Source organism: Pelophylax lessonae (assembly GCF_965119305.1).
Source record: "Pelophylax lessonae genome assembly, chromosome: 3".
In the NCBI taxonomy this organism is placed as follows: domain Eukaryota; kingdom Metazoa; phylum Chordata; class Amphibia; order Anura; family Ranidae; genus Pelophylax; species Pelophylax lessonae.
The window spans coordinates 598,093,260-598,237,438 of NC_138770.1; the positions used below are offsets into that span (position 1 = coordinate 598,093,260).

The window sequence follows — 144,179 nt, forward strand, 5'->3', positions numbered from 1 at the left end:
ATTCCCCTGTTTGCTTTTTCTTCATTTAGCATCCGGTAAGGGGTACCTACGGAGTTTACTTGGTGGTTGGTGTTTTATTCATCTATATGCACTGACTCTCCCCCACGAGACCTGTTGTGTGCACATCACTTGGGTGTTGTTTGTTTTTGTTTATGGTTTTACGCTATGGCGTTCGCCTTGTTTTATATTTCATAATTCAACCTACACGTTGCTGGAGTTCCATACTGACATCACGAGGTCCCATGTAAAATGGTAAGCCCCACTGCAGTAGTCCCATCCAGATGGATTGCTGAGATGCAAGCAGTCCTTGGGCGCGCCCGGCTGGTGGAGCTCTGAGGTAGATGGACAGGCAAACAGCTGGGACATCACTGGTAGGAAGGCATTTGCAGCATGTGTTCTCCTTCGTCAGGCCTGCTCCCCCTCTAAGAGTTTGCTCTTGGATCTAAGTACACCAGGATTACCTTTGCACCCTATGGACCTTCTACATAATTGCCATATACAGTGCCTTGCGAAAGTATTTGGCCACCTTGAACTTTGCGACCTTTTGCCACATTTCAGGCTTCAAACATAAAGATATAAAACTGTAATTTTTTGTGAAGAATCAATAACAAGTGGGACACAATCATGAAGTGGAACGAAATTTATTGGATATTTCAAACTTTGTTAACAAATAAAAAACGGAAAAATTGGGCGTGCAAAATTATTCAGCCCCCTTAAGATAATACTTTGTAGCACCACCCTTTGCTGCAATTACAGCTGTAAGTCGCTTGGGGTATGTCTCTATCAGTTTTGCACATCGAGAGACTGAAATTTTTGCCCATTCCTCCTTGCAAAACAGTTCAAGCTCAGTGAGGTTGGATGGAGAACGTTTGTGAACAGCAGTTTTCAGTTCTTTCCACAGATTCTCGATTGGATTCAGGTCTGGACTTTGACTTGGCCATTCTAACACCTGGATATGTTTATTTGTAAACCATTCCATTGTAGATTTTGCTTTATGTTTTGGATCATTGTCTTGTTGGAAGACAAATCTCCGTCCCAGTCTCAGGTCTTTTGCAGACTCCATCAGGTTTTCTTTCAGAATGGTCCTGTATTTGGCTCCATCCATCTTCCCATCAATTTTAACCATCTTCCCTGTCCCTGCTGAAGAAAATCAGGCCCAAACCATGATGCTGCCACCACCATGTTTGACAGTGGGGATGGTGTGTTCAGGGTGATGAGCTGTGTTGCTTTCACGCCAAACATAACATTTTGCATTGTTGCCAAAAAGTTTGATTTTGGTTTCATCTGACCAGAGCACCTTCTTCCACATGTTTGGTGTGTCTCCCAGGTGGCTTGTGGCAAACTTTAAACCACACTTTTTATGGATATCTTTAAGAAATGGCTTTCTTCTTGCCACTCTTCCATAAAGGCCAGATTTGTGCAGTATACGACTGATTTTTGTCCTATGGACAGAGTCTCCCACCTCAGCTGTAGATCTCTGCAGTTCATCCAGAGTGATCATGGGCCTCTTGGCTGCATCTCTGATCAGTCTTCTCCTTGTATGAGCTGAAAGTTTAGAGGGACGGCCAGGTCTTCGTAGATTTGCAGTGGTCTGATACTCCTTCCATTTCAATATTATCGCTTGCACAGTGCTTCTTGGGATGTTTAAAGCTTGGGAAATCTTTTTGTATCCAAATCCAGATTTAAACTTCTTCACAACGGTATCTCGGACCTGCCTGGTGTGTTCCTTGTTCTTCATGATGCTCTCTGCGCTTTAAACGGACCTCTGAGACTATCACAGTTCAGGTGCATTTATACGGAGACTTCATTACACACAGGTGGATTCTATTTATCATCATTAGTCATTTAGGTCAACATTGGATCATTCAGAGATCCTCACTGAACTTCTGGAGAGAGTTTGCTGCACTCAAAGTAAAGGGGCTGAACAATTTTGCACGCCCAATTTTTCAGTTTTTTATTTTGTTAAAGCGGAGTTCCGGGCACAGAAATGATTTTTTGCTGAACATACCCCCGGGACAGTCAGGGCTAGCACATTCCACAATGGCTAGCCTCTGATCTGTCCCGGTTCGCACTTACCTTTTAGAAGAAATACTTACTTAGAAAATTTCTTCCACAGCGTTTCCATCTCTGTTGTGGGCAGCTGAAGCCGGCGCGGTCCTCTTCTCTGTCTTCTTCCGCGTCTTCGTGTCTCAGAATGCACTGCACCGGCCCCTCTCGTCACTTCCGGTGCGGTGCCGCATTCCTAAACAGCTTCTGGGCATGCCCAGAAGCTGTTTAGCAGGGGAATGCGGCGTCGCCCGGAAATGACGAGCGGGGCCGGTGCCGTCGCATTGATTCCTGGGAGCTATGACGTTTAGCTCCCAGGAATCATCGCGAGGCAGGAAGTGATGGGGTGAGCCGCGGCTCCGAGGGAGGAAGCAGTCAGAGGTGAGTATTTACGATCTTCAATAAAAAGGTGAGTAAACAAAAAAAATAAAAATAACTATCCAATTCCTTTTCAGGTGAGCTCTACCTAGCGGAGGGGCACAAAAAAAAAAAATAGTTTTTGTGCCCGGAACTCCGCTTTAACAAAGTTTGAAATATCCAATAAATTTCGTTCCACTTCATGATTGTGTCCCACTTGTTGTTGATTCTTCACAAAAAATTACAGTTTTATATCTTTATGTTTGAAGCCTGAAATGTGGCAAAAGGTCGTAAAGTTCAAGGGGGCCGAATACTTTCGCAAGGCACTGTATCTACTGTTTATAAATACAGTAAAACCTTGGAGTGAGAGTAACTTAGTTTGAAAGCCTTTTGCAAGACAAGCTAATTTTTTTTATAAATTTTGACTTGATAAAAAAAGCATTGTCTTGATTTACAAGTAGTGTCATGTCACAACTTAGTATAAAAGAGAAGAGAGGCTCCTCTAAGTGTAGCAGTATGGTTATATTTAATGGAGGTATAACATTTAGCAACTCACATGAATGATGATTAAACAGGCACATCTGAGTATGCAGGTATATGGGGTAAAGCTGTCCACATAGACCGTCCTCCGCACAGCTATGGACGTCATTCAATCCACTCCAAGCCTCGCTTTCAGATCGCTTTACTTCATGGTAGTCTTCCTGGTCACGACTGCAGACTGGCGGCGGTAAGAGCTGGGGGTGATGAAGATGTTCTATCTGAACAGCGTTACCCCAGATGTCTGCATACTTAGATGTGCCTCTTTTAATAATCAACCATGTGAGTTGCTAAATGTTTTACCTTCATTAAATGTAATCATATTGCTACACTTAGAGGCGCCGCTCTTCTCCTTTATACTCTGTAGCTCCTGCTGGATTTTGCTTCTAATCCCCTTGTGGAGGCTGCCATTTGTGGATGGACATTTTATGGTTACACAACCTATCACATTGCTATAATCTTTTATATGGACTATAAACATTACGAATAAATGGATGTGGAACGAATCATCTGAGTTTCCACTATTTCTTATGAGGAAATTTGCTTTGATATAAGAGTGCTTTGGATTACAAGCTTGTTTCTGGAACAAATTATGCTCGCCATCTAAGGTTTTACTCTATAAGACTTTTAAACACTCATCGGCCATTTGTCACTTGCGCCTTTATTTTTTTCTCTTCTAAGCGCTTTGCAAATCCATTTTTTACTGATACTAGGGGTGTCTATTTTCTTTCCTTTGTGGCTTTATTATGCTAAGTTACGCAATACAAGCATGCATGTACAAGAAAGGATCATTTGGAAAAACAAAATGAATATAAAGAAAATCATTAATGTTTTATATGTATCTATATACTGTAAACATGCCAAGTTGCAAATACACTTGTAAGACCTGCTTAAACTTTATTGTTCTTGGACAACCCAAAATAATCTCAAAAAGAAAGTGTTTTATAAAGCCAAAGCCCTCTACTCCAAAATGGGCGGTGAGCCTTGACTCATAGGCGGCCTACCAATGGTCCAGATAGAAGTTTTTTTTTACTAAACCCTGGATATGAAATAACAAAAAGAAATCAGGCTCACTCAATGGGACTTACAACAGAAGGAAGGGTCAATAAAAATGATGGCTAACATTTCGGTTGAGAAATGCGGGTTACCCCCCACCAAACCATTGACTGTAATCACCTTATTGATCCTTCCTCCTGTTTAAGGTCCTTGGTGGAGTGTACCTACTTTCTTCTTGTAAATATGTATATATATATATATATATATATTAGGGATGCACCGAAATTTCGGCCACCAAAATTTTCGGCCGAAAATGGGCCTATCCCATTTCGGCCGAAAATGGGTTACAAATGCCGGAGCTCAGGCGAGCTTACCATTGGTATTAGTATTATGCAGCATGATGGGATTAATGTATTGTCACTGCTGGTCACTGATGCATTAGTGACCGACCAGTGACAGTTAATTAACCCCTTTGTGCTGCATTAGTGCAACCAGTATCAGTGCAACCAGTGTTAATTAACACTGATACTGGTTGCACTAATGCAGCACAAAGGGGTTAATTAACTGCCACTGGTCGGTCACTAATGCATCAGCGACCAGCAGTGACAATACCTTAACCCCCTCATGCTGCCTAATACAAATACCATTGGTAAATAAATTAACCACTTGCCAACCCGTCACAGTACATATACTGTGACAGGGTGGCAGCGATAGGTGTACGTCGCTGCCTGTTTTTGGTGTATGCCCCTCTTCTATCTAATTAAAAATTATTTGAGGGAAAAAGTCATTTTCGGTTTCGGTTTTCGGCCAAGGGCCTCCTGAATTTTCGGTTTCAGTTTCGGCCCAAAATTTTCATTTCGGTGCATCCCTATATATAGATTATTGAAATGCTGATCAACACATCCCTTGGTTTTCAAAAGGGAATAAGAAATGGTTCACAAACCATAAACTCTGACAGTGTCATATACACAAGGTTCATTGATGGGTCAGGACTGGGGCGGTGAGGAAAAAATATGCTTGACCAGAAAATGTGGTCACAAACTTCCCACTACATTATGACGGTTTAAAAAGAAAAAAAAATGTAATGTTTGTTTCTTAAAGGTACTACTCTTTCATAAAAGTCCTATAGAGACCGTCATCCACTAGTATTTTATTACTTTTTCTCACAACAAAAATTTACTGTCTAACCTACTTTCAGAAATGAATGACAGAAATTCTTTGATGTGACAGATACCAAGTAAACAATAACATATCTTAGAGTTGTGTGCAGGAGTGACATGCTGTAGTGAAGTCAAATAACTCTTCCCGGATAAAATGCTAGAGATATGTACATTAGCCAGAGGCAGGCCGGTCCTACATTTTCTCATCAGTGTTATTAATGTGATCCCATAAGAAGAGTATAGAGAGATGATATGCATCAATATCAGCTACCCATCTACTTCATTAGAGTATTGCTCAGTAGTTTAGTTAAGCATCTAGTCATGTTTATATGAAAATTGAGTATCAAGTGACAGTTCAAATGATAACTGAGAATTATGTCATAGTTTTGGGTAAAGTTTTAACCACTTTACCACCGGAGGATTTTCCTGCTTTACGTCCAGGCCACTTTTTGCAACTTGGCACTGCGCGAATTTAACTGACAATTGCGCGGTTATGCAACCCTGTACCCAAACGAAATTTACGTCCTTTTTTTCCCAGAAACAGAGCTTTCTTTTGGTGGTATTTGTTCACCTCTGCGCTTTTCATTTTTTGCAATATTAATAAAAAAAGAGCGAAAATTTTGCGAAAAAATTGATATTTTCTACTTTGATAGTTACAAAATATCCAATATATTCAATTTTTGTCATATATTTAGGCCAAAATGTATTTAGCTACATGTCTTTGACAAAAAAATCCTCAATGAGCGTATTTTTAACCGCTTTAAGACCGGAAGATTTTACCCCATTCCTGACCAGGCTATATTTTGCGATTCGGCACTGCGTTAATTTAATGGACAATTGAGCGGTCATGCGACGCTGTAGCCAAATTAAATTTATGTCCTTTTTTCCCCCACAAATAGAGCTTTATTTTGGTGGTATTTGATAACCTGTGCGATTTTTTATTTTTGAAAAAAAGAGCGACACTTTTGAAAAAAAAAAAACAATATTTTTTACATTCTGATATATAACATTCCCAAAAAAATTTAAAAATCCAAATTTTTTAACATTTTAGGCCAATTTGTTTTCTGCTACATATTTTTGGTAAAAAAAAAAATCACAATAAGCATATTTTGATTGGTTTGCGCAAAAGTTATCGAGTTTACTAACTACGGGAATGATTTGTCATTTTTATTGTTTATTTTTTTTTACTAGTAATGGCGGCGATCTGCGATTTTTTCTGCGGGACTGCAACATTGCTGCGGACAGATCGGACCCCTAACTGACATTTTTGACACTTTTGGGGGTACCAGTGACATTACTACAGTAATCAGTGCTATAAATATGCACTGCTACTGTAATAATGACACTGGCAGGGAAGGGGTTAACTTTATTGGTGATCAAGGGGTTAAATGTATGCCTCATGCTTACTGACGTGTGTGGGGGGGAGGGGATTGTGTGACACAGACACAGATCGCAGGTTCAGCTATGCTGAATCCTGTAATCTGTGACTGTCTGTCACAGAAGAGATCCGCCCGCTTTGTTTACACAAGTGGGCGGATCTCCACACTCGATCCCAGACGACCGGGGAAGAGCGGCGGTGATCACCGCCTCTCCTCCCCTGGCCCGACTCCCGCTGTGTCTGAATACAGTGGGAGCGAGCCTCTGGCGGCGCGCGCGCTTGCGGCGCTGACAGGGGGCGTTGTCCAGCAACGTAGGTCTACGTCGCTGGACGATAACGAGCCACTTTGCCGCAGTACGGTCAATGTGAGTGGTCGGCAAGTGGTTAAACTAGAGCTAGTATTAGCTGGGTTATTCAAATAAACCTGTAAAGTAACAGGATTACTTTACTTAAAGTGTTACTAAACCCACAACAGTAAAATCAGTCTGTATACTGTATGCAGTAAAGCATGCTTGTTATACTCACTGTGGAACCCAAAGGGTTAATCCTACGCAATGTATAAAATGGCTGTTTGATCCTGTCTTCTCCGATCCTCCCCTTCTTCCACAGTCCACAAGTCCATTCCCTGACAGTACAGAGCCTTTGGAGTCACTGTGCACATGCTCAGTTTGGTATGTATTGCTAGAGAGTTTTTTTTTTTTCTCGGTAGGGTGCATGTGATTAGCACAGGGCCAATCAGCACTGTCCAGACAGAGGGTCAGGGGTCCTGCAGCCTCATAGAACAGTCAAAGTAGAATGAAATAAAATATACATAGTGGCGCAAGCAAAGGGCATATGGAAACTGATAAATGTCCATGGACTACAGTCTCTAGGCTCAGGGCCAGCATGGAGGGGGGCGGAAGCGGTCTCCAAACATGTAAAAACAGAGAAAGACAGGCGACTCTGAGAAAGACTGTAAAGGTTTATTGTTGCAGGATACAGTAACAACTTTCATTAAAGTAAGTAGTTGCAGGTGCATGGGTGATCCGGTGTGCGGGGTCTGCATGGGGCCGCCTCTATGGTCAAAGAATGCCGCTCATCTCCTGGTCTTCAGAGGTGCCTGTCTTTCTCTGATTTTTCAAAGTAGAATGAAAATTCGTCCTACAAGCTTTAACCAGACATTGATAATAGATGTTATATACTGCTGATGACAAAAGGTATTTAGCAATACAACATAACAGGAAGTGAGAGGACAACTTTCTAATGTTTGGGGAAATCCCTTCTTTAGACACTTGTCACCAAACATGTGTACCAGAGGAAGATTTCCCCTTACCTCCTGTGAACTGTAAAAATTTTACATTTCTCAATACTTCTTGTCTCAGTGAAAATGGTCCCCAGGACTAAAAGAGGTACACGGTTAGTTATAGAAGTGCTATTGGGATTTCAACGCTTTAACAATTGATCCAAAACTAACAAAAAGTTTGTGCTCTAACGTTTGACAGTCTTGTAAAGTAGCATGGTCCAGCATGTCAGCTGCTCTGGTGATCACCTTCCTTTTGAACTCATCTTCAGCTCTTCTCCTATCTATTATTTTGTTCTTCTGCTACAGATCAAGACCAATAAATTAGCTCCACTTTCCAAAGCCATGGCTACTCCAGTCCTAATTGAAATGGTTCTAAATGTAACCGCTTGCTGACTGCCGCAACTACATTTACTCCTCCTGGGCAAAGCGACGTAGTACTATGTCGCTCAGCCAGAAGCCTGTAGGGGGCGAGCGCATGCCACATTCACGGGAATCCCCGCCGGTCACTCGCGTTCTCCCGCTGGAGAGGGAGAAAGGCAGGCGGCTGATGTAAACAAAGCCGCCTGTCATTCTCCCTGGTGTAACTGCAGAGATCATACGATCCTGCTATGTACGATCGTATGTCTCTGTGGTTACATCAAAAGCCACGCCCCTTGACAGTTAGAAGCACCCCCTAGGGACACACTTAACCCCTGGAACTCTAATAAAGTTAACCACTTCCCTGCCAGTGTCCTTTTACAGTAACAGTGCATATGTATAGCACTGATTACTGTAGTAATGTCACTGGTACCCCCAAAAGTGTCAAAAATGTTAGTCAGGGGTCCGATCTGTCTGCCGTAATGTCGCAGTCCCACAAAAAAAATCGCAGATCGCCGCCATTACTAGTTAAAAAAAAAACAATAGAAATGACAGAAATCTTTTCCTTAGTAAACGCAATAACTTTTGCGCAAACCAATCAAAATACGCTTATTGCGATTTTTTTTTTTACCAAAAATATGTAGCAGAAAACAAATTGGCCTAAAATGTTAAGAAATTTTGATTTTTACTTTTTTGGGGCATTTCATATAAAAAAATGTGAAAAATATTGTTATTTTTTCAAAATTGACTCTCTTTTTTATAGCACAACAAATAAAAATCGCACAGGTGATCAAATACCACCAAAAGAAAGCTCTATTTGTTGGAAAAAAAGGGCATCAATTTCATTTGGGTACAGCGTCGCACGACAGCGCAATTGTCCGTTAAAGTCATGCAGTGCCGAATTGCAAAATAGGCCCTGGTCTTTGAGCAGCCAAATCCTCCGGGGCTTAAGTGGTTAAAGCTGGACACCAGGCACTCATTTTTTTATTTTGATATATTCCTCACAGGGTAGGAATCCACTTTGTGTTCACCAGATGCCTTTTATTTCTTGTATATAACTGTTTATTTAGAACTTTTTTCCAGTTTACAAAAGGTAACATAGAAGAGAAGATATTCCACAGATACAAAATAAAAGGATATCAGTGCAATCATAGTACACACAGGGCCGGCCCTACCATGGGTCCCGCTGGGTCCATTGGACCCAGGCAGAACTTTGAGAGGGCAGCAAATTGACACCCAAGATTTTTTTTCCAGCAGTTTTGTGTGTCATCAGTTTGCAGCACGTTACGGGCGGCATTTCCCCATCTCACACTGCCACCCGTAGTGCAAACTGACGAGTATGAGGAGGCGGAGTGTCTACTCTGGGGAAACATCCCTCACATAATCGTGGTGTGCGCAATGACGTCAGACATCATCGCACTCCATCTCACGCAGGGCAGGCTGGATCTTCTAGGGTGGGGTAAGTGCAGACAAAGGAGGACTAAAGACAGACAGTGGGTATTTGGTGGATTGGTCTGAATTTATGGAAGAAGATAACAGTATTAATAATAATTTCTAAATTTTATATTTATATAAATTAATAGATGTGAGGGCCTTTTGGTGAGCGTGATTTTTTTTGACAGGGAGGGGCAGCATTTCATTCTTGGACCCAGGCAGCACAATGTCTTGGGCCAACCCTGAGTACACATTTTCTGACTTCATAATGAATGTGCATTAGATACATTGTGAACAATAAAGATACTTTGACACCCATAGCAGCGATAACAACCAGTGCAATCAGCCACCCCAAATGCCTTTTAAAACACAGTTACTACCCAGTAAATGTAGCAGTGACATCACCACTGTGCTGTACAAAGCCTGTACAGAGAGCAGAGATGTGGGCGGGGCCCAGCAGGCTCCACCCACTACAGGCTGCATGCAGACAACTACAGGAGGGGGCGGAGACAAGACCAGTCACTCTGCATAAGAGGAGACAGCAGCAATGACTGGTCTTTATTACAGGAAGCTCCTGCAAAAAGGGAAGGTTTCACACTGGTTTTTAAGCTTTAACACTTTCCCTGAATTTAGTATAGCCTCAGTCACCGACATGAGAATGAGAGGGAGGTTCACTGAATAGCATTACAGTAAACCCCCCTCCATTGCGGGGGTTACGTTCCGGACCCAGCCGCGAAAAGTGAAAATCCGCGAAATAGAAAAACCCTATTAAAATGCATTGTAGGCATGGTTTTTTTTACTGTCACTGTACGTGTAGAAGCATTTTAAGGTCTTTAAACACACTTTTAAAACAATAGAAACTCCTTTAAACACATAAAAGATACTTAGAGACAGAGCAAGAGCTATGAAAAACACAAAAATCTTTCATTTTTAATGATTTATATAGTAAAATAACATTACAAAAAAAAACGCGAATTACCGGGACCGCAAAAACTGAAACCCGATGTAGCGGGGGATTACTGTACTGAGAAGAGGCTTAAAGCGGAGTTCCGGGCACAGAAATCATTTTTCAACAAACATACCCCCGGGACAGTCAGGGCTAGCACATTCCACAATGGCTAGCCTCTGATCTGTCCCGGTTCGCACTTACCTTTTAGAAGAAATACTCACTTATAAAATTTCTTCCACAGCGTTTCCATCTCTCTTGTGGGCAGCTGAAGCCGGCGCGGTCCTCTTCGGCGTCTTCTTCCGCATCTTCTTCTCCCAGAATGCGCCTGCACCGGCCCCTCTCGTCACTTCCGGTGTGGCACCGCATTCCTCCACAGCTTCTGGGCATGCCCAGTAGCTGTTTAGCAGGGGAATGCGGCGTCGCCCGGAAGTGACGAGCAGGGCCGGTGCCGTCGCATTGATTCGTGGGAGCGATGACGTTCAGCTCCCAGAAATCAGTGCAAGCCCGGAAGTGACGGCGGAGCCGCGGCGCAGAGGGAGGAAGTGAAGACTAGGTGAGTATATTCGATCTTCAATTACAAGGTGAGTTAATAAAAAAAAAAAACCTAACTATCCAATTCCTTTTCAGGTGAAGGAGAACAAGCGGATGGGCACAAAAAAAAATATCGATTTTGTGCCCGGAACTCCGCTTTAAGTCCTATCTAGAAGCCCTGGGAAATACTATCTATGGATTATAAAATTTCGATAGTCTTCCTAATTTGCTTTCTTTCTTTGCAAGCAAGGCTGGATCTAGAGGGGGTGCTGGGGTGGGCTGTGCAGCCCAGATCTTGGTCTTGCCCCCTCAGGACAAATGCTATCAGCAGGCAGGGGCTGACTGTCAACTTTTGGCCCAGGGGGCAAGCACAAACCAGAGGCCCATGGTGCAGCACCTCGCCCCCCCCCCCCCGCACCCCACTCTCCCTCTTCCCGGCCTCCTCCTGACCCTCATTCCAGGCTGAAGCTCTGCTCCAGGTACTCTCTACACAAAGGCCGAAAACCGGGTTCCTGACCTGGCCAGCAGGGGGCAGTTGGGGGAGCTGGGACAGCTCGGTTGGGGCATGAGGCATGGAACCAGCCTCTGCTCAGACACAGTTTACACCATCCATGCCGGTGTTGGTGGGGGGGGGGGGGGTTTGGAGGCCTGCACTCTGTCGTTTTCTTTAACCCGCACTCTAACCCGCTCAGCGGCAAGGACTTTTTACTTCTCTTCACCAGGAATACTTTAGGCATGTCTGTGTCAGACGTGGTGCAGCCTTTTTACGTGGCATCAGAGCGGCCCAGGGGGTAATTACCCCCCTGCCCCCTGGCCCAGTCCTCCCCTGTCAGCAGGGCGGGCCAAATAATGAAGCGATGAAGCCCAGTCCAACCACCGCTGGGTTGATGCTTTGCACCCCCAGATCAGACAGGTTTGATCTGGTCCTGTTTTCAGGCTGGGATCCTGGCTTTGAACCTTACCTAATATACAACCTGCATGCATTGTGTATACTCTCCCCTTGTCTGTGTAGGTTTTATTCTGGACTCTCTGATTTCCTTCCACAATCCAATAACATAGTGGTAGGTTAGCTGGCATCCACCCAAATTACCCTGTGAACTTTACTGATTACAAACACCATGTACCTAAACTACTCATTTTCAGGATAATTAAAAAAGAAGGCAATCTAATTAAAAAGGAAATCACTCCTTAAAATAAGGCACTGCAGAAACCACAAAAATACATCCAAAGAATACTTCTGTCTGCTTGCCATGCAAAAGGTGGATAGCTAATGTGAAAACTGATAATTCCCCAGGACAACAATCCGCAAATCATCCATCCGACTACACATCCAGGAATCCGGCTATTCTCACATGCTGCTCAGTGGTGTAAGCGGAACTTTACCCATAACACCCTGATAAAAAATAATGTTCTTTAGCAATCAACATACATTCAGCATTAATACTTATGCTATTAATATTAGTGTGTGCTGTAAATTGCCTTCAGCATTGGTCCAGTTTCTTCTTGCTGTATCAAGCGCCTGTTAACATTGTGTATTTCAGTTTCTTGCTGTAGGCTGCTATTTTGCTGAAGCCCAGAGCCCCTGAACAGCAGTAAATCATAAAGTGAATAAACTAAACCCATTGATTTAATGGTTTCAAAAAACAGTTTAATTCCTGGATTGTCAGGATTACTAACTGTCACATTTGCTTGTGTCCTCTACCAAACCGTCAAACCATCAAATGGCTGGTGTCATAACTGATCACATGTGCAGCACCATGGCAGTTGCAGATCAAACAGAAGCAGCTTCCTTGGCTGTAAATGATAGTAGGGTTTATTTCCGCTTTAAGGCTGTTAGCAGATCGGCCTTTATAAACTTGGCAGTGCCTAAAAATGGAGCATGTGCATAGCAGGGTGAAACTGTGTATTACTGGATTTTAAACATTATAGACGCTTGTTTTTAATGCTTTACATCGCTATACCTGCAATAGGGGCCAGCCTGAACTTACTAAAGTTCCATTTTAACTCCAGGCACAACCTCAATGCAAGGATCTTTTTTTTTTTTTGCCCAGGGTTTGGCTTTAAAGCAACCCTGTCACAATGTTGTTTTTAAAGGTTTTTGTAGAAGGCAATAATTACTTAAATTTCCTGATATCCACACCACGGGTGTCCATTCCAATAACTGGATCTGGTCCTCTGAAGTCACAGAAAAACTGACACTTCAAGGACAGAATGTAAGAATCCCTGGAGAATAGTTAGAAGGTGGGAACACCTTGGGGGACAGCTGTGGGCTGGAGCTGCCAGTGGTGGCTGTCAGGTGAGCCCAGCCACATTGGAGAGGAAAGTATTCTGTTTCTTCTTTTATAAGGTTCTTCTACCTGACTTTTTTATCCTAGCACCAGGGTTGCTTAACCTGTTCCCGATCGCCCTCCGCCGATTTACAGCGGCAGGGCGGCTCTCCTGCGCAAACCGACTTAGACCTATGTTGGTCACGCACCTGCAGCTAGGGGGTGAGCGCGTGCCGCCGGTGGCACGCTCCCACCCCTACTCGGCAGCGGGGACTCCGATGAATGGTTCAGGCGGCTCTGATTGACGCATGATACCCGCAATCGTTCCCCGCTGAAAGAGAAGGACGGTCAGCTGTTGTAAACACAGCTGACCGTTCTTCTCCCTGGAATGATCACAGAGCGCCTGTGATCCTTCTATATAGGATCACATGTGTCTGTGAAAATTTCACAAGCCACGCCCCCCCCACAGTTAGAATCACTCCCCTAGGCTCACATTTAACCCCTTGATCACCCACAGTGTTAACCCCTTCCCTGCCAGTGTCATTTATACAGTAACAGTGCATATTTTTAGCACTAATTACTGTATTAATGTCACTGGTCCACCCAAAAGTGTCAAAAATGTCAGTTAGGGGTCCGATCTGTCCGTCGCAATGTCGCAGTCCTGCAAAAAAATGCAGATCGCCGCCATTACTAGTAAAAAAACAATAAAAATGACATAAATCTTTCCCGTAGTTAGTAGACGCGATAACTTCTGCGCAATCCAATCAAAATACGCTTATTGCCATTTTTTTTTACCAAAAATATGTAGCAGAAAACAAATTGGCCTAAAATGTTAAAACATTTTTGATTTTTACATTTTTTTTTTTTTGAGAATGTCATATAGCAGAATGTGAAAAATGTGTACAGGAGCATCATGGGAAACGCAGTCCCAAACCATCTGGCGTGCCATCGCTGGCTTAGACTGTTGAAAGAGAAGCCACACAAGGAGCCAATCAGTTGTGCTGCAGTGCTCACATGCTCAAAAGTGACATGATGATAGGAGGGGAGAGCAGAGAAATGTGCTCAACAGTCTGCTGCTTCTCTTTTTTTTCCCAGTCCGCTGCTTCTCTAGTCTCTGACCAGTCTCTGGCTGGGGGAGGGACAAGACCTAGAAGAGTTGGAGTGCTCATCATTCCACAGGACCTCAATGGCAGGAACCCCGCATTACAGAAGCTGGAAGAAAGGTATCATAGATTGCCCCCTATAGGTGTCTTTTTTAATGCTTATTCTGCCTTTCAGCAAGAGGGGAAGGAGCCCAGTTAAAAAGTTGAATTTCCATGGAGTACAAAAGCCATTGGGGCAACATGACAGCCACACAAGTAGCATTTTCAGAAGAGGTCTCTGTATACTCTACAGTATTGTGCTCTGCAGCCGGCAGCACCTGACTATGATGTGAAATAACTGAAGCATAGAAGAGAGATGGCAGAAAAAGACCAAGTGGTGCCTCTCTGGTGCCTCTGCCTCTGCCCTGTGCCGTTCTGAAAATGTGTGTTTCAGGGTCAGATAAGAATATAGAGTGTGTGATGTCACGTGGCTCATCTCGCTCATGCCTCTCTCTACATTACACTCGTCTGTTAAAAAAAATCATTCACTAGATATTTTGTGAGATCTCAGCAGAAAGGTTTTTTTTTTTTTTTTTTTTTTTTAACAGATCACACTCCATCTCACGCATTCCTCCTGCTGGTGATCTCCTGATGATGCAACCCAGAATTCTTTGAAGGAGGAATCAGGACCTCCTTCCTCCTGCTGGTGATCCCTCTAGTGATACCTAAAGATCTATATGGGGGATCAGGACCTCCTGCTGGTGACCCCTCTAGTGATACCTAAAGATCTATATGGGGAATCAGGACCTCCTGCCCCCTGCTGGTGATCCCTCTAGTGACAACTAAAGATCTATATAGGGGAATCAGGACCTCCTTCCTCCTGCTGGTGATCCCTCTAGTGATAACTAAAGATCTATATGGGGAATGAGGACCTCCTTCCTCCTGCTGGTGATCCCTCTAGTGATAACTAAAGATCTACATAGAGGAATCAGGACATCCTTCCTCCTGCTGGTGATCCCTCTAGTGATAACTAAAGATCTATATAGGGGAATCAGGACCTCTGTCCTCCTGCTGGTGACCCCTCTAGTGATAACTAAAGATCTATATAGGGGAATCAGGACCTCTGTCCTCCTGCTGGTGACCCCTCTAGTGATAACTAAAGATCTATATAGGGGAATCAGGACCTCTGTCCTCCTGCTGGTGACCCCTCTAGTGATAACTAAAGATCTATATAGGGGAATCAGGACCTCCTTCCTCCTGCTGGTGATTCCTCTAGTGACAACTAAAGATCTATATGGGGAATCGGGAACCTCCTGCCCCCTCCTGGTGACCCCTCTAGTGATAACTAAAGATCTACATGGGGAATCAGGACCTCCTTCCTCCTGCTGGTGATTCCTCTAGTGACAACTAAAGATCTATATGGGGAATCGGGAACCTCCTGCCCCCTCCTGGTGACCCCTCTAGTGATAACTAAAGATCTACATAGGGAATCAGGACCTCCTGCCCCCTGCTGGTGATCCCTACAGTGATAACTAAAGATCTACATGGGGAATCAGGACCTCCTGCCCCCTGCTGGTGATCTCTACAGTGATAACTAAAGATGTATATGGGGAATCAGCAACTCCTGCCCCCTGCTGGTGACCCCTCTAGTAATAACTAAAGATCTATATAGAGATATCAGGACCTTCATCCTCCAAAAATGCTGCAAGGAGGATTTATTTTCACCACAAAAGAAGCGCACCACCCCAGTGTGAACACATTCATTGATTTTAAAGGGAAGCATTTATTTTGAACTTTTCAGGTGCTTGAAAAGCAATCTGTGGTGGATACCTTTGACAGACAATGAGGAGCTGACATATTGCATGCTTTACTCCCATACATTGCATGTAGTTGGATGGCGCTTGTTGCACAGCCCCATTCACTTGACTCTGAATGCAACAAAGGGGGGTGGGGGTGATTATTTTTGCACCAATGCAGTGCAGCTGCAGCATTTGTACACTGCCACCTAGCTGCCTTTGCAACCTAAAGCGCTTGTTACCCCAACACTTTTATTTTCCTGATATGTGCCTGCTGTACCATGTACTTGTATGAGAAAGTATCCATTGTTCTCTTTGTATTGCTTCCTTTGTGGGAAATCTCTGGTGCTCCTGCCAGTCCCTCTGCTTACCTATTAAAAACTGACCACACTAAGCCAGAGTGCACAGCATCCCCAGCTCTAAGGCTGCATTCACACCTCAGCATTTTGAATTGCAAGCAGATTAGCTGTGATTGTGCCCGCAATTTCAAAGCGCTGAGGTGTGAATGACAAATCGCAGAATGCACATTTGAGATGCCATTCAGTTTATTGCCACCTAAAATCTCGGTGCGGGTTTGCTGCGATTGCAGCACGATAAATCGCGTTGCAATCGCGGCAACCTACATTGCGTGAAGCTTGTCACCCAAAAAAAGCCCAGGTGCTATTTTCTGAGCGTCATTCTTCATGCGATGCAGGGTGCCACGATTGCAGCGCGACAATTGCGGCAGAAGTGCACCGCGATATTAGGTGTTATTCAAATGAATGGCATCTCAAATGTGTGTTCTGCGATTTGTCATTCACACCTTGGCACTTTGAAGCTGAGGGCAGAAAGGTGGCAAATCTGCCCACGATTCAAATGCCGAGTTGTGAATACAGCCGTATGCAGCTGAGAACAGAGGGAATGTGATCACTAAGGCTCCATTCACACCTAGGCTTTCCGAATTGTCACAAAACATGGAGCAAGCTGGCCATCCTGTTACTTTCAATGGCACCCCAATTGCGGCACAGTTTTGCCGCAATTGTTGCCTAAAAAGTCGCAGTAAAATGACACAAGCAAAATTGCGGGACGCATGTCGCCCAAAAAAGACCTGGAACTTCTTTTGGGCGACAGGCGTCCTGTGATTTTGTTTGCGCGAGTTGTTGTGATTTTGCCATGACTGCAGTGCCATTGAAAGTAGCGGAATCGCAAGTGTGTCCTGCTTTTTGTGGTGATTCGGAATCGGGGGCAGAAATGCAGCGATTCCGCCCTTGATCCGGAACGCCTAGGTGTGAAAGGAGCCTCATAAAAAAAAGGTATTTATGTTTTTTTTTTTATACCTATACAAAAATGTCTTGCCTTTCCTTTCTGATTTGGGGGGGGGGGGGGGTAAGAATACGAATACAGATGTTGTTAGATGAGTGTAGTGTGGATGGCTCCTGTATGGAGGGAAAGGCATGGATGAGCTGAGCCCCGAGTATAGGACATAGGGGGGTGGTAAGAATACAGATGTTGGTAGGTGAGTCCTGTATGGAGGGAGAGGCATGGGTGAGCTGAGCCCGGTGTATAGGACATTGGGGGGTGGTAAGAATACAGATGTTAGTAGATGAGCTGATCCCCATGTATAGGACATTGGGGGGGGGGGGTAATAATACAGATGTTAGTAGATGAGCTGATCCCTGTGTATAGGACATAGGGGGGGGGGGGTAATAATACAGATGTTAGTAGATGAGCTGATCCCTGTGTATAGGACATAGGGGGGGGGGGGGGTAAGAATACAGATGTTAGTAGATGAGCTGATCCCTGTGTATAGGACATAGGGGGGTGGTAAGAATACAGATGTTGGTAGGTGAGTCCTGTATGGAGGGAGAGGCATGGGTGAGCTGAGCCCGGTGTATAGGACATTGGGGGGTGGTAAGAATACAGATGTTAGTAGATGAGCTGATCCCCGTGTATAGGACATTGGGGGGGGGGGGGTAATAATACAGATGTTAGTAGATGAGCTGATCCCTGTGTATAGGACATAGGGGGGGGGGGGTAAGAATATAGATGTTAGTAGATGAGCTGATCCCCATGTATAGGACATTGGGGGGTGGTAAGAATACAGATGTTAGTAGATGAGCTGATCCCTGTGTATAGGACATTGGGGGGTGGTAAGAATACAGATGTTAGTAGATGAGCTGATCCCTGTGTATAGGACATAGGGGGGGGGGGGGTAAGAATATAGATGTTAGTAGATGAGCTGATCCCTGTGTATAGGACATAGGGGGGGGGGGGGTAATAATACAGATGTTAGTAGATGAGCTGATCCCCGTGTATAGGACATTGGGGGGTGGTAATAATACAGATGTTAGCAGATGAGTTGATCCCCATGTATAGGACATTGGGGGGTGGTAAGAATACAGATGTTAGTAGATGAGCTGATCCCCATGTATAGGACATGGGGGGGGCTGGGGGGGGTGGTAAGAATACAGATGTTAGAAGATGAGTTGATCCCCATGTATAGGACATGGGGGGGGCTGGGGGGGGTGGTAAGAATACAGATGTTAGAAGATGAGTTGATCCCCATGTATAGGACATGGGGGGGGCTGGGGGGGGTGGTAAGAATACAGATGTTAGAAGATGAGTTGATCCCCATGTATAGGACATTGGGGGTGGTTAGTGCAGTAGATGAGTTGATCCCCATGTATAGGACATGGGGGGGGCTGGGGGGGGTGGTAAGAATACAGATGTTAGAAGATGAGTTGATCCCCATGTATAGGACATGGGGGGGGCTGGGGGGGGTGGTAAGAATACAGATGTTAGAAGATGAGTTGATCCCCATGTATAGGACATTGGGGGTGGTTAGTGCAGTAGATGAGTTGATCCCCATGTATAGGACATGCTGTGCTGTCCTCTCCCCGCCCCCAGGATCTGTGATTTCCCCGTCGTGTTGTGACTGGCACCTGGCTCATCTGCTGCCAGCTAATCCTCACTTCCTACCTGTCCTCCCCTCCTCCAATCCAGGAGGAGGAAGGGAGGAGGCGGGCGGGGTCAGCGGTCCATCATCCCCTCCCCGGCTCATGAATATGAAGTGTTTCCCCGCCCCCGGCTCCTCCCTCTCGCTGTGGATAGATGAAGCAATGAGTCAGTGTGCTCGCAGAGGGCTCTCCGCTCTGCCTCTCATTGTTCGTCTCATCGGACGGGCTGCAGCTGATTTGCAGGAAAGAGAAGAAAAGGCTGAGGATCAATAATAGAGGAGAAGAGAGGAGAGGGGGATAAAAGAAGAGGAGGAGGAGGAGGAGGAGCGGGCACCGTGCATGCTGGAGGAGCACAGCGCAGCTCTCCCATCATCGGCGTCTCAGCGGCTCCGGGACTACAAGAACGGACGGCAATGCTCTTACGGAGGAGAACCCCGTCCGCCGGCTGGTCAGCCTTCAGGCTTCTCCTTGTCTTGCTGTGCCTGCGGGTGAAGGTAGGTGTGTGTGTGTGTGTGAACCTACCGGGAGTACATACGGGCATTTCTATCTACTACTCCTCATCATCCTCCTAGAGGATCCCCACCATGCATCACCTCTGCAGGCTGTCACACTGGGAGCATGCTTCTTCCATGGATCTGCTTTGGCTGCACCCCCTGGTGTTGGGGGTCCCTGCACACTGTGTGGCCCTCAGATAGGAAAACATTTATTACTTTATCTCTTCCACACCCTGACATGGTGACATGTCTGTCCTTTATCTGTGATCTCCTTCCTCTCATCTGTCATTTATCATGGATCTCTCCTACAATATCACTATATATATATATATATATACTCCTACAATATCCCTATATATACTCCTCTACAATATCCTCTCTAACACTCTCCTGTATTCCTCGCCCATCACAAGGATAAACCATTCCTATATGGAGACTTGTCTCACTTTTTTTTCTATTAGATGAGTCCAATCAGATTTCACATTTACAGTCATGTAGACTAAAATAAACCTCCATATGCATGTGGAAAGCTTTGTGAATTCAGCCTTCTCCTGAAGGGTGATCCCGGTCTCTGACCGTCTCCTGTAGCGTGCCTGAAGTCTCCAATAATTCATATATCATGATCTTAGGCTCCTAACCACTCCTGTACCATGTATGCAGTCTGATTGTATCCTGTATCCTGCCCATAGTCTCCCAGAAACTTCTTTAGTATGTCTGCAGTCTCCTACTATCCCCTGTTGCATGCCATCAGTCTCCAATAATTCCTCCAGCATGTCCATAGTCTCTGATTATCTCCTGTAGTGTGCCTGCAGACTCCAATAACTTATTATGGTTATGGTCTTGTAACTTCTTCAGTATGCCTGGCCTGCAGTCTCTGACCCTCTCCTGTAGCCTGCCTGCAGTCTCCAATATTTATAATATTTTATGTTCTTAGGCTCCCAAAAACTTCTTTAGTATGTGTGCTGCATCTGATCATCTTCTGTGCGATATCTGCAGTCTCCAATAATTCATATATCATGTTCTTAGGTTTCCAACAATTCCTGTACTATGCCTGCAGTCTCTAAGCTTCTCCTGGAGCCTGCGTGCAGTCTCTGCTGAGCCTCTCCTGTACTATGCCTGCGTGCAGTCTCTGCTGAGCCTCTCCTGTAGCCTGCCGTAACTTGTATAGCATGTTCATAGTCTCCCACCAACTTAGTGTTTCTGCAGTCTCTGCTGAGCCTCTCCTGTACTATGCCTGCAGTCTCTGCTGAGCCTCTCCTGTACTATGCCTGCAGTCTCTGCTGAGCCTCTCCTGTACTATGCCTGCAGTCTCTGCTGAGCCTCTCCTGTACTATGCCTGCAGTCTCTGCTGAGCCTCTCCTGTACTATGCCTGCAGTCTCTGCTGAGCCTCTCCTGTACTATGCCTGCAGTCTCTGCTGAGCCTCTCCTGTACTATGCCTGCAGTCTCTGCTGAGCCTCTCCTGTACTATGCCTGCAGTCTCTGCTGAGCCTCTCCTGTACTATGCCTGCAGTCTCTGCTGTGCCTCTCCTGTACTATGCCTGCAGTCTCTGCTGAGCCTCTCCTGTACTATGCATGCAGTCTCTGCTGAGCCTCTCCTGTAGCCTGCATGCAGTCTCTGCTGAGCCTCTCCTGTAGCCTGCATGCAGTCTCTGCTGAGCCTCTCCTGTAGCCTGCCGTAACTTGTATAGCATGTTCATAGTCTCCCACCAACATAGTGTTTCTGCAGTCTGACTATCCAATGTGGCATGTCTTGATTGTCTGCAGTCTCTGAGCCTCTCCTGTAGCCTGGCTGCAGTCTCTGCTGAGCCTCTCCTGTAGCCCGCTGTAACTTGTATAGCATGTTCATAGTCTCCCACCAAGTTAGTGTTTCTGCAGTCTCTGACTATCCAATGTGGCATGTCTTGATTGTCTGCAGTCTCTAATAACTCCTGCAGCATATCCATAGTCTGATTATCTCCTGTAGTACCACTAACTCGTATATTGTGTCCATAGTCTCTGACCATCTCTTGTATGTCTGCAGTCTCTGTAATAGTAGATGGATAGTATGTTCAGTGTGGCCCTATGGGGATGTCAGGGGCCCCTATATCAGGCACTAGTGTTGGAATTCTTGCAGTGCTTGCCATGGTGCTCATAGGTGTGTTCTCTGCTCCCTATAACAGGTGTCTGTAGCGTCGGGCCAGTTCGAGTTGGAAATCTTATCTATGCAGAACCCCAATGGAGAATTGCTGAATGGGAATTGCTGCGACGGCAGCCGGAACACCGTGGACAGAAAGTGCACCAGGGATGAATGTGACACTTACTTTAAAGTTTGCCTAAAGGAGTACCAGTCCAGGGTATCGGCCGGAGGGGCGTGCAGCTTCGGCTCTGGATCTACCCCTGTCCTAGGAGGCAATTCCTTCAGCCTGAAGTACAGCCGGAACAGCGACAAGAACAGGATTGTGCTGCCCTTCAGCTTTGCCTGGCCGGTGAGTCACATGGGATCTTTGCTGAAACTTTCTCTTTTTATATCCTCCACTCTGAGTCTTTTATGCTTTTCTAGTCATTATGAATACTTTATTTTGCCATCAAAATGGGTCTGCAACCTCCAGGATCCCAGGTTGGACTTTTCTCCATGTAGGCACCACTAAGGATGCCATGGCACACACAGGGTCAGAAGTGTTGCAGATCCTTTTTGGTGGCAAAGGGTGTGGGGGGGGGGGGGGGTTATAAGGTTTAAAAGGAACCCTGTGCTGATCAAATGTAATTGCTGTTGCTTGATTGGCTGAAGCAGCAACTATGAAGCTGTTGGAGTCTTGAAAGCCAAGCAGCCAGCATTTTCCAGCTTCTGTATTGGTCTCGGCACAGACTTCCTTTAGGTAGGGAAGGCATCAGCTGTCAGTGCTGCTGTGAAGGGTTAATGGTTGCCAGTCTAGCGGGGATCTTCACCAGTGGTGGGGTAGTAGGCTGATCTCCAGGAGATGGGGAGGAGTGCCTGGCCACATAGAATGTGCTGCATGTGTGTCTTATGTCACCATGCGTTGATGCAAAGGTGCGCTATATAGGAATGCTGGTGTGAAATGCATTATTATTGTCAATGTATTAGAAGGTCAGGAGTTCGTTGTTTGGTGGCCAAGTAGAAGTGACAAGCCAGAAGTAGATTAATCTCCTTTAAACCTCTCCAGCGACGTCCGGCTGAGCCGTGTTGTCCAGACCCCCCCTCCCTTCCCTCCTATGGTTTATATTTGCTTACCTGCAGTTCCAGGAAGGATCCCGGCTATAATAACTCGGGTTCATAGGATGACGGGCTGAGCGCCTAACCCTGGCAGCTGAATAACCCTTGTTAGATGCACTTGCCTGTTAGCACGGCACTTTTGCCTAGGCTGGGGGCCGTGATGATTGACAGCTGTAGCCAACATGAAATCTGCAATGGCTCATTTGCACTGCTTCCTTCTGTGAAGAACAAGTGGGCTTCCATGTGGTTTAAATTGTTAAGCTGAAGCCAGCCTGGGTGGTAATTGGCCTTCAGTAACCCAGGGGAGACTGTTATTGCTTGGGTAAGCTATCCATTTCTTTTTTTTTTTTGCATGCTTTCGGAGGCAGGCCTGGAACGAGTCCAGGAGGAACAAGGTTTTTTTTTTTAATACTGTATCCTAATACCTACCGTATCTGCGAGCGCCCTCCCTGTTCCAGCGGTTGCCCTGCCCTTCCCCTCCAGCTGTGTCCTTCGCTCCCAGCCAGGTGTTGCAGGGTGGGTGAGCAAGTTCCACTAAATCAAGGAGTGCCACTTGGATTAATCATTGCTGTTTTTTTTGTTACGGAGACATTTCCTACCCTGTGAAGCAGCAATTCCAGAATCCTGTCTGCCTTTGTCGGAGAAATGAATTGCTTGCATAGGGATCCATTGGACCTCCAGCCTACATTGGCTGGGCAAGCCTTCATTTCCAGGGACACTGCTAGATCTGGGACACTGCTAGATCTGATTAAACTCCTCAAGTACAATGCTAATGGCTGGAATATACGATAAGAAAATCGGCTGAAAATTTGCAATCGGCCGATATTCTACTCTAAGTTAATGTCCAGCCATCAATGAGCGATATTGAGAACAAAAAATACCATTTAACAAAAATTCTGTCTCGTTTGCGAAAGAACGATATTCCATACGTTGGTGTTGAGGTCGTTCAGTTTAAATCTGTATAACCTCATCACGCACCAACACTGTTTCGATGGTCGGCGGGCAACGGTCGGGCGATATTCGGACCGTGTATGTTGGCAACGTTTTCGACCGACAAATAACTTTTTCAAAAGTCGTTGGTCGAATGATCGGGCGATATTCTAATCGTGTGTTCACACCATTGGGCATATTCTATAACCGAATAGGCAATTTTAACGTATTGTAAAAAATATATAAATTATAATATTGTTTTTTTTTTTTTTTTTATGTTTATTTTGTCCAAACCTCCAATAATAGACAGTTGACTGTAGTGCCGGTTCACACTATAGCGTGTGCGGCGATCGCATGTAATTTGGAGCGCACTGCTCCTTCATTACATGCGATTGGATGTGCGGTGCGAATTCAGCCATACACTTTGTATGGCTAAATTCGCACTGCACCCGCACAAGTCGCACATGAGGCATTTTTTTTCAGCCGCATCAGGATCGGATCGCACAGCGGTTCACACTTGTGCGATCCGTTCCTGTGCAACTGTCACATCGCACTTTTGACACCCCCAGTGTATCGCATATGGCAGTGTGAACTGCCAGATGTGCGTTTGCAATGCGGGAACAGGCTGCATATTCGCAGCCCGCATCGCACAAGTGTGACCCGGCACTGAAGGACTTTTTGGCACAGTTTATCATTTTTTTTTAAATATTAAAAATCAGACTGTCCTATTGAAGAGATAAAGTTGGCAACTATGATGGCCTCACTAGTACTTTGAAGTACTTCTCAAGAATTGGTATACAGATCGTTTTGTATTTGAGGTTTGTCTAAGCTTGGGAAAAGTTTACACTGAGATTATTCAGGTGGATCACTGCTGAGTATCACATGTGTTTGCACTTGACTTAATAATACTACTTGTCATGTTCTTTGAATATGTTTTGGCTGACGTGCAAACACTGCAATTGTTGTGTACTCAAAACAAATTTTGAGCCTTAATATATTTTAATTGAATACATTTTTACCCTTATTTCCCCTTTTGGCCGTTGGCCCACCGTTGAGTTGATATGGGCCAGCCGAGTCTCTATCTTGGCATCTTAACTGCCTTTTAAAGTAGATTTTTAATAGTTTCATCTCCCATACTCAAACATCATTAAACGGACGAGTAAGTCGTTCCAACAGTTGAGTTTTGAACTTTTTTAGATCTAATTGCATTGTTTTCTAATGCGTTACCCCCCACCCGTCGTCAAATTAACTGGATATGGTGCCTGCTTGTGTGTGGGCATCCAATGCTTAACCTTGAGGGAGTTTAATTGGCTCAAAGGCCAGTTCTCTTTTGTGTTGTGGTGGTTTCCAGTCTCAAGCTTTCAACCTTGTTGTTGCCCAATGGGACCGCAGTTATTTAAGTAATGAGGCCACCCTTGTTGTAGCACAGACCAGTATGGAGCCAATCTCCAACGCTGGGCTTGCTATATTGTCAGTTTCCCTGGAAGTTTGTGTTCGGCAGTCTGATTTATAAGTGGATCGTATAACACTCATAAAAAGAATGCAGAAGACTTTTTTTTTCCTCTTTTTCCTTGTGTTGGGACTACTTCTCCTATCAGCCTACTTTCCTATGCTGCAGTCCCAGTAATAATTTAATTTCTAGTTTTCGTTATTTAAAGCGCTACTGGCACAATCCCGTGGTTCACACAAGTAGCCTCTGTTGGTGGAGAGAGCCAGCTTTTGCTTGCAGTGAGATAAAACTGTTATCAAATATACCATCAAAGGGATAAAAGGTTTTATAAAAATCTGCGGTATTTGAAGTACTGCCAATGCATGTAGTGCCTCCATTGTTGTGCCATTTGACTTCACTTTCCCAGTCTTGCTTTGAAGGACGGGCTGCTTCGGATGTTTGCCTACTAACCTGAGGAAATAAACTCAGGTGTTTGATCCTGAACACACTTGTAATAATGTCTGAGTTATAGATTTATGAAGCACTATGGTTTCCTTATCTAGCAAGAGGCAGGACACAACACAACGTTGCCTTGTGCTGACGTTGGCGGTTTTTGTTTGAAACTTTCTTTACAGTGGACTCATTTATGCTCCCATAATAGTTTTTCATTTGTTTCAAAGGTTATCTGTTATGAAGAACTTATCTTCGCTATTTTTCACCAATAGGGGGCGCTCGATCATTGTAACATACATGGTCTGCATTTTGATTTCAGTTTATGAAACAGCAGCATTTTGGATTGTGGTCAATTCATGTAAATGTGCCTAAGCATGATGATGAGCAAGAATTCTGGTTGGTCATGTGACTCCTTGTTTTTTAACAGCATAGTTCAATGGACAATGGCGTACACCTAGGAATTGGGAATAGGCTTTCCTTATGCTGGCTACCTATGGGACATTTATGGATCTTATTTATTTATTTTTAATTTCCTTGTTTGCCTGTATATGCTCCATTATACATCTACTTAATAGAAGGTTTGCCAAGGTGGTTCAGGTTAAGCCATGTAGATGAAGTGTTTAAGGCCAGCCATACATGTTCAGTTTCCTTGTACAATTTTCCTAAACTAAACCAGTTTCAATTGTAGGCAGGCCCTTGTACTACATAGTTTAAGGGCCCTTTCACACTTGGAGTCCGTCAGATGGAGTCCGTTTTTTTTTTTTTTTTTTTTTTTTCAGCGGGGGATCGATCCACCAATCCCCCGCTGAGCAGGAGGATGACAACTGTGTCTCTGCAGAGACACAGCTGTCAGGTCCCCATGCATCTCTATGGGGGAATCGGATGGGAATGGACCATCTGTCCATTCTCATCCGGTCCGTTGGACCGATGGAAAATAGGGTTTCCATCCCTCCAGATATAACGGATCGGATGTCAGCGGACATGTCTCCGCTGACATCCGATGTCCCATAGAGATGCATGGGGTGACCGTTCAGATCCGCCAAAAAACTGACAGACTGATCTGACCGGTCCGCCTGTGAAAGGGACCTTAGGCAAATCTAAAAAGGAAAATTGAACATGTATGGCCAGCCTAAAGAGTAAAACTTGAGGTTACAGAATCTAAGCCCAAGGCCTCATACAACACTGGATGTTATTAAAGTGGCTGCAACTGCTGAAAGTTATGCGAACAGTCGCATGACCAGTCAAAACACATTCAGTTCAATGGATGCCAACCTAATCAATGTGACTTGAGTCGCAATGATAAAAAAAAAAGTTCCTGCACCACTTTTCTGCAACTTGAGTGCTATAGACCTACAATTTGTTTATTTCAGATACTTGTATAGCACCGTCAAATAACTCAGTGCTTTACACACATATATATCCACGTCAGTCCCTGCCCTCAAGGAGCTTACAATCTCTAAGGCCTCTACTCGTGTTCATACATAGGCCAATTTTAGACAGGAACCAATTAACCTACCAGCATGTATTTGGAGTGTGGGAGGAAACCGATATTCCCAGAGGAAACCCGCACAGGGAGAGCATACAGACTCCAGGCCGGTAGTGCCATGGTTGGGCTTCGAACCAACAACCCTAGTGCTAGGCAGAAGTGCAAACCACTTGGCTACTGTGTTGCCTCAATGTGAAATCACAAGTCGCACGACTTTGGTGTCGCAGCAGTGTGAACTGAGCCTTAAAGGATGTGTTGTGTTTTTTTTTTTTTTTGTTTTTTTTTTTCCTGCCTTCACTCCCTGCATGCTAGTCTATGTGCCCATGCATTTAGAGGCAGATAATATCCACTGCCAGCGCGCCCAGGAGCAGCGGCATTTTGGCAGAAAAAATGCTTGATGGGTCTTAACACATGTTAATGCTAAACACATTTGGTGCTTGAGCGTTAATTAATTTCAGTGGACAGAATAAGTTATTTTTCTAGCCAATTAAATGATTTTATGCCTACATGTGTTTACAAGTGCTTGGCATTTTTTTTTTCTTCTGGCAAAAGCTACTGCTAGGAGAAAATAGGGGAGCGTGCAAACATCCAGTGGGCTTGAGGCCTAAGGGCCCGTATCCTTTTTTTTGTTTTCCTCCCTGCATTTTTACCTTGTATGAGGTGATTGTAGCCGTATTTAGTGCACATATGACAGAAACAATTGAGTACTGTACGTGTTTTTTTTTTTTTTTTTTTTTGTACAAGCTTTCGGGTGTGTCCCCTTCATAGTTCCCAGCAGTATCACTGACAGTACTTAATGGTTTCTACCTTTTCCGGAAAAATGTTTCCCTTTTTAAATACTATGGGACTCTTCACACCTTTGCACTATGGGTGCGTTGTATGCACTATGGGTGCGTTGTATCTTTGGTGCAGTTTTGAAAACCGCACAAAAACGCAGCTCGTTTTGAGTCGCATGTCCATTTTTTCCCAGGTGCAGGCAAACTGAAAACGCATGTGAAACACCGCAAAATTGCAGGAAAAACCTCATGCCTTTTTTTTTACTGAGATTTTGCTACAGAGCAGTGGGAAAGGGCCGTAACTCAGGTTGGTTGGCCCAGTCTTTATGGAAGGGGCCAGTTTTTGTCCCTGGTCTGAAGCTGAAGGCTGATTTCTGATCTGTTGTCATAGGTGACCATACACAGCTGATGAAAGGGTTCGATTGTAGTAGCAGATGTGTGAATTTAGGTGCACTATAGACCTGACACAATGCTTTTCTGTGCCTTGTAGCGGCTATTGTTGACGCTGGGCCGGCTATTGTTGATGCTGGGCCTGCACTGACTCAGTGTTTGGTGTTCCTATACCATGCTCAAATCAAGAATTGGATAGCGGACTTCTCTTGTTGCCTTTGGTTAGTTAGTATTCAAAATACAGTGTAAATTTGAAGGCACTGGTTAGAAGTGGGGATTGACCGATTTTATTGGTGGGGTCGGTAACCGGAGGCCGATATTCACTTTTTTTTTTTTTTTTAGTATTGATCACAAACGAGCCGATACAACCAATATTTCTTCAAGTGGTTTTACCGGAGTGATGCCTGCAGCTATAGAGGCATTACCCAACAAAGCCGCGTTCGGCTCTGATCAGGTCTCCGATGTAAAAACCTGGAAGCATGACATCACTTCAGGGTACTGGAGCCTTAAAGGCGCCAAATTTATTCCACATTTAAAACAGCCAAACTTGGTGTTTTGAATGCTTTTAAGTGCAGAGGAGGGGACTGCAGATCCCTCCATAAAGAGTACCTGTCATTGTCTATTACTATCACAAGGGATGGTTACATTCCTTGTGACACAAAGGTGATTAAAAAATAAAAATAAAAATTTTGAAGGACAGTTAAAAAAAAAAAAAAAAAAAAAAAAGATTTAAATGTGCAGAATATCGGCACCTAATATCAGCCTGAAGGGTGACCAGAAAATCGGTATCTGCCGTGAAAAAATGATATTGGTCGACCCCTAGTTTGAAGTTGCTAGGTTACCAGCGGTGTGCATGCTGCCATCGCACGCTGTATATTCATTGCATTTGAGGAAGCAGCTGATTCTGTCCATTTATTCCTTCATTCTAACTACATTACATCACTTTAGTGTCCGCATTATGTTTGTGTTTGGTTTGGGTAATTGAATTTACTTAGGCCTATAATTAATAGTGGTATGTGCCGCTAATCCAATTGCTTAGGTCTCTCAGGCTGCCGAGAGACTTTAGAGGCCTACACATATGACAAGGGTGTTTCCCCCCTGCCTTGTATTTTATTTTCAGATTTCTTCTCCGGGTACATGAAAACCAGAGAATTACCTTGTGTATGATCCTGTCTAACAAACTGGTGGTGTTATTTTGTAGGCTAAAGACACCATTTGGTGTAATTATTATTGGAGTTTTATTGTTGTGGGATGACACATTGGTGTTGCGTAACCAGGCCTTTTAGAAAATGGAGTTTTTAGCTGAGAGCTGTCTTGGATGCAGGCTTGGAAAACTATTAAATTAAAATTAAATTATAAAAAGCAGTAAAATTGTGGTGGGGTTTGCATTTTGACATTGTGCAATCCAGCTGCTGTGTGAATATACTGGATTTTCCTTAATGTCATTAAAAATGTGGAGGCATGTGTGTGTTTTGTGGGGTTGGATTTATTTATTTTTCCCAAATGTTAAGTATCCATATGTATAATAATACTCTTAATAACTTTATTGGCTATATTTAGACACTATAGTTACATAGGGCCTTGACTAGACAGGCTCACCTCCTATTGCAGCCTTTCTCAACCTTTACCCTATAGGGAACCCTAAATTAAATTTTAGGCCTCGGAACATGTATTAAACCCAATTATTTGTGGGTCAGTGAGGTAAATACCTCCTAGATTGGTGGTCAGTAGGAAGAATGCCTCCTTTACAGACAGCAAAAAGATAATTGGGTCATTCTGCTGGTTTTGCACCAGGCTGTTGGCCCAGTGGATTTGGAGGCCTATTATGGCACTTTTTCCACTGCAAGTACCGGCTCGGCTCTACTCGGCCCTGCTTAGCCCGGTTTGCTTTTCCACTGCTGGTACCGCATGGTACGGTGTTGGAACGGTTCAGTACGGTACGGTATGGTTTGCTTTTCCACTAAAGTAGTACTAAAGTTAAGTGGGTGGGATAACAACGATTCTCTGACTAATCAGTGGCTAGTAGTGACTACATGCAAAGGATTGTGGGATATGGTACCTCTTGGAACCACAATCGAGATGGTACTGTTTTTGAGAGCCGTACCGTTCGGTTCTATGCAGTGGAAAAGCGCCACCGTGCCACTGTACCGAACCGTTCCTACACCGTACCATGCGGTACCAGCAGTGGAAAAGCGAGCTGAACCGTTCGGTTCCATGCAGTGGAAAAGTGCCACTGGATGGAAGCGGAATCAGCCACAGGTCAAGGAGCCCCAACCAACCTCTGGATGAACCTTAGGATCTCCAAGTTGAGAATGACGGGCTGTTCTATAGCCTGCAACCCAAGCAGAGCTTGTTCGATATACTGTCCTGGTCTTTGGAGCTGACATTCTTCCACAAAACTTACAATCTTTTATGTGTAAGGGATCATTTGACAGAGAACAACTTAATAAACTAGGAATTTTACATTTTGAATAAAATTGACCGATTTCAGATGAAGTTGGTCCAGTCTCTTCATTGACATGATTGTTGTAGCAAGCTGATATCATAGGTATACCTTGAGGCTGCAGATCAAATAATTCATGGAGTCATAAGGGTTGGCTGTGGAAAATATAAAGCACTCACAACTCAAAAAGACTAGCCTTCAGACCACTTGGCATAAGTTTAAATAGAAAAAAATTGGTTGCTGTAAACTAGTGCATGGCCTCATTCGTTGGTGTGTCTGAATGAAATACTGTTGCCTGCACCACCCAGACATTGAACTTTCATTTTTGTTTCTGCACAGTTTTGCTAGTGGAGGAATAAAATAAAGATAGGATTCCTATGGCCATCCTTCATGTCTCCTTTCCCACGTTTTGTAGATCTTCAATCACTCTTTGCATCATATCATGTGTATCGTTATATGTTGGCTTGCTTCTTAGTCATATTTTTATTTTTTTTGGCTGCCTGATGGTTTGTAGGCTAAGATTGATGGACACTGCTCTGGTATGCAGAATTCAAGGGTTAGGTTTATTTAACCCAAGGCACACCGTGGAATTGGAGTGATCCTATGAAGGGCAGTTCTACTGAAATGTCAGGGAACATACTTCCAGGACTGTCATACCGTTGGATAGGTCTGTCTCCATAGATTAGAAGGCCTTGTGCCAGGTAATGCATGCACAAGAAGGAAACTCTCCAAAATGAGGGGAAACCCCTTTTAAGGTTACATTCTGACCATACAATCAACTTTTAGATTTACCAAAACTATGTAAAATGAGAACCTAGCTTATCCAACCAAATGTGCGTAAGTCAGACAGGTCCTTGTAGTACATAGTTGTTGGTAGATGGAAAAGATTGTACAATCCTCAGAATGTAACCTGTATGGTGAGCCTTAAACCGGCCATAGACAGTCTAATTTTGAGCCATGTATGGGCAGGGTGAATGTCCCCAAGTTGATTCATCGATCAACTTGGATACATGTGATTATTGGTAGTGGCTGCTATAGCTGCTAGCAGTAATCACTGTGTTCTCCTGACGGGGACGGATTCCCCTGCCCTCACCCCTACAGGAGAACACAATGGCTCCACAGAAGGGATTCTTCCCTGCAAAATCGCTCGATCTATGGCCGACTTAAAGCCTAATACGCACCATTCGTTTTCGTTCAACCCTAAAAAATAACGAACCGCTCCGGTCGGAGCAGCTGTATTACCAATCCGGTGTTCATACAGCTATCTCCCCTGGTGAGCTGTTGTTCTGACAGGGGGATGCCCTGCCAGAACACTCCACACAGCGCTCTCAGCCATTGGCCCAGATCGCTGATTGGGAGACAGTTGGCTGCTGGTTTTCCAGCATGCACATCCGACAGAAGCCGGCTGCCATACCCACGGGCCGACCATATTCGGCCCATGTGTACCAGGCTTTAGACAGTATGTCATTGAAAAATTAGACCCCCCCCCCCCTCCCTTTCCTGTAAGAACGCAAACATTTTATTTCCTATCTCATGTCATGTACCTGAAACTGATTGCCAGGACAAGTAGCAAGAGTAAATCTCCCCAGCAGGGGGCATATACAAAGATTAAAAACCCCACGGGGTGTAACCCTCCCTCCCTGTATCCAGAACTGAACGTTTTTAAGCACTGGAAGTGCCTTTAGTCATTGAGACTTGGTCTGACCTTTCTGGGGGAAACTCTTATCAAATAGCCAAAGGCTTTCTCTTTGATTCCTTTGCTGAAATCTTATCAGACAGAGCTTCTATCTTCCCACAATCACTCCATTAGGGCCGAATCTTCGTTTTTTTTTTTTTCCTGTTTGATAGAGAGGATGCCTGCTGGAGGCCAGGTCTTTGCGTTCTGTTCAATGGCATGCCCCAGTCAGTTTTCCAAAAAACATGTAAACTTTGAAATCTGGAGGAATGTTCTGCAAGCCACGGCTGTTTCTCATCCAGATGTAGTTGCAGGGAACCAGGCCGACTGGGATAATGATGACTTCTCGTTTCTGGCACTCTGGTGTCCGGTGTATGCCAAGTCCCGTGCCGACAAGTTTGCAACTCGGGTATTCTCATCTTAGCCTACTGACGTTTTGCTGATTTTCTCTAGTGGAGGAACGTTACATGGCTTGTTAGAAGAGGTTTTCCAACATGACCCATGCCAAGAGGTACAACACACTCTGCTGCTACTCATACCATACCTTTTTTAATATTAGTCTCCTGAGCTTGGCCAATAAACATGCATAATGAGTTTGGTAAAACTGCAGATGTTTGCAGTCAAAAGTCAGAAAATATCCAGAGCAAAGCATATTGCACCGATCAGTGTGGGTCATGGTGGATGCTCTATAGTCCTATGTAGAGGCTCCCTGAATCTGAATGTAGTGGCCTAGATAAAACCATTGAGTGGTCTATCTGACTTGGCTAGTGGAGTGTTTCCTGGCGGTCATTAACTATTCATGAGTTGATTTAACTGAAGTGGCACAAAACTTTGGGCCAGTGCACACCACATACTCTGTGATCTACATGTGCCTTTTAATGCGTTCTGTTGTGTTCTTTTGCGTTTAATTTTTTTTTTCATTTGTCTCGTTTTTAGCACATTTGCGTTTTGATGTGTTTTTGCTGTGTTCCATACAGAAAAAACAAAAGTAGAACATGCTGCATTTTTGACTGCACCGTGACTTGCTGCACTGGAATAAACTAGGAGCCATTGGAATACATGGAAAGCACTATGCATGCCTTTTTGATGCAGATGAAAAATGCACTGGACTGCATCTGGTGTGAACCTGATATATTGGATTAAAAAGTTTACTAAAGCTGGTCATACATACAACCTTGCTGTACAGGAGTTGATCTATTAACTTCTGCACAACCAGCCTGTTGGGTTTCTCCTATAGCCGGCAGCACTGATCAGTGTATTCTGATGGTAGGGAAGCATCCCTGCTGCCAGAATACAATGCCACAGGCAGAAGATTTCCCCTATCCACCGCAAATGTGTAGATGAAAAAAATAGAATCTGCTTTTTTTTTTTTTTTTTTTTTTTTTTTTTTTTTTTTTTTGTGTTAGACCCAGTGTTTGAAGGAAAGTAAGGGGGGGGGGGGTTGGGGGAGAAATCCATCAGCTACCTTAGAATCTGATTGTAAGATGGTAGAATGCATGAGCTTTAGGCTCAGTTCACACTATGAACTGCAACGCATTCCTATTGAAGTCACATGAGATTTAGTGTGGTGCGATTTGAGCCCATTCATTTTGAATAGCTCTCATTGCACTAGACGTGCATGCAGCAATTCTGTCGTTTTGCACCTTGCGGTCCAGTGCCAGCAAACGCACATGCGTTTGGGGTTTCCTTAAGATTGCAGTGACACCTGCTGTGGATCGCAAGGGCAATGCAATTGAAATGCGTTGCAGAAAATGCACACGGATCATGGCATTTCCCGCATGGCATTAGTGAGACCCTAACGCTAGATTTGGTTCTCACCTATGCAGTTTGCTTTTGATAGGTTTCTGCAGTGCTTTTTGCACACGCGTTTTGCATTTTTTTTTTTTGACAATTTGTTGCTGCACAGATTCAAAAACTCAAATCACGGCAAAATCTCAGCAAAAACGCCCTATGTGCATTTCTGCAGCTTCCCCCATTGAGGGCTAAAGAACCAAAAAAAGCACCCTTTGGCATTTAAAAAGTCCTTGACCCTTTCCAAAAATGCGGTGGCTGAAAGAAGTATAGATAGCGTGTCCCATAGGAAACCATGTTAAATGAACTCTGCAGAAAGCACAACAAAATGCATCGGTGTGAACCAAGCCTTGCAGGGGATTTTGGTATTGAAGTCTTCCCACAGCTGTCGCTGTAGATTTGAAAAATTTTTTTTAAGACTTTTTTTTTTTTTTGTAGAAAAATTCACCCTCTAGTTATAATAAAGTCCCAATGGATCGCAGTGGATTGATTAAACGTCTTTTTCTATTTATTTATTTTATTCTGTTCAAGTGCTGCAAATATTTTCCAATCTCTATCTGGATTCCAGGATTCAGTCTATTGGCAGCTCTGAAACGAAACTAGAATTTGGCTATTGCAAATGACCCTATGCCATGCTGAGACTTGTAGTCCGGCAGTCTCTTGTATCACTGGTCGCACTGTGTAAGGCAGGTTCCCACTCATGTAAAGCTACAACTCCCATTGTATGTGTTCGCAAAGCATGCCGGGAGCTGTAGCCTAACCGGAGAACCACAAGCTCACTGCTCCTGCCAAACCTTTCAGTGCATGACCCTCATTACCGCGCTGGCTTGTGGTTTGCAAGTCTTTGTCCCATTGTCACACACTGCCATGAAAAGTTTTCACATGCTGAGTAAACTTGTCCTGTTGTATATAAATTGGTGGCTCTTTTCTCTTTTTTATGAGAAAGAAGTGTGTGTTCACAAATGAAGCCTTCCAGATGGATTAGGCCAGGCTACCTCTGGTGTTTCCAGCCGCAGTGACTGGGTAAAGTTATTGTATTTAATACATCACTTATAAAAATGGTGATGAATTGTATTTGCATTCCACAGATCTCTTGAGTTTACGTTGGGAATTGATGTGCTAAAACCTCCTGACCTTTCCCAGTTGGACAGATAAGCGAGAGTCTGATTATGGGAATTGATGCACAGCTGACCGAAGAGTTGGACCCGTTCCTCCCAGTTCACAGGACGGGGCTCTCCATTAGGCCTGGTTCACACTTATGTGTTTTTTTTGGTGAACTACAGTTCATGTAACATTGTTTCCTATTGGACACATTCACATCTATCCTTTTTTTTTATTTATTTTTTTCCAGCCACTGCGTTTTCGGAAAGGGTCAGTGAGTCGCGTGTGCAAAAAAGCACTGCAGAAACTATCAGAGGCAAACTGCATAGGTGTGAATCGAGCCTTAGTGGCAATGTTGGACATGTATCGAATAAATCTGAATTGCTTATATTCAGCTTTTAGGCCCCTTTCACACTGTCCACTCTGTCGGCGGACTCAGTTTATCTCAGCGGGCGATCGATCCGCTGAGCAGGCGGATGGCAGCTCTGTCTCCGCTCTGTGTTCAGAGACGGAGCTGTCAGGTCCCCGCTGTCTTCTATGGGGGAATCGGATGAGAACAGACCGCCTGTCCGTTCTCATCCGATCTGATCCCCTGACGGATGGAAAATAGGGTTTCCATCCGTCCGGATTTGATTTGGCAGCGGGTGTCAGCAGACATGTCTCCACTGACATCCGCTGACCCATAGAGATGCATGGGGCATCCGTTCAGATCCTCCTGAAAAACTGACAGGCGGATCTGAACGGTCCGCCTGTGTGAAAGGGGCCTCAATGTAAAATCACTTCTATATGTCGACACAGAACATTTTGGGTGACCTTTTGATTAGTAGCTGTTAAAGCTCAATAAAAACACCCGAAAATAGCGTTTGCTGCAATATAATCGCCTTCAGTCCATGGACTTCCTCCTGCTCTACTTTTATTCTGTCAATAGACCTCCTCAGTCTGATGCTAAGCATTATTCAACCCACTTCCTCTGAGCCCACATTATCCTGGACCCGCACCCAGGTTGTGACGGGGCAGTGAAAGGAGAAGCAGCACAGTGAATGGTTGATGTCACTCTGCTGTTTCCGTCTATCAGCGTGCTTCTCGTCAGCATATGAACTACTTGCTCCTTGTGCTTCTACTTCCTCTCATACTCCAGAGCTGAGTTCAGGGACTGCAGGTGGCTGATACCGGATCAAATTAAGAATATCCACGTTGCATGTATTTAGAAATTACATTTTAATGCTGTGTGTTGTACTTTGCTTGTGTCATTTTCATATTTATTATTATACAGGATTTAAAGAGCGCCAACAGTTTGCGCAGGAGGGAAGACGATACAGTTCAAAACAGGAGGAATTAGATGGCCCTGCTCGTTAGAGCTTACAATCTAGAAGGGAGGGTCAAGTGAAACAAAAGGCAATAGCCGTGGGGGATGGGTTGATGGAGAAAATGGAGGTACATTTGTTAGGTGTTGGTAGGATAGTTCATCTGTAAATGTGCTGTTATCCTGGGTTCACACTATTGAGAACACAGACATCGCATGTGATTCACATCGCATTACTGTGCAGATCACATGCGATGTCTGTGCGATGCAAATTCAGCCATACAGTTTGTATGGCTGAACTCGCATTGTATTCGCACAAAAATGCACTTTTTTTTTTTTGCACCTATGCAATCTGATTCATGCCCAAATTCAGTTCTGCGAACATATCTGGGGATGTCATAAACTTTGTATTTACACCCACAGCAGTTCACAGAGGGCAGTGTCAACTGCCTGCGAGGGAGATGCGATACGGGAACCTGCGCTGGTTCCTGCATCGCAATCGTATGAACCCAGGCTTTGCATATTGAGCAGATATGCCTTCTAATGCCTGGCCTGTATGTATTTTCCCAACCACTGCTATGCCTACCAGTGGGGTACCTCTAAAGTTGGCCATACATGGATCAAAATTTGGCCAGTTTAGCAGGATCGGTTGACTTTTGGTCCATGTATGGGCACTGTAGTTGTACAACCCGCTGTTTGAACGGGGGAAAAAAAAAAGAAAACGGGCTCATCAGCGGGCTGCCTAACATGGCCATTACTGCTTCTGTACTGGAGATATTAAAGTGGTTTTAAGCTTTAGTTCTTTATTTTTGTAAAAATAACAAACCTGCCTATACTTGCCTGCTCTGTGTATTGGTTTTGCACAGAGGGGCCACAATCTTCTTCTGGGGCTCCTTGCTGGCGCTCCAGGCTTCCCTTCATAGGATGCCCCCACAGAAAGCCTCTTACCCTGGGGGCACCCATGTGTGCTCACTCCCGAGTCCAGCTGATGCATCCATTGACAGACAGCAGGACTGGGCCCCGCCCTCTGCTCTTGTGTCACCGCATTTGATTAAACGCAGTTGCTCCCACCGTTATCAATCTGTTAAATGAGGGAGAGAGTGGCAGGAGCTTCTGCGCTCATGTACATCACTGGATTGGTTCGTGCTCGGGTAAGATTGAGGAGGGGGGGGGGTCTAGGGGCAGCTGCAGCAGAGAAGGTTTTTCACCACCTTGCATAGAATGCATTAAGGCTCCTTTCACACACTATGTCCGTCAAACGGACTCCGCTTTTCTCAGCGGGGGATCGAGCCGCCGATCCCCCGCTGAGCAGAAGGATGACAGCTGTGTCTCCGCGCTGTGTGCAGAGACACAGCTGTCAGTTCCCTATGCATCTCTATGGGGCAAATCGGATGGGAACAGACCGTCGGTCCGTTCTCATCCGATCCGCTGGACGGATGGAAAATAGGGTTTCCATCCGTCCAGATTTGACGTATCGGATCAAGTCGGATGTCAGCGGACATGTCTCCGCTGCCATCCGATGCCCATAGGAATGCATGGGGGGACCGTTCAGATCCGCCAAAAAAACGGACAGGTGGATCTGAACGGTCCGCCTGTGTGAAAGGTGCCTAAGGTGAAAAACCTTACAGATTTAGAACATGGATACTCAACCTGCGGCCCTCCAATTGTGTTGCGGAACTGAAAGTCCCATCATGCCTCAGCCTTTGGGAGTCATGTTTGTAACTGTAAGCCTTGCAAAGCCTCATGGGACTTGTAGTTCTGCAACATCTGTAGGGCCACGGTTGAGCACCCATGCTTTAGAACCACTTCAAATGCAGTTTTTTTTCCTGCATCTTTATGGGACCAGATGGAGGAAAGGGTCAGTGCAGAGTTTTCCCATCTGCAGCAAACCAGTCATGGTTTCCCTCACGGATGACTCGCCTGGAGACATCCCTATTAGTACCTCAGGAGGTGATGGATGCCAATGTAATCTTAAACATTTGTTTCAGCAGAAAACAAAACCTTGACTATGGCTGCATTTAGACCTAGGAAAGCAGTTAGGCTTGTGTAGAAAATCCAACAGCCCACCAGCAGAGCAGCCCTCCACCTGGCACCACATTCATGGTGAATTCAGAGGGAAAGATAAATGTAACTGGAAGGTTCGGCCTAAAGGCTGCCATATTGGATTAAAATTTGGTCAGTTCAGCGGGCTGGGTGTGAGTGTACAGAAGTCAATCTATTGGGTCTTTCCGACCTCAGCGGGAGTGATTCCTCCATTCACATCAAATGTGTAGAAGAGGGAATGAGTTCTGCCCCATGTTTGGTCTCTCAGCAGATCACCACATTGGACAATAACCATCTTATATCTGTAGGTAGCCTAAATGTGGTTCTCCAGCCCACCCGACAAAAATGAGGTCAGGAGCTACATACACTAGCTGCTGACTTTAAATATTGGGACACTTACCTGTCCTGGAATCCAGCGATGTCGGCACCCCAGCCCATGTTTCCATCGGTTCTCGGCTTCTCTGAGAAGCCACCTGACCTTCCTGACATGCGCGTTTGGATGACAAATGGCAGTTGACCCGACTTGCTATGTGACTTAAGTGAATGATTTGTGGTATTGCACAATAGTAGTTTGGACCTTTTTGTAAACCAGATTATTTATTGTACAGAATTTCCAGATGAGGGGGGGGGCTGGGAGAATCGCTCTTTATGTTGGGGGATTCACTAGGCAAAAAAAATAGTTTGAAAATGTATCATTTGGTCCGTTCGTTCGTTTTTCACTCAGTTAATGGGAAGAAATAGAAAATCGGTTTTAACTTTTCAGAGCTGAAAAATCAAAGGAACAGTTTGGAAAATTCTGCCGAATGAACAATAATTTGAAGGGGTTAACCATTTTTCGACCAGCCGCCATACTTATATGACGACAGGTCAGCTCTGTCCCACTAAACAACAATGTCCCTGTACGTTGTTTCGCGTGACAGCTAGTGGGGGCGCACGTGAGCCACAGGGGGAGCCAATCAGCAGGTCTGGCGGCCATGATATCTGCCGGGCACCCGCGATCCCAGAACGATGGTCTGCTGATGTGAACAGGGCAGACCGCTGTTCTGTCAGTAATGAACACAGGAATACTGTGTACCTCTTATTTAGGAACATAGGTCTCTGTGTTCATCCAGCAATCCCATCCCCCACACAGTTAGAAAACACCCCCTAGGGACACGCCTAACACTTTGATCGCCCCTGGTGTTAATCCCTTCCCTGCCAGTGTCATTATTACAGTAACAGTGAATATTTTTAGCACTAAATACTGTTGTAATTTCACTGGTCGCCCCAAAAGTATCAAATGTCAATATACACTTACAGGGATTTTTTATTTTTTATTTTTACCAAAAATCTGTAGCAGAATACATGTTGATAAAATAATGAAAAAATTTAACTTTTTTTTTTTTTTTATTTCCACAAAAAAAAAAAAATTTATAGCAAAAAGTAAAAAAACGTCTTTGCAAAGATGATCAAATACTGCCAAAAGAAAGCTCTGTTTGTGGGTGGAAAAAAGGACATCAGTTTTATTTGGGTACAGCATTGCATGACCCCGCAATGTCAGTTAAAGTAACGCAGTGCCTTATCACACAAAAAATGGCCTGGTCATTGGGGGGTGGTAAAACCTTCCAGTCTAGAATGAACTGTTTGCACTAGGCATATGTGACAAAATGAACGAAAAACACATTAATTTATGTCCATTGAACGATTTATAAATCCAAATTCAGTCATTACATGATGGCACGATTGTCTGCTCTCACGGCCGAGTGTTCATTTTTTTGGAGTTTGAACAATTCTTCGTATAGTGTATGGCCAGCTTTAGTCTTTTTTTTTTTTTTTTTTTTTTTGCGCATGCAAGTCTTCTCCATATCAAAAATGTCTAGTACAAAAATACAGTACTTGTATGACAGAATAGAAATTCAGAAGTGATCTATTTTATTGTGTTTTCAGACAAAAACTGTGCTGATAAATGAAAATCATACATTCTGGTATCGTACAAGCAACATTTTCGGGTTTGTCCCTTTGGATAATTTTTGGCGAAAGCTGTGTAATAACGATCAGATTATCGTATGATCGCTTTAAAAGCGGTATTTTTTTGTACGACTTTCTGATTGCGTGTACGGGCCTTAAGGGTGGCCTTAGACCTCCTCATCCTGCACCATAACAATCAGGACAATTTGGGGCCACCCCAGTGGCCATTAACCTTCAACCTTCCAGCTGTAGGGGGCGCACCTTGTTAGCTATTTGGAAAACCCCTTGCCAGTTCTCATTGAGAAAATTGGAATGAACCTTTTTAACCATGTATGTGCCGCTTTAGTCCATTGGGCCATTTGCATGAGAAACAGACTTGTTCTTCTGCTACATGATGTATCTCTGCCTGTCTTGGTCCATTGTGATATTGGTGTGTAGGCGTTCTTCCATTGTCATTTGAGCAAGCAAGTGATGGTGTGAAGCCACAAAACTACTAGACAAAAAAAAAAATGTCATCCTGGCTATGCTGTGTGGCAGGATAAAAATCTAAATTTTTCCAACTTATTTTAAATGGGGGTCACGTTATGTACTTTGTGCACTGGAAGATAAGGAAGACCGAGTATGAGTACCGATACTTAAGCACTCGCCGATAGCAAATCCCCGATGCCCATTTTTAGCCCAGGTTCACATATATGCGAATTGGATGCGTTTTGAACCGCATTCGATTTGCATGACATGTGAACCAAAAATCTTTTCTATAAAGCCAGTTCACATATGTGCAGGCCAGGCGCAGTGCAATTTCCAAAAAGTCTGGTACGATTTTTATTTATTTTTAGCCCGGTTCAGGTGCGATTTCTGGAGTCATACACTTGAACAATTTGCCCCTGAAGGTATCGATCCTAGTATTGGAGCATTTGTACAAGTATTTGTGCAAATGCTTAGTATCAGTATTCGTATTGGTGCAACGCTACTTGGTTATCTAATCAGTCATTATACAGAATGTCATTTAATGTACCGTATATACTCGAGTATAAGCTGACTTTTTCAGCATGTTTTTTTTTTTTTTAATGCAGAAAGCCCTTATCGGCTTATAATCGATTCACGGTCTCATTTACCTTTTCCCCCCAGTCAGTGCACATGCGCCGCCCCCGCTCGGGGAAAGCCGGTACATGTTCAACTATTCCCGAGCAGACGGTGCATGCATAGTGACGTGTTGGCGCCAGGCGGTGCCATTTTTAAATGTAAGGCGGAAAGGTAAGTGAGACTCCTCTGCAGCCCCTGCATCTCCTTAGGAGGGGATTCTCCTGTACCAAGCCTGCAGCACTGTACCATGCCTGTACCATGCCCACAGCCCTTGTCTGCTGTACCATGTAAGCAGCCCATGTTTTGGGTCTCGGATCTCGTGGTGGTCCAGTAGCTTCTACATTTCCCACCCTAGGCTTATACGTGAGTCAATACGTTTTCCCAGTTTTATGTGGTAAAATTAGGTGCCTCGGCTTATATTTGAGTTGGCTTATACTAGAGTATATATATGGTAGTACCAATTGGGTTATCATCTGCTTTGGCTGAGCTTCTGAAAATACAAATTACCTGTATACAATACTGAGTGAAAATTAGGTGGAGAGTGGATTTCGGTCTACAAAATCCTGGCAGCGTCCCCTGGAAATTCAAAAATGTGCAATTTGAACCCAGGTCTGGCGGGTAAATGGGAGAGGGGAGGGAGGAAAAATGCCAGCATATCATGGAAATGGGGGATTTGAATTTTCCCAAACTATCAAAAAAAAAAAATCTCAGCTCTATCGCTCTATCTATATCTCGCTATATCTCTCTATCTATATCTCACTATCGCTCTATCTATATCTCGCTATATCTCTCTATCTATATCTCACTATCGCTCTATCTATATCTCGCTATCGCTCTATCTATATCTCGCTATATCTCTCTATCTATATCTCGCTATATCTCTCTATCTATATCTCGCTATATCTCTCTATCTATATCTCGCTATATCTCTCTATCTATATCTCGCTATATCTATCTATATCTCGCTATATCTCTCTATCTATATCTCACTATCGCTCTATCTATATCTCGCTATCGCTCTATCTATATCTCGCTATATCTCTCTATCTATATCTCGCTATATCTCTCTATCTATATCTCGCTATATCTCTCTATCTATATCTCGCTATATCTCTCTATCTATATCTCGCTATATCTATCTATATCTCGCTATATCTCTCTATCTATATCTCGCTATATCTCGCTATCTATATCTCTATATCTCGCTATCTATATCTCTATATCTCGCTATCTATATCTCTATCTCTCATAAGAAGGATAAAATAACAGTCAATATTATCATGTCACAATTAATGCGTGTTATGCATCACGTCATCTAGTTAGGGGATCGACGCGTTCCGCTGAGTATACAATACTTTGAGGCTGGGTTCACATATGTCTGGCTGCGGTTTGCAGTCCGGGGTTCAGGGCGTTTCTGTTCACCGGTTCAGGTGTGACTTTTTGCCTGAATTCCCACCTGAACTGGATGCAAAAACGCACAGAACCCTTTTCAAAATTGCACCACAGCGGCCCCGGACATGTGTGAACCTGCTCCATTAAAAAGCCAGTAACGTTTACATGTTATGTGAATTGAATGCGGTTTAAAACTCATCCAATTCGCACATATGTGAATTTGGGTTTAGTCAATGGCCCAGAGCAAACACAAGGATCAAAAAAGTCTAAACTGCTCTGCATGCTTTTTCCTGGGTCATGAATTCTTGGTGCTAAAGCTCCATTTACACTAGTATGACTTGTCATGCGACTTTGGACACACAATGTTGCAGCCAATTGATTTCAATAGCACCCATGCCAGTTTAGGCGACGTAAAGTTGCAGCAATCTTGAAAAGGTTCCAGTGCTACTTTAATGCAACCTGAGTGCCAGAGTGTAAAGTTTCATCCAAGGTCACACTTAAAATTGTGCGAGTTTGGAGTCGCACTAGTGTGAATGGAGCCTAAAGCCATTGGATGGAGGAAACTATCATAGCTCCAGAATAAATGCCTCCATATTTCTCAATCTTGGATCTCGTACAGGCTGGAACCATGTTTTCAGCATGCCTAGAAAGTCCCAGCTGGCACCCAACTTTTTCTGCATTATGCCTTAGTTCCCTGGTTGCTTCCAAGTTGCAGAGCTGAAGCATGTCCGATGGGTTCAATCCATTCCAGCTACAGAGCATAGATGGCTGTGCGCTGCGGGCACCAACAGCGACTTCATGGGGAAATAGTGGCTTCATTATAACAGCGTGGATCAGTTAATGCGTTTAACTTGCAGTGTCGCACGGTGCGATAACGCTGCAGATAAGATAATAGTTCATAGGACTGTAGAGACTCGGCGGTGGGTTAAAGGTGAGCAGTTTGCTTATTATAATAGTAGCTTTTTATAAGCGCGCAGCCTTTTGAAAAGTGTTTTGGATTAGCGAAGGGATCATAAAACGGCGATGGCGCTTGTCAAACATTCAAAGTCCCTTTACCAGCTCAACCCAGTTTTATGCACTCCAGGTAAATGAGTAAAAAGGGCTCTTGTTCATGCTTGCTGTGTGTGAACCTGACTGCTGTGCTTGGCTGGCCAGCTGGTATTCTATCTATTAACCTTGCCACCCTTTTGTAACGAGCGCATTTAATTATCGATGGGATTCTTTAAGTACGTAGGTTAATGTCAAATGGCCAGTGGGCTATTGGAAGCCGTAAATGCTCACTTTAATAGGGAACTTCTAACTATATTTATAACGTAGGACCTTCCATCTTGCTGGGTTTGGAAAATGTATTTGGCCATAATATTACCCGCCTGTGATTTAAGGGGAGTACAGGCAGATGGCTCACTGTTCTTCTCAGTGAGATCGCTAAAATTGTTTTTTTTTTTTTTTGCGCCTTGCTTTTATATCCATGATCTAATATTGCTTGCGCTGGTTTGAGAAAGGCAAACCAAATAGTAAATCTGTGTTTGACAAATTTGGTTTGAATCTAGGAGATGGATAGATAAAAAAAAAAAGTTAGGAGCCATTCATTTTTTTTTTTTTCAAAGCTTTAAATAAAAAAAAAAAAAAAAAAAAAAACCCTACTCTTATGTAGCCAGAAGCCGGTGAAACGGTTGGCATTTGTTAAAGAGGGCATGACCGAAAAAGTTCTGCCGATTTTGGCATCCAATCAGCGCGCTCAGCCCAGGGGCGTAACTACAGGGGTTGCAATCGCTACCGGGCCCCAATTCTCCAGGGGGCCCGGTAGCAAACCAGTGGGTGAACTTCCAGGATCTCAAAGGTCACACTTGCGACCGGGCACTGGCATTGCACCACTGTGGGGAGGCCCCAAGATTGCAGGAAGGGGGCTCACTGCAGAACTTGTGAAAGGATCCTGCTGCGGGGCCATGCAACGAGAGTAAAGAGCCCCAGGATCAGTGGGAAGAGCCCCGGGCTTGAAGGGAAGGGCCCCGGCCAGGGGTCTGGGGGGCCCTTCATGGTTTCTTGCATCGGGGCCCTGAAGATTCTAGTTACGCCTCTGGCTCAGCCAATGGCTTAGAGTGCTGACCGATGTGTTCTGGTGGGTGGTCACCCCCTGTTATCACAGGAGCGGGGAGCTCCTTGTGAGATCTCCGAATCAGACATGCATCTAGTCAAGGACATGGCGATGGCTGCTGGTATACGGACTGTTCCTATATTATATAAATATTGGAGATCCAGTTTGCTCAGCATAGGACCTTCTAAAGATCATAGGCTTGGGGGGACCCTGTCATACTGGAATTCGGCGCCTCTAACTCCAGTGAGCTGGCCCAGCCCTGAACCCCCATAATATGATCCATGTCCTGGCAGAGAGAAGAAGTGGAGAGGAGATCTCAGGTCCACAAGCATGGCCAGGGGAAGGTGCAGGTGGAGCTGCCTCTCTTGGCACATCACAGAAAATCCTGCCAGTCATCTCTCCACCCCCAGATGGTGTAAATCGGATAGTGGCACTCTGATTTCCCACCCCCCCATCAGATCTTAGCTGGGAGATGAGCCCACACCCCCCATTACATCACCAGCTCCCTCAGCCTGCTCTAGCAGTACCTTGAAGGGAGGGCAGCAGCAGTGGGGATGACTGGCTGCTGGGGATCCCCCAACTTTACTGGACTCTGCTGGCCATTCGCTCTTCCCGCTGTGTCAGCGGCTGCCGCGCCGCTTTCTTCCTTCTCCACCCTCGGGGCGTCTTCATCCCGGTTATTCACATTCCCCATGATAGTGGTGCCCTGCAGCCTGCCCTGTAATGGCAGCTGGGGTGAAGTACCTGTCACTGACAAAAGCCCAGGCACCAGGACAGAATTTCTAGTCGCCATGGCGACCTGGCGCCTGGGTTTGTCAAGCCATGTAGTAAATACATACAAGCTAAATTTTATTTATTTTCAGATTTTTATTTTTTCTTTAAAAGCTATTTATTCTTTTCTTCTCACTACTTGTATAAAACGAAATACTTGTCCCCTCTGTTTTCAGCTGCATAAGAGCTGGGGGGAGGAGAAGCAGGAGCACACTGAGCTTCCCAGTGAATGGCTGTGCATTGGGGGCATGTCAGGACAAGTCTGATCATTGGAGGAGAACAGAGTTCCCAGCATAGCTATAGAATTGACTGTGGTGTGCTCTCCTGCTTAGCATGGTCAGTTTTTACTAAGCAAGGGGACTAGAGGAGGGAACACCAGGGATTTAACAAAGAGAACAGTACATCAGGCATAAATGAGGAATATGAAGTGTTGGGGTAACAAATGCTTTAAGCAGACTATATATATTTTCTTTCCTTCAACCATGGGTTGTAGGTTTTTTGTTTTTTTTTTTTAAATCCCTCCCTTCCGCTACACTATCATATTCTGACAGTGGGAGATTTCCCAGCCATAAGAATACATTGATTACTGCTGGCAGCTATATCCACCAGCAGTGATTGAATGGGGGGGGGAACCAGCAAGCTATTTGTACGGAGGTCAATCCATCAACTTCAGTACAAAGATCCTTCCCCATAGATTGGTCAACATTGCGCATAGATGGATGGAATTTCACTTTAGTTGCTTATGCTGGTGCTGACCAGCATTCTATAGAGAAGGTATAAAGAGCAATTGTTGATGGTGGTTTTTTTTTTTTTTTTTCTTCTCCAATTCAAAATGTTGCTGGGTCCTGATTGAGTGACCAAATTGTAAGACTTGGTGATCATATTGAAAATAATTATGCATTTTGAAGCAAAGCAAACAACTGCTATAACAAAACAAGGACGCCAATAATTGCCACCCAAAAAAAAAAATCACCTGTCTGACATTAACCCAAGGGCTGTGTTTTTAAACTTGGAGGGAATTAGAAATGTATGGTTGAGCCACAGTTTTAGCATCCTTAAATACCCCCCCCCCATTGCCCCCCTTAATTAGCAAAGGCAGTGGCTGCCAGTCTCAATGCTTTGCTTCCCACTTGTGGCAAAAAAGTCACCCCAGGCAGTAAGCCCTGCTGACTGTGACCCATTCAAGTGAATAGGGAAGTGCCACATTTGTAGAAATTGCATTAATTATGCGGTTGAAACGGGCAGTGGGTAGACGTCTCTCCTTTCTCCCAGTCAAACGCTTCTGAAAAGAGATCTAAAATGTGGTTTGCTTTTCAGAGGCACGGCAGTTTAATATCTAAACTTGGCCTAACGACTCTCGTGATGGGCACCAAAATAAAAATATTTTACTATAAAATTATCTTGGCCAGGCAGAAGACGAGCATATTCTCTCTGTAAGCAAGGAGCATGGAGATATGTACTAGGGATCGACCGATTATCGGCAGCACCTATATATCGGGGGGGCTGATGTGCACTTTCCCCGATTTATATTGGGATCGGCCCCGATATATAGGTGCTGCCGATAATCAGTCGATCCCTAGTACATATCTCCATGCTCCTTGGTTACAGAGAGAATATGCTCGTCTACTGCTTGGCCAAGATCATTTTATAGTAAAATATTTTTCATTTGGTGCCCATCATGAGTCGTTAGGCCAAGTTTAGACATTAAACTGCCGTGCCTCTGAAAAGCAAACCACATTTTAGAAGTATTACCGATATTTCGGAAAAGTGCTGTACCGGAGTGACTCCTGCAGCTAGAGGCATCACCCCGGTACCGGCGTCTATAACCGAGGGTCAGCTGTCTTGTAACGACAACTGATGCGGCTGAGAAGCCGCTCGGCTGTCATTCGGAGCGGGAGGGGGAAGTCTCCCGCTGCCTTCCGTGGCTCGCCCGGGTCTCCGTACCACCGGGAGACCCAGGCATCCTACCTGCATAGCTGCCGAACAGAAGACCCAATCAAAGCTGCATTCGGAGGAGGCATTTGGGGTCTTTTAGACCCCCCCCCCCCCGATCCCTCCAGAAGGAGTACCTGGAAAACCTGTCCAAAAATCAACCGATATCAGATGACCAAAATATCGGTATCGGCATTAAAAAAAACTATATCGGTCGATCACTAATATGTACCCATACATACTTTACTCTTCTGCATGGGGGGACCCAAGGCGATCACCTGCTGTATGCTGACCATTCTGACGTGCTGCGGTACCGATCCTTCGCTATGTTCAATAGGGGGTTGGCCCAATAATGTATTTTAATGAACCTCTGATTGCTTGGGGCATTTTTTGTCCTCTTAGAGTTCAGTAATAGGTCTGTAATTACAAGCAATGCTCAGTACATTATAATATATATTGCTGTAGTCAGGACCCCACGCCCACTGTAATAAGGTAAGCACTAAAAATGAGTTGTATCATTGATAGGATCGTTTAGAAAGGGGAAAAACGTTTTCGCCAATACTTTTTAATACATGCTAGTTTTTGTGATTAGAATACATTGTAGTCTGGCCACCCAGACAGGCAATGACTGCTAATATTAACCAAGAACAATAGTGTGGCCATTCTGACTGCAACGAGGATTACAGAACATAATGGGGCCCATCCAAAAATAATGCAAATACAGGACAAGCAACAGGAAGCAGCAGTAGACTCAGCAGAGCTCGGCTCCCAGACAAACCATGGACTTAGTTCACACAATGACAACTTTAGCACATTATGTATTCACAGGATACTCATTATTCCAGTAGGCTTGCCAGATCCCAGATCAGCCCCAGTGTATTGGATAGGACACATGCATAGTTTGGATAGTGGCATTTTGTCTCGCTCCATCATTTTGGCAACGCTGCTGCAGCTGTATCACATTAAAAGTTCTTCTAGTATCGTTTGGCTTTTTGCAATGGGTATAGAAAAGGCTCCTATATACGTGCCAGGAAGCGTTGTGTTCATTCACGTATCTCCGATCACCTATTTTGGGTTAGTGGGTTTTTTTGTTTTTTTTTTGTGCATCCACCATGGGCACATACTGTATATCATTTTTAATCTGAGGAATTGATATAAACCAAGGGGGAGATTTTTACTTGGGGTACTTTCACATGGGTGTTTTTTTTTTTCTTTTTCATCAGTTCAGTTTTCCATCAGTATAGCCCCTTTCAAACGAGGTGGACTGCGGCTGCGGTCTGCTTGCTGAGCAGGGGCCGCTGACCCCCTCTGAGAAGGCTGATGACGGGTCTGTGTCAGCTCCGCTTGGACACAGCCCACTCTCCTCTATGGGCAGCCGGATGTAAAGGAACCACCTGTTATCTGTTGGTTTACACCCATTTGCCATGTGATTCAATCTGCTGGATGGAAGGGGAACCGATCGCCATTTGTCTTTTTGGCTTATCAGATTGGATGTAGGCAGGTGTAAAGACGCATGTCCTTTTACGGCTGTCGCCCCCATAGAGCAGAATGGCGGTGCCGATCGGTTCCGCTTGAAACTGACAGGCTGGCCCAATCAAACGTCTGTGTGAAAGAGGCCTATTTTATCAGTTGTGTTTTTTTTTTTTTTTTCAAATATAATATTTAATTCCCAGAGTGGGAAGAACCAGAGCATTACAATGACGGTAAGTAAATCTTGAGTGTTTCAAACCATAAACCCATAATATATACTTTAAAAAAGACATTTGAAATATATAAGTGAAGGTTGAAGCAACTCAAATCTGTCTATGCGCTTCACTTGCGATATTACTGCAAGGAAGTGCAAACATTAAGGTTTAGAACCACCCACTCCTACCTTTTTCGGATTTTCAAGCACGAGAGAGGGGGGGGGGGGGGGCTTATCAGTTTTTACACCATTTATTTACTTATTTCACCATTTATTTACTTATTTTTTTTTTTTTTTTTTTAGGTCCACCTTCAATGCAAAAATGTACCATTTGCCCATGTACATTTGTGGTGTTTTTGTTTTTTGTTTTTTTTTTTATTTGTCAGTTCTGATTTTTAACAGAACAAAAAATAGGGCTTTGATCCATTTAAAAAAAAAAAAAAAAAGATTAGGTTTGGGCATGTAAACGGATGATCTGTTTCTCCATAGAGATGCATTAGGCTTTTTTCACACGGTCCGCCTCCGCAGGCGGATCCGTGTTGCTCAGCGGGGATCGATCCGCGATCCCCGCTGAGCCGGGCGGATGACAGCTCCGTCTCCGCTTGCAGAGCGGAGAGGGAGGTGTCTCAGGACCCGCTGCCCTCTATGGGGGATCGGAGGAGAGCGGACCGCTTGTCCGCTCTCATCAGATCCGCTCCGATTACTGAACGGATGGAAAAATAGGGTTTCCATCCGTCCAGATTTCAGCACAGGATCGGATGCGGATGGCAGCGGGTGTCAGTGGAGGTGACCTCCGCTGACACCCGCTGCCCCATAGAGCTGCATGGAGGATCCGATCAGATCCGCCTAAACTGACAGGCGGATCTGATCAGACCACCCGTGTGAAAGGGGCCTTAGTGTCCATTTTTCCATCCGTCAACGGATGGATGACAAACGGAACGCCCGTATGAAAGGCGCTTAAAACTGGTGCAGCTGTGCACAGTAACCAATCATCGTTTAACTTAAGTTTGCTCAATTAAGCTTTGCCGAAAAGCCCCCATTCACACCGGGGCGATTGGCATATCAAATCGCAGCCTATTGCCAGCACCCTCTGAATTGGTGCGACGCCTACTTTGCGGCGCCCCACCGATTTTCCAAAAGTAGTTCCTGCACTACTTTTAGTAACTTCGGGGGCGGGCATGATTTCAATAGACATCTGTGCATGAACCCACACAGATGTCTTTCAAATCGCCCCTAAACTCACAATGAAATGCGGGTTTGAAATAGTGTTCAGCTGAACTCGCACAATTTCAAACCCGCCTCCAATGTCAACAAGGGCTAAAACCTAGAAGCTGATTGGTTACTATACAGAGGTGCACCAGTTTTAGTAAATCAACCCCCAAGTGTTTTTATCAGGGGTGCTGCTGTGCCATTCATTCCTAAAGTGTTACTAAACCCACAAGAGTAAAATCGGTCTGTATATGCAGTAAAATATGCTTTGTATAGATATTAAGCACTTTATGGTTACAGTGCTGGGTACACACATACAAATGCTTGTTGTACTCATTGTGGAACCTAAGGGGTAATCCTGCACATTCTGTAAAAAGGCTTTGATCCGTTCTTCTCTGATCCTCCCCTTCCGCAGTCCTCAATGCATCTGCAAATAAAACCGAGCCTTAGCGGCACTTTGCACATGCTCAGTTTGTGTATTGCTAGAGGTGTGTGTTTTTTGGATGGGTGCATGTGTTTAGCACAGAGCCAATCGGCTGTCCAGACAGAGGGTGGGGCCCTACAGCTTCATAGGACAGGGCGAGTAGATTGAAAACTCCTACAAGCTTTAAAAAGACACTGATAGAAGTCGCATGACTGCTATTTACTGCTGATGAGAAAAGGTATTTAGCAGTTCAGATTTACTAAAATAATTGCATTTTCTGTGTACTGTGGAAGACCAAATATAGTGAATTCAGGCTCCTGGGTTTAGTAACTCTTAATGACCCTTCCAACACACCTTGGTAATATGTTGCAGGCACAGAAGTGCACGGTAACTGATTACCATGCAATGTAATGTGCTGCATTTTAGACGGGAGTGCATGCACATTTTTGGTGCAGTTTTCATTCATTTAGGCCCCATTCACACTTGTGTGACTTGACATGCGACTTTGGACATCCAAGTTCCATGACAAGTCATGCCCCACATTTTCCAATGACCATAACCATTCGTATATGTGCGACTTTACATCGTAGCCACTTCAAAGTACTGTATTTCATGCACTACTTTGGTCTGAATTTCATGCAACTTAAGGGCCATAGACTTCAAAACTTGCATGAAAGTCATACCTGAATGTTTAACATGCAACAGTGGGTAAAACTTTGCAGAGGGACAAGTCACATCTAAGTCACTCCAAAGTCATGCAACTTTGTACAAGTGTAAATGGAGCCTCAAATGAATGGGCTGCACTAAGACCACACATGTAAAAACATGCATTGACTCGTGATTTTTTTTGCATTGCAAAGAGGTCAACCTAGCTTAAAGCGGTTGTAAACCTGAAAACAAAAACAAAAAACCTGCAAGACAAAGGCATAATGAGCTAGTATGCACCACATACTAGCTCATTATGTATTACTTAACTTAGAACGAAGCCCCGACACGGACCCCCGAACATCGCTGTGGGCGCTGCCATGATCCCTCGCCGTCTCTTCGGGGTTCGGCGGCTCCGGCGCTGTGATTGGCCGGAGCCGTGATGACGCGCGGGAGTGATTTTCCGGCAAGCTCCCGGCAAGGAAAACTGAAGGTCCCCCCGGACCTTCAGAGCGCATGCGCCGCTCGCGTGAGCAGCTGCATGCACTGCAAATATCTCCTAAACCGTGCCGGTTTAGGAGATATTAATTGTACCTACAGGTAAGACTTATTATAGGCTTACCTGTAGGTAAAAGTGTCAAAAAGCGGGATACTACCGCTTTAAAGCTTGCCACCTATGTCACAATCAAATTGTTTGATCTTTAGCTCTACCAATGGGTGTTCAGGACAAGGTCCTGCTGGATTACATCGTTCAGATAGGCCCTGATAATCGTTTTGTTAAATGTAAAGTTGATTGTACAGAATATAACGCAGGGTTTCTCAACTAGGTTTCCTCCTGAGGTTGCTAGGAGTTCCTTGAGCAATGGGCAATTTCTGCCCCTCAGATAAGTTTCCAATGATATCATTGTTCCTTTTACCTATCTGTAAGGGGGTAATTCTTCGCAATGATGACAAGGGTAAGGGGCATTCTTCACACTAATGTGTCATGAGTTGTACGGTAGATTTTTAGTTTTTAGCAGGGGTTCCCCGAGACCAGAAATTTATTTCAAGGGTTCCTCTGTGTTGAAAAGGTTGAGAGAGGCTGATATAACGGGTCAATATTTTTGAAATGTCCATATAATGCATAAAGCGATTCTGGTGGTATTGCCATCCAGGACCCCAGCGCTGCAAGATTGCTAGTTTTTAAGTAGTTAAACAATTTCCTGGTTGTTGTCTTATGATGTCTCCATTGCTTGTGGTCAGGGTTTTAGGATTTGAGATCACATTGAAGTTCTAATTGTACACTGCTGCTGTATGGTCAGTGGTGACACGCATTTCACCAGCAGAGTCCGGTTTTGATGTGTTTGAAAGGTTGTATGTTATCCATTGACTAAGCAGATTTATTTTGCTGTCCCATCACCAAAAGTAGAATTACTCATCATTTTTTTGTTTTTTGGTTCTCTAGGAATTATGTGGAATTTGTCTATTTTTTTTATTTTTTCCCCTCTGATCAGCATTTCACTGCCCAAGGCAGACGAGAACGAGAGCTTCGTTCTGCTCCTGAGCCCAGCTCCCCGGCCCTGAATCGGAGCTCTGCTCAGATCTGCTTAAAGTACACTTCTTGGCAATGTATGTGGAAAATGCAACATGCAGATACTGATGTAGTGTTTATAGTGTGTTTGTAGACAAGGGAGCAGCTATTGCTATGCTTGTGCTGTGACTCACGGAGAGGACTTCTGTCATTTGTGCGCACGTGCATGGAAGTATGGGAAATCGCTGAGCTGATTTATAAATGGAACTCCGAACTTGATTATTAAAATAGTTTTTTTAATGCTGGTTGGAGGATGAGAGCAGAGATCAGTGGTTGCTGTTTTTTTTGCCAATTTTCGGTTTCCTTTACTCCAGGCATGTCCAACCTGCGGCCCGGGGGCCACATGCGGCCCGGTGTAACGTTAAAAAACCATACCCCGTGGAGAAACCATACCGTCGTCACTTCCGGTCTGAAACAGCTGAGCAGCGCAGCAGTGCGCATGCTCAGAGCGCCGGATACGTAAATGAACATGAAAGAATTAGACAAGTGCGCATGCTCGGTGGGCATGAAATTATCACGGCACTGTGTCTAATGTAATACTTGCGGCGGGTACATTAAAACACTTCGGCTGCAACATCAATCATCTCCTGTGATATCGCTGTAACTTCCCTCATCTCCGGTAATAAATATAAAAGCGGCGGCGGGAGTATGAGATGTAAATGTGACGGCGATCGCGGCTCCGTGATCCGCTTTTATATTTATTACCGGAGATGAGGGCAGTGACAGGGCGAAGAGCGGAGATGATTTATGTTGCAGATAAGCTGTTTTAATGTAAGCGCCGCAAGTTTAACTACCGTGAGAAATCCATACCCTCCATAGCGGAACCGGAAGTGACGAGGGTATGGTTTTTTCACGGAACACCAGGCAATGCGGCCCACTGCCCCCTGACAATTTTTTTTTTTTTTTTGCTGGGGAGGAAGGAAGTCGGGTCGGGGGCATGGCCACTCGGCTTCCAACTAACGGTAGGCAGAGGCTGCCTCGGTGGGGAGGGGAGGCGAGCATGTGCAGTTTTTCTGACTCCTACCACCATCACCACTTCAAATCACTGAAGTGGTCATGGTGGTTAGAGTGTTCCTTTTAATATCTCTCAGAAGAAGTAAACCTCTGTATACTGATTCCATTTCATTTGATCATCCTCTAGTTGTGTTAAATTAGTGCGGCGGTGCAGGAAGGGTGCAGCTGCATTTTATTACTTAGATACCTTAACTATAGTATATATTTTATATGCGACCTGAGAAAATTTCTCTACACTCAGTGTGGTTACAGAGAAGCCAAAAGGTTGGACACCAATGCTTTACTCCAAAGTGGTCTTTTATTAAAGTGGCTCTCAAACTTGTATGCCTTTTGTTAGGCTATTTCCAGGTAGTGGACACACATGTTCTGTAGGGTGGCTACAGCAGGGCTCCAGAGGGTCCTGCCAGCCAAAAAGCAACTCTAAAATGGAAATGGGGCCAATGATCAGGGGTCTGGGTGAAAAAGAAGGAAAGGCAAACGCCAGACGAAGTAAAGGCTCCCATGAACAAAGCCTATACCTCTATAGTGTGCACTTGTCAATTAAGAGCACTAAATGTCATGTACGTCTTCTTCTGCTTCATTCCTTTATCAGCATGAATCGCTTCTGACAAGTTTTCCTGACACCAAGAGAAAGGTGACGGGAGAGAGCTGCTGCTGATTGACGGCCTCAGCTCTGTTCCTGTGTGGTGGGGGGGGGGGGGGGGTGGTGTCCTCCCTGCTGCCAGCTACCTGTGTGGAGGTGAGTGGGTTGCCACAGCTGCAGGAGAGGTGTGAGGGCCACGTAAAGACCTGGCGGGCCACATTTGGCCCACGGGCCTTGTTTAACACATGTCGTAGGGGAATTGTTTTTTTAGTAACATTGGATAACAGACCTGGTCCCCTTTTTTTTATAGTATGGTCTGATGGAATGCTCTAATTTTTGCAGCCCATGTTGTGGTTTTGAAAAAAATGTAAAACTTTTGGGAATTTTCTGTTGGTTAACTCTGATGCAGCGCATGGTTCTTCTGTACACGACTCTTGTCTGTCTATTCCTGGAGGGGCCTTCTCTTTGGCTCCAGGTCAGACCTCTAGTGGCTAATTAAGTGTGGCATTATCAGTACACAGCTGATCTTTGACACTATGCGGATCTCTCATTTGAATACGTTGACTGTGTGCAGTTTTATTATTTGGGTTAGATGTATATTTATCAGAGGTCATCTATGGTCATGGGAACATTAAAAGCTGCTGGTTGCCTTCATTCCAGAGATGTGCAGTAAACCTGAATACAGCGGGGTGGATGTGAGTGCTCATTCACCCATTCTTAAACCAACAGTTCCCATTATCATTGTGAAAGCGCTTCTCTTTTTATTCAGCATTATATCCGAGCCAACAATGCTGCTCCCAGCACAGCGGGTAGAAGCAGGTGTGATAATTGGAGGATTGAAGAGGAGATAAAATCACATTCTCACCAATTACAATGAGTGGTCAGTTAATGCTAGCACTGTTGGGACTGGCCAATGGGATCATTCTGATTTTCTGCAGCGTTGGGCCTGATTTTGTACTTCTTCATGGTGTGGATGTTCCCATAATGGTCATTGCATACTTCACTCTGTACAACATCAAAGCACTATGTAAAGGCACCTATTTTAATAGAATGTAGGGAGGTTGGGCCCCTGTCCGATGTTGCGTCTCTTCCTGCTGGGGAGGTTGACCCTGGTGACTATTTCAAAGGAGACTTGCTTTGGTGGCCACGGTCTAAGGTCAAATACACTCCGTATAAGGAAATTGGGCGAACCATCATCCAGTTTTCCTCGATGTTATACAGCAAGTCGAAACCAAGGATTGTACAGCAAGTTGAAACCGAGGATTGTACGAACTACAAAAAGCCTCAAACGACAAAACGATTTTTTTTCTTTTTTTTTGTCTGACTTATTTTTTTTTGGTCTCTGACCATGTGCAGTCTTATCCATTTTTGTCTTCTCTTTTTTTTCTTCATAGGAAAATTGTACACATTAAACAATAATTGTTCTGTTCATGTACGAGAAAATTGTACCTTCTGAAATTTCTTGCAAAGTCTGAATTGGATGTCGAAAGCAGTGTACACACTATATGAAAATCAAAGAATTGAAAATTATAAAATTTAAATTGAACAAGGAGTCCTTTTCAAATTTCATTATTGGTAGATAGGATTCGGTTTTCCTTTTTTATACTAGTCCCACCCTTTCCTAATGGAAGATGGTTAACGGTGACCTACCAAATGTTTGGATATCGACACTGCTGCCTACAAATTGAGTTTAGCTTTGCACAATAATATTAGTGTCAAGTTTTAAATACTTTTTTGCTAAGCATAAGTAGAACCTAGATTGACAAAAAAATAAAACCACTCACGTGTAATAATACCTAACAGCCAATCAGAGTTGAGCTAAAGTCAGGCCAACAGAAAATGGATTCCAATTGCACATAATTTAAAATTTAGTTCCTTGACTGGTTGTAAATAGGAAGTCTAGATGGAGTATGCTGCACAAAATAATGACTCTTGACATGGAATTTCATGCTCTGGAAGGGGTGGGGGAATCTTCCAGAAGGTAGGGGGGGGGGAGAATCTTCCAGAAGGTGTTTTCTAGAATCTTCTTCTTCTTTTATTCAGCTTAAAAAAAAAAAAAAATGATCAATTTTTACCAGTGTTTTTTATTATGTCTGGGTACAGTTGACAAAGTGCAAAATGGATTTGGTTTTATTAAAATTTATCTGGCAATTTTCCTTTCAGAACAAGACTCGTCAAACAAAAGCCTATAAAATGATAATGTGCCATTAAGAGTGTTAATTTACTGAGAAAATAATATTCTAGTCTGGTTAAATTGTCCTGGCTGATGGTCTTTTTTGTATCGGAGGCTCCATACATGCCTCGGCTTGCCCAGATTTGCTTGCTCTTCTCTACATTTTCCCACAGTTATCTGTGAACAAGATGGAATCCTGTTCTTTTGAATATGAAACATATTTAGGCTGTATTCCAAGCAGAGCCTCACAAAGAAGGGCTTTCCTTCAAAGGCTGCAAGCTCGGTCAAGTCATTAGAGGTAGCATTATGCTGACTTTTGAAGTTATCTTTGTACCTACACCTTCAAGGTGTTTACCTTGCTCCATAAATGCTATATATGCTTCTGGTTTGTCTTCTGTGTAATTACTGCATTCCTTTTGTTTCCAAATGGCTTTGGGAACCACAGATGGTACTGTGGATGAGCCAAATTGTTTTAGCTGGTTTTCGGCTTTGCATAACTGGGAATTTTTAGGATCTGTGGATACAGCTAGGGGTTAGTATCCCAAATTTCTGAACTGCCAACTCAGCACTTTTTTTTTTGTTACCGATGCCTTATCGAATTATCTTTTTACATTTAAACCTAACAGCCTTAAGGGCCGTACACACTTGACGAAAACGGACGAAATATCCTCCGATTTTTCTCTGTCTTCTCAGCGTTCATTACCGTTTTAGTCGACAGTGCATAAATGTTCACGAAATTTCTCGTCCTTTTTTTTTTTTTTTTTTTTGGCACATTTGTTCCTAGACTTCCGGGTTGTCAGCAACTTCAGATCATGCGCAGTCTTTCGTATCCGATTTTTCCCGGACGTACTGCATACACATTAAACGAAAATCGGTCGTCTGGGGACTGACGAAAAAAATTTTTGGTGTTTGTCCCTCCGTTTTTTTTTTCGTTGAAAATGTCAGCATCGGCTGCTGAAAGTTGTGTACACACTAGGCGAAAATCGGACGATTTCACATCGGGCGGGAATTTTCGGCAGAGTTTCTACTAGTGTGTACCCCACTTTAGATGGAAAGTGTTTTTCTGTCAGTTGGCTGTCTTCTAAAGTTCTAAATTTGGATTATAAAAAAAATAGAATTTAATAATATTCACTTTTATAGGGTCTTTTTATTTTAAGTGTCAAAATAACTGTAAGGGTCCATGTACACGGGACGCTGGAAATGGCCGTTTAGGAGCAGTTTGGCGTTTTTTTCAGAAGCCCCTGAACCCATCTACATTTTGTCTTATCTGTCCATGTACACCAGGTCGTTTACAGTCATTTGCAGGCAGTTGCGTTCAGGGACTTTTAGAACGCAATTTTTTGCATTCGAAAGTGTTTCCCGGCGTTTCAAACGCGTCCGAACGCGATGACCCGCGTTTAGCGTTCACGTTTTTCCATTTTAAAGGGGAATAATTTTTTTGACCTCTAGGAACGGTTCTAAATGCAAACGCCGCTAAACGCGGGTACAAACGCGACCGAACGGACGTTTCAAACGTCCTAAAAATTCCAGCATTCAAAGGGACTTTTAACAACGTCCCGTGTACAATGGAGCCTTAAGTTTTCAGGCTCACAGTAATTTTGGTAAAAATCTATTAACGGATGCTCTGCTACACAGGGGAGCTATTGAAAAGGGTGGGAGTTGCAGTGTTCCAGCAGACAATCCTGAGGAGCATCTGCAAGCGTGTGGGGTTTTTTTAGTAAAGAAAATGCTTTACTGAACATGTATATTAGTTCTACAGAATCCAATTGTTGTACACCGATCACCAAGGAGCACTTCAGAAACCACCCGTGCATCCTTTTGGAATTTGCATGTACGAGGTCTTATACATACTCGAAGGTTGCAAAGCTATCCTCTCTGAAGTCTCTGCAGGGAGTGTTGCTTCTAAAGCCCCCTCTAATTGTAAAGCAGTTAAAGGTGACGTCATGTTGCCAAGAATTTCAACGTGATATTTCATGGAAAGTTCTCAGCTATGCTGCCTTTGTTTCTAACTTGCTTGTATGAGAGACTGGAGTTTTAGCCACTTCTAGTCATCGTTAAGACCTGCAGTAAAGTGGTCCTATTGTAGCTTGAGCTTCTGCCTCTCTGCCTGCTTTTGGGAGTAGAGATAAAAGGTGGCTGAATACAATGGTTGGCAAGCATCCAGAACCAAAGGAGTGCGCTTTTTAAGCAGTAGATGCTTATGATTATTACAGGAATGTATAAGATCTCCTGGTCAGATTAGTGCGCCTATAAATGTGACACATAACTGTGCCCTAAAGGTTTCGAATGCTTGGGTCCGAGGCTTTGTATTAAGGAGCTTCTCCTCCCTTCGACCTCGCTAAAATTCATCAGTTCTTTCCCTTGTTACCTGATACTTGTGGGAGCAGTGATGGTCTATTACAGACAAAGCTTTCAAAGAGGTGCTGAAAAGCAAAATCTCCCAGGAGTCCTCACTTCAGATGCTCAGTGAATTACTGTTTGCAGTAGAACCATGAGTATATGTACATATTTTGCTTCCCCAGTATCCGGTCTGTGTGTTTGCTGTTGCTAACTTTTTTTTTTTTTTTTAACACGTCTTGAGTTTTAAATCGGTTTCTATTTCCAATCTCCGAGTGAAATGGAAGTGTTTATTAGTTCTTCCTAGTTGGGTCCATGAGACTCATTAGTGTTGACAAAGATTAGTAATTTAAGGTGAAAGGTCTCTGCTGAATCACCCTGGATAAGTTAGCTTAGAGGGGGTGAAAGAGGATCGCATTTGATTCACCTAATCTGTTGCTGGTTTAGGTCTAAATTGGAACAAATAAATATAGTGTGTGTGTTAGACCATTTGTGTTTTGAGTGTGTGTAATCTGAGTGGAAGCGAATGTGGGCACGCAAAAAAAAGTAATAAAGACAATCAAAAAATTTCAGAAGGTATTTTTTAATGTTGGGCCAATATTTTGGTAGGATATATATCGTAGTCTGGTTGAAAAAGACAGTCTATCTAGTTCAACCAATAGAAAGGGGAAAACCATATATATATATATATATATATATATATATATATATATATATATATATATATATATATATATATATATATATATATATATATATATATAGTATGGATCTCAATTATTTTAGGTAGATAGATAAGATGGGGAGATATGGAGATATATATATATATATACGTGTGTGTATGTATAGGTAGAGATCTGTATAGATATGTATAGAGATGGAGATAGGTATAGATATATTTATTTGCAGTCAACTAACTTTATTAACACTGAATTTTTATCATTTTTCAGAGATCGTACGCACTCGTTGTTGAGGCATGGGACTACAATAATGAAACTAATGGTAAGCATATAATCAATGTATATACCTGTTCCCCCTTCACATGTTTTTGTGCTCATATGAAAACCTCCACCTTGTCTTTATAATAATGGATGATCACTGGAGCATGGCACAGGAAGATTTTCTCTGAAGTCCCCAGGACCGTGAAGGCTCCACCTATTACTGAAATATTATTTTATTTTTTTGGTTGCATGGACTGACCCTTTAATGTAACAAGTCACCGCTGCGATCAGTCAGTAAAGTGAGAAGGCACTCAGGCATATTTATTCTATTTCATCCCCTTGGCACATTTTTCAGAGCTCCAAAAAAAGTAAACAAAAGTGCAGCAACAGTCCGATCCTGTCAAGAGACCACAGTGGGACTCCTTTTTTTTGACCTTCAAGTCAAACTGCTGGATTCTGTGATAGAAGTTTGTTTTCATTTCTTCATTTTGCTGCAAGCTAATGGTATTCCCAGGGCTTGTCATTGAAGTGGTGATCGGCTGCTCGGCAGATTGAAGGCCCCCTCCCGAAAAAGAACATTATTGGTTATGAAAATGTTTTGAAATGTACAAAAATGAAGGCAGGTGCAGACCAAGGTCGCTGTAAGCATAACTTATTGACGTTTTCCTCTAAGGATTTTGGGAAGTACTGTACTTTTTTTTTTTTTTTTTTTTTTTTTCTTACAACAATGGATATTACATGTAAAACAATGGATCCTCCAATAATAATCCTCTAAGGATAGCAGGTCTGTATGCAGAAGAGCTACTTATATTAAAAAATATGGACTAGAAGAATCCAAGTGCAGTCTGTTGTATAATTTCAGACTTTTTCACCTAAAAGGTGGCTGCTTACGAGTTAAAGCCCCGTACACACGTACCGATTGTCGGCCGTAAATGTTCGGCCAACGTCCGATCGGCCCATTGTCTGCTTGTTAGTATGATGCTTCCGACAACCGACTGCGACTTTTCGGCCGAACAAAATCTGGTGTGCATGCTATAAAATTTTTGTTGGCCGTCACCAGAACGGCCGATTGTTCGTCAGTCAGTACAGATTTCGGCCGACAAAAATCTGATGAGCAAGACTGGGCATGCTCAGAGAAGAAAAAACACACGGAAAGTTAACCATCACATGACATCACTTCTGAAGTTGGTTGTTGTTGGCCGACAAAATTCGTGTGCAGTCTTGAGCACATTTCAACCAACACTACAGCACTGGACAAAAGACGGCCGATCATTCGGCCAACAATCGGTACGCGTGTACGGGGCTTAACTTCAATGTCTTTTTAGCTAGATGACCAAACTTTGTATAGAAGAATCTATACATGGACTAGATTCTGGTAGAAGTTCATAAATCTAATTTCTGACCCTTCAGGGCCCATTTACACCTACATGGGCTCAAAGCTCTATGCGATGGTGTGCATTGTTTCCTGTGCCCATTTAATTCCAATGGGTTCTTAACGAGTATCCATGCACCACAAATTTTAAGTAGATTTCCAGCTAAAGCTTAACTGGTTTAAAAAATGCTCCCTCCCCCTCCCAACATCTATATTAACCACTTGCCGACCGCCGCACGACTATCTACGTCGGCGGTCAGCCCCTCACAGGCAAACTAACGTAGGGCTACGTTGCTTGCTTGTGAGGGTCTAGGGAGCGAGCGCGCGCCCCCGCGTGGTCACGGACCCCCCCGCGCGTGTGACCAGCGGACCCGATGTCCGCCGGTCACTCGGCGATCGGCGGGGGAGAGGGAGAATGTCAGGCAGCTTGTGTAAACAAACTGCCTGTCATTCTCTTCGCTGCAAAGACACTGATAAAACGGATCTGGTATGTAGATCCGTTGATCAGTGTCTTTACAGCTAGAGCCACAGCCAATCACAGTAGAAACCACGCCCCTAGGGACACACACAGCCCCTCCCTTCCAAATAAAGTTAACCTCTTCACTACCAGTGTATTTTTACAGTAACAGTGCATATATATAGCACTGATTACTGTAGAAATGTCACTGGTAACCCCAAAAGTGTCAAAAATGTCAGTCAAGGGTCCGATCTGTCCGCCGCAATGTCGCAGTACCGCAAAAAAAATCGCAGATCGCCGCCATTACGCGTTAAAAAAAAAAACAACAAAAATGACAAAAATCTTTCCCTTTGTTAGTAAACGCGATAACTTTTGCGCAAACCAATCAAAATACGCTTTTTGCGATTTTTTTTTTTTTACCAAACATAGGTAGCATAAAATAAATTGGCCGAAAAATTTTTAAAAATTTTGATTTTTACATTTTTTTTTGGGGGAATTTCATATAAAAAAATGTGAAAAATATTGCTATTTTTGCAAAATTGACGCTCTTTTTTTGTTTATAGCGCGTGATCAAAAAATCGCACAGGTGATCAAATACCACCAAAAGAAAGCTCTGTTTGTGGGAAAAAAAGGACGTCAAATTCGTTTAGGTACAGCGTCGCACGACCGCGCAATTGTGCGTTAAATTCACGCAGTGCCGAATCGCAAAATACCCCCTGGTCGGAATGGGGGTAAAATCTTCCGGGGCTTAAGTGGTTAACTAACCTGTGTAAGAAAGATGTATACACTTACCTATTTTTCATCCCACTTCGGTCACATGATCCCCTGTGTCAGCCAGCAGCAGGGGAATGAAGAGGGTGTAGGACAACAGCTGGGACAACCATGAGCTCCCATGGAGCAGCTTTTGTTGGTGGTCCGGCCTCTCCCCTGCAGCTGCTACAGGCTGACACAGGGGACCTAGGTTACATTACCTGACTGGAGTGGGCTGAAAATGGTTAAGAAATATCTATCTTTTTTTACAGAGGTTAGTTAGCATAGGAGGGAACATTTTTAAGACTAATTGGAAGGGCTTTAGTTAGAACTCTAACTTTTTGTTTGTTTTTTTGGGGGGGTTTTCTCCATGTGTTTTCTGATATTGGTGTTGAGGCTTAGATAACTTTATTTATGTAGATGTGCATTTGGGTCCTATTCTACATTCTTTGGAGCACTCCAAAAACACTAAAGCACATTAATGTACATTCCAATGTGTGTGCATAAGTTTGAATCTGGCCCTAAAGTAGAGGGGGAAAAAAAAAAAACGACCCGGTGTAAGGTACAATTTAAAGCAAACCATTTTCTTGGCCGGTATCCTGAGTGGCCTATGGAAATATCCCTTTTTAGATCCTACATGGGCATGCCTATGCCTCTCAATTGGGTGCGAAGGTTTCACTTGCACGTTGTAAATGTACAGTCTGTTCATGGAGCTCCAGAACCCCTCTGAAAGCTCAGCAATAAAATGGGAGAGAATCGATTGGCTTGATAATGAATGGTGCTTTGCATTTAAATCTTGATATATAACAAGGGTCTCCAAATGTGGCCCTATGCTTGCCTTTCTCCGGCCTTTGGGGCACTTCTTCTTCTCCTCCGACTGTTTGGAGACCCCTGGTATATAACATTTGCTTCAAGACAAAATAGTTTGCGTCTAAACTGCACGACTGTAATGTTCTATTTGTAATCCCTCGTGTACTTTCACTTAATCTGATCAAGATGAGCTTAATTCAAGAATTCTGTTGCAAAGCATGCCTTTGCATAAAAATCTGTTTTTTGTTGACGTTAGCGCTAAATATAGCATACCGCACTTGTTGATGGTGCGGTATCGTTTCCAGCGATCCTTAAGTAAAATATGCAAAGTTATTGTACCTTGGGGAATAGGCATACATAGCTCAGCTAAGTTGTCCAGACATTATTGATTTCCCTGTGTACAGAATGTGAAAACAAACCAACAGAGAAAGGAGTTTCAAATGTACAGCGGAAGGTTTTCAAAGGGCGTCTAACTGATCATTCGTATTTCACTCTTGTAGTTGCCTAGTGTATGTTTTAAGGGAGTGGGCAACAACTTTTTTTTCTTTTCAGGTTTTTAACAATAGAAACGCGCTAGTCGTAACTTTTCAAAAAGTTGTGAATCATTACTGTGACAGTAGCGGTCTGATTGTGATCCTTGTGAGGTCATCTTGTAGCATTCTATGAAAAAGTTCCCATCTTTTGGCTTTGCTAAGATGACTTGGTATGTCGTTCTGAAGATGTGGAAATCATTTAAGATTTAAGTCTTGAGGTGTTGTCTTGTAGCAGAGTTGTGACACTACTGGTCATAGAGGTATAACTTTGCATGAACTGGAAACGAAACCTATGGCTATGCCAAATAAGAGTAGATTTTCTTTTGAATGGGAAAACTCTTAAAAACAGAATGGAAATTCTGAAAAACCTTGATTGGTACAGTTCAATGGTATTATCACTTTAAATTCCTTAGAAAGCCCTTAAAAATGTTCACCTGCCATTCCAATGGTTCAAATTTTTAACATTCGAATTTTGGGATACATGGAAGAGATGTATTGTTTTGACGGTGACCCAACTGCATACTAGAGCTGCAGGATTAATAGGTAAAAAAAAAAAAAACCCTCACAATCTTATTTCAGCATTTCTGCGATTCATGTAAACAGTGCTGAGCAGTTCTCCTGCTCTCAGCGGTTAAAAATAAAAAGCATTGAAAGAGAGGTTAAAAAAAACATTGTATCGTTCTGTTCTTTTAGAGATCAAAGGGATGAACTTTTGGTCTGTAAATTAGGTCAGTTTAACCACTTAAAGACTAAGCCTTTTTTTTTTTTTTTTACACTCGTTACCTACAAGTCATTATCAGCTTTTTTGCTAAAAATTACTTAAAGCCCCTAAACGTTTTATATATATATATATATATATATATTTTTTTATAGCAGAGACCCTAGAGAATAAAGTGGTGATCGTTACAATCTTTTATGACGCACTGTATTTGCGCAGCGGTCTTTCAAATGCAGTTTTTTTAGTGAAAAAGTACGCTTCAATGAATTTAAAGAAAATCTAAACCGTAAAGTTAGCCCAATTTTTTTTTTTTTTTTTTAAATGTGAAAGATGTTACGCCGAAAATCGTGAAATTTTATTTCAAGGGGGAAAAAAAAATAGTAATTCTCATTTTATCCAGAATCGTGTAGCTCTACTGCATACCAATCATAGTGACCTTCAACAATTCTACTTTGCATCAAGAAGTATGACTCTTTCTGAACAGAAGCCATATTCCCATTTTTTTTTCATTCATCGCTTCAGTAAAACGATTTTTGAATTGTGCCCATGAGAAATTCCAATTTTTTGCAAAACTCTTGTAGTATATGGCTTGCCTAACTGTAGAAGGATGACCTCCAAAAGAGAAAAGCAAGGAATTTGTCCTGCTACATGGAGATTTCCTAGCAAGCGGAAAATCTGTTTTTGGTAATGAGCACTTCTGACACTTGGAAGACTCCTTGCTCAATCCTTACCCAGCATTAGGCTGTCAAATAACCTTGGGACAGGACTGGGCTGTTTGTGGCCTTTCCAGGAAAAGATAGTCACAAGCTTGAGTTTAGGCATAAACTGCTCACTGTTTATAGCTTCATGTTCCTTTTAACTTAATTCTGCGCATATGTCATTAGGTGTATTTGTTATACGAGGCACTCCGTTTTTTTGTGTGCTCTGCTAAATGCTGTCCTTTGCTGATCATTCTTCACTTTGCAGTCAAAGCAGAGCTTGCTGCAGGTCGTAAGGCAGTGTCAGATCGTTTAAGTCATAAGGCCCAAGGTACAGAGCGAAATACCACAGATATATACCATATTCCGGGTTGCTGTGAAATAATATTCCAGGTTACAGTGTTAAGCAGACACGTGTTTTGAAAAGGACAGGTTGTGTGTCTTGGCACATCCATGCCAGTAGTTCACGTTAAGTTTTCGGTTAGTGTTTTGCTGAGCATTGGCTGCAGTTGTCACTCCATGCTGACTTTTTTTTTTCCTGGTAGAGCTTTTAGAATGTTTATCAGGCTTTTAAAATTTTGCTTACTATTTAGGAAATGCACATTTTTTAAATTAAAAATTTCAGTTTATATTAGGCAAACTCTATTTATAAAAGTAGGTAAATTGCAAGGTGGTGTTCACTATTTTGCGAAGTTTTTTTTTTTATCTCGACAAACCGATCTCTAATTTTTCTACTGAAAAAAACTTTTTTAGCATGAAAACATCACTAGCTCATGGGGAAAATGGCTATCATAAATAATAAATTATCAGATGATGGATGCACTGTTGAAAAGCAAGTCTGCTTTGTCCATTTTAAATGCTTATGGTCAAGTCCACCCAAATGGATGTGGTATGGGTTTGTTTTTGTGCTTTGGTAAAGGCTCTCAGATTAAAGTATAACTAAAAAAACCTTTTAAAATGTTTTTAAAAGATTGGAGAGGCATTGGAGAACCTGTCAAGATTTTATTTGTATGTGCCCCCGTTAGGGAGATTCATCCTATTTGCCAGGTTAAAATTATCATTAGAAGTAAAAGAAAATTCCAAAGTTTTGGGTTGCCCCCAGAAATGTAATGGAGATCTTCAAATGGGGACACTAGTCCTGGTGTCTTGGGGGACCCCAAAATTCCCTTAATTTTCAAGGATTTCCTCACTTCCTGTTTTGGCTATAGCACCGGAAGTGACGGTAAATCTCCCCATGGAGCACAGTTGGCAAAAAAAAAAACTGACGTGGGTTAAAACCATTGCTTACTCTAACCAAAAAGAAAAAAACGTTTTGCCTATAGTTCTACTTTGAATTGATTTTTTCATTCATGGATACTGGGAGATCTTTATTAGTTTCCATCTCCAAACCTTGCTAAAGTGCTGAACACATGGGCCAAATGGCAGGCGACATCGGCCGGTTCAATAAAAATCAGCCTGTGTGTATGCGAAGCTGGTCTAAAAGAAGCCGGCCGTTTGGCAGGCTTCTGTCGGACGTACATGCAGGAAAACCAGCAGCTGACTGGCTCCCAGTCAGCACTCTTAACCAGTGGCTGTGCAGGGGGGATCGCTGTACTATCATTGGATTTTTAGTACAGCAGCTCTGACTGGAGCGGTCAGGTATTTTTATATTTTTTTAAAACTTGTACCAGGCTTAAGGGCACTACAGGGCTGTCATACCCTCACTGTTTACTCATTAACAACTGCAGAATCTAGTGAGGAAGATTGAACCTTTTCACTTGGCTCCATAATAGTCCCTTCAGAGAACAGAACTGGGAGCTCTGATAGGAAGAATTTGTTTCTGGAGAATCTCCTAGATATAACACATTAAATGCATCAACCTGCTTGTTTCTACTTTTTTAAAATATCTATCTGGGTGGCCTTGACTTTTTTAGATTTTAAATATTTGCAATGGTTGACCTGAGATTTTTGGCAAATCTTTGATATAAAATAATAAACAATTTTTTTTTTTTTTTTTTATTAATATATACTAGATCCTGATGACATTATAGACAAAGCCCTCCACTCTGGTATGATCAACCCAAATCGTCAATGGCAAATATTAAAGCAAAATGCCGGGATGTCACATTTTGAGTATCAAATCCGAGTAATCTGTGATGAGCATTATTATGGCTTTGGCTGCAACAAACTATGTCGACCAAGAGATGATTTCTTTGGACATTATAGCTGCGATCAGAATGGCAACAAAACCTGCATGGAAGGCTGGATGGGACCCGAATGTAATAAAGGTAATGGCTGCTTTAGTTCATACAACCACTATTTTTCTAATATGTCAAGCAAATACATTTTCAGTATAACAAAATTGTGCTCTTCGTATATTTCGTAACTCTCTGTATCCTTCAAACTGTGAATTGTTTTGGGCCCTAAAAGGAATTTATTTTATTGTGCACACACCCTTTCTTGAGGAGGCTGCTTCTTGGAACAGAAGACAAAATGATTTCCAACTGTGCTGAATCCTGTAACAAATACCATTTTATGATCTCTTGGGGTTCTCCAGGCAAGCTGCATTTCTCCCGTTCTTTGAGAATGACAAGTTCCAGTGTGGCAGGGAAGGCTGTGTTGGGTCTTCTAGTTCCAGAATTAGACATGCAATGGACTTTTTAAAGGGAATAGAATGGTATTTTCAGTGCTTTTTTCATAAACAAGTAGAAGAGGTCCAATGTTCCTACGTATAATTTTGTATTGGCTTTATTTTCTCATTCCTTATGCAGGCTTTGCTTTATGGTCAGCAATGTACTATAGTTGTGCACTGAAATTTTATATACGTAAATACAGTGGCCAATCTAAATAAATCTCACTTTGAATATAAACCACAAAACCTATGGAGGAGTAACGGCCATGTCAGACCAGTGCAAGTTGATGCTTGCACTTACTTTAACAGACAGATAGCTAGCTCCCTTGCTAGCCCAGAGTGTATGTTGACATGCCTACGCTATAGATGGCATTTAGACAATCTCAGAAGGTACATTAGGTACTTGCCAATATAAGGGCATGCAAGCCAGGTGCAAGGTGCTGGTAATGAGCACTAAAAAGGTATAGGGTAGCGTACACCCAAAAAAGATGTATCCATGTGAAGATTTTCAGTGAACAGCAGTAGTCAAACCAAAACGCCTAACCCCTGCATAGGAATGAGTCTTATGCTGGCCATACATGCACAGAATTTCGGCCGTTTGCAGACTGAACGATTATTTGAACGATAATTGGCCACTAACTTACAGAATAAACTCTTTTAAATAATCGTTTTCATGATCATAATGATCGTTCGATAACATGCACAATACGAGTCAGAATATTTTCGTTTCCATTTTACCATACACTAAACTTTTGTAGAAACGATAAAAGTTTTCGCTATTGATCCATCGACATTAGCTGGGCACATGATTGAAATCATCGGTAAACTTGTGTTCACTAACGGCCCGATTTTCGAACGATCTTTCCTAAAACGACCATTTTCGGCCGAAATTCTGTGCGTGTATGGCCAGCATTAAACTTTCCGGTAAACCTACCTCTGTATAGGTAATTTTGTGATTTCAAGTACTGTTTGTTTAGTTTTACTGTTTGGTCTTGTAGTAGGAAACTTTTAATCTGTGTTAAAATCCTTATGAATTAATAATCTACTTATTTTATTTCTGGTCTTTCATTGACACTTACACTTTATTATCAAATTTGCTTTCAGCAATATGTCGTCAAGGCTGTAGCCCAAAGCATGGTACCTGTAAGGTTCCTGGAGATTGCCGGTAAGTGGCTGAGATCTTCTGAAGTTTTACAGTTTGAACTTTTGGAACCTCTCGTATTTAAATAATTGTGAAGGCAGTCCTTCAAAATTGTGTGTTGGATTGCTGGCCAGTGCGGTATTACAAGGGTTAACACTTTCCAGTCTCCATCCCCCCACACCAAGTCTATCAATAGGCAAAAAAGTGAGGCATTCTTTAGAATGGGATTAGTGAAATCTCTGGGTCCCTTTTTAGCTCTTGTGAGCCAGCGTTTGAGTGCTGAGAGGTTAATGGCTGAGATGGAATCTTGTCAGTAGACACTGTTTGTTGTCGGGCTTTGAAGTCGTTCGTGTCCTGGCTCTGATACAATGGAGAGCAGGTTTTATACATACCCCAACAATTTCATCATTAAAATATTGGGACAATGTGGAATTGCAGATTTTCTTTCATCTAGTCATTTCTGTGTTTAAAGCCGAGGTCTCGGCTACCGTGAAGCCGGTCATATAAAAGTGAAATCTGTTTACACAACAATCATATGAAAAATGTATCTGAATATGTGTCTTTTAATTACAAAATTAGATTCTAGTAGAATGTTGGGTATGATACAGTTTGTAGGCCAGTAGTAGGAATTGCTGGTGTGCTTGCCACAGGCTTTTGATGTAGATGGGCCGAGTATGCCATATCTTATGGCATTTATGTGACCAAATCAAGGTTGAGGATCTGGGTGCTTAGGAAAGGCTTGCCTAAATACATCAGTACCAAATATGAAGTAACCCTGATGCAAAATTACAATGCCAGGTAGAAGTAAGGGAATAGGTAAATGCCAGTAAGTTACACATAGGCAACCATTGTCTGGCTTCATGGGTATAGCTGTTGGTGGGGGCTCACTACACAGGAGTTTTAGGAGACTGTAAGCAAAGAACCGTCAAAGCCATGTGACACCACTATTTATATATATATATATATAAATATTATATATGTAGATGTGTGGCATCAAAAGATCAACACGGCCTACACAGCAAGATGCATATTTTGGGCTTTTATGTCAAAAAAGATTTTATTTTTAAGGTAATGTGTTTAGGAAACCTTGGAATATGCATGCCAGGACTTGTAGCACATTTTAGCTTCATGGACCGTTGGATGGATCTCTTTAAGGGATCGGAGTAGGAATGGTTATGAAACCTAGTTAAAATGGAGTTCCACCTTTCTAATTTTGTAAGGCTTGATAGCTTTGTTTATTACAGGTCCTTGTATAGCTCCGGCAATGTATGCAGTGCTTTACATAGTTATTAAACATTTACATCAGTCCCTGCCCTTGAGGAGCTTACAGTCTAAGGTCCCGAACTCCTTCATACATACTAGGGCCAATTTAGACTGGAGCCAATTAACCTACCAGCATGTCGAGTGTGAGGGAAAACGAGAGTACCTGGAGGAAATTCCAGGCAGGTAGGGCTGCGGTTGGTATTTGAAGCAACGGCCCTAGTGCTGCTAGGTGGAAATGCTAACCACTTAGCCACTGTCCTGCCCCAGTTACATTAAAATGTTGTAAATGTTATGTTTTGTTCCAGTGTGTCTGGGCAGGCTTTCACCACTTGTATGACATGAGTGGGCAGACCTATGTGCTGAGATCTGTTTTCCAGACCACTAAAAGATGCGTGATTCAACGTCCAGCTACGCTGCTCAAAGCTCAGAATGTCTGGTGGGTGGCATGTAGGCTGTCATTGCTGACATCTCCAAACAATGCTATTTGCCTGGTTGTCAAGCTGGTCTTCTAAATAATGAGAAACTGACCTGGAACAAGTATTCAGGTCAGGAGTTCTTCCCAATCTATATGCTTGTTGCGGTCACTGATGCTGGAAATGTTGCATACAAAGCGCAAAAAGAGTGCTAGACCAATAAGCTGAGAATCTAAAAAAAATGTTCGTTCAGCAAGACAATCTAAAACAGCCAATGTATGCTTTTGGCTCTCAGCTCATGGGTCCTGTGCTCTTTTTGGAGTTTAGATTTAATATTTCCAGCTTTTATACTTGAAATACCTTGTTTATATGGACACCCAGTTTGAGTTTAGGAGCAGTCTCACTACAGCTATTATGCCCTGATATGTGCCTTTTGGCCTTCTCCATTCACCATCCACTGATGAGTAAAGGCCAGAGCCCCAGTTGCGCATGTTCCACTTTACTGCTGAAAGTATAGCAACAGGCTGGCAACTACCAATAAGGAGGGTCAGCAATGACCGCCTCAATTTCATCCTGGTACAGTTTTTTACTTTAGTCTTTCTCATGGCATCATGGCATTTCTTAGATGTTGGTACCAAGGCTAATGATTTTTGTACTTGTCCCCAAATTAAACATGTCTTGCTGGGTCCCTTCTGGAACAACAGGCTTTGTTTTATGTTTTAAGGCCTTTCTCTCTTTGTACATCTCACCTCCCACTCAATGCCCAGACATGCACTACTGCTCATATTTGCTTAAGGTGCAACTTTCCCACACACCATTAGCATATTAAAAAAAAAAAAAAGAGCTTGTCTTTGAGAAGCAGTAACAATAGGAGTTGTGTGATTGGATCATAAAGAAAAGCAAAATTACAGGCTTATAATGGAGATAGATGTTGATGGTTGTGGTTGTGTTTCTTGAAGACAAAACCAGGGTGGTAACCTCACTAATGGCTTTCACTTTTCTACACGTCTTACTGCAGTTGTCTGTATGCAAATATCTCCTTTGGTGGAATCAGCCAAAGAAAAATATCAGGTCAGCCTTCTAGTTTTGTAGCCTCATCCATAGACCAATGTTTGGTTTGCTGTGTTTTTTTTTTTTTTTTTTTTGGTAACTAAATTTACGGATTCAGTAGTAAATTGTATTTAAAGCCGAGTTTTATACAGGCGTTTTGGAAGTTTTTTTTTTTTTTTTTTTTTCGCACATAGACAAACATTTTGAATTCTTATGCAGATTTTTTGCATTTATATGCAAGCTCATTCCACTTTTGTTTTGGGGGGGAGGAGGGCAAACAAGAAAAGTTGTTCATGCACAAAAAAATGCTTGTGTTGAGCATTAATAGGAGTTACCATTGATCCCCAAAAAAAAAACTCTTGTACGTTTTTTGAGCATCAAGTAAGGGAAAATCTCGTGTTTTTAACCCTCCAATATGGTAATCAAAACTTTGAAAAACTATTTTGGGCTTCAGAATCACTTTAGGTTGGAAGGGTTAAGGGTTTTTTTTTTTTATAGGCTTTCTTAATAAGGCAGTACTTAACTGGTCAGATTGGTTGGTATGTGCAGATCAGTCACAGGTGAGGATTTTGATTGCTTGGCATTGTGATACTGCACTTTGCTGATCGCTCCGTGGCCCATTATAAGATGAGCATAATATACTTCATACATACATGGAATGTATATTTGGTGATTATTTATTAAAGATTGCTTGATCCTATATCCATATAGCCTCTATTAACTGAGTAAAAATACGCCCAGATCGTTTTTTACATAAGCTGTACATTAATATTAGGATATTTTCTGGCATATTTAGGCATCTGGCTGCTTTATGTAGCATAGTTGGCTGTGATCCTTGACACTGTTTTTATATAAAAGACGAAGGATATCTAAAGCTGCTGTGATGATTAATAGTCCTTGCTGATATACATACTCGGTATGCCCTTATCGAATGCCTTTATGCTTTTAATGGATGCAAATTTCTCCACGAACGCCTGTGATGTTCTAAAGTCTGTGCATTCTTTCGTATGTTCATCTATATCTGCCATCTAGGACAGTGAAATAGGTTTTTATTAGCATACTTTAAAAGCAGAAACTGTTCCAGCCTGGTCCATTTGGTGTGTTTGGGTTTTTTTCTTTTTTTTTTTCTCCTCTATGGCTGATCCAGTACTTTTTGTTGGACATAAAAATGTTAGTTCAGTCCCATCTCTGAAATACTTTATAATGAGCAATTATAGAAACCGTAAAGATGTTCTGCAAGCTGTCACATATGCACTTTTAATAATTATATTTTTTCATTGTTCACGTCTTGGTCTGTGATTGCTAAACTATATCAGCAAAGGAGTGCACACCACTTTGCACTGCATTCTATTGGTGCACATAAGGTATCTTGATTTCGAAAAAAAAAAATGGAACAAAATTATAAACACAACACTTGTGTTTGCCCCAATTTTTCATGAGCAGAACTCAAAGGTCTAAGACTTTTTTTCTATGTACACAAAAGGCCTATTTCTCTCAAATATTGTTCACAAATCTGTGTTGGTGAGCACTTATCCTTTGCCGAGAATCTATCCACCTCACAAGTGTGGTATATCAAGATGCTGATTAGACAGCATGATTATTGCACAGGTGTGCCTTAGGCTGGTCACAATAAAGGCCACTCTAAAATGTGCAGTTTTACTGTATTGGAGGGGGTGTCGCAAAACGAGTCAGGATCTGGTGTGACCACCATTTGCCTCATGCAGTGCAACATATCTCCTTTTCATAGTTGATCAGGTTGTTGATTGTGGCCTGTGAAATGTTGGTCCACTCCTCTTAAATGGCTTTGCAAAGTTGCAGGATCTGCAACACACTGTCCTATACGCCAATCAAGAGCATCCCAAATATGCTCAATGGGTGACATGTCCGGTGAGTATGCTGGCCATGCAAGAACTGGGATGTTTTCAGCTTCCAGGAATTATGGACAGATCCTTGCAACATGGGGCCGTGCATTATCATGCTGCAACATAAGGTGATGGTCGTAGATGAATGGCACAACAATGAGCCTCAGAATCTTGTCACGGTATCTCTGTGCATTCAAAATGCCATCAATAAAATGCACGTGTTCGATTTCCATACCATACGCCTGCCCATACCTAAACCCCACCACCATCATGGGCCACTCGATCCACAAGTTTGACATCAGCAAACCGCTCACCCACACAACGCCATACACGCTGTCTGCCATCTGCCCTGTACAGTGAAAACTGGGATTCATCCTGAAGAGAGCACCTCTACAAAGTGCCAGACACCATTGAATGTGAGCATTTGCCCGCTCAAGTCGGTTATGACGATGAACGGCAGTCGGGTCGAGACCTGGATGAGGACGACTAGCATTCAGATGAGTTTCCCTGAGACGGTCTCTGACAGTTTGTGCAGATGTTCTTTAGTTATGCAAACCTATTGTTGCAGCAGCTGTCCCGGTGGCTGGTCTCAGACTATCTTGGAGGTGAAGATGCTGGATGTGGAGGTCCTGGGCTGGTGTAGTTACACGTGGTCTGCGGTTGTTAGGCCGGTTGGATGTACTGCCAAATTATCTGAAACGCCTTTGGAGACAGCTTTTGGTCGAGAAATTAACATTCAATTCACAGGCAACAGCTCTTTGGTGGACATTCCTGCAGTCAGTATGCCAATTGTACGCTCCCTCAAAACTTGAAACATCTGTGGCATTGTGCTGTGCGATAAAACTGCACATTTTAGAGTGGCCTTTTATTGTGACCAGCCACATATGTGCAATAACCATGCTGTCTAATCAGCATCTTAATATGCCACACCTGTGAGGTGGATGGATTATCTCGGCAAAACTAAAATGCTCAGTAACACAGATTTTGACAGATTTGTGAACAATATTTGATATAGATAGAGAGATATATATATATATATATATATATATATATATATATATATATATATATATATATATATATATATATATATATATATATATATATATAAATTTTGTATGTGTGTGTTCAAGAATTATTTAATTGCTGTGTCCCTCAATGGACTTTATCTCAAACACCCCTAGTGTACCCAAAATATTAGGCTATCCATACATGGGTTGAAATTCAGCTGGTTTCTGCTAAACTGGCTGAATTTCAATCCATGTATGGCCATTCCCATTCATGATAAGTTGATCGAAACAACTTTTCATGTACAGTCCTTCTCGAAAATCTTTTGCTTAGATCAGCGATTGCAGCCAATTGGCTGCTGGCTGATCAGAGTACTCTGGTGGGTTGTCCCACTGTCCGATCACATTGACACAGCAGGGAAGATTACCCTATCCTCGAGTGTGTGGATGAGAAACTAGGCTTAGCCCGGGTTTTCTTTTTTTTTTTTTCGATTCGGCTAGCAGCAGGAAAAAAGAGCCACATATGGCCAGCTTTATTTGTCAATAGCATGTGACCTGTGATTTCTTAAGTGCAGTCTCCCTGTTAATCAATCCAATCTCCCTGCCCTTGGACCAGTGCGTGATTCCTGATTGGTGGCTATTGTTACTACACCTAAGATAACTTGAATAAAATATGTTTAATAAAAGTCTAAAGTGTTTTAGATCCTGGCTTCTTCTGTAGTTATGCAGGCCACAAAAATTCTAATGCCAATCTGTCAATGCCACTAATAAGACACCTTAGCAGGTTGCAAGGGATAAAACTTTCTCTGTTAAGCAAGTTTCTGACATAATGTATATGTGCTTGGTTAGCGTTGTTTTTTTTTTTGCCTTGTTGGCTAGAGATGGTCTAAAGCAGGCATGTCCAACCTTTTGGCTTTTTTGGGCCGCATTGAGTGTAGAGAAATTTTCTCGGGCCGTATATAAAATATATATACTGTAGTTAAGGTATATAAGTAATAAAATGCCGCCGCGCCCTTCCTGCGCCGCCTCGCTCCCCGCACTAATTTAACACAACTAGAGGATGATCAAATGAAATGGAATCAGTATACAGATGTTTACTTATTCTGAGAGATAATAAAGGAACACTCCAACCACCATGACCACTTCAGTGATTTGAATTGGTCATGGTGGTAGTAGTCAGAAACACTGCACATGCTTGCCTCCCCCCTCCCCTTCAAGGCAGCCTCTGCCTACCGTTAGTTGGAAGCCGCTGTGGCCGTGCCCCTGACCCGACTTCCTTCCTCCCCAGCAAAAAAGAAAAATTGTCGGGGCAGTGGGCCGCATTGCCTGCGGTTCCGGGCCGCAGGTTGGACATGCCTGGTCTAAAGCCACCTTTTTTTTTGTTTTTCTTTTTTTTTCCCCCAACCAGGGTTCCTTCAGAGGTTGCTAGGGATCTCTTAAACAATGACTGCTTTTTGGATAAGTTCCCACTGACACCAGTGATCTCTTTAGTTATGTGACCAAAAATGTGACTGTAGATACAGTATTTATTAGCAGGGGTTCCCTGAGACCAGAAAGCCATTTCAAGGGTCCCTTCATGTTAGAAAGGTTGACAAATGCTGATCTAAAGATTGAATTCTTTGTGCCTTAGCAAATTTGTATGATCTTTTTTAGCTGACCGTGTATTTGTCTGATACCGGTTCATAAACTGTGCTGCAACTAAGCCTCTGAGGGTTAAATGGCCTTGCGTTTTTTTTTCTTTCCCCTCCTTCCTTTAGAACATACTAGCTTTCCCATGATTGGGATTTGAGGCGGCAGATCTTTATTTGAAGTCTGAATGACCTCTAGCTAATGGTTTATTTTTATAATTCTGAAGCCTGCTTCAGGGGGATAAGTTTGGTCTTGGGCATTTTTGGAGTGTTTAGCTTTAGAATCCACACTGCAATATTGAAGCCCCCATCTGGCCTTTAAGAGTCGTGTATCTGTTTCCTATCTCCAATGCTTACTTCATGTGGTTCTGATTTTTTTTTATTTTTTTGACGGCTCCCCCTCAGTTCTTGCGGATATAATCAATTTTACATACAAACAGTTGAGTCTGAACTTTTTAAAAAGGATCACTAAACATAAAGCAGAGTTACTTTCCAAGAACATTCACAAATATACAAGCACCCTTATTTACAGGAAATTGTATTTGATGTTGCTTTGCCTTATCTTCTATATACAGTGGTGGCTGACCTTTTTTAGGCTAAAGGCTGAAAACAGTTGACAGTAGATTTCTGTGGGACTACTAGAAAATAATTCAGCTTCGTGTTGGAAAATATCCCTTCCATGTTAATTTCAGGCCTCATGCACACTAGGCTCCCCTTCCCTGACGGGAAAGCAGCGCTGAAACCACGCCTAAACCTTTTTTTTTTTTTTTTTTTGTAGACTCATTCAGGTGTGTCAAGCGCTTGGACGTTCATTAATTTCTTTGGCCAGAATAGTGTATTCTGGTCATTGAAATGAACGCTCAAGTGCTAAACGTGCCTAGCGTTTAAGCTCACTTAGAAAAATTTGGCTTTTTTTTTTTTTCTGCCCAAATGCTCCCCTCCTTAGCGCGATTTTGGTGCATTCAGATTTCTGCCCCTAAAACACCCCAGCCTGTAAATGCCTGTGATTTTCTTAACAAGAGTGTAAAATCTGGTGCAGCTCTGCTTAGAAAAGAATCCACTTCTAGTTTTTTTATGGTCAAAGCTTCATTGAACAAGCTGAACTTAGACGCTGATTGGCTACCATTTACAGCTGCACCAGATTTTGCACTCCCATAGGGGGTTGATTTTCTAAAACTGGAGAGTGCAAAATCTGGGGCAGCTTTTCATGGTAGCCAATCGGCTTCTAAGTTCAGCTTGTTCAGTTAGGCCCCTTTCACACTATCCGTCCGTCGGACGGATTCCGTTTTTCTCAGCGGGGGATCGAGCCGCCGATCCCCCGCTGAGCAGGAGGATGACAGCTGTGTCTCCGCGCTGTGTGCGGAGACACAGCTGTCAGTTCCCCATGCATCTCTATGGGGGAAATCGAATGGGAACGGACTGTCAGTCCATTCTCATCCAATCCGCTGGACGGATGGAAAATAGGGTTTCCATCCGTCCAGATTTGACGGATCGGGTGTCAGCGGACATGTCTCTGCTGACATCCGATCCCCCATAGAGCTGCATGGGGGGACCGTTCAGAGCCACCAAAAAAACGGACAGGCGGATCTGAACGGGTCCGCCTGTGTGAAAGGGGCCTTAAGCTTTGACAAAACGAAAAGTGGAATTGTTTCTATGCAGAGCTACACCAGATTTTGCATACTCAAGCTTTAGTAAATCAACCCCATAGGCTAACCTATAAGGTTGTTAGGAGCAGAAAAAAAATGCCCTAAACTTCTATATATTGGTGTATTGTTTTGATGGCAGCAGGGTATCATTATAGTACTATGTTCTTGCAGTGCTAGGGTCCTGGGTTGAGTTTTGGAATTGGTGGAGATAATTGAGCTGTGTATGACCATATTTTTCCTCACCAGTTTTACATTTTTAAATATGTTCTCTTGAAGCTTTTATATATCAATGAAAACCTGTACTGATTAAAAAAATATATATAGGCTGCCATTGCTGATATCTTACTGAAAATACTGGGTGCATGACTATCTCTAGTTGAATATTTTTGCAGTCGTTGACCTAGAACAAGTATACAGCATATGAAAACGGGGGTCAAATCAGACAACCAAAAGGGTTTTTTGTTTTGGATAGATTAGGGAATGTTTGTCACCAGAAAAAGGTCCCCCCTAATTTAACAATTCACAAAAACAAAGGTTTTGGCTCCACATACACTTTAATCTTCTTCCACACCAAAACTGGCCAAGCATCTGTAAGGGTGGAAGAGATGTTCTGTAAGCTTCACTCAGCCAGGCCATGACATGAATGACTCAATGTGTGCTGATGAATATGTAGGCACTATATAAAAGAAGTATGTTTTAGTGGCCTTTTTAATGCTGTCCTTGTACAAGAGACCCCCACCAAAAATGTGTATACATACAAGCGTGCAGTAAGTCTCCCGCTTTAGAGGCTGCGAGGGGAAAAGAAAGCTTCAACAGGAAGGCAGCATTTTCATTGTTCTGTGGGACTTTTTATTTTTACGCGGAATTGATTGTCCAGTCTGACATCGCCAAGAGATTGATTTGTAGAGCACAGCCACCCTCCCTGTCTCATTTGAATGATCGTCGAATAGAGTATTATTGTGCTCAGTGGCACCATGCAGGGTCTCTCAAAACAGTGATTCTTTTGTGAAAAGATTGGCTTGGTGCTTTGGCAAAACTACTGGTAGGTTTGTTTACAAGAATACACCCAATAACACCCTCAAGGAATGTGTGCCATTTTTCTTCACGAGGGATGGATTCCTCTGCGCTGAAGGCGATTTGTGTAAACCTTTTCTTTTCTTCCCCGAATACAGATGCCAGTATGGATGGCAGGGACAGTACTGCGACAAGTGCATTCCTCACCCGGGATGTGTCCATGGCACTTGCACTGAACCATGGCAGTGTCTGTGTGAAACGAATTGGGGTGGTCAGCTCTGTGACAAAGGTATGCTAATCGTACAGCAGACTCGACTCAGGGAAAGCCTTTTCTTATGTAAAGTTGTGTTATTTATCACATTCCATCACTTACTGGGTTGATGTGCAAGATCTGGAGGAAAGGAATGTGTCTGTGTTGCCTATAGCAACCAGTCCTATTTTGTTGGTTGCATTATTGGTTACCTGTAACAGGCTGAAATCACAGCAAAAACTTACATTGGTTGGGTTACATACATGAATTTCTAACTCAAGATCAGCCACAGTACAAGGTTTGGCCAGCTTGAGTTTACTTAACTCACGATTTCAACTGGGTTTTATTAGGCCTCATTCACATGGGCCTACTGCAGCATACACCTGTGTAAGGGCTGTGTTGGGATGCACAGGTGTTCCATGCATCCCTGTGTAGGCAGTCCCACTGGTGTCATTTAGGATGCAGCACCTGCTTTGACACACTCACTGCTCCCAGTTTGACATGCGGTTGCAGTGTGAGTTCAGGGACCTGCACTTGCCTGGATGTCAAATTAGGAGCAGCAACTGTCCATGCAGCTGCTGTGTCTCAATTGACATCATTAGGACAGCCTGCATGGGGATGCATGGAACACCTGTGCATCCCCATTCGGGTAAACACGGCCGTATGCTTTATTATCAGAGCTGGAAATTGGAGTTAGTGTTGACTCGTTTCACGTCAATGGGCGCTTAATTATACTGGTTGTGATTAAGTGTCCGTTGGCAAGAAACCCATCAATATTTCCTTGCCCCGGGTTTTGGTTGTATGACCATTTTTATGCACTTTAATATAAATCTTTGGATTTTATGTACATCAGTGTGCAGTCATCAAATCTTCATCTCCGCTGTCTTGCGGGAAGATTCATCTGGAGTTGTGTAATGTTTGGACTGTGGAATGCTTTATTATGTTCTGTCTAAAAGTCTTGTGTACTAGGACCCCAAAATAGAAGAAACCCTTTTTTTGTATAAAGCGTAACGCTGGTGTTGAGATGTGTGAGTAAAAGCGAAATGCGTCTTTTCCTGAGTGTCCTGTCCTTTTCTGCAGATTTGAACTCCTGTGGAACGTATCAGCCTTGTCTGAATGGAGGCACCTGCAGCAACACCGGCCCTGACAAATTTCAGTGTTCCTGTCCGGAGGGTTACTCGGGGCAAAACTGTGAAATAGGTCAGTTTTGGAAAATGTATCAGTGTCAGTCTGTCATTGTATGTCTATATAGAAGAAGAGAAAAAAAAAAAAAAGTAGCCTCTAGTCTGTGTGTCCTAATAAATAAAAAAAAATGTATGTATATATATATATTATAAATTTATTAGTGTGTGTATGTATATATTTATATTCTATTATATTTAACGTGCTAACTTTAGGAGCTATTTCACTTGCTGAGACTAGACTGTGAATTTAATGTAGTTGCAAGTCTTTTATCAGGCATGATAAAGGAGACTGACTGCAATGATTAGCTTCCTCCATAGTTCACATACTGTAATTACGGGCAAAAGGCATGACTGATTCTGAGACCTAGAGTCTTGAAAAGCTGCACTTTATCTCATAAAAAGGTATCCCTTTAACCCCACGCTTTCCATTTTCTTTGGCAAGTGTTAAGTCTTGTGTTTGTCCCCCTGTTACTGGCGTAGTTTAACTGCTGCTGTGCCCCCCCCCCCCCCCTCCTCTCCCCTGATTTGTGTGACCGTGCTTTCTCCTAAGTCTATGGGAATCTGTTAGTCCTGGCTCAGACTCAAGCTGATCTAAGCTATGGCACATTGATCAGGTCAGCTTAGCATGAAAGATTATTTCCTTCTTGTTTGAAGTTGTGTTAAACCAAGCACTGTTAATGAGAATAAGATATAGGAGCATTAGCGCTGGTCACATCTTGTGCAGCAAGGTGGTCTGCACATTGGACAAAACCTTTTTTTACTTTTTTTTGTTTTCCCAGCATCACTTTTATAATTCTAGTTTTAAGTCTGTCACTTTTGTAGGTCGTTAATGCAATCTAATCTTTTCCATACAGCTGAACACGCCTGTCTGTCTGATCCTTGCCACAATGGTGGAAGTTGCATGGAGACCACGGGAGGCTTTGAATGCAGCTGTGCTCCTGGATGGACCGGACCAACCTGCACCAGCAGTATGTACCCAGTTATAGAAGAGAATTGGTGAAATAAAAAAAACATCAAATCTCCCTTGATTTATGAAAATGGGTGAGGTTACCCATAACTCATTCAAATTTATTAACTAAACTGACCTGCGTAAACTAAAATCGATTTGGTCAGTATAGGCTACCTCTCATCATTATACCGCATTGCACTGCCTTAAGTGTGCCTGTATGTGTGAGATCTGATCTACAAATATTTCTTTCTCTTTAGACATTGATGACTGCTCTCCAAACCCATGTGGGCATGGTGGTACCTGCCAGGATCTGGTTGATGGCTTTAAATGTATTTGTCCTTCCCAGTGGACTGGCAAGACATGCCAAATAGGTAAAGATATAATTATCTGTCTTATTCATGTGATCATTTAATTTTCTAACTTAAATGGTCTCTTTTTAGGAAAGTGTGGTCTTTGTGTAAAAAACAAACATTCATACTGACCTCTATGCTTTAGTTGTCCCATGTTGGATCTAAACCCGTGAACTGAACGATTACGACTGCCAATCCCTCAGGTCTCGGTCTGCTCAGAGTGGAGAGCAGTAACTGCCAGTCACCGCTCTCTGCTCTGCTCCTCCTGCACTCACTGGCGCGTCAAACGGGTTGGGGTGGGCGCCACATGCGAAGAGGCAAAGCCAGCTGTCAATCCAGGCAGCGGAGTGGATCCTGACCATATTGGGATCCTTCCAGACCCTGGAGTGGCTAGTCAGTGCACTCCTGTGACCCTCAAGAGATGTATGATTTAGCCATATTTGTCTTGCCCATTGTAAACCTTTTCTAATATTTTGTGGAAATTCTCAGCTCTGTTTTAGTGTTAGGAGAGGCGACTCCCTTTTTTTGTTCCATATTAGACTGGATTTTAGTTCAATGTAGAAAAATCTCCCCTTTGATTTACTAAGTTTTGTGTAGGATTGCTTGGTTGGCTATTTGTCAGCCAATTTTAGTTTTTAATTGATTTTTTTTTTTTTTAATGCATTTTAGTTTTTAAATTTTTCTCCTGCAAATCTGATTTATGCTCCCAACATTTTGATGGCATAGCTATGTTTGTCTTGTTTATGTTCTGTTGCTTTATTTTACTGTATGACGATTGTATTCCCCTTTGAATGTGTTTTATTTTTTATTGGCTATAAAACTAACCCTTATGCTATGGGAATGATGGGGTTCTAGTTAGAGTGCTGCTAGCCGTGGCAGGTTGAGATCCAGCATTAACCATAAATAAATGAGTATATGTTAACCTAAGTAGCGCACTCTGGAAAAGCATTTAACATGAGCCTAGGCTCTCCCCTGCTTGGTCCTGTGGGAAAGTTGCTGTATCTTTTCAGCCGTGTCAACTCCCACAGACCAAGGAGTTTACAGCTGGGTTCCAAAATGTGGATGATCTCATGAAGAATGACTTGTCTGCATTCTTTATGAAACACTCTAATCTGGCTGACAATAGTGAAGGAAGTTCCCCTCTGCAATGCTCAATTGCCTCTTACTGTTCTTAATGAGCAATCGGGCAAATACCAGCGAATTAAAGGAGCTGGTTTTTAAGTCAGCCAAAAAGTCTCACCTTTCAGGCAATTGTGAGCATGTTTCTGTTCTGTGTAGCTGAGGCTAGGAAGAAGCCGGTTCAAAGGTTACTCTTCATATATTCATAGGAAATTAGGATGGAGGCACACAATAAGCCCTGGGATTACTGGAGACTTATATGTATGTATGGGTCTGGGAAAATAAACGCACAAAGCTTATTTGTTTTTTGGGTTATTTTCTTCCTCTCACGGACTTGGGAAGAAGTTGAAGACCCCCACCATATGTGTGTACATATATTGAACTGTATGCTTTAGCTGTTATTACAGTACATTGCAGCTTGAAATTCTTACATTGACCAAAGATGCTGACCTGAGAATGAACAACCATTGTCGTCTTGGGGCTTTTACCTAACCTGATGTAAATAGAGGTGGCATTGCTCACTGCAACTAGATTCCTTAGTTTTACTAGAAACAAATTTCAATATTGATGCAGAAAATGCTTCCAATTTACCTTTCCTCTTTTATAGAAAGGACACGGGTCTAGCAAAAGTACCCTTTGCACTGCAGTGCCTTATCACGTCTGCATTTTCTTTCTATCAGGTCTTTCTTGCCTCCTTTCTAAATTCAAGAAAATCACTTTCTGCCTTAAGGCTCGTACATATGGGCCAAATATTAGCCGATATCGACTGGTTCTACAGAAACCAGCCAACATTCAGCCCATGTGTACGTCAGCCTGTCTGATTGTCGAACGGGCATGCTGGAGAACCAGCATCTGACAAATTTATATATTTTTTTGTTGCATTTAGCCTGTGTACCAGGCTAGTAACCAGTGTCTTCTTTTTGTTTTTTTAAGAAAAATGGAAATCTATAGGGGACTTGGTCCATTAGGCATACATATTTCAGTGTCTTGGGTGGGATTTACCCTCATTTTAGGACCAACTTCCTCTTGTGTCTACAGGACAAGAAGTGTAGGATCTTCCCATGGGGACAAAGATGACATTAAAATGGTTGTAAAGCCTTACATATACCCAGTGAAGTGACTATCTTAAAGTGATACACGGAGATGTAGCAATTATTCATGCAGAAATTGTACCTGTTCATCTGCCGTCTTCTCTTTACATCTGCTCAAAGTCCAGGATTTATAAAGCTTACCTGAGTTGTCAGAACAAAAGGGGCAGAGAGCTGAAGATACACACAGCAGAGCTCAGTGGGAAGAGCTCTGAGAGCTGATTGGAGGGAAGGGACCACCCCTGTCAAGCAGCTGGAGCTCCCTAACTTGTCACCATACAAGTACACACTATAGAGGGTTATGCTTTGTTCATATTTCAGGTTTACAACCATTTTAATTCTCCAATGCTTTGGTTGGATATTGACTGTGAATTATAGACCAGACCCACAGACTATATGAAGCGGCAGGTTATTTTATTGGGCGGAGAAATCTGATAAGACTACACTGGAAAATGTGGCTAGGTTTTACAACGCCTAGAATGCTACTTCTAGTATTTGAGGTTTAGACAACTAACCAATTTCTTTTCCCTTTTTTTTTCGTAAGATGCAAACGAGTGTGAAGTCAAACCCTGCGTGAATGCAAATTCTTGCAGAAACCTCATTGGCAGCTACTATTGTGACTGCATCCCTGGCTGGACGGGTCAAAATTGCGACATCAGTAAGTATAGTTTCCCAATGGCGTAATATATTGTTTTAACCACCCTACAGCAAAACTTGGTGGGGGATGGGAAATGGGGACTTTAAATGTGCCACAACACAGATATATACAGAAGTTACAGCTTTATTTAAAATTTGATTTAAACACCAACAATTAAACCATGTCTACTATAGCACATAGATTATGTATTTATCTTTCCCAAAGCGACATGGTGGATCGACGCATATAGCTTGCTTCTTCAGGATCCACTTGCTTGAATAAATGTGCAGACATAAATATCATCCCGTTGGAGTCCGCCTGCCCAGGGACCAATAAGACAATATATCACAATCTTCTATTAGTGAGGTCTGTCTCCAACGGCTTAACCAAATAAAGGGTGATTGCTATCCTCAAATTAGCCAAAAAACAAAATGAAAAATCACGTTGGTATATCCAGTAATATATCCAGTAATCATAGGGAACAGTCATTCCCCTATCTTCTGTGACACATCCCCTTCTACTGGCATCACCTAAACTGTCGTCCTACAAAATGGCACCCTAGCCAATGCTTCCTAATGACCTCTACTTGTCTACATGCCAGCTTGTGCTGTGTTTTTCAATGGTTTGCTTAGACGTAACTGCTGCTTGAGAATTGTGTAAACCACCTCTAATTGGCTTTAATGACTGCCACATGATCTGTACACCTTTGTTCACCGAGAAAGCGAACCACTTCTAAAATAAGCCAGGACATTTCCATTTAGCAGTTCACCTCCTAAACCTGTAAATGGGTACTTCATAGTGCCTTTTCTGATCAAGGTAATTGGATCCAGGATAGGAAAAGTTCCAACCATGGCCACCATTCAGCAAGGAGGTTGCATGATGGCTGTGCCAGTCGACATAACTGCTTACAATTGCAGATTGGTTTCCTCTGTACAGAACAGGAACATCGATATTTAACCTAGACCTATTTTAAGACTAATTCCCCTCCCTCTCAAAAACTAGAACATCTAAATCAGTTGATATAATTTAAGGAAAAAGGGAGTTGTCTGCTTGGAAAGAAAATATACAATTTTATCAAACTTAATAGTCTGTAGTATGGTCACGTTCTGATAACATAGCGAAAACAATGATGTGAAGTTTTTAGCAAACTCCTGGAAGAGTTGCTTCAAGGTCCCCACCCTTTAAAATAACCTTATCTAAAGGAAAGGATGCAGGAAACTCAACAAAAGCTCTATCTAACTGTGGTTATAGAGGTTTACGCTTTTTTTTTTTCAGCATCATTTCAAGTGCGTATAGTTTAAAATGATCCACAATCTCAAGTGTCTTTTGTGTAGTATTTATATAGTTTCTGCTCTCATCTGTCCCTCGTCTAGATATCAACGATTGCATTGACCAGTGCCAGCATGGAGGAACTTGCAGGGTATGTAGATATTTTATTTTTTTTCCTAATGCTCCTTCAAGACTAATAACCTTTTTGGTGGATACCGGTGATTTAAATTACCTGAATGGCTTATTTTATCTCTTGGGGAATCCAGCAGTAAGATATATCTCAGGGGGAATCCACCAGTAAGATATATCTCAGCTGGAGTTCACAGCTACACCCCTCAGCTCATCCTTCATGGAATATAGCAAGGGAGTCTTTCTTCACCTGTTACAGTAAACCAAACCTGTCATTTAAATCTTGATCTTGCCTTCTCCTTTAAAATGCTGTAATGCAGGCCATACAGTGAGTGAAATTATTGAAATTCACTGGATTTCCCTATCAACACTAGTGTTGACAGGGGAATCCCTTCCACCGAGCCATTGTATTCTCTGTGCGGGAATGGCTTATAGCTAGTGGCTATGCCAGCCGCTACTGATTAATCTAATCTAGTGTAAAATCCGGCAGGCTGGTTGTACACAAATTGATCGATCAGTGTATGTACACCCCATTTATGAAATTTTGACCTGGGCACATATATCTGTAGTGTTTACTTATCTCTCTCCAAAGCCCTAAGGCCTGTGTCTTTCTGCTGCTCTGTTCCTCTGTTATCAGCATAATAAATTTTGACAAGTTCTCCGACACAGATAAGCAGCTGGAAATTGTGTTGGGGTATGTGCATAGAGAGATTACCAGAGAGCTGGTCTATTCATTGCCAAGATCTGCATGTTTCTTCCATACCTCTGCATTTTAGGGGGGGGGGGGGGTGTGCCATAACTCCACACCCACTGCTGGAACAGTGTGAAAAAATTCAGATATACAAATAAAATATGTACGGGGATTGTCTGTGTATCATCTGAGGCTGTTCACTTCACTGGGTATATGTGAGGGTTTGCCTCCACTTGAAGTGAAATTAATGAAAATAAAAGAATCCTGCTAAAAAGGAACTCGCCAGATACCACCACCTTAATGTTTCACTATACTGAGGTATGCTGTTATATTTGCTATGGGACCCCCTATTTAAAAAAAAAAAAAAAGTGTATATAAAATAGAATTTACATTTTTTTTTTTTTTTTTTTGTTTAAATGTATTGCAGCAAAAAACACTGTTTTTAGATTATATTTTGTGGCTTTGGAGATGTTTATGCCCCCTTTTTTTTTTTTTTTTTTTTTTTTATTTTTGCTTCCGAAAACATTGTTGATTCGAAGTAAACAGCGTTTCTTTTGTTTCAACTTTTGTCATCTGCAGGACTTGGTTAATGGCTTTCGCTGTATCTGTCCGCCCGGCTATGCAGGGGAGCGCTGTGAGAAAGACGTCAATGAATGTGCCAGCAACCCTTGTATGAATGGGGGTCACTGCCAGGATGAAATCAATGGATTTCAATGTCTCTGTCCCGTTGGTTTCTCTGGAAACCTCTGTCAGGTGAGCACTGGTGAAATGCAAACCTTCGTGGATTGTTCTATGACCAACAGCCCCCCCCATACCCCTCCCTCTTTTTCTAATGATTTGTACACTAAATACCTTATGTTCAGTGAGGCTTGCTATATAGTCATACTCCTTACAGCTGTCTGCCAATAAAGTGTTGGTCTGGAGAAGGGGGGGGGGGGGGGCAAGCGGGTGGAGGGGTGAGCCAGGGAAATCGAATCCATTAAGTTAAACAGATCACAAATGTTTTCGTGTTAAAGTTTTTTTGTTATGTTCCTCGCTGGCCTTTGGTGACTGTTTTATATCCTGGATGTGTCTGCTTAGATCTAGGGAGTGCAGAGCTGTACATTCTGCTTTAAGTAAAATTAATGGAGGCAGCTAGATGAAAAGGTCAGATTCCTGAGTCTCTGCTCTCTTTAGCATTGAATAGGGTAATAATAAAACCTTTGTTTTTTGCTTCTGCTTTCCCCTCCAACATTTACAGTTGGACATAGATTACTGCAAGCCCAACCCTTGCCAGAACGGAGCCCAGTGCTTTAATCTCGCCACCGATTACTTCTGTAACTGTTCCGAGGACTACGAGGGAAAGAACTGCTCGCAATTAAAAGATCACTGCCGCACTACTCCCTGTGAAGGTATGTGTGCCGCTGCTTGACGCACGCTGGGCTCTCAGCAAACACTCATGGGTGCAGAGACTGTGTAAGCGCTAGTGAACCACACAGGGTGATAATAAAATCCAGCTGTGCCCAGCTAGTTAAGTGATTAGTGTGCAGTAAGGTTTGCAAGGTTTTGGTGGAGAAGCTGAGGTCAAGCGAGCAGCGACAATTAAGTGTGTGCTGCATTTTACGGGTTATTTTGGGCTTAAGTAAGGAAAAATGTGATGCAAGATTAAAAAAATCTTAAAAAAAAATAAATACCCCTTTATTGTAAATTTGACTCGGTTATACAACCCTGCTTGATCGAACAATAATACATTAAGGGATTTTCCATTGTAGCCGCTCCTCCACAGCTTGACATTGATGAGTAGCATTGAACTTTCGTTTAAAAAAAAACCTAGAACTCATGTATTTTTATTTCTTTTTTTTTTTTTTTTTTTTTTTTTTAGTGCAGATAAGGCTACGTTCACATGTGGGCATAGCGGATCACGGGCAGAATCACCGCGATCCGGAAATCATTGCAAATCGCGAGACGCCTGTGCGATGCCCGTGATTGCAATGGCACCCCAAACGCTGTGCGATGTTGCCGCAATTTCCGCCTGCCGAATGGTAACATCGCGCAAACCGAATCGCAGGATGCACAAACGAAGCTCTTGTACCTTTTTTGGGCGTCATGCATCCCGCGATTCTTTTTGCGCGATGTTACCGCGATTCGGCAGGCGGAAATCGCGGCAACATCGCACAGCGTTTGGGGTGCCATTGCAAATCACGGGCATTGCACAGGCGTCCCGCGGTTTGCAATGATTTCCGGATCGCGGGCAGAATCCCGGTGATTCTGCCCGCGATCCGCTACCCCCACATGTGAACGTAGCCTAAACGTAGAAAAACTACAATTTCTTAAAACTCAATCACTTTTACATTTTCACACCTAGAGTTCCAATGCATGTCTGCATATTGTTTGACCATTTACTAGTTGATTTTTTTGCAAAGCTTCTTCTGGGCTTTTTAAGCAAGGCATTGAAATGTGTGCAGAAATCAATACCAACCAGTCAGATTACTGTGGTCCAATCAGTGATGGGTGAATGTTGGTTGCTGTGGGTTAGTGCATGATGCCTAAAGGGCCACACACACTATAAGATTTTCTGAAGACTTTTTCCTTCAGATTTACCTTTTCTATGTAGTACAAGGGCCTGCCAGATTGCATACAAATTGAAAGTGTTTAGGTTTGACCTCATATTATATGGTTTTGGTAAATCTAAAGGAAAAAGTCTTCAGAAAATCTTATAGTGTGTATGGCCCATTAGAGATGAACTTTGTGAACTTTTGTCTAGTGTTCACATTGGAAGATTTCCCCTCTATTACTTTTCTGGGGACAACCCAAAATTTGGGATTTTCTTTTACTTTCAATAATGATAAAAAGGACAAATGGAAAGGGGAAATCTCAACGGAGGGCACAGACAGCAATAAAGACCTGACAGGGGTTCTAATCCCTCTCCACTCCTATCCAAAACTAGGTAAAAAAACATTTTGCCTTTAGTTATACTTTAAAAAATTTAGCTTGATGTGATTTAGCTGCAAACTTAATGTCTGTATTAACATTCTAGTCACATATGAGTATTAAACAACAACATAGGCAGTTTTCTATGAGACTAGTAAAATGAGCCGTATCCTTTAAGGGTGGGCAACCTTTAAAAGTAAAGCTGCAAATTTGGAAATTATGCACTTTTTTTTTTTTTTTTTTTGTTCAAAAAATAATTCATGGTTCTCTTTCTGGTCTTCTCCCCACTTTTAGTGATTGACAGCTGTACAGTTGCAGTGGCGTCTAACAATACCCCAGAGGGTGTGAGGTACATTTCATCCAATGTGTGTGGACCACACGGCAAATGCAAGAGCCAACCTGGAGGCAAATTCACCTGCGAGTGCAACAAGGGCTTCACTGGCACATACTGTCATGAAAGTAAGTGGGGGCCACCCTTCCCAATCCCTCATTTCAAAGTAAAGCCTTGAGATTGCAGAGTATAAGAACCATCTTTTTTTTGAGTTACTTAGGCAAAGTCCCAGCCCATACCCAGGTAACCCTTTCATTGGAAACCATAACCTACTAAAATCCGACAAACTGGAAATTCAGGTGGAGATGCCCAATGCTTTTAGCCAGCCTCTTGGTATCGCCTATTTTTTATTAGTAGGCAGCTCAGTGGTTAAGTGGTTTGCACTTCTGCCAGGCAGTACTAAGTCGTTGGTTTGAATCCCAACCTTGACACTACCTGTGGTTTTTTTTTTTTTTTGTTGGTTGAACCAGATGGACTTTTTTTTTTTCAACCTAACTATGGAACTACCTGCCTGGAATGAGTTTGCCTGCATGTTTTCCTTGTGCCTTAGGCCCCTTTTACACAGGTGGACCATTCGGATCCGCCTGTCAGTTTTTTTGGTAGATCTGAACGGTCACCCCATGAATCTCTCTGGGGCATCGGATGTCTGCTGACATCTGATCCGATCCGTCAAATCTGGACAGATGGAAACCCTATTTTCCATCTGTCCAGCGGATCGGATGAGAACGGACAGACGGTCCGTTCCCATCCGATTCCCACATAGAGATGCATGGGGACCTGACAGCTGTGTCTCCGCACACAGCACAGAGTCACAGCTGTCCTCCTCCTGCTCAGTGGGGGATCGGTGGATCGATCTCCCGCTGAGAAAAACAGAGTCCGCCTGACGGACTCTGAGTATGAAAGGGCCCTTAGAGTACTCTTGTTTCCTCCCACACTCCAAAGACATGCTGGTAGGTAATTGGCTCCTGTCTAAACTGGCCCTAGTATGTGAATGTGAGTTAGGGACCTTAGATTGTAAGCTCATTCAGGGCAGGGACTGATGATGATTTCAGATTTGTTATTTTGTTATTATTCACATACCCCTCTTTATATTGTTACTACCATTGTTTATGTTGCCTGCAGCCGTTCATGTGAATGTGTGTGTTCTGTGTTGTGCCTAATTGATGCACTTGTTCTTGTAGACATCAATGACTGTGAAAGCAGCCCATGTAAGAATGGAGGAACATGTATAGATGGGGTGAACTCCTACCAGTGCATATGTAGTGAAGGATGGGAGGGAACCTACTGCGAAATAGGTGAGTTTATTTGCTTATCTGGATTGGGATTTTATACTGTGAATCCACAGTAAACTTTTGATTAGTCAGCATTACAAAATTTTGCCAAAATATGCAATGAGTGTTAAAGTCCATTTATGCTAAATACAATGAATAGGCTGAAAAATGCATAACTAGGAGTTGATCTGACCATTCAGAACAGTCCTGTAGTTAAATGCTTTAGGAACAATACTGTACAGGCCATTTGTAAGAAGTCATATTTCAAGAATAATCAATTTATACGAATGATGATGTGAGTGTAGAATATTTAATGTAAAGTGCTGCACATATTGATGGTGCTATACAAGTACCTGTAATAAAAAAAGAAAATTTATATTGCAATCGGGAACAAATTGGCTGTCTGTGTTGGCATCCTGCACTTTGCATAGCAGCACCATGTTTAGCCTGAATTCTTTTGCAGTGCCTAGACTATTTTTCTACCAGGGCCATAAATTACATGGAATATGTATATTCTCCATTGTTTTAGGTTAATGTGTTCCCCCTCCTCAAAATAAATATTATTATTGTATAGATTTCTTTCGTTCAGTCTATGGACAAACCAAAAGAAATCTAACATTCATCCTTCCATGCTAACAGTGCACATAACCGAATCCTGCTGCTGGCGATTATATTCTAACAGCTGGCACCACTGTCAGAATACCCAAACAGTGCCTGCTTCTGGTTGGATATAGACGCTGTTTAGCCGACAATTTTCCAATAGGCTCTTTCAACAAAAATCAGTTAAACAAAGGAGCAGTCCTGGCAGAGCCATAGATTGCTTGAATTTCGGCTAAGCAGGTCAGAATCTCAGCAATGCATTGCTTGAATTTCGGCTAAGCAGGTCAGAATCTGAGCAATGCATGGCCAGCTTTACTATGGAAGGATCTTTCTTTTAAGTGTACGTTCTGATGCTCTCTGTAAAAGGCTGCAGAATTTGTCATCACTATATAAATAAGAAGAACAAACGTTACTTGCTGTGATGCTGATGTCTGCAGTCTTCATGTTTTGTATCTCACCATGTGCCCTATTTTGTTGCTGTTGTTTTAGACATAAATAACTGCAGTAAAAATTCTTGCCACAATGGAGGTACTTGTCGGGACTTGGTTAATGATTTCTACTGTGAATGCAAGAATGGGTGGAAAGGAAAGACCTGCCACTCCCGTAAGTGTGTGTGTGTTTGTAACTGGAGATAAAAACGTTGGTGTGTTTAGTGCTCATCCTGATAACCATATTCTGGTTCTTGCAGAGGACAGCCAGTGCGATGAGAATACCTGCAACAATGGGGGCACCTGCTACGACCAGGGGGATACATTTAAGTGCATGTGTTCTCCTGGATGGGAAGGCACCACTTGTAATATTGGTAAGTGTCTATAGTTAGGGCTTCCTGATTAGATTAGATTTTTTTTTTTTTTTTCATTTAATTGGGTGTTACTTTTTAATTCATATTACCCCCGATTTTTCTAGTAAATATCTTAAAGTAACTGTTAAAAAAAATAATGATAATCCCACCTTTCAGCACTTGGCATCTCAGCGACCAGGAATGAGTGCTGTCATATGGGGGAGGTTGCTTACCTTTGTGCAAGTTTTGACTTTCTAAAAGTCAAAGCTCACACCGAAATTTTGGGGGACTGAATGAATCCCTGGATTAGACGGTGGGCAAGTAAAACGCTAGGCTTACACTAGCGGCAGTGCATAAAGTGGAACTTCACTGCATCTGAGCACTGAGAACTAAAATTGCCTTGAAAAACACCACCTAGCATTTCTGGCTATGGCCATATTGCGTAAGGGCAGATAATTCATGTAGCATTTACTTCCTGGAATCTACCTGTCCTTCTCTCAGGCACATAGGCAGGAGCAGGTGCTTAGCTGAGAAAACCCCCTCCTCCTCACCTAAGAACTCCTGGGATGTAGGACTTAACGTGCCTAGGCATGGAAACCAATAAGTAACTGAAGAAATCGAAAAAAAGAATAATAAAGTAAATCTGTACCTTCCCATCTATTTACTAATGTTAGCAGCTTAAGGATTAAAAATAGTGTTGATTAAAGTTCTGCTTTAACTACCCCCCCCCCCCCCCCTCGCCAAAAAAAAGCCTGTGTTTTGCCATCCCCTCATTTGCAAGTGTAATTGAGCACTTAGAGCCATCCTTCCTAGGTGAGTAGCAAAAAAAAAAAAAAAAATTTGGCCTTGTAAATTTAGATTTTCCTGTGCAAGACTTATAGTTGGGAAATTTCCACTAGTCCTCCCCACCCAAAACTGAATTGGATTAAAACCCTTTTTCCTGCAGCAGTGGCCGTTCATACATTATATATATATATATATATATATATATATATATATATATATATATATATATATATATATATATATATATATACTTTGTTTCTTAAGATATTGATAGTGGTTCCCTAAGTTATGTAAGTGCATCCTTGAGTTACATTATATTAAATGCATGCACTTCATTACAGCAGTACTATGTAGAGAATAGAACTGGGCTGTTTTCTTTGTCTGTCTGTCCTGTTCCCTTCTCAGTTCTTACACTTTCTTTATACTGTTTTCCTCGTAGCAAGAAACAGCAGCTGTTTGCCAAGTCCTTGCTTCAACGGTGGAACTTGCGTTGTCCGCGGGGACTCTTTCACTTGCGTCTGCAAAGAAGGCTGGGAAGGTCCAACATGCTTTCAGAGTAAGTCTGCGTACTGAGCTGTTGCTGGAAGGGGGAGAGCAGTCCACAGCTAGAAAATTAGCTCATCCTGCCCACCCCCCTGTACCTTTTTTAAATTGAAAGCAGAAGTGGGAAGCATTTGATATGGACTTCAGCATCACCTGAATCATGTTTTGCTATAACATTAAGTAACAGAGACTGAACCTGGGCATGAGAAAGTTTCGGATGAGATAACCAGAGACAGATGTTGCCCCTATGTTTTCCTGCATTCTCAGCCAACAGCACGCCTGCTTCCCCTCACTTTTATCCAGTCTGCCCCCTTCCTTTTATACAAGGGGTCTTCCTGCGTTTGCAGTTTTATGTATGCAGTTTGATCTTACAATCCACAGGCCCTATATCATTTTAATTTGTGCTTCTGATTTGTGTTTGCAGATACCAACGACTGCAACCCACATCCATGGTAAGTAAAACAACCCCCCCCCCCCCCCCACCACAAATACCATTAAGATATTGCCATGTCATTATGCATCTTCATGATAATTGAAGTTGATGAGTCTCGGTTATGCAGGTCTTTACTTAAAAGGAACTTGTCAGGACAGAAATATAAGCACTTCAGATGCTGACCTACAACTGTGTCTTCATCCTTCCTTCACTGATTAAGACTGTGTACATACAGAGTATCCCAACACTTGATTGGCTGGTCAGTGACGTACATAGTAATTTAAATAAACTTAGTGACACCCGTAGAGCTTGCACACTCAAAAAATAAGTCCACATGGTTACCTTCCATACTTTGCTTTAAAAAGTTCCCTTTTAAAGGCCAAGTACAGCCGAAAATGATATTTTGGATTTATGTGGGTGCAAGCAGGTGCTAGCATCAGACATACAATCTCAGCACTTGGTTTCCCAGCTTAGTCATGTATGTATGTGTTTTTTTTTTTTTTTTTTCTGTACAGAGTAAAGCCACCACTTTGGAATAAAAAAAAAATCTGGGGCTAAATTGAGTAGAGATGCATCGGCTTAATAGGGTGTCTTCAAATATTTTATCCCTGAGGCCAGAGGACACATTAAGTATTGAAATTCAAAATCCTGAATGGAATGGAAGGAATTCTAGAACAGTCTAGGGCCTCATTCCAGTTTGATGTGCCCAAACAAGTGGACTGGGGTCCCATTGATTGGATTTGTAATGGTGGCAGGATAGGAGGGATAGAACCTGTGATACAGAATTTCCATTGTGATGTCCAAGAAACCACCCTCCAATGTCCATGGGGTAAAAACTGTTTTGAATGGACTAATACTTTAATACATTTACACAATCGCCTGACAATAGAACCCTGCATTTTCAGATTTCAGCAGTTAGTTGGACAGAAGGGATTCTGTTGCTATAGGTTACTAGGGATGACTCGCTATAGGTTACTAGGGATGACTCGTGTATAATTTACTAAGTACTCATTTAAAGGTTGTGTGTGTTTTTTTTTTTTTCTTTTCTTTTCTTTTCTTTTCTTTTTCTTTTTTTTAAGAAAATGGTACAGATTTTAATGTAAGAGCTGCAGTGCGTTTTTTAAAGCAGAAGTAAATCCATCAAGTTTCAAAAAAGTTACATATGCGGCACGTTATGGGAATGTAACTCACATTGGTTGTGCTCCTAACCAAACTGTCAAACTAACAAGTGGCTGCTGTCATAACTGATCACATGTGCAGCATCATGTCAGTTGAAGATTAAACCGAGGCCAAGATGGCACCTTCCTTGGCTGAAAATGCTAGGAGGGTTTACTTCCACTTTAAAGATGTATTCAAATGCTCTGTGCAGAACCTTCATTCTTGCTGTTGGCATTAGTTATAGTATTTTAATTTGTGGATGTGTAATAACTGTAATTTTATAGCCAGACAAGCATGGACTGCTATACAGGCAGCCTAACAATTTTTGTAAAGAGTGCCAATTATCTTGTCACATTCTTGAATTATTTCACGTTCCGAACACAATATTTGTGTCTGCCTAAAAGGAAAAATGTAGGTTGCAGTTTAATATCATGTAACTGTTTTGGTTTTTAAATGTTTATTGTTTAACAGATATTAAATGGTTTGTTTTTTCCCCAGCTACAACAGTGGAACATGTGTCGATGGGGACAACTGGTATCGATGCGAATGTGCACCCGGATTTGCTGGTCCAGACTGTAGAATTAGTAAGTATTACTGTTCCGTATCAGAAAAGTTTGTTGCTGATGGTGAAAATGTTGGGTTAATGGGAGGCTGCCAGCTATTATTGTGTTAACACGCACTGGTCTCACTAGGTTTTTAGGTTGAAGACCATCTTGATTAGCTCTTCCCGGGAACCAGGGCTGTTGGAACCTGGAGGGGAAAGGCTCTGTTGTATGAATTTCTAGTTCATGGAATTGATTCGTCTACTGTGTTAGGGGGAGACAGTTCCTCATAAAATAAGATTAGGCGTCCATCTATATAAGGTGACATCTAAATTGACCATTACCAGCCAGGTGTCCATAGGCAACACCTCTAAATGTTTCCAGGCTTCTTCTGCTGGGTCAGATATTGTTGGGGCCTGTGTCAATGGGCTCATTTTTGACTGCATTCGTTTGAGACGCTTAGATTCTGATTTTTAAAGACAGTTGGTCTAATGTGTGAAAGTTAAAAGAAAAAGATTTTGTCGTCTATGGCAGCCTATGAAATTATTTTCCTTTTTGAGGTTTCTCGTCTGAGTTAGACAATAAAAAAAAAAGCTGACTTGTTGCGCTGAGCCCTACAGACAGTTCTCAGCAAGGCTCACTCCTACATGAAGTGCTGTGTCATAAATATTGTATAATCCATTTTGATTTTAGTGTTTGCTTCTGTGGGTTTTGGTAAAAAAAAATGACAATTATTCCTGTCTGCTATATAAAACCAGGTCATTAAATCACGGCAATAGATTTTGTGTAATTATACCTTGGGAAGATCTAAACTGTAATTTCCGTCTAAAGTAGTATTCTCCCAGTCCCTTCATTTGGAAATGGTGTTCTGTCATAAATCTTAACCATGTAGATTTCACACCAGATTCCATGTAGAAAGCCATACTAGTGATAATACAGCTGGAAACCTTTCACACACACACTCATGAATAGGCCTGCTTGGATTTGGCTGGCATCCAAGTGGGGTCTAGCTGGCATATAGATGTCTCCATCGCTCCTCCTCACAGCTTAGATGTGAAAGGCTGAGGGCTGCATGCTCACTGCTTACAAGAATGGAAGTTTTTCTGTGTTTAAGAGCGAGATTGGGCTTCCACGGGAAAGTTGGTGAAAGTTTGAGGATGGGGGCCATCGCTCGGAGTAAAGTTAATTTCCCTAGAATAAATTGATTCGTATCTTTTTGCATCTATACATGGTATGGTCTATGCATGAACATGGTAGCTACAGTATATATTGTGTACAAACCATGAAAATTAATTGTTAAAACTCTTATAACCATGATGCGCTGTAACTGGTTATGACAGAAGTATTGTAGTTACAGGACCCTGTGGCCCCTTTTAGCTCCATCTTAAAAGGAATCCCCACCATTCCAAAACGGTTACGTACACATCAGACTGATTGCTTTTGGAATAATCTTTTTTTCAGCCTATGAACACATTCTCTTCATGCTGTAATGAAAAATTTTCATTTTGTGAAGGCAGTCTGAATAAATATCATTCTGCATATGTTTACCAGCGGTCACATATAGCTTTTTTCATAAGGAGTGCGAGGAGTGAAGCGAGGTAACCTCAATCAATCACTCTGCAGAATGGTTTCAAAAAATAATTTCTTTTCCTGTCAATATTTTCTGGTAGAAATAATCGTTCTAGAGTTGATAAATATTTCATACACAAGGAAGTTGATTTCGATTGACAGGGAAGATGCGATCATAAGTTATCAATTGCATCTGTCTCCACCATGTAGTTTTAAGACCTGATCAATTGAAATAGATTTGTATTCCTGAGCACAGTATCTGTATAATGCCACTAGGTGCAAAGTGATCAAAAATGTTCTGTCCTGGCTAATTGATTTCAGGCCGATCAGGAAGGAAGTTATGGCTATTCGATTTTTTGCATATTTGATCATTTTAATTATTCAGATAAAAAAATCGAGTGTATGGCCACCAGACGTCAGATCAGTACAAGCTGAATCGGGGTTGGCTACTATAAATACTGCACTGACACCCTTTATTGAATAAGGTTAAGTCTTTGTGACCAGCTTGGCAGGAGCTCTGCCTTGTTGATAGGACAAGTTGGATTTTTGCTGCAAAAACTACTAAATGGTTCTTTTATACATGTGTGTATTGATATTTTCTAGATAATCAGGATTATAGGGCAACACAATAGATGGATTTTTTATTTTTTTTTTATATTTGCAAAGGCTTTTGAAGTATGCACTGTGCCCCTGAAATGTGAAATGGTGTGTTGATATTTGATTTATAGTCTTCCATCAGATAATGTTAAACAGATGTGCATTATGTTACCCCATGGCAATAAGTACTATCTTAGCTCTGCTTGCTGGACACTTCAAAAACCTGTGCATCTAAAATGAAACCAGATAAGTAATCATTTGAGATTGACTTGAGAATTGCAGTGCTCTCGTGTTGTCCTAAATGTGAGCTTCTGAAGAAACATGGAATATTTGAACCTAGTCTAGTGACTGGTGTATTAAAAATAAGCTATAGGAAAGGTTTCTTATTGCCCATACAACCAGTCAGCTTCCTGTAGTCTGCGGCTAAAACTGAAAAGATGACTCTTGAGTGCTATGGACAACAAGAACGTTTCCTTGTTTAAATGTGTTTTATATAGGTTTAGGTCCTAAATGTCAAATGTGTATTCTGTTCCTGGTGTTCTCTATCATATTGCCTTCTACCTGTTACAAAGGTTACTTATTGTAGATGACAGCATGACCACATGACATTGAACACAAATTAAGGCAATGTGATACTGAACTAGGCTTCTTTTCCAGCATGCTTGTCTAATAAGTGGCTGATGGCCAGTGGCAGCTGGATAGAGTTTGGCTTTTCCCTAAGTTTAATGGCCTCATGAAAGGAAAATGTTTTGAAATTCTGAATTTGATTAGACATTACATTTACCATTGTGTTTTTGTCTTCTTTTACTTAGATATTAATGAGTGCCAGTCCTCACCGTGCACTTATGGAGCGACGTGTGTAGATGAAATTAACAGCTACCGTTGCATCTGTCCACCTGGCCGTAGTGGTCCAAAGTGTCAAGAAGGTACTGCCAGCTGCAACCGGTCATTAAAGTGTTTATAGCAGCTGTTCAAATTCTGTGTTCATTCTAAAGTGAATGTATAGTCCTGAAACAGTTGAACCATTTACTCTGACCTTCAGATAGTTGATACCTGGTAGTCTAAATATTGGCTTGACCTGAAAAATGGCTGTTCGTGCCTTTTTAAAGTAGAACTGTAGGCTTAACCTTTTTTTTCCCCATTTTGTATAGCGTAAGGGAGGGTTATAACCCCTGTCAGATTTTTTTTTTTTGCTATCTGTGTCCCATTTTGGAGATTTCCCTTCACTTCCTGTCCCATAGCCAAATTGGAAGTGAAAGTAAATCCCTGCAAATTAAGGGAATCACTTGGGATCCCCCAAGTCACCACAACTGTCACAATTGGAAGATTTCCCCTATATTACTTTTCTGGGGACAGCCCAAAATTTGGAATTTTCTTTTACTTTCAATGATGATGCTAAACAGGACAAATAGAGCGGGTGAAATTCTAATCCATCTCCACTCTATCCAAAAATAACATTTTTCTGCCTTTTAGTAATACTAGAACATAAATCTGTCAACTTGGACAAGCTACTTGGGCAACTTGGTTCACTTTAGAGTGATTTCCTCATTTCTTTGTGACTCCAGGCAGGAAGTTAAAGGAAATCTCTTCAGTGGTACACGTAGCAAAAATAACATGGTAGGGTGTTTTTGTTTTTTTTTTTTTTTCTAACCCATCCCTACCACATATAAATTTTAAACGGTTTGGCTCTACATACTTAAAATACTTCAGGAAAGCTGGCTAAAAGTGTTACAAATCCTTGTACATCCTGCTCTTTAGACTAGACTAGCATTTACAAGCTCAAGCCTGTTTTCTGTTTTATCAGCCCCCTGCTTTAGTCTATCCTTTTTGTCCTGGGATTACATTGGCAAATCCTGGTCCACCAAGGTTTATGGCTAAATTTTTTTTTTTTTTTTTTTTTTTTTTTTTTTTCTTAACATGGTTGTAAACCCTTACATATACCCAGTAAAGTGACTGGCCTCAGATGAAATAAATATTCCTACATAAGTGTTCCTGTTTATACTTGTTCAATAATCGTTACCCTACGTCCAGTTTATACCTGTTCGATAGTCGTTCCCCTACATCCATTCAAAGTGCAGAATTTACACAGGATCTCTCTGCTCTGAAAAGCAGGGGGTGGAGAGCTGACGTTTCATCAGTGAGGAGAGCTCTGAAAGCTGATTGGAGGGAAGGGCTATCCCCCTTCATACAACACATAGCAGCAGAGCTGAGACTGTCAGTCACAAACTGTGCCCTCCCCTGTCACCATTTTTCTCTGTCAGGAAAACTTATCAGAAGTGATTCATGCTGATAGCAGGGAAACAAAGCAGAAGAGAGAAATGACACTTAGTGATCTGGATTATGACAAGTACACACTATAGAGGGATATGCTTTGTTTATATTTCATGTCTGAGGTTTACAACCACTTTAAGCACCATTATTCTGTAATCATTGTCCTATACCCGCAGGGTTTACCTGAGAGTGACACTGAAACTTCTTGTCCCAGAACATATCTGCTAGTCCTTGATATGAAGGTCTAATCTCACACTTCTGTTTGTGCAGTTACAGGAAAGGCTTGTCTAATTAATGGGCATGCTACGCCAGATGGAGCCAAATGGGATGATGACTGCAATGCCTGTCAATGTCTCAATGGAAAGGTTGCCTGCTCCAAGGTAAGCTCCTTATTTTAATGTTGTCATACAGCGTGAAAAGCAAGATCCTTGAAAGCCTAACGAGTTTCGAGCACAGTCTAAAATGATTAAGTGTTTTGCTTTCAAATTCAGCCACTGTACAGAAAAGGGCTGTCATCACCGTTGAAGGACAGGATGCGTACAGGATGATAAGGCAGCACACGTCCTGCCCTGTACACACTTCTGATTGTACAGGAACAGTATGCCATCTCCTATGCTGTACCTGACTTTCCATGCAAGCTGTTCCAATATTTTACTGTGTGACAGAACACCATGTGAATTCACTAGTGGGCTGTGTATATTTACAGGCTCACCTACTAAAGCAAACTGCAGCTATCTGTAGCAACCAATCCACCATGCACAGATTTGACATACCTGGCTGCTTAAGGTTACTGCACTCGTCATTGCTTTTACTAGACTAATTGAATGCCATTACCCGTGGCAATGTTCTTTTAGAGATTTCAACAGTAAAAAGTAAAAAAAAAATTTTTATTTCAGTTGTTGCTTGAACGTTTACAATTTTGAAATGAAAATGCAAGCTCAAGTTTAATATCTTCATCCACAATGTATCTTTCAGCACAAGGAAATTTTGAAAGAAACAATAGCAGGAGCTTAGAAGAAGTTATTATGGTTTAGAAAGTTTAGTTTTGTAATGCAGAGATTTTCCTGCTCTCAGCGAACTTCCTGCTAGTAATGCGTTACAGGTAGCCCCTCCTCAGCTTGGCTGATGACAGCACAGAACAAAGGTTGGCGCTCAGCTGTAGCCACTGTAAATACGTTGCCAAATATCTCAAGTTGTAGCAGACATTTGCACAGACTTTCGTGTTTATAAGCAACTTTTAAATAGAAGCCAACCTATATTATAGCATTGCATATTATGAACACAATTAAATGTCTAGGACTGTCTCTTGACAGTAGAAAAGAATGAGGATGCATAGTGGGCATTCAGTTATAGACCTTTGTTTCATTTGTAGGTGTGGTGTGGCCCGCAGCACTGTGACTTAAACCATAAAAGTCGCAATGAATGCCCTCCTGGACAGTCTTGTGTTCCCATTAAAGACGACCACTGCTTCGTTCCTCCCTGCACTGGAGCGGGTGAATGCTGGCCATCCAATCAGCCCCCGTTGAAGACAAAATGTAACACGAACGCCAGTTATCAAGACAACAGTTGCGCAAACATCACTTTCACCTTCAACAAAGAGATGATGTCACCGGTGAGTGAAGATGGACTTGATGCTTTTGAAGTAGTACTGTTTGTTTTAATCTAGTTAGATAAGCTAGTTTGTATTTAGCTTCATACTTAAGCCAGCCATTCACGGATCGAAATTCAGGTGGTTCCTGCTGAACCGGGCGAATATCAATCCATGCAAGGGCAGGCTGATTGCATGGAAGTCGGTCTATTGATCAACTTCCGTATAACCAGCCAGGTTTTTTTCATTCATATTAAAAAAGAATAGCGCACACATGCAAAAGAAATGACTATCCAATATGAAGACAATCAAGCCCACCACTGCGTCAAAGTACCAGATTGTCAGTGGTTCCTACAGTATCCATAAAGGATGAATCCAGCCTCTTTAACCCTTGGAGACACACTCCTTGCTGGGAGAGATGTGCTAATGCACTACAAGGGACTCCTCCTATATCTACTTGATAGTGGACACTGATAGAGTACAGGTGTGTGGGGGGGGGGATTGCTCAACCTCAGAAGTCTGGTCAGACCGAATACATAATAAAGCAAAAAGTTGGGGGAGCAAACCCTGAACATGTATTTCTAAAGCTGGTGCAGCTATGAACCAAGTGACATGCGTATTAAAATTCAATCACTGCCAGTGGCTATAGCTGCTGGCAGTGATCATTGCATTCTGGCAGCTAGGAAACCTCCTGCCCCCCTGGGTGAAGGAAAGAAAATCTCATAATGCCTGCCTTAGTTTAAGTTGGCCTGGTCAGATATTGTATAGAGATCAGACCTGTATGAGGCATGCATGAAATGTCAATTGAGCATGCAGGCTACAGAGTGCTCCAAAAACTTGATGATTCTGATTGAGATATTGTGATGGGATCTTGTGACAGTTTTTTTTTTTTTCTCGAGCTTTCCATAGGTCATCTATTCATTGCCTTAGAGTCCAAACATTTGATTTTTTTTTTTTATATGTCCATGCAGCATGAGTGAGACTCCATGGTAGGCAAACAAAGCTTAAAACGTTGGCAGGTCAGAGCTTACCACTGGAGCCCCCAAAAGACCAAATACAGCCCAGTAAATTCAATACCAATGTTTGGGCCGACTCACGTTTTTTTTTTTTTTTTTTATCCTTCTTCGTTGTGAAAATGAAGACAAATTCTAAGCTCCACTTGCTTCTATGTCACATAGCAGGATTTAAAAAAAAAATAGGTCAAGAAGCCAGTGGCCAGTTTTGTGCAGAATTAGTTTTTGTTGGTGGATGAAGCCTGCACAGCTTCTGATTGCTTGCCTCTTTTCTTTGCATTAAATAAATGAAGCCCAAAGGTATATCCGCTATGTATATCAGGTATTTCTGATGCAAGGGTAGTATTGTTTTGAGGCTGAGTTTTGAAAAATAAAACCTAATTTGCCTTTTTGTGTGATTAGGGTCTCACTACAGAGAGCATTTGCAATGAACTGAGGAATCTGAACATCTTGAAGAATGCTTCAGCTGAATATTCCATCTACATCACCTGCGAGCCATCTCCTTTAGCAAACAATGAGATCCACGTGACCATAGTAAGTACAGTTCACACAGTGGGGAAAAAGTGTGTACATACCATAAGCTGGAAATATAAACCTTTTATTGGTTCCTGGACAGTTGCTTCCATGATTTTGTTTTTTGAACTCTGTACAGAATAAAAATCAGGACATAGAGGGGGATTCATCCAACCAAACTAATTCTAATACTGTAGCACTCAAAGGAGGGTCTTACAGGCTTTTTTTATTTCCAAGTAGTTTTTAAGTAAATTTAGTAAAGTGATAGTCTATATAGACAGCAGGGTATTTTACATTTCAAGCTGTAAAAGATTGCATGGGACGCTTTCCTAAGGATAAAATGTGCAGTTATTCAAAATCCATGTACAACGGGTTCTGATAGATGGCGCCAGTATTGGGAGTGTGTGGATGATCTGAATGGTGTAGGTATGGATACAGTGGAATGGTAGATAAGAGAATGGATAGTAAAGCGTTTATATTCAAATTTTGTTTTGCTTTCAGTCTGCTGATGAAAACAGAGATGGCCGGAATCCTGTTCAAGAAATCATTGAAAAAATAATTGACCTTGTGAGCAAACAAGATGGAAATAACACTTTCATCGCATCAGTGGCAGAAGTTAGAGTACAGACACAGAACAAGAACCGAACAGGTGAGCTTTGTAGCCTTTACAAGCATAACATTTTTCTGTTTTGGAGCGAGTGGGTATAACACATGACACGCGATGTGATAGGCTTTAGACACAAACAATAAACACCTGTATGTCAGAGAGATGGGTCGGATGTGGAGGAAAAGCTGTAGTTGGCATGGCAAGTTGCAGATCAAACAGAGGCCAAGATGGCAGCTTCCTTAGCTGAAAAGCATAGGAAGGTTTAGTTTCGCATTAAGTATCAGTGTAGCACGTAACTTAATTGTAGCACAAGGGTATACAAATATAGATAAGTTATTAGTATTTGCAAAGTTTGGCACTATATAAAGCTACATGCAAGTGAAGGAAAGCATTATTGTTGTAACTATACTGTAAAGTCCTGAAGGTATCCCAGTTAGTGGTATCCCCTGTAGTGGGGGAGTGAGAGATGAACGGTGTATCAAACTACCAATCTATGATGCCATATCGGTTGTTGACTTGGTATATATGACCCAGGGCTAGCCTGAGACATTGTGCTGCCTGGGTCCAAGATTGAAATGCTGCACTCCCCCCCACCAAAAAAAAAAATCACACCCATCAAAGGGCGTGAGCAGGAGAAGGCGAGCCAGGCACTAGGCCAGCAGCATCTACTCCTCCAGTTCCACCCAATAGAAATGCATGCTGCGCCTGAACATCAGCTGTTGGCGGAGCCGGTGGGAAAGGGATCTTTGCTCTCTTCCATGGGTAACCCGCCCCAGGGGTACACAAACCTGAGCATCCTTATGTGTGCTCGGGTGTTTAGACTGTGTGTGAGCACCCTCGTGCCCGGCAACGGAGTATGGGAGGGCAGCAGGGCGTCCTTTTTACAGGGCAGTGGAGTGGCCCGGGGGGGGGGGGGCAATTGTCACACACAACTGCTAGAAATAAATCTTCGGTGTCATTTTGCTGCCCCTCTCAAAGTTCTGCCTGGGTCCAATGGACCCAGCGGGACCCATGGTAGGGCTGGCCTTGATGTGACCATTAATCCTAATTACGGTTTCTCTGCCTTTTTCAGATTTTCTTGTACCCTTACTGAGCTCCATTCTGACTGTGGCCTGGATTTGTTGTCTGGTAACAGCTTTTTACTGGTGTATCAGGAAACGGAGAAAGCACACCAGCCAAAGCCACGCGGCCTCTGAGGACAACACCACAAACAATGTGCGGGAACAGCTCAACCAGATCAAAAACCCTATTGAAAAACATGCAGCAAACAGCGTCCCAATTAAAGACTACGAAAACAAAAATTCCAAAATTGCAAAAATAAGGACACACAACTCAGAAGTGGAGGAAGACGACATGGACAAACACCAGCAGAAAAGCAGATATGTCAAGCAGCCAGCCTACACGCTGGTAGACAGAGATGAAAAGCCACCTATTAGCACTCCCACAAAACAACCAAACTGGACAAATAAACAGGACAACAGAGACTTAGAAACAGCACAGAGTTTAAACCGGATGGAGTACATTGTATAGCGGACGGAGGCGCTGCCATGCAGAGCTGGTGTTTGCTGTTAAGGGCTCGGGAGTCTCTAGTTCTTAAACTGTTGTGTAATATTTGAGTCTGAGGCTATTATTTACTTAGAATCCCTATGTTAATTTAAGTTTTGACAAGCTGGCTTACACTGGCAAAGATAGTTGCTGTGGTTGGCTGGAATGCCAAGTGCTGCATTTCACATCTATGCAAAACTAGTCGAAAGTGCCCTAATGTAAATTCAGCCACAGTTAAAACCTCAATGGAGACCCTCCAGAAGATGACTGCATTGCCTTTCCAGTTTGCTAGCTCTTCGTTATTTTTTTTTTTTTTTTTCTCCTCCATTTTCAACAGGTGACCACAATTATTCAGTCTTTAGAATAATTCCTTTTATTTATATTTATTATGTATATTTTTTTATTTTGTATATTTGTTTTTATAGCCATTTACAACTAGTTCTGTATTTGAAAGTGCCTTTGTAGCTCAGAACCACAGCAACTATCATAAAAATTTATTATTTATTTTTTTTTATTGTATTTTGTGTTTGGGACGGGGGAGGGGCGGGCAAAACTGTCAGCTGTTGCTGGTAAAATGAAGAATTGTCATGTAGACATTTTTTGTATAGACCTGTAAATAATTCCTTTTTTTATTAATCACTGTGTATATTTGATTTATTAACTTAATAATCAAGAGCCTTAAATATCATTCCTTTTTATTTATATGTATTTGTTTAGAGTTGAAGGTTTTTGATAGCTTTGTAAGCTTGTGGCTTCATTTCTTTTTTTTTTTTTTTTTGTTTTTTTTGTTTTTTTAATTCTTTTCTTGTTACATGTTAACTGTATGCCAAAATTTACGGTGTTCAAGAATAGTTTTATTTTTTAAAAAAAGAGAAAATAGGAGGGGCGCACTTGCCTTGATGCTGTTTTTTGTACAATGTTAAACAACTTTATATAGTATCACTTAAAAAAAATCTTTTTGTAAATTCAACCTGAAACCGTTTTCAGAGGTAGAGTTTAGAACAACAAGTTTAGAACTTTGCTGCTTTGGCTTTGATATAAAAAAAATCAAAAATTAAAAAAAATATATATATCGCTGTGACTGGCAGGTATTCTGCTACAAGGCAGTTCAAGGGAACATGTTGAGCTATTTCATGTACAAGAATTGTGAGAGTGCATGTAAAAAAAAAAAAAATTAAAAAAGTCAATTAGTGTGAAGTTCACTCCGCAATCTTGTTTTTGTAAAATCTGATTATTTTATAGAATATATTATTTTTCTTTCTTCACCTTGGAAATGTAGTAAAGGACCACTTTGTAGATATGTTGTTTTTTTTTTCTTTTTTTTTTTTTTTTTCTTTTTAATCTACTGATACTAGGAAGTATACGGTTAAGCTAGTTATTAAATACTTGAACAGTAGAAGTCCAGAGACCACTGTTGGCTGTTTTTTTTTTTTTCTTCATTTTCACTCTGCCTGCCTTTAGACCAAGGCATCAAAACAAAAACTTTTTTTTTTTAACTTTAAGGGACAATTCCACTAACAGCCCATTGATGGAATGAGATTGATACTCGCCTCGGTGCCACCAAGTAGACCAATCTTCCCAGTTTTAATTTCTGGGCCACACGTTTCTGAAAGCCCTCTGCCTTCTCTGTCAGTTCTCGGAAATCTCACACTCAACCAGAGACTTGTTGGGGAAACTGCAACTCCAATGGGACATTAAAGGGACTATAGTTCCTGACTCCCCAATACTTGATCCGGTTCTACCTACTGCTTCTAAGTGGACTAATCCTTTAAGTCATTGCAGAGGACTGCCATAATATAGGTGTCTCAGTATTCATCTGACAAAAGGTACTCCAAGTTGCAACAAAAAACAAAGCATCAACAAGTACAACAGTTGTATAGGTGACTGCAACAGATATCTATGTGCCTGCACTTTAGAGAGTTTTACCACCAAGCAGCAGATTTTTTTTTTTTTTGCCACCAGACAAAAATGTGTGCAAATGTTTCTCACAAAGTGTTTGGCTGTCTCAACTATTGTGCCTGGAAGGCAATTACAAACCACTGAGGAAAAAGAGTTTATCATTTGGTATGCTTTGGGCTACACAAGAGATTTTCTAATCTCAAATAAAAAAAAATAAATAAAACTTGAAAGCAATCTGTACTGCTACAAGGTTTAGGTGATTGCTGAGGTTAGCCTTACAAGTCGTCTTTTTTTTTTTTTTTTTTTTTTTTTTGTTTATATAGTGGTTTACCTGATGAGTAAAAGAGGAGAAATGATCACCCACTGTGATGTAACAACTTCTTCCATTTAGGTCAGTGGAAGAGATGAGAGGACATTATCAGTGATGAGATTTTTGCAATTGTGAAGGACCAGTTGCAGTTGCCAAGTTCTCACATAGCTGTTGCATTATCTCAATTAAGGAAACCCGTCATGAGAAAATTGAAGGCCATTGCTGGCCCCTCCTGAAAGTACTAGATGCCTGGCAGTCATGGTGACCCACTTGCTTCAGTTCTGAGTCACTGGCCTGAACAAGTATGCAGATAAGGATGTCCACCTTGAGGCTCCAGTACTTTACTGACCAAGTACAGATGAGGCAGAGTCAGCCAATCAACTTCTTTTTAGGATATCGGCATCAGTAGCCTAAGTATTTATTTTTCTCATGACTGGATTACTTTAGGGCAGTGTTTCTCAACCTTTTTTCAGTTGTGGCACCCTTAACAATTCAGCAAAATCTCAAGGCACCCCATTCTAAAATGTAAAAAAAATCCTAAACTAATAGTTTTACATAACGTAGCAACATCCATACATGTGGGCCATCAACATTAGAAGTGATTTATCCCTCCGCTATTGCAAACTGGTATGGACTAGTATTCTAGGGTTTCTCTTCTCACTCAGTTTCTCTTTTATTTGCTAATGTGACCCCGGTGCTGATCCGCACAATGTCCAGGATTATCAGGGTGCCAGTGGCTTGACTTGCCCAGGGTTATCAGGGTGCCAGTGGGCTGACCAGCACAATTCCCAGAGTTGTAATTCTACAAAGTAAAAACCTGTGGCAATTTGTTGGCATTTTGCCAAGGCACCTCTGAAGAACCCAGGAGGCACACCAGGGTGCCACGGCACCTTGGTTGAAAAAGGCTGCTTTAGGGCATGGGTAACCTGAAAAATTAGCCAAATTGCTATTTTGCCAATGATTGATCTGCAAATGGTGAAACAAAGGACTGCCTTTGGTGTAAGGTACTCAATAGTGAAAATTCTCACAAGACACTGTGAAGCTAAGGCTTTGTACACACTGGTGTTTTTTGCTTTTTTTTCCCGTTTAACCCAGCAGGGCTGAACGAAAGTAAAAAACACTGACCGCTCCGGAGGAGCCACTGTACTAACCATGCATTGTTGTTGCAGCGATCTTGCCTGCTGTGCTATTGTGTTCTGACTGGGATGGCCACCTGCCAGAACACTCCGGTCTGCGTGGTCAACCATTAGCTGAAAGCGCTAATCGGGAGCCGGTTGGCAGACCTTTTCTGGTCATGCCTCATAGACTGAAGCCGAACTCCCGACTTCTGTCTGACTGCCCGCAGTACACGTGGGCTGAATGTCGGACGGCTTCTGTTGGATCAGCTAATGCCGCCTGACATTCGGCCTGTGTTTACTAGGCTTTACAGTATAAGGAGCCCATTGTTTCACCCTTGATCAATCCATGATCTTTAGGTGACTGACCTCAATAGCATAACTGAGCTATTAAAAATTGCCAGTGTAGCTTAGTTATGAGGGCCCAATCAGACTTTTGGATTGGGTAAAGTGCTTGTGGCTCTGTGTATGGTGTGTTTGCAGTGGTTTTAAAGTCAGAAGGTTTTTTTATCTTAATGCATTCTATGCATTAAGTTAAAGCCTTCTGTGTACAGCACCCCCCAAGCCCCTCTAATACTTAATTGAGGTCCATCTAGATCCAGCAATGTTGCAGGAGTGTCTCAGCCGCCTGGGACTCCCCTCCTTGGCTGAGATAGCAATGCGGGCGCCATTGACTCCTGCTGCTGTGACAGTAAAGTCAACCAATTAGGAGAAAGGGGGCTGGGCTGTGCCCCCGTGTCTAAATGGACACAGAGCTGCAGCTCAGCTTGGGTGCCCCCATAGCAATCTGCTTGCTTTGGGGGCACTTAATAGGAGGGAGGGGCAAGGAGCATGAAAGAGGGACCCGAGAAGAGGAGGATCCAGGCTGCTCTGTGCAAAACCACAGTACAGAGGAAGGAAAACGTTTTTTTTGTTTAGTTAAAAATAAGACTTTATCGCCTTAATATAAAAGACACTCCAGTGGACTGTACAGTAGCAGCCACCATACTGCAGTGGAAAAAGGGTCATGTCTTTGCCAATGCACTGCAATGGGGGGAAAAAAACTAACTAATCTGCTGCTTTAACACAATGTACATTAAAGAATACAACAGGCACAATGAGTCTAAATGACCCCTCAAAGTTTTAGGATGTAAATGTTGCTATTCATAACCTATTTTATGTGTGCTATTGTGAGATTAAATCACCTGTGTAGCCTTATGCTGTGTGTGGATTTGCATGGTTCTGCCGAAAGAGGCAGTTCATGAAAAGTGTGTAGTAGGGAAAACCTGCAACATTCCTTACAAAGGGATCTGCATTAGCAGGGATGGGTCCTTTATTGCAATACTGATCCCGGAGCAGCTTCTATTATTCCAAAATGTCATCTTCCAGATTAACCCATCAATGGCCACTGAATCTAATCATTCCCTGTCTTGTTATTCGTGCTTTATAAACTTTAAATATGAGTTTCTGATGTTCAAGGCAATACATTTTGAAAAGTAATATTTATTAAATTCTTTTTGTATGAAAACCTGTGAAATTTGGATTTTATGTTTGTCTTGCAAAGCATGCCATTCATTTGAAGTGTTTTACCATATTGGTGTTTCTCAGCCTTTTTTCAGTCCAGACACCCTTTAAAATTATAGACAATCTCAAGGCACTCCTTAAAATTATGGACCGTTTTGAAAAACCCAGTTCTAAAATGTAAAAAACTATTTTAATAGCGTTGCATAATACAACAGCCACATGTAGGACACCAAATGTTAAGGTGATATATTTTTCCAAAGAAAATACTCTTGCACACTGGTACCAACTAGTAGTCCAATGTTTCTCTTCTCCCTCAATTTCTCTCCATCAGTCAGCTAATGTCACCCCAGTGCTGAGGGAAAGGGGAACAGTAGGGTCAAACAAGGATCCTGTGGAGGCAACAGACATCCTACTTATTACCTGATGACCTCATTAGTTGTTAGGATGCCAGTGTCTAGAAAGTCGAAATGGTGCATAATGAAAACTCGTGGCTTTGTGTAACTAAAAGGCAGGCTTGATCCACCTGCTGGCTTGTACACAATTTATGATAAATTTTTGGGCATTTTGCCAAGGTACCCCTGAAGAGACCTTAAGTTGCCTGGGCCCTCTAGTTGAAAAAGACTGTACAAGACCACACAATTGGTTCAGTGATGGTGATGCCTGGCACCCAATTTTGTTGATAAGACAGACAATTGTCTGAGAACATGCTATGGACAAGGTTGCTTAAGCTGGCCATACATTAAACAATTTTCCTTTAGCTTTACCAAAACCCGTATCATATGAGGTCAAACCTAAACTCTTTCAATGATGCAATTGGGCAGGCCCTTGCACTACATAGTTAAAACGGAAATCTAAAGGAAATTGAATAAGAAAATTGTATAATGTATTGCCAGCCTTAGAAGTGTCTTTCTTGAGAATGCTGACAAACTGGCAGGTCTGAAATCAGGGCAAAAAAAAGAGAATTCATTATTATTTAATTGTATAATTTTATTACCAAAGAAAAAAAAATTGGAATCGCTGAAAGCTGATCACCAGCTTTTTAGTGAAGTTTAATCAGTTTGGACTAATGGAACAAGGTGGTCCAAACTAACTGTTAAAGTGATTGTAAAGTTTCATGTTTTTTTTTTTTCAATAAAAATAACAAACATGTTATACTTGCCTCCTCTGTGAATTTAGCTTTGCAAATAGCAGCCTGGGTCCTCCTCTTCTGGGGGGTCCCCCTTCTGTGCTCCTGGCCCCTCCCTCTTTTTGAGTGCACCCACAGCAAGCAGCTTGCTATGGCAGCACTGGAGCCGAGGCACAGCTCCATGTATCTAATCAGACATGAAGCTGCGGTTTGGCCCTGCCTCTCATCTCCTCATTGGTTTAACTGACTTTGACCGCAGCCAATGGCTGCTGTGTATTAGCCAATGAGAAGGGGAGTCCTGGAAATCTGAGACAGTTGTGGACATAGCTGGATTAAGAGGGGGGCTACAACACTTTGACCTTCACTAACAGTTGCAGTGGCTGAGATTGCTGTATAAACTATTTAGCTTCAGCTGCATACATTATACAGTGCTGTGCTGTGGCAGACGGATCGGAACTTCCTGTCCCACTCCCAGAACAAAAAAAAATTATTACAAAGCTTACTCTGATTGGAGGCAGGCGGATGACATGACCATCCACCCCAGCCGTTAAGAAGAGGCTTTGTTTTCATTCATAATATACAGAGCTCCCTGTGAATGGCTGAGCAGTGCTCAGCCTGACTCGATTTTGTTTTTGGAATTGGATGGGAAGTTCCTATCCCGTTTCCATAACACAGTGCTGTATACTGTATGGAGCTGATCCTACATGCAGTTTATACAGCGCTCCCAGCCACTGCATCTGTTAGTGAAACTCGTTCAACTATTTAAACTTCACAAAAAGTTGGAGATCGGCTTTAACCTAATATAAAGTAACAGACTGCAAAAAATGTAAGCGAGCCCTTAATTTATTGCAGCTTACTATTCCTTAGAGGTGGTAGCTAAATTCAGTTCCTTTTTATTCAGGTAAATATTTTCCTCTATAACTTCCACCTAGTGATCCTGCCACCTGTCCTAGGGTGACAACGCCTACTGTAATGAATCTATGGAGGAGTAGCGTTGTCACCTAGGACAGGACTACAGAACCATTCTCCTCTTCTTCATAACAAAGACTGAAGGGCCAAATAAGAAAAGTTCATTGTTTGGGTTTACTTGGGGCATGAGGAAGGCTAAGTCAAAATTAGCATTTACTGCGGCAGGCTGGCTCGGCTGCATGAAACAACGTAGCCGTACGTCGGTCACTAGGCAGCGAGGATGCCAATCCAGGGAACCGACAGCCGCGATTGCCGCCGGGCACCCGCAATCGCTCCCCGCTGAGAGAGGACAGTCAGCTGTTGTAAGCACAGAAAGGAAGTTGCATCCATCAGTAGGAGAACCACTGACAGTCAGGATATGAAGTAACATCCATCTTTAGGTGAGCCACTGACAGCCAGCATTGACGAAATTATATCCATCTGTAGGAGAGCCACTGACGGCAAACCTGGAAAGCAAGTTGCATCAACCTTCAGGAAAACCCACTGACCATCATCCTGGACAAGAACTTACATCACTTATTAGGAGAACCATTGGGCCAGCCAGGACAGGAAGCTGCATCCATTAATAGAAGAACCACTGAACCTACCAGGAGAGGAAGTAAGATCCATATTTAGAGGGACTACTGACAGCCAACCAGAACAGGACGTTGCTGCATCCGTTAATAGAACCTGGACAGGAAGTTGCATTAATCAATAGGAAACTGACTGACCGTCATCCTTCATAGGAAGTTACATCAATTATTGGGAGAACCACTGAAAGGAAAGAATTTAGCACCGATAAACCAGATGGGCCAGGATGTTGCAGGATTACTACAGTAGAATTCATAGCAGGATATTCAGCAATAGACACCACTGAGCTAAGAGTAAACTGGTCCTAAATATAGATGCAACATGGTGTAAAAGATGGAGTTAACCTTTAAGTCGCACAGCAGAGTGGCCATGCCTCATTATTAGAATTGAATTGAAAGTGAATGTGTCACCAAACAAAACTATTTCAGCTCAGACTTCTCTAAAGTCCTCATTTATCAAAACTGGGAAAAGAGTAAAGTTTTTCTCCACATGATTGTGCTTCATCGTGAACTTGGGAAAATGATTAAAAATGCTAATGGTATTTTGTCCAAGTGGTTTATTCTAATCAGTGGGTGCAATCTTTACCGCCTGACATACAGCTAGAATCAATATTATTTATTTATTTAGCAACACCTTTTACTTTGGCATTGTGTAAGGTAATGTTCACCATACAATATGATTATCTGTTATAGGGAGTTTTCCAATTGGAGAATTGTATCGATAGCAGTAATATAGATCAATAAATGATTTTCTTTCATCAAAAACGATTGATTGGTCAAAGGGGAAACTTTAGGGGTTTTTGTTCGCTTGAAACAATTTTTGAAGCAGGAATAATGCTGGTCAGAAGGAAGTCAACTGCAGGTAAAATGCACCCGTCAATGGATTCTGAATGATCTCAAACTGATGCCACCAACAAAAGCCCAAAGCCCATCCACACAGGCCCTAACTGAATTTGGCCCAAATAATCCTTACTTTGGTCAACCTAATTGTTTAGCAATTGAAGCATCTTTCTAAACAATAGCATTTGTGACTGATTGATCATTCAGTGTTACTTGTATGTCAAGCAGTGTTGGGGTAGTTACTCAAAAAATTTAACTAGTTACTTCTGTAAATTGTAACGAGATTACTAGTTACTGCATTTGAAAAGTAACCACTACTTATTACTTTACTCTCCTCTTTCTTAATTGACCGTGTAGAAGAAGATACACGACACTCTTTCTGCATAGAGTTTATTGTATAAACACAGGCTTTGGGAAACATGAGAACAAAACCTGAAAAAACAGAATAAAACATAAAGTGCAACAAAAAGTCATAAACTTCATCCCTCTCTATTCTTCGAAATAACGATTGTATCGCACGGCTTGGGTAACGCAGGAAAGCGCGTTCCTATAGCCTAGTAAAGTAGTGTAGTTACCTCCTATTAGTATTGTAACTAGTTACATTACTTCGTTACCAAAAAAAAAGTAATGTAGTTACTGTAATCAGTTACTTTGTAACTAGTTACCCCCCAACACTGATGTCAAGCATGCAAAAAAGGCAGTACAGGTAATGCTTAAGGCCCAGTTCACACTGGATGTACTCTATTCCAATCAGCAGAGGATCATTTCGCAGAGCAGAGCAGGTAGATGTATAGAAAAGTAACTCTAACCTATTGGCCATCATCCACAATTGCGTAAATAACAAAAAAGAAGAGATCAGATTTTTGAGGCCACAAAAGGAGGGATGATCACAATAATATAAAAGATAAACTTTTTATTACATTCAAAAAAGGTTAAAAAGTAATTTGCATAAGACAAAAAGAGTATAGGTTTAAAAAGAATATTCCTAGTTGGACACCCAGAAATAAATGGACTTCGCTGTCTGCTTAAACCCAACTCCCCCTTTTTTTTAGCGGACCCAATGAGACCCGGAGGTAGGCGGGTGTAAAAGGGCACGAGTCTGTTTACACCCAACTGCCCATAGGGATGAAAGGATCTTCCGATCAGGTCCACCTGCAAAAAGTTACAGGTGGACCTGATCGGAATGACCTTGTGAAAGAGGCCTAAAATGTTTTCAGTGGCAAGTGCATACAATTAGCATAGTCATAAACAGCACTAACAATATTAGATAGGAGATGTAGCCCTGTCCATATGTGCCTACAGTTTATAGGAATTATAAGAAATGTGATCAGTAAATTGATAAAACTTTAAAATTGTTAAATGATGTTTAAAAAGCATTCTATATATGGAATACATATATTTTCCTTAAGTAACATACCCTACAAATCTAAAGTCACAAGCCTGGCCCAGGAAATGAAGTCTGTGGTATGCATTGGTTCTACTCTCCTGGATTAAGGATAATCATAGAGTTCACAGTGTCATGAGGACTTGGATGAATATCAGTCAGCATTAGAAATGGACTCGGGAAGTCTCCCACTGATGCTGTGTGTTTACTCTTTACTCCAAGCATGATTCATCAGACCTGAGCAGAAATAGACTTGCTTCCCATTAAAATAAGTAAGGATCAGTGTTTCGCTTAATAATAGCTGCAATAAAAGCATTTATTAAAATATATATTTATATAGCTTTATAGTGGTAAAGGGATAGTCTGGGAATGTTGTTTGAACATCTAATAAAGGCAATTACATGATGTGGGAATATATCATAAAACCCAGGTTTTCAAGGCATAGGAACAACAGGGGCCTGCTACAATGAAGTAGCCTAACACCTCATGTTGCCTTAAAGTGTATAAACTTCTATTTGCTTCTTTTTGGTCTAATAAATATACCACACTGAAAGTGTTTTGTTAGATCTGTTAACGTGCAAAAAAAAATACCAGTTGATCCTGCCAGAAATGCAGTGCTGTCCTATGCTCTATGCGGTAACTGGAAATTTTTATTTTACAGCATTTTCAAACTAATATCAGTCACAAATTATGGGGAGGTGTGTGACTTTAAAGAGATAAAAAAAAGTGTGAGACATGAATTTGGCTTTAATGCCACTGGGAACCGAAGACCTCAGATGGTAAAGCTATAATGGTTTGAGAAGCTTCCCCCCAGGTACTGCTTCAACCTTTTCCAGACCAATGACCCTCAATTTTGTGCATCCTTGATGTTTTATAGAAAATATTAGAGGCCACTGAGGTGAGATGTGTTTTCTCTTTTACATCCCTTCTCACTAAGCAAATTGTTGACAGATGCTTTTGCTCACATTTTCATGTCTGCCCAACATTCATTTTGTTGTGAGTAGAAAAAGACCATTTATTAACCCAGCCATTTGGCAATTAGTTTATGTCATGGCCATTATCCTGGCCAGCTCCTGCAATATTCTGTGTGGGTTTCAAATAACTAAAGCTGTGCATCCACTGTGCATTAAGGATTAGGGATGATCGAACGGTTCGGGTCGACCATCGGCTGTTTGAAATTCGGCCGAATTCCAAACTTTTCACGGTAAAAGTTCGGAATTCGGCCACCAGAACCGCCCAAAATGCAATGGGACAGGAACTGGGCTTTAAAAGCCTGTGATTGGCTCAGAAACATCAGTAAAAGCAGATTGGAATGACTAGGGGGTCCAGAGGCCAATCAGGAGTGAATACGCCCCCCAGTATATAACATAGCCCCGCCAAATCTCTAGCACTGTAATAGAGAGGCTGTGCAATAGAGTGGAAGCATTTCTGTTACTCCTGCTGCTCCAGTGTCATTTTGCAATTATTAGTGTGAGGAAAGGGGTATGCAGTGTAGTTAGGGTACTATATACCACTATAGTTAGATTCAATAATCTAGTTTCTGTAGGGAAAGTTTTGGTGTCAGGGTGACCGTAGTGTAGTTTAGGGTGAACTGACTCTGCTATGCCAGGGTGACCGTAATGTAGTTTAGGGTGAACTGACTCTGCTATGCCAGGGTGACCGTAATGTAGTTTAGGGTGAACTGACTCTGCTATGCCAGGGTGACCGCCAGAAAAAAAAGATAATTTTTCTTAGAATTTCATCTATTGATTTGGGTACAGCCAGCCTGTTGGATTTTTAGCATGCAATTACTACCTGCAGGTAAAGCCGCTAGCAGTAATCATTGCTAGGGATGATCAAACTTTTCAAAAGTTCGGTTCGACCAGAACACCCGAACTTACCGAAAGTTCGGCCCGGTTTTCAGAACCCCCATTGAAATCAATGGGACCCGAACCTCGGTAATCAAAAAACACAATTTTGAAGCCCTAAAACCCAATAAATGCCCCTAAAAAGTGCCTAGGGTTCTGGGTCATGCCCCAGGGACTATTAATCACACAAAAAAAAGTTCTTAAAAATTGTCATTTTTGATAGAGAGCAAATTATTGAGAAAATTATTGAAAAAAAAAAGAGATTTCTTTGGATTTAGTGTCGGGGGGGGGGGGGGGTTGGGTCTAAAAAGTGTACCTGTGAAGTTTCAGCTCTGTAGCATGTCCGGAACCAGAAAAAAAAAGTTCATTTGTATTAGAACACTTATAGAACAGGGATATGGCTCCGCTATTTTCACACCTTGCCGGTTTTGTAGCAAGCGTTTTTTTGGGCATTTTTTGGGGGTTATTGGAGGCAGGCATAACATCAGAACTTCTGTGTAGGGGTATATATACACACACACTTATATGTGTATATATATATATATATATACACATACACATATATAGGTGTGAAAGTAGCAGAACACTATACTTGCGCTAATGAAATAATTAACACCCATATGGCTTCTCTGCTATCTCACCTATATGTGTGTATGTGTATAAATACATATAACTGTGTGTGTATATATACCCCTATACAGAAGTTCAGATGTTTTGCCTGCCTCCAAAGACCCCAAAAAAATGCCCAAAAAAAACGCCTGCAATAACACACCTGGGCGGGTGTTTTTTTTGGCGCAGGCGTTTTTTTGGGCATTTTTTTGGGGTCCTTGGAGGCAGGCAAAACATCTGAACTTCTGTATAGGGGTATATATACACACACACTTAGATGTGTTTATACACATACACACATATAGGTGTTATAGGAGCGGAGACATATGCCTGTTAATTATTTCATTAGCGCAAGCATAATGTTCTGCTACTTTCACACCTATATATGTGTATGTGTATATATACATACATGTGTGTGTAAATATACCCCTATACAGAAGTTCAGATGTCATGCCTGACTCCAAACATGTCCCCAAAAAAGCCCTATAAACGCCTGCAGCAAAAAGCAGGGTGACAGGCGAGAAGCCATATCACTGTTCTATAAGTGACCTAAGAGAAACGATCTTTTCTCTATAGCGGTCACCCTGACATGGAAGGGTTCGGTCACCCTGCCATAGCAGTCAGAGTCAGCTAACCCTACACTACACTACGGTCACCCTGGCACTTAACACTTTCCCTACAGAAACTAGATTTTTGAATCTAACTAAAGTGGAAAATAGCACCCTAACTACACTAGATATCCCTTTCCTCACACTAATAATTGCTAAATGACACTTTGAGAGCAGAAGTAACAGAACTGCTTCCACTCTCTTCCACAGCTCTGTATTACAATGCTAGGAATGTGGCGGGGCTATCTTATATACTGGGGGCGTATTCAATGATTGGCCTCTGGACCCCCTAGTCACTCCAATCACATTCCTAGCATTCTCCTGCCCCCTCATTTGGCTTTTACTGATGGTTCTGTTCCAATCACGGGCTTTTAAAGCCCATTTCCTGTCCCATTGCATTTTGGTCGGTTCTGGTTGCCGAATTCCGAAATTTTCCAGCAAAAAGTTCGGAATTCGGCCGAATTTCGAACACCCAATTTCGAACCAACCGTTTGATCAGCCCTAATCATTGCATCCTGCCAGCAGAGAAGGCTTCCTGACCATTGTGGAAAGACAGAAAATCAATTAATCTATGGCTTGCCTAAGTACATTTTCTGCAAGTACATAAAATACTGTTCTTCCTTTCAGAAATCCAGTATCCTTGTAACCTTCTGTTCATCAAAACCCCCAAAAATATTATCAGTTTTCCTATCTATCTTCTGGGAATTATAAAGCAATTCTAGTGAAAGGAAATATATACATATTAACAGACTATACAAATAAATCCTCCAAACATGGAAGATTTTTGTGACACCTTAAACAAAACATCAACTCTCTCCCGACAAAAAAAGGAAAACAACACACAGGAAGTGGGGCAATTAGAAAAGTTAGGAAGTGGAGGGGGGCCATGGCTGAAGCTTGCAAAATTGTACATAACCTTTTTTTAAAATCATATTTTGAAAGGTCCAATTGCAAACATAACTACTTTAAAAGGATTGTAAAGCCAGAAGGTTATTTTAAAAACACAGCAGCCCCCCCCCCCATGCTTACCTGAGCCCCATCTTTATCCAGTGATGTCCACGACTGTTCCAGCCATCCAGGACTCTCCTTCTTGTTGGCTAAGACACAGCAGCGGCACCATTGGCTCCCGTTGCTGTCAATCAATCAATCAAAGGGGGTGGGGCCGAATGACTGCTCCTTGTCTAAAAGGGGGCATGGAGCTGTGACTCGGGGGATGCTCGGGTGCCTCCATAGTAAGCTGCTTGCTGTGCAGGCACTAAAAAGGAGGGAGGGGCCAGGGGAGCTGAAGAAGGACCCAAGAAGAGGAGGATCCAGGCTGCTCTGTGCAAAACCAACTACAGAGCAGGTAAGTATAACATGTTTATAAATTTTATTGAAAAAAAACAAGACTTTACAATCAAGTTAAGGTGAGTCCATAATTTAAAACAGAGGCTCCCTCTATGGCTGTGCCATTTGAGAGGAGTCATTCTCTCAGGAAGTAATCTAGGGCAGCCTTTTTCAACCAGGATGCCCAGGCACCCTAGAAACTACCAAAAAGTGTACAGAAGTCAACTGGTGGATCAAGGCTGCCTTTTAGTTACACAAAGTCACAGGTTTCCGTTGTGCACCATTAAAACCTTCTAGCCACTGGCATCCTAACAACCATTGCCATCATCAGTTGATAAGGAGGATGTCGGGTACCGGCACAATATCCTTGTTTGCCCATCGACTGCACCTCCCCATCAGCACTGAGGTCACATTAGCTGAGTAAGGGAGAGAAAATGAGGGTGAAGAGGAACATTGGAATACTAGTCAGTACCGGTGTGCTTGCTTTAGAAAAATAAATCACCTCTAAGGTTGGATGTCCTATGCGTGTGGATGTTGCTATGCTATGTAAAACTATTATGTTTGGTTTTTACATTTTAGAATAGGGTGCCTCAAGATTGTGCAAATTTTAAAGGGTGCCTTGACTGAAAGAAGATTGAGAAACACTGATCTAGAGAATGTCCACTTACAATGCAAACATACAGTACATACAGTACATACAGTAGAAGGTGTAGGTTGCACAGGAAAAATAATTTTGTGAACTCATATTGAGAGTCATTTATTAACTTTAGAAAAGGTGTGTAGCATTAGTTTGCAACTATTTCTAGGTTCCGACCCTGAAGAACAATTTCATGGTTCCTCTATTCAGAGGATTTAACCAGTGATTGTACATGTGAATCAAAGCCACTAGGAATGGAAAGACTGGGATTGTTGAGCTGATCAAAACAACCCTCACTCATTATTTTAGATTGTCCCCTTGTTCTCCCACATACCGTATGTCATCCTTATCTATGAAGAAATTCAAGAATATTTTGTGCCAAGATGTTGACGTCCCAGGGCTACAGATCTGTTATAAAATTAGTTAGCACTTTTCATTGTATTTAACCACTTAAGCCCCGGAAGATTTTACCCCCTTCCTGACCAGGGCCTATTTTGCGATTCGGCACTGCGTGAATTTAACGGACAATTGCGCGGTCATGCGATGCTGTACCCAAATTAAATTGACGTCTTTTTTTTTCCCACAAACAGAGCTTTCTTTTGTTGGTATTTGATCACCTGTGCGATTTTTTGATCATGCGCTATAAACATAAAAATGAGACAATTTTGCAAAAATAACAATATTTTTCAAATTTTTTTTATATGAAATTCCCCCCCAAAAAATGTAAAAATCAAATTTTTTTAACATTTTAGGCCAATTTGTTTTCTGGTACATATGTTTGGTAAAAAAAAATTGAAAAAAGCGTATTTTGATTGGTTTGCGCAAAAGTTATTGCGTTTACTAACTAAGGGAAATTTTTTTGTAATTTTTGTTGTTTTTTTTTTAACGAGTAATGGCGGCAATCTGCAATTTTTTTTTGCGGGACTGCGACATTGCGGCGGACCGATCGGACCCTTGACTGACATTTTTGACACTTTTGGGGGTACCAGTGACATTACTACAGTAATCAGTGCTATACATATGCACTGTTACTGTAAAAATTACACTGGCAGGGAAGGGGTTAACTTTATTTGAGAAGGAGGGGTTAAGTGTGTCCCTAGGGGCGTGTTTCTAACTGTGATTGGATGTGGTTTGTGATGTAACAGCAGAGATCTACGGTCCTACATAGCAGGACCGTATGATCTGTGCTGTTACACAGGGGAGAAAGACAGACGGCTTTGTTTACATTAGCCGCCTGCCTTTCTCCCGGTGTAACCGACGATCGCGAGTGACCGGCGGACATCGGGTCCGCCGCTCACACGCGCGGAGGGGGTCAGTGAGCGAGCGGGAGCGCGCCTCCAGTGGCGTGCGCGCGCTCCCTAGAGCCTCACAGGCTAGCGACGTAGTACTACGTCGCTTTGCGGGGCTGACCGCCGCAGTAAATAGTCGTGCGGCGGTCGGCAAGCGGTTAAGTTGATCCTTGAGCTTGACAAACAACCTATTTAAAGTGTCATTCCACATACATTTCATACATTTTACAGGAATAGATGCAGAATATTCAAAATATAAATGCTTACTCTACAAGTGTTTATATTTTGGACACATTGGGGTTGATTTACTAAAACTGGAGAGTGCAAACTCTAGTGCAGTTGTGCATGGTAGCCAATCAGCTCCTAACTTCAGCTTGTTTTAATTACTTGGAATAATCTCTCTGGCAGTCTGATTATGTGAGTATTTTTGAATGTCGAAGCAGTACATTGTTTTGCATGGAAATTTGTTGTTTTTTTATTGTAAGCCTGTAATTCTTGGGAATAACTCACTTAAATATGTCCAAACAAGAGTCTAGGAGACATCCGGGTTATGAAAAGGTTTGAAACACGAAATCATAAATTCTAATATAATAATAATAAATGTAATTCAATAATGTAATCAAACCAAAAACACTGAAATTTGTCCAAACAAGGGTGCAATATTACTAGTCACTGTAATACTAGACACTGCATATTAGTTTAGTAAACATCCCGGGTATGAAAAATTTTGAAACATGGAACTGCACAAAGTCCAACGTCACAATCAGGACAATGAAACCTAGTTTCCTTTCTGATCTTCTTTCCACTGTCATCTCGCTTTGAACAACAAACCACGCACATTCTTGTAGGTGCGGACTTTTTCTCGGTTGGTGGGATGTAATCCATGAAGTGACGACCAGTCAGGCGTTCCGAGTTGACAACGCCAACAGCACGACATACCGCTCTATTCACAGCCATTGATGGTGTTTGGTGGTTCACAAAGGTACGTTCGGCAACTTTCCAAATGAAGTCAGAATGAATCACAGGCTTGTCAGGCTTTTTTTGAGCAAAATGTAGGCATTCCACAAGCATTGCTCAAGAAGATCTTCATGTAGTACTTCTTTTGCTGTTTCCTCATTTCTGGGTAGAATGTCATTGCTTGGTCGGCTCTGTCGACACCTCCTATGGTGTGTTTGTAGTCTATCACTACTTATGGCTTCATGATTTCTTTGCCACCTTTCTTGCGTGCCTTAACAGTGGAGGTATTATGAACTGTACTCATTAGGCACACATATTTCTTGTCACGCCATCTCAGTGCCATCATTTTTCCTTTCTGCCAGGCAACCATTTCTCCAGTCTTCAGCTTCTTATTGCCAAACATTGGCGGCATGTTGCGCTGGTTAGTCCTACTGGTTTCATAGGCATCTGTTTTGTTTTGCAGAAGAAACTCATAAAGTTCAGGAGACATATAAACGTCGGTTGTCACACAAGAGCCCTGATTTAGCAATGGCTCAATGAGTGAAAAGGCGGAAGATTTTGCCATTCCATAGTTGCTGTACTTCGGATTTAATATTGTTCCTTTTCCAGTGTATATGACTGAATTCTAAATGTAGCTAGTTGATGATTCACATAGCATGTGGGATTTAACGCCAAATCGTGCTCTCTTTGATGCAATGTATTGTACCCAGCTGAGCCTTCCCTTGTAGGCCATTAGACTTTCATCTATGCTGATATCTCTTTCTGGAACATAGCTCAGTTGAAAATTCTTTAGAATCATTTAAAATACCTCCTGAATTTTCTTTAGCTTTTGTGCAGGATGAGTAGTTTCATCAAATTCTTTATTATTTTCTAAGTGTAAATATTTCATGATCAGGGAAAATCTGTACTCTGACATGACCGTGCCAAAGAATGGAGCGGCAAGTAATGTATTATTGTTCAATACCACTTCTGCAAGGGTTTCCTCACCACTCCCTGAAGTATTATTAGGCCCAGAAATTTCCAAATGTCATCTTTGGTCACACTGCTTCCCACTTTCTGCTTCTTGGAAACTTCTAATGCGGAGTAGCTAATTGTTGCTCTTTGTACCTGTTTTTTGAACAACCTCATCAGTCAGAAATAATTGTAAGTATACCAAGGGGTTGTTGTGTTAAACATCTACTTTCATACCAGATGCTCCAGTAAATGGGAATTTTGGGAGCGCTGCCTGATCCGTACCACAGTCAATAGAGCACCACGTTCGCACATCGCTGAGCTTAGTCGCAGAATCGTCGCTGTCGTCACTTTCAGTGTCTAATGACGAATTTCCCCATGAATCACTATCGCTCAATTCTGCAAGTGACTCTAACTCAGTATTGCTGTTTTCTAGCAGGTGTAAAACCGCTTTTGACCTAAAGGGACGCTTTTTGAATGCCATGGTCGTTCTCAGGTTTCCAGGCAGAAAGAACGGGCAGGGCACTTGGACAAAGCACTAGGGACAAAACTGAGGTGAAACGGTTTGATACAGTGACTTAATCCTATCAGATTACAATGTATTGTGTGTATGTCATGTTTTGTTTACTTTTTTGATTTTCCCGCGTGGTTCCGATCGGAGGACACGGCTGGAGGACATCAGGGGATCGTAGGGACAAGGTAAGTGACACACACTACAGGGATACTACATTGTAACCCCAAGCGTAGCTCTGGGTTACTGCTTTTGGTACTGAATTAAATAACCCCGAGCTACACTCGGGATTACCGCCAGGGAGGTTAAGTTTTGGCAAAAAAAAACTTGGAAGCTGATTGGCTTCTATATAGAGGTGCACCAGATTGTGCACTCTCCAGTTTTAGTAAATCAACCCCACTGTTCTATCCACCAGGCATCCAACTCTGACATTTCATTTGTAAAAATGCAAATTGTTAATTAAGCCTCTATTTTTAGTTTTTGTTTTTTTATTAACTGGAGAAAGGATTTCCCAACATCGTAGCCAATATAGGCACTGGTATTGGTCAACAGAGGCTCTTTTACTGAATTATTGATCAAAGAACATAGGGACTTCACTCCAAGATTTCGAAGCCTATAAAATTTGGTAAGGTCATCCAAAGTCAAAGATACCAAAACTATTTGGGGGATTTATACAGTACATGCTAAAACTTGGATGCCAGATTTTTAATTATCTTGTTAGTTTAAACTCTGTATACAGATGACAGGTTCACTTTAGGTAAAACAGCCATATTCATATTATTTACATAGTTGGCAGCAATTTAAAATATTGCAGGAACAGATCACCACTTAATGTTATGGCCAGCAGTCAAACTAAATGTTACATTTTTCAGTTAATCCAGGATATTTGTGTTTGGCTGCATTTGCTAAGGATGGTATAAGAAATAATTGTGAACAATCACAATAAGATTTGAAAAACAAAGTCCATCCAATTTATGGGTATCCATTGATGAGTCGAAACACCTCTTATGGGGTTAAAGTATATGTGAAGCCTTACCTTGTAAAATAGAAATGCAAGGCAAACATTTCTGTGTGTGTGTATGTGTGTAAGTGTATATATATATATATAGATAGATAGATAGATAGATAGATAGATAGATAGATAGATAGATAGATAGATAGATAGATAGATAGATAGATAGATAGATAGATAGATAGATAGATAGATAGACACACACAATATTACCAAAAGTATTGGGACGTCTGCCCTTACTCGCAGTAGAACGCACAATTAATTCTTCCAGAAGCACCTTTGTGAGTTCGGGGGCACTGATGTGGATGAGAAGGCCTGGGTTGCAGTCTCTCTCTAATTCATCCCAAAGGTATTCTTTGGGTTTGAGGTCAGTCCTGTGTGCAGGCCAATCAAGTTCCTCCACCCCAAACTCACCCTTCCATGTCTTTATGAACCTTGCTTTGTGCAGTGGTGCGCAGTCATGTTGAAACAGGTAGGGCCAACCCCAAACTGTTCCCACAAAGTTGGGGGCATTAAATTGTCCAAAATGTCTTGGTATGCGGACGCCTTAAGAGTTCCCTTCGCTGGAACTAAGGGGCCAAGCCCAACCCCTGAAAAACAACCCCTCATCATAATCCCCTTCCACCAAGTGATTTGGACCCGTGCACAAAGCAAGGTCAAAAAATACATGGATGAGCGAGTTTGGGGTGGAGGAACTTGATTGGCCTGCACAGAGTCCTGACTTCAACCTAATAGAACATCTTTGGGATGATTTAGAGCAGGGACTGCCAGCCAGGCCTTCTTTCCAACGTCAGTGCCTGACCTCACAAATGCGCTTCTGGAAAAATGGTCAAACATTCCCATAGACACACTCCTAAACCTTGTGGACAGCCTTCCCAGAAGAGCTAAAGCTGTTTTAGTTGCAAAGGGTGGGCCAAACTCATTATGAACCCTTTGGACTAAGACTGGGATGCCATTAAAGCTCATGTGTGTGTAAAGGCAGGCGTCCCTATACTTTTGGTAATATAGTGTGTGTATTATTTATATATATATATAAACATTCTGGAAACCTTTTATTTTTTTTCCTTTTTATTACAGTATGTGACCAGATGAACTCTATTCTCAGCTGCAATGGGGCATGTCAGCAGAAGGCAGAGAAACAGCATACACTGATCTTCCCAGTAAATAGCTGTGCAGAGGGTGTGTCAGCACAGGTCTGACCTTTGGAGTACAGGCAGGCTGTGCTCTCAAGAAGAATTCAAAGAAGAAAACTGACCACACTGGAATGGATGTACTTCTATGCTCTGACGCAGTCAGTTTGAAATAGGAAAGCAGAGGGACTGTCGGGATCACGAGGTATTGCACACAAAGGAATCAATACAAAGAGAACAAGATACATATTCATACAAGTACAGTTGTGTTCAAAATAATAGCAGTGTGTTTAAAAAAGTGAGCAAAGCTCAAAATCCGTAGAATAGCTTTTATTTTCATAAACTGCAAAGTCTATTCCAAATCAAAACATGAAGAAAATGTTTCAAATTTGTTATTACTTTACAGAAAGTGAAGAAAAAGAAATATTAGGCTTTTCCAAAAAATAGTCTGCATTTTTATTTACAAACTCAAACAGTTACTGTATAAACTGAAGAAATGCTTGAAGATTTCGCTTTCCTGTGAATCACTGAACTAATATTTAGTTGTATAACCACTGTTTCTGAGAACTGCTTCACATCTGTTGCATGGAGTCAACCAAATTCTGGAACCTGTGAACAGGTATTCCAGCCCAGGATGATTGCACTACATTCCACAATTCCTCTGCATTTCTTCTTTTTACCTCGGAAACAGCATTTTTTTATGTCACCCCACACATTTCTATTGGATTAAGGTCCTGGGATTGGGCTGGCCACTCCATAACGTTAATCTTGTTGGTCTGGAACCAAGATGCTGCTTGCTTACTGGTGTGTTTGGGGGTCCTTGTCTTGTTGAAACACCCATTTCATGGTAATTTCCTGTTTGGTATAAGGTAACATGACCTCTTTAGGTTTTTTGATGTATTTATCCTGATCCATGATCCCTGGTATGCAATAGATAGACACAACACCATAGTATGAGAAACATCCTCATATCATGATGCTTGAACCACCATACTTCACTGTCTTCACAGTGTACTGTGGCTTGAATTCAGTATTTGGGGGTTGTCTGACAAACTGTGTGCGACCCCTAGACCCAAAAAGAAAAATCTTGCTTCCATCAGTCCACAAAATTTTGCACCATTTCTCTTTAGGCCAGTCAATGTGCTCTTTGGCAGATTGTAACCTCTTCAGCACATGTCATTTTTTTAACAATTGCTTTTTTTGCTTCTTGCCGATAGCTTGGCTTCACATAGGCGTCTTCTAATTGTTACAGTACTTACAGGTAACTTTATACCTTCTTTGATCACCCTGGAGATGATCATTGGCTGAGTCTATGCCATTTTGGCTATTGTTGGATCCATTTGAATGATAGTTTTCTGTTTTCTTCCAAGTCTGTCTAGTTTTGGTTGCCATTGTAAACCATTTGAGATTCTTTTAGCTGAGCAACCTATCAGTTTCTGCACTGCTTTATATGTTTTCTTCTCTCCAATCAACTTTATAATCAAAGTATGCTGTTCTTAAAAATATCTGGAATTGTAGCTGGCCAGCTAAAACCTGTCCTAGGTTGCTAATATGACTTACATATACATACAGCTAGACCTGCTAATAACTTTATTACAGTGCATATGTTTATATGTGAGAGACAAAAGCAGTTATTTACTGTGATTTTATGTATGGATGTCATATAACAGTTGTATATTGTGTTCACAGAAGCAAAGGGAAAACATATGCCTGTAAGATTCATTGTATGCCTGTAAGGTAAGCTCCTACACAGCAGAATAGAAACCAGAAAGCATAGAGTTAAGCTTTTATTACCCATCAGGAGTTTGTGGCCAATCACAGCCAATCTCACACTCAGCAAGAGTCTTGGCCAATTACAGCCAGCCTTAAGCCTCGTACACACACAACGATTGTTGGCCGTGAATTTTCAGCCAACGTCCGATCGGCCGATTGTTGGCTTGTTAGTATGATGCTTCCGACAACCGACTGTGACTTTTCGGCCGAAAAAAATCTGGTGTGCATGCTATAAAATTTTTGTTGGCCGTCAACAGAACGGCCGATTGTTCCTCAGTCAGTACAGATTTCGGCCGACAAAAATCAGATGAGCAAGACTGGGCATGCTCAGAGAAGAAAAAACACACGGAAAGTAAACCAGCACATGACATCACTTCTGAAGTTGGTTGTTGTTGGCCGAAAAAATTTGTGTGCAGTCTAGAGCACAACCAACACAACAACACTGGACAAAAGACGGCCGATCGGTCGACCAACAATCGTTGCGTGTGTACGAGGCTTTACACTCATTTTTGTCTGGGCAAGTTCCAAGCACACTAGCCAGAATTCTTTACACCAGAGAGAAGAGTGCTGAACAGTCACAGACCCACAGAGTTCAGTTTTATGGAAGCAAGTGGCCAAAAATAGGTAATTAATAAAGTTATATATGTTCCTATTGTTAGTAATGTGATTAGAACTGTGTACTGAACTAGTTATGTGTTCACTTGTAGTTCCACCAAACAATCAAACTCAAACAAACCAGATCAAACAAACAGCCAAACGTAAACTGCAACTGCAAAGTTATACCAAACTTCAAACATTATATCAAACAGAATATAGAGCAAGTAAAACTATTGATTAAGCCTCAGCTATACCTCTTAGAGAGATCATAAAGTGTTTAAACAATTTAAAGTGAAAGTACAGATACTGAAGAGAGAACTATATCCACCATGTTATGTGGAATAACAAGATTGAACAGTTGAACTGCCATTTTGTTATACTTTATTCAACAAGTGTTTGTACATGGACTGTCTCCTGCAAAAGTGTCAGTGTTATATATGGTGTGCTCTTTAAACCTACTGCTTTCCATAGAACGGTATTAGAGGAATTTATAAAGTAAAAGACAGTCTGGTTAGACCGAAGTCAGAGAAATCAAGTTCTTCTAATGCCACAGCGCATAAGGCACTTCATAGTGCTGCGCCTGCCACAGGAATAACTTAACTTTACTCAGAATTTTAGAGAGAGTTGGGTCTTCACTAATCAGACTTGTGGTACAACCACACTAGACTCAGCCTTTTGTGTTACCCGGGTTATCCTGGGTTCTAAATGTGTGGTTTGTGTTGGGGGAGTGAGGTGCTCTTTCACTTGGGACTGTAATATTTCTTGCTAGTGGGGTGGGGGTTTGTTATTGTTGAATACCTGCATTCCATTGTTCTATTGTTCATGTCTGCCTTGAGTAAGCTTATTATGGGATGTGTATGTTTGTGTGGATTGGCTAAGGGGGAGGGGTTGTCAGAGTGTATATCTCCTTCTGCTTTGTGTTTCAATAAACAGTTCATTCTGGTTTCACTCCAACACTTGTACTGTCAAGTTCTTGGGGTAACTATAGCCGGATTTACGGATCCCATGTTCCAGATTGCTTAGGAAGCAGCTTCTTGGTGGAGATACCCAGTCCAGGTGTCCTGTTCCGTCACATGGGCTAGCTTTAAACGTTTTTTCTTTCTGACAGTTTCTATCTTCTTAGAGAAACTGCATATAACCCAAACATCTAGGATTTACTATATCCTTGTGTCCCTCAGCAGATAAAGATAGACATATTTCATTGTTTACATGGTCAGTACTAAAATCTATACATTTCCAGGTGCAAGTATTTACAAAGAGAAATCTTCAAAATATGGAACTGTCTCAAAATTGAAGATTACTGTCAGCTGTGTATAACCTTATAATTATTCTCATTCTATTCCTGGTGGCTAAAATTAAGCAGCCTACCAGATTCCTTGTGCTGTGTTTGTTTTGCCTTTTTTACAACAGGGCAGTTTATGTAAAACTGATGGAATGGTAGTTCTCTTTGCTCATTCCTGAGTTTAGGATGAAGTTTAGAGCTGCAAGTGTGAGATCCATTTATTAGATTACAGTATTGTGATATTTCCTCCTTGTAAACACACAGCTTTACAATCTTTAGTACAAGCCTACAGCTGATATGCTCTTCACTTTCCATTTATCTGCTGTGCTAGACAGTGTAAAAACAAAATAATTTCCTTCCTCATCAAAGAGCATCCACAGAGATGTCAGCTAATTTGTAACCAAAAATCTATCCCAAAATTTGCTTATACCAATGTGCTACTACCAGGAAGTGTTCTGTGCGTGGATCGATTCACCCAACCCTGAGTAGGCTCTTTTGGAAAAGGATATCCTTCGGAGTCTTTATTTTGGCATTTTATGGTTTTGTCTAAAAATGTTCTCTATGGTTGTACATTAGTGAGTTCCCCATCAGAAAAAGCACATATAGTACTTTGTCCCATCTCTCTCCTTGTAGTTGCAATGTCTGATAGGGCTAGAGCCCATATAACTGCCAGGTGAGGCTGGAGCCAAGAGAGTCGGGGTATGAAAGCAGCACACCCCACAGCTGCCAAGATGTAAACCTACACAGAGCTTATCTAAAGGGCCCTTTACAGGATTAAATTCCTAGGCGAGGTATACAGGTCATGTGAGAACTATCGCCCATCTACCCCTGACCTTTTTCTGCAGGTCCTGTAACAGGCCCTAGGGGGCCTTGACAGAGTCCTCTTATGTGAGAAGTAGCTGTAGAATGAGAATAAAATGTCATTATGGAACATGTCCAGCTGTAAAAATCTATAGTAGGGACACTGGAAAGAGACTGGTATACTAATTGGGGGATCCTGTGACTCAGTGGAAGATAGCATAAGCCTGAGGATTTAGTATATGGGAGAAAGTGGTGCTTCCTAGCAGAGAACAAGGGATGATGGCTAAAATATGTGAACTGTGCTCTGCACTAATGCGACTGCTACAGAATGTCTATTCCTGCTCATTGCATTACAACCAAAGGTTCTGGTAATATGTTTTATGGGAAGAAACACAAAGTTGCAGTAAAGTGCTGAAAATTCATCTGTGTTGGGCATTCCTTTATTTCAAATGTTAGGCTTAAGGTTGGCAATGTGTGAACGGGCCTCTGGTCAGGGGAAACATCTCCAAAATGGTGCATTCATAGGCAGGCATGTGGGTTCTTTATCCACGAAGAATTGGGTTGGGATTGGCTTAACTTGGCGCAAACATCGGTCCAATCACAAGTCAACCAAAAAAACATTCTTCAGCCAGTATGAACAGCATGTTCTGATGTTAACATTATGTAATATAGAGAAAGTTTCACCAATCCTTCATACAAAAGATGTGCTATAGTAGTAATAATAATAATAGTATGTACATACTTAATCCCCCTGGTTACAGTTACCATGAGGAATGCCCCTTTTCAATACATAGAAAATTGTTAATCTACATGCAGACAAACCAAAGATGTTAGCTGCAGCCAGGCTGTCTCTGTGTTTGTTGTGGAGTAGTTAGGGGAGATTCGTCTATTTCTGGAAACCCAGATTTATAAATTGCAGGTTAATCCCCAGACCTGTGAAATATGAGACAATTACAAAGATCAATGCAATAGTGAAGAGACCATTTTCATTATTTACTTTCCTCTCTGTTAAATACCACTAGGCTACAGGCGCATTGAGAGTCACTAAGTGTTAGAGCGTGCGCTGTCATGTACAGCAGCGAGTGCGTAGGCAGCGTTACACAGAATACAGAAGTAATGATCCATAGGAATAGGAAAGCTACTGGAGATAAAAAGGAACCATGTTCATAAAATGGGACTTGTGATTGCAGAAAAAAAAAACAGTTTTCGACTTAAGCCTACGTAATATTTAACGGAAGACGCTTTTTAAAAAAGAAACATATTTTTGCTGAGTTTATTCTATTTTTGGTAATTTTATAACTTCCTTTCATGCTTCCTGTTTCAAATTTCCCTCTGCTAATGAGGAACTCCAAAGCGCTGAATTCAGAGTATAATATATATTTATAAATATATATAAATGAGCTGTTTCATTTACCTCTGCCACACTGTACAGCCAGACAGGAAATGGCCTGATTTACCGGTCCAGCTCCATGTATCATCTCTCTTCCATGAATCAGCATTATCATGCTGCTGACTCACTGTCAAAACTGCAATTCAATTGAATTGGTGTTTTTTGGCTGTATTGAGCTGTTGAGCAGTACATTCCAGAATGAATTACCAATGAGAGGGCAAAGTAAGCAAAGAGATGACTTAATCCGACTTCTGCTCCTTTGTTGTTCAATCACAGGCTAGGGGTATAGAGGTGTCACCAGACATTGGAGTAAGTCACACATGTGCAAGTCACAAGCAAGTCTCAAGTCTTAACCTTCAAGTCTCAAGCAAGTCCCAAGTTACTGTGGCGAAAAGCAAGCAAGTCAAGTCGAGTCCCTGCTAGAAGTCAAGCAAGTCAAGTCAAGTCATTTATTATGGCTAAATCACAAATCAAGTCAAAATACTGATCTACCCCAATTTTCACCTCTAAATCAGTTAAAAGTCAGTGGTCAGGAAAGGTTTTGTTTTATTTTCAACATTAACAAAACTGCTTAGTGCTTTTTTCTTGGCATATTAAAGAAACACTTTGATTGCCCAAACAGCTCAAAATCCTTCGTCCGGTCATGTTTCAACACCAAAGTCACTAAAAACATGTTAAGCATTTCCATTGTTAAACAGCCAATGTCCTAAAAATCAGAACACACTGAGGTGTTTTAAGTGACTGTGGTGTCAGAAACATAACAGGCACATTCATTTTGCTTTAACACATCTTGAGAAAATGCAAATATTTAATAACTTAAAAAAAAGTAAAGTAATTTCGAGTCATATGTCTCAAGTCAAAGTCAAGTCTCAAGTCATGAATACCAAGTCAAAGTCAAGTCGAGTCTTTTATTAATTTTAGTCAAGCAAGTCTCAAGTCCTCAAACTGGTGACTTAAGTCAAGTAATGCGACTCAAGTCCCCCACCTCTGGGTGTCACCAGTGTGGCCTTAAAGTATATCTAAGCCCAAAAGCAAAAATATGTTATGTTGCAGCTAACAAACCATATCCTGATGTGACAAAATATAACTATTTTATAAAGTAGGATGATAAGCAAATGACACAAAAAATATGCAAGGAAATGGCCTGTGATCATAATTTTAAAAAAATCACCCTCCACGTCTGCTTAATCCGGTATGAGCCAAGCAGAGAGAAGGGAAGGCCAGCAGGCAAACTCTGAGATCCCAAAGGCGCTGAGGAAAATTAAAAAAAACAAAACAAATCATAATAATTAACATCCTCTCATATCAGGATATGAGTTTACATATGTGCATTAGGCTGCATATTTGTCTAGGTTTGACATTATTTCATTTTCATCATAAAGGTCCATTGGATTTCCCCTGAATAAGAGCAAGTCTTGAAACGCATTGTAATGTGGGCATGATCTGTTTAAGAAACACCGGCAAGCTATATGGGGTACTTATAAATAATTGGTTGCTTTATGCATTTTGTATGGATTTATGGATTTGTACTTTTCATACTACGCAATATGTGAGGTGTAACATTTGAAGGTCTGTGTACATTAATTGTATCTTTGGAATAATACATTTTTGTTACGTTTTTTAAGAAATAAAAGCCAGCCAGCATCTTCTATTTGGCTTCTTCTGGTCTTCAGGTTTTTCGAATGGCTGGTGCGGGATAATGTCACTCCTATGCAAGTGCTGGGGTACAAGCATCCCAACACAAAAGTACTGCGTTGGAAAATAAACTGAGTTAAGCATGCCCAGCTCAGTGTACATCCTACAGATAACTGCAAAGGGCCATGTGGGCAGTATTCGGCTTGTTTCCACATGGCCATCACATGCGGCCTGGGTCATTGCATCAACATACATGGCAGCCCATGTTGCTCAGCCCAAACCCCACACTGCATTGTACACGGATGATGGCCTCACACATGAGACCATGTTTGACACATGGTTCAGAGGAAGGTTCCAGAAATCCAGCTGACCACCTAGGCCAATAAGACATGGGGGCCCAGGCCACCTTCCCTCACTAATAAAGCAAATCTCCTGCTCTCGAGTTGAGTATGACAGAGGAAAAAGGGATACTTCAGACACAAATAGGAAGAAGCCTGTGGTCTTGTTGCCCCCTCAGGATCAAGGGTATCCAGAAAAAACTGGGAAAAGAGACAAAAGAAAAAGGGGCGCACCGACCTAGTGCATCACCACTGGAAGCATTTATTAAAATATTAAAAAGTATACAGTATACTCACAAGACAGGTGTGATAATACACACATCAATATTGCACATAAAATCTCTCCAAGGTAGCCAAAGTCCCACGCAAAGCTGAATGGCATGCAGTGTGTCACATGGGGCTGCTATGGCTGGGCTCATATTGATGTGTGTATTATCACACCTGTCTTGTGAGTATACTGTATACTTTTTAATATTTTATGCTTCCAGTGGTGATGCACTAGGTCGGTGCGCCCCTTTTTCTTTTGTCTCTTTTCCCACCTTCCCTCACTGTCAGGCAGAGGACTCCTTTTCCCCCTACACAAACTTCAGGGCTGACTAAGCTTGCACTAGTAAAACCCAAAACTCACCCTATTCCACAGGTTTTGGCTGTAATAGGCAATCACACGGAGGGTTGTAGTTGCAATGAATCTTCTACCTTGCCTAAATCAGCAAATAGAACAGAACAGTCCAAATAGTGGCAGTAGTATTTTCCAAATATTGACTTAAGATCTATGTGTTTAGGTATTGGATCATTTGTGGCTTTCAACAGATGTAAATCAGTCTCTCTCTCTCATTCCCTTGGGTGCAAGCTCCTGCAGCTGACCAGTTCTTCCAAATGGGAGAAAAAAGGGACACAACCTCTTTCTCCATTTCTTACAGACGCTGCCCTAGCCTCTTTTTCTTTATGTCCATTTTTCTCATTCTACCATTAGAAGCTACATAGAGGGGAAACCTCGTCAGCCCCTTTCCTGAAGGGGAAAGTACGAACACCCTCAGCAGACCTTCCTTCTCTGTCTTCCAGCTAGACAAGCCCTGAGCCCAAGCTCCACCCACCTTATATAGGGACACAAGGAGCAACCATTAAGGGGACCTGTACCTACGTTTACCTGACTACAGGCAGGTAATTTTATTTATTGCAGAAGCGACATTGCATGTAACTGTAATAAACAGTCTGCCTGCTTGCAGTTTTCCAATTTTTTTTTTTCCAAGACTTTAGTTCCACTTTGAGCCTTTCATATGACTTTTATATCTTCGCAGTAGGTGTACAGATGCAGGAACTCAAATTGCAGAGATTCCACCATTAGAACCCCCAAGATGTAAATAAAGATGTTAGCTGGTTATAGTTCCCCCTCCCCAGCCCCCCCCCCCCCACACACATACACCAGACTGCATGGGTTAAATGCTATTTTTTTCTAGGGAGAATTTAAAAAACAGTAATATCCTATTTCTCGCTCCTCCAGCAGCTGGCACTCATCTTCCCAGGATGTAGGCAGGCCCTTAGCATCCTGCAATGGACTTGCATTGTGCATGATGACCTAGGAAAGCTGTGACTGGTGTAGAGTGTAGAGCAGCAGCTTCAGGGCAGGGGACCAGTTTTAGAGAGAGGAGAAAGCCTGTGCGAATGTTTAATAAGGTAGGTGTCTCACATTACTCATCACTCCTAGAGAAAATGAGCATTTACCCACTGCAGTGTTGGGTGGGGTGGGGGGTGTGCAAGAGTTGGAATTTGATTCAAATAGCCATGTCATGTGATAAGTATATATTTTAATATAATTATATATATATTATTGATAATTATTTCACACCTATTCAATATTTAAGTTTGTAAAATGGACATTTTAATGAGAAAACTATCACAATAAATGCAATAAAAGTTACTTACTTAGCAATCAGACCCGCTTTCCTTCCAATGTAGACAGGCCCTAATGCCTGTAACCATTACAGGTCCTCTTTGTGTGATGAACATCTACCATTCAACTGTAAAATATAGAGATTACAGGTTCTTCCTGTTCACTATACTGTAATACAGACTGAGATATAGTGGCTTTTATTACTTAGAATCAGATGGCATCACAAAATGCTAACTTTTTATAGAATTTTGTGAAAGAAATCAGTTCATTATTTTTGCCTTTTCCGTTAATTTCCTGTATTAATGTATTAGAGTACATTGCATGTCTTCGTTTACCAGCCTGAATTAAATTAAATGTTGGCGTTGCTCAAAGGCAAAGGATGTGGTACATTATCTGTTTGTTCCAGACATTAGGGACCTTGTCTGGAAGATGCTTCCTTCAATTTAGGCTGATGATGACCGCTGTTTTTTTGGGATGATTACACATTCTGGTTCATGCAAAAAAAAAATATAAAGGAGATTTTAAGAAAAAATTTTTTTTTTAGTTCACCAATGCCGCTAAATCAACATTTTGAGAAAGAAAATGAAGGAGGGCACCTTAAACGGCACAGGTGGGCAGAAAGGTGGGCAACTGTGACTATTTATTTTTCAAATTATGTACATATTGCTGACAAATCAAGTGTGGTATAGACATATCAGACTACAATAAAGCATTAAACTATTGTAAACTGTAAGATATTGATTATAATTAAGTAATTTCTAAGTTTGGTACACACTATCAGCAAGCAAATATAAATTTAAAAAAATGAGATAAGGATTACAGTGACACAAGAAAAACAGACATTTAGAATAAAAAGTGTAAAAATACAAAAAGCATAATACAAAATACCACACCACACAAGATGTTATTTTTATTGTTCATCAAGATGTCATAAACAGAGATAACCACAATAGCTTGTGTGACAATATTTCTATCTAGAGCACGCTCTATGCACCTTACAAAGCCCACTCCTTGCAAGACAGTCACATAAATTGTATACCAAGCCTTGGCCTGAGTCACAGTTAGTGCCTGTGTGCTTGTACTGGAGCTGTGCAGACATTGGATCCATGTGCACCTAGACCAGTGAGAGACGGAGCCCTTGTGATCACCCAGAGATCCAGAGAACTGAGCCACTGTAGTGTGTCAGTGTGTCCTGGGACCATAGCTAGGGAGACTCTGTGATATGTATTCTTCATCAGTGAGGACCTGAACTGGAGGGCCGAGACTTCTGGGACAACTGACCACCAAGCATGTGGGACTGGATCCATTACATACCAGAGAGCGAAACTGCCTAGCTTAATCCCTCACTGACCACAGATAATGCCTATAAAGACTTCTCCCTGCTTAGCAGCTCATCAGCCATCCATTGGAGTGTCCTAAATGGACATCTTCATGTACACCACCTTACAGAAGGACCCCAATGATAGCCAGCTAATACAAATAGGCGCCAGGTACATTGTAGCCACCTCCAGGGATACCCCTTGTTAGAAATGAATACACCCACACCCTAAAGGGTTGTATGTGCAGAGTGCACTTGAGGACACCTTTTTGGGGATAGTTACTGCTGTTATATTTTCCATCAATTATACCAATTAAAATTTAATTAGCCTTGTCACAGTATAGTTATTTGTCATATCATAGGCCAGTGTTCACCCTACTTAGTTCAGCATCTTTAAATGTATCCAGTTGCCTACCTATTGGTTTATGCATTGTGTTGACCTGCCTTGCTACAATATACATATCTTATGTTATAATCAACATGCTGCGCTGAATAATAAATATTATAAATAAAGTTCTCAAATCCAATTCAAAATGTGAGTAAAAAAATTCCAAGTGAAAAATTGATATGGTGACTTTCCCAAGTCCCAAGTGAAAAATATTGATGAAGATTCTTCTTAACACAAATTGGAGGGTGAGACAAAACTGAAAGACCCTTCACCTCGAAAAGCCAACCACCACCAAAGGAGTCAGGTGTATGCTTACCATGTGGGCAGAACCCCCTAGTCTTTAACTAGGGGGTCTAACAGGCTTTTGGTTAAATCCCTATTTAAATCAGTATTCAGTCAAGCAGCCTTGGGGTAGACATTTGATACTCCCGCAAAGGACATGTACAGATAAGAAAGCACTGGATAGTGTAAAACATTATAAGAAGAGAGAGAGAGAGAGAGCCCAGCGCCGATCTGAGTGTAGCACAGCAGTACTTTAATGACACACAAATTACAATGCTACTCACAAGAGGTAGATAAAAGCAGGCATCTAAAATCAATGGGGGGAAGTCTCTGTAGTCACATCCACGGTGGAAGGTCCGGTCAGGCGGGAGCGCTGTGATGAGGGAGGGCAGCCGATGTCCTCATGTGGGAGGCGGGGGACGTGCCGATCCTCTTTGATGTTGATGCAGCGTGGGACCGCCGGTCGGATGGGTGCGACGTCACTCAGGAGACACCAGGGGATCAAACGGCGACGCGTTGCGGAGCTCAGCTCCTTCTTCAGGCCGTGCGGGGGCCATGTTGGTTGTGGTATTTATGCCAGTAGTCCGGGGTAGATAGTATGGTGGCTCGGGAGGGACAAAAATGGGGAAAAAGCAAACCAGCAATGGGATAATATGTTGAACGAAGGGGGGAGGAGGCTAGGGGGCGGAGGAGGGGAGGTGTGAATGTGTGGGAAAGGGGGAGGGGGGGGGGGAACAGGGAAATGGATGTTATTGAATTAGAGGCAATGAAGGCAATGTAGGTGTGGCCATACAGAATGAAGCTGTATGGAGAGGAGAATGATGTACATGAAGGGGCCAAATTTTCTTTTGGGTGCACTCGGGTGCGTGTATAGAGCGACCCGAGGGATGGGAGCGCACTTATCTAGGTGTCTGTGAATAAGGATGTTGTTATGATGTGAATGAGTATGTATAGGGTATCAGGGAATGTTGGGAGTTTTTAACATGATAAGATAGATGGAATCCAAGTGATGTTAGTGAGGTATATGGACCTACGCTTGGAGGCATACATTTACAACTGCTCCACAGAATATGTAATCTACTGCCTAACCTGCCCATGTGGACTATTCTATGTAGGCCGCACCATCAGGCCCCTCAGAAAACGTTTCGGCGAGCATCGCAGGCTGGTCGAAAAAGGGAAGGACAAACACAGTGTCCCCAGACACTTTGCAGAGTCCCACAACAAATCTCCCTCTGGACTCAAGGTGTGGGTAATCGAATCAATTCCGAACACCTTGCCCAGGACAGAGCGTTTCAAGCGGTTGTGCCAGAGGGAAACCTTCTGGATCTACTCCCTTGAAACGCTCTCGCCTGGAGGCCTGAACGAAGAAATTGAAATCAATGTGCTGCTGTAGCCCATCTCCCCAAGCATTAACCCTTCTACTAACATGACCATTTTTTGCCCAGGTTCTTCCCTCCGCCTTACAGAGATCTTTGTGAACCCTCCTACATATGCTTCCCTACACCAAGCCTACTCCAAAGTAAGTACCGTATATAGGTTAACCCCTTCATACAGTTTCTTTACCAACATCCCAGTTCCAGCACGACTCTCTTTTGACATGCCCCGCTCGATAACCGCCCGCGCACTGGCACAACGATTCCCATGTATGTGCTTGTGCGTGTGTGGTTGGACCTTCAATTCGGTATCTGTATGCACAATGCGCCACGTACATGTTTGTGAGTGTGCGTTTCTATATACACATACATGCAAGCCTGTGGGCTGACATCCGTAACTTCCGACCATGAACTAGAACCTGTCAACATGCGTGCACAGTTATGCATGCTAGCACGCACACACATTTTCCATCCTTCCCCCTTTCCCCCCCCCCCCCCCCCCGTGTATGCCTCCAAGCGTAGGTCCATATACCTCACTAACATCACTTGGATTCCATCTATCTTATCATGTTAAAAACTCCCAACATTCCCTGATACCCTATACATACTCATTCACATCATAACAACATCCTTATTCACAGACACCTAGATAAGTGCGCTCCCATCCCTCGGGTCGCTCTATACACGCACCCGAGTGCACCCAAAAGAAAATTTGGCCCCTTCATGTACATCATTCTCCTCTCCATACAGCTTCATTCTGTATGGCCACACCTACATTGCCTTCATTGCCTCTAATTCAATAACATCCATTTCCCTGTTCCCCCCCCCCCTCCCCCTTTCCCACACATTCACACCTCCCCTCCTCCGCCCCCTAGCCTCCTCCCCCCTTCGTTCAACATATTATCCCATTGCTGGTTTGCTTTTTCCCCATTTTTGTCCCTCCCGAGCCACCATACTATCTACCCCGGACTACTGGCATAAATACCACAACCAACATGGCCCCCGCACAGCCTGAAGAAGGAGCTGAGCTCCGCAACGCGTCGCCGTTTGATCCCCTGGTGTCTCCTGAGTGACGTCGCACCCATCCGACCGGCGGTCCCACGCTGCATCAACATCAAAGAGGATCGGCACGTCCCCCGCCTCCCACATGAGGACATCGGCTGCCCTCCCTCATCACAGCGCTCCCGCCTGACCGGACCTTCCACCGTGGATGTGACTACAGAGACTTCCCCCCATTGATTTTAGATGCCTGCTTTTATCTACCTCTTGTGAGTAGCATTGTAATTTGTGTGTCATTAAAGTACTGCTGTGCTACACTCAGATCGGCGCTGGGCTCTCTCTCTCTCTCTCTTCTTGGTATCTTACAGGGTTACTTCACCCTTTACAAGCCTGCAGCCATCCCAGTGCACAGCCATCGGATTGCCCCCCATTTTCTGCCCACAGGTGACACTGCGGCAGCTACCCACACTGTCTGATTGCGCCAACTTTTTTCCCCCATCTGCCTACCTGTAAAACATTATAAAACTGCTGTTTATTAAGCTAAAATAACATTCACATACAGTATCTCACAAAGTGAGTACACCCCTCACATTTTTGTAAATATTTTATTATAGCTTTTCATGTGACAACACTGAAGAAAATACACTTTGCTAAAATTGTAAAGTAGGGAGTGTACAGCTTGTATAACAGTGTACATTTACTGTCCCCTCAAAAAAACTCAACACACAGCCATTAATATCTAAACCACGGGCAACAAAAGTGAGTAGACCCCTAAGTGACAATGTCCAAATTGGGCCCAAAGTGTCAATATTTTGTGTGACCACCATTATTTTCCAGCACTACCTTAACCCACTTGGGCGTGAAGTTCACCAGAGCTTTACAGGTTGCAACTGGAGTCCTCTTCCACTCCTCCATGATGACATCACGGAGCTGGTGGATGTTAGAGACCTTGAGCTCCTCCACTTTCCATTTGAGTATGCCCCACAGACACTCAATAGGTTTTAGGTTTGGAGACATGCTTGGCCAGTCCATCATCTTTACCCTTAGCTTCTTTAGCAAGGCAGTGGTTATTGTGGAGGTGTGTTTGGGGTCATTATCATGTTGGAATACTGCCCTGCGGCCCCATCACCGAAGGGAGGGGATCATGCTCTGCTTCAGTATGTCACAGTAAATGTTGGCATTCATGGTTCCCTCAATGAAATGTAGCTCCCCAGTGCCAGCAGCACTCATGCAGCCCCACACCATGACACTCCCACCACCATGCTTGACTGTAGGCAAGACACACTTGTCTTTGTACTCCTCGCCTGGTTCCCGCTACACGCGCGTGACATCATCTGAACTAAATAAGTTTATCTAGGTCTCATCAGACCACAGGACATGGTTCCAGTAATCCATGTCCTTAGTTTGCTTGTCTTCAATAAACTGTTTACAGTCTTTCTTGCGCATCACCTTTAGAAGTTAATTTCAGTGTGCGGCGTCTGGTCTGAGAACTGACAGGCTGACCCCCACCCCCCCCCCCACCCCTTCAACTTGTGCAGCAATGCTGGCAGCACTCATATGTCTATTTCCCAAAGACAACCTCTGAATATGAAGCTGAGCACGTGCACTCAACTGCTTTGGTCAACCATGGCGAGGCCTGTTTTGAGTGGAACCTGTACTGTTAAGACTGCTGTATGGTCTTGGCCACTGAGCTGAAGCTCAGTTTCAGGGTCTTGGCAATCTTCTTATAGCCTAGGCCATCTTTATGTAGAGCAACAATTCTTTTTTTCAGATCCTCAGAGAGTTCTTTGCCATGAGGTGCCATGTTGAACTTCCAGTGACCAGTATGAGAGAGTGAGAGCGATACCACCAAATTTAACACATCTGCTCCCCATTCACACCTGAGACCTTGTAACACTAACAAGTCACATGACACCGGGGAGGGAAAATGGCTAATTGGGCCCAATTTGAACATTTTGACTTAGGAGTGTACTCCTTTGTTGCCAGCGGTTTAGACATTTATGGTTGTGTGTTGAGTTATTCTGAGGGGACAGCAAATTTACACTGGTATACAAGCTGTACACTCACTACTTTACACTACTTTACTACTTTAAAGTGTAATTTCTTCAGTGTTGTCACAAAAATATACAATAAAATATTTACAAAAAAGTGAGGGGTGTACTCACTTTTGTGAGATACTGTAAGTAAAATGGAAATGCGCATATCACCAAGCAAACCGGCAGGTAACACTGGCATCTGCTGTCACTTCTGGTACGCACAATGGCGTGGACACACTGCTCTGCCCAACGTAACAAAAGGACCTCTCCTGGAGCATGGGCGCCATGTCATGTCATTCCTTAACCTGCCTAGCGGTATCCCTGAGCGTGACTCGGGGTGGATTTTCCATGCTGTTATCGGTATCCCCGAGTCACGCTCGGGGTGGATGTGCAGAGCGCGCAGCGGTGTCTCTTACCTTCTCCTGGCGATCCAGCGATGATCTCCTATTGCTGTGATCGCCAGCCATCTGAGATCCCTGCCGCTCGTCCGTCCTCCGTCGGTATGATGACTTCCTAGTTCCGTTCCCTGCAGCAGCAATGCTGCATGGGAGCGGAACTAGGGAGGGAAATTCAAACATTGAACGTTGCACAAAACACAAACACATAACATATATATATATACACGTATGTATATATATATATATTGTGACAGGAAGTCAGGTAAATCTGGGAATGTAGTCACAGGCAGGAGATACATTTCCACCTGATTTAGAAAGTTCATCAATTACTATAGGGTGTTGGCTACAGAGCTAGCCAGCAGGAAGTTGAACAGACTTCAGCTGTTCAGAATGAGGAAATGAAGGCCTCTATAATTTGTCCAAAGGAAGTCCTATTGATTGCTGCCTCCTGTCGCCGTGTGGGCTGGGAGAGGAGGACAGACAGACGTGGGCCCCCTGAAAGCTGTGTGAGCATGGGGAAGACCTCCTAAAGTGATGTGAAGCGGAGCAGGGTAACAAGTGTGAAGACTACTTGAAGTGAGGTCTTGGATCGTTTCTAGGTGAAAAGAAACCAATGGACATTTCCTGTGTGAAGGGGAAATTAACCAGTTGTGAAGACTTCTCAAAGGTGAGAAAACAAACTATTTCTATGTGGAAGAAATAAAGGAATGTTTGCCATGTGAATAGACAAGCAAGGGGACATTCTCATTGTGAAGAGTAAAGGGACCTGTTAAATGAACATGTGCTGTGTGAAGAGATAAAACATGGACTGTTGAGTATCCGCTGTAGGATAAGAAAGTCTGCCCAAGGGGGGCGTGGCCGGGATGTAGACGGCGCCGGACGTGTGTTGGCAGAGCTCTTCACCATCCTGATCTTATCCGGCTCCATCCACGGCCCCTGTGCCTCGGATCGCGG

At 42.3% G+C, this 144,179-nt stretch overlaps 1 protein-coding gene and 1 long non-coding RNA gene across 2 annotated transcripts; one reads left to right on the forward strand and one right to left on the reverse strand.

Annotated features, from left to right (window-relative positions):
* Positions 1-19,260: 19,260 nt before the first annotated feature.
* On the forward strand, positions 19,261-106,741 carry JAG1 (jagged canonical Notch ligand 1). Its single transcript, XM_082252319.1, has 26 exons — positions 19,261-19,602; positions 21,764-22,069; positions 60,445-60,496; positions 67,786-68,040; positions 69,489-69,549; positions 79,567-79,697; positions 80,739-80,858; positions 81,697-81,810; positions 82,049-82,162; positions 84,893-85,006; positions 86,359-86,405; positions 87,654-87,827; positions 88,315-88,465; positions 90,279-90,443; positions 91,497-91,610; positions 92,676-92,789; positions 92,875-92,988; positions 94,193-94,309; positions 94,721-94,748; positions 96,386-96,471; positions 99,408-99,521; positions 101,137-101,246; positions 102,239-102,478; positions 103,870-104,001; positions 104,482-104,629; positions 105,660-106,741. Exons 1-26 carry the CDS (start codon positions 19,522-19,524, stop codon positions 106,115-106,117), a joined length of 3,660 nt encoding a protein of 1,219 aa, XP_082108445.1. The 5' UTR covers positions 19,261-19,521; the 3' UTR covers positions 106,118-106,741.
* Positions 106,742-106,889: 148 nt separating this feature from the next.
* On the reverse strand, positions 106,890-107,912 carry LOC309551648. The gene is made up of 2 exons (XR_014225104.1): positions 107,479-107,912; positions 106,890-107,447 (listed from the first exon to the last, which is right to left on the reverse strand). It is a non-coding gene; the product is annotated as an uncharacterized lncRNA (long non-coding RNA).
* Positions 107,913-144,179: the final 36,267 nt, after the last annotated feature.

What these genes read in the sequence shown, in the direction of transcription:
- JAG1 (XM_082252319.1), top strand. Translation starts at nt 19,522, where the DNA reads ATGCTCTTACGGAGGAGAACCCCGTCCGCCGGCTGGTCAGCCTTCAGG. An exon ending in TGCTGTGCCTGCGGGTGAAG is followed by an intron (nt 19,603 to 21,763) that starts GTAGGTGTGTGT and finishes TCCCTATAACAG; the next exon opens with GTGTCTGTAGCGTCGGGCCA. An exon ending in TGGTCCAGACTGTAGAATTA is followed by an intron (nt 96,472 to 99,407) that starts GTAAGTATTACT and finishes TCTTTTACTTAG; the next exon opens with ATATTAATGAGTGCCAGTCC.